At 42.2% G+C, this 115,562-nt stretch overlaps 3 protein-coding genes across 5 annotated transcripts; 1 reads left to right on the forward strand and 2 right to left on the reverse strand.

Annotated features, from left to right (window-relative positions):
• Window positions 1–11,797: 11,797 nt before the first annotated feature.
• Window positions 11,798–47,809, reverse strand: PROS1 (protein S). Its single transcript, XM_056858188.1, has 15 exons — window positions 47,740–47,809; window positions 42,679–42,836; window positions 38,764–38,788; window positions 35,944–36,030; window positions 30,984–31,106; window positions 30,689–30,820; window positions 28,644–28,769; window positions 25,290–25,411; window positions 22,155–22,273; window positions 21,293–21,482; window positions 19,229–19,396; window positions 17,085–17,253; window positions 15,880–16,031; window positions 14,738–14,954; window positions 11,798–11,976 (listed from the first exon to the last, which is right to left on the reverse strand). Exons 1-15 carry the CDS (start codon window positions 47,807–47,809, stop codon window positions 11,798–11,800), a joined length of 2,037 nt encoding a protein of 678 aa, XP_056714166.1.
• A 7,998-nt stretch (window positions 47,810–55,807) lies between these two features.
• Window positions 55,808–111,641, forward strand: ARL13B (ADP ribosylation factor like GTPase 13B). Of its 3 annotated transcripts, XM_056858604.1 has the most exons (11): window positions 55,808–55,948; window positions 59,483–59,553; window positions 62,953–63,202; window positions 93,052–93,157; window positions 94,713–94,915; window positions 101,228–101,342; window positions 103,007–103,259; window positions 104,881–104,997; window positions 107,512–107,580; window positions 108,364–108,407; window positions 111,508–111,610. In XM_056858604.1, the coding sequence occupies exons 1-10, from the start codon at window positions 55,890–55,892 to the stop codon at window positions 108,369–108,371; spliced, it is 1,251 nt and encodes a 416-aa protein (XP_056714582.1). In that variant the 5' UTR covers window positions 55,808–55,889; the 3' UTR covers window positions 108,372–108,407; window positions 111,508–111,610. The 3 variants fall into 3 exon arrangements, with proteins under 3 accessions (XP_056714582.1, XP_056714581.1, XP_056714585.1); XM_056858603.1 differs by lacking the exon at window positions 108,364–108,407 and having other exon boundaries at window positions 111,508–111,641; XM_056858607.1 differs by lacking the exon at window positions 107,512–107,580.
• On the reverse strand, window positions 82,754–83,756 carry STX19 (syntaxin 19). Its single transcript, XM_056858608.1, has one exon. It carries the CDS (start codon window positions 83,725–83,727, stop codon window positions 82,846–82,848), a length of 882 nt encoding a protein of 293 aa, XP_056714586.1. The 5' UTR covers window positions 83,728–83,756; the 3' UTR covers window positions 82,754–82,845.
• Window positions 111,642–115,562: the final 3,921 nt, after the last annotated feature.

A 115,562-nucleotide genomic window follows, 5' to 3' on the forward strand; every position in this document is an offset into this window, starting at 1 on the left:
ACAGATTGAGAATGGCATTTACGCTCTAAGACGTCAGGCTATGAACATCGTAGTCCTCTAGGGGAGATTAAACAAAATTCATTATGAAGATCATCTGTGTTTGCACAAATCATGGGAGGTAGAAGATCTACCTCAAGGGAGGTAGAAGACCTTGCTCATTATCTGTTGTTTTGTAGGTTGTATGAAATGCAGTGGGGAATGTTATTTAAACAACAACAGCTGTCTCAGGATAACACTAGTGGTGTATTACTTTCTTTTTATCACAAGATGAACAAAATGTATTACTAGAGTTGTTGCTAGGTTTGTTGCTGCAAGAATAAGAGCCTGATATGTAAACCCTAACTTGGGCATAATGCAGTCATAATGCAGTCATTCTTTATAAGTAAAATAAAACAGAAATCAAGCGGCACCTTTAAGACTAACCAAGTCATTGTATGTTTGTATATAAATATGTATTGTATATGCATCTGACAAAATGAGCTTAGACTCACAAAAGCTTATGCTAGTTTTAAAAGTGTCACAGGATTTCTGTTTTATTTTGCTATCACAGACTAACAAGGTACCCTTTGGAACTATTCTTTTTATGTGTACCTGATGCTGCACACAATTTGTGGTTTTATGATAAAATTTTGGAAATTGCAGTGACTTTGGTGGCTACTCAATAAACACTTAGCAGATCGCTATGAAATACATCATAATTATTGCTATTTCCTTTAGATATATATATGTTGTTTGTTACATGTGTTTAATGTATGCTATTTTTGCAGTTTTATGTATTACCTTGTGATCTGGTTTTACCCTTTTTGAAGCCCTACTGGGAGAAGCAGGACAAAAGTATTAAAATTATTTTATGTGTGTGTGTAAATGCAAGCATTGGGCAGTCTTGATATACCGACTGGGGGAAGCGGCAAGGGCCCAAGAACATGAAAATTTACTTCAGATATTATTACAATGGAGATCAGCATAAAAGAAGAGCTGTGCTGGATCGTATCAATGATCTGTAGTCGAGCATCCTGTCTCACACTGTGGCCAATCTGTTACTCTGGAGAGCCACCAACAGGGCACAGCAGCCAAGGCGTCCCTCTGATGTTGCCTCCTGGCACTGGTATTCAGAAGTTTAGTCACCATGGCTAGTAGCCACTGATAGACCAGTCATCCATGAATCTGTCTAATACCCTTTTAAAGCTGTCTACGCCTTTGGCCAATGCTACCAATTCCACAGTGAATTCTGCAGTGAATTCCACATTTTAATCACTTGTTTAATCAGCAAGTTAAGACCCCCATTAGTATATACCTGAAGCTGGGATTTTTGTTGTTGTACCAAAGTGTTGTTGTTCCTTACACTTACCTGCATTGAACTTCATCTGCCACATTGCTACCCTCTCATTCAATTTGCAGAGATCTTCCTGGAGCTTGGTTTTCACTATCGTAAATAATTCTGTGTCATTTGGAAACTTGACCATTCCCCAGTTCCAGATCATTTGTGAACAAATTAAATAACATTGTCCCAATACCAATCCTTGTGGGACCCCACTGCTTACATCTCTCCATTGTGAAAACTGTCCATTTATTCCTGCTCTTTGCAAGCTGTCGTTTTTCATCCATAAAAGGACGTTCTCCCATTCCATGACTGCTAAACTTACTCAGGAGTCTTTGATGATGTGCCTTGTCAAAAGCCTTTTAAAAGTTCAACTATATAATGTCTACCGGGTCACCATCATCTACTCCAAAATGCTGGCGAGGCAGGACTTCTTTGATTGTTTTTACCAGATTTCCTGGGACAGACAACAGGTTAACTGGCCTGTAATTTCCTGTTTCCCCTCTGGACCTCGTTTTAAAGATTAGGGTAACATTTGCTATTCTCCAATCCCACATTTGAGTTCCCTAAGAACTTTCAGGCCTATGCCATCAGGATCTGAAGACTCACTGTTTTTTAATTTCCCCAATAAGAACTTTTGTCTCTTTTCATCTCAGTTTGACCCAGTTCTTTAGACTCCCTGAAAATGGCGGCTGTGGCCTGGGTACATGCCCCACACTTTTCATAGAACAGAGATGCAAAAGAGCCTTGGCTACTTACCGTGAAGGCTTCTTCTGCTCAGAGGGACGAAGGGCATCTTCATTATGGGTGTTTCCTTTTCCTCTTATCTCGGGAGGCAGGAACCAAATATTTAAATTTTTCTGACCTCTGAGGGTAAACGCCCCCTTGTGATCAGTTAAAGACTTTCCGAGCCTTATATATTTAAGATAGACTGAAGAAACATGTTAGTTATAATTCTATACAAGAAATAAGTTCCTAATAAACATTAACGATGAACCTTTAGGATAACTATAAGTCATGAACCAACAAACAGCGTTTAACTTGAATTGAATGTCAACTGGAAGTTAGATGTAACCATGATTACCTGTAATTTTATTTTATTTGTTTTATTTATATTTTACTGACGTCTGGGCGGGCAAGATGCCCTTCGTCCCTCTGAGCAGAAGAAGCCTTCACGGTAAGTAGCCAAGGCTCTTTCTCGCTCAGAGGGAGAAGGGCATCTTCATTATGGGACATACAAGAGCTGTCCCCCGCCCTTGGGAGGGTTAGACGTCCTGAAGTATACTTTGCAGTACTCGTCTGCCTAAGGCGGCATCTGCTGACAAGTATAGATCTAATTTGTAGTGTCTCACAAATGTGGACACCGAGGACCAAGTTGCAGCCTTACATATCTCTTCCATAAAGCACGGCAGTCGAAGGCTGCTGAAGTAGCCGCACTTCTTCCCAAGTGGGCAGTAACGCCCGCAGGAGCAGGTAGGTTACTTATTCTATAAGCCTGTGTTATGTATAAGGTGATGGTCCTACTAATGGATGCCTTGGACATATGCTTGCCCTTGTCAGGTGGTGAGATATGAACGAATAAGGAGTCAGAGTTCCTAATAATTTTAGTAAGATAAATGTAAACAGGTAGTGCCCTTCTTAGGTCTAGCTAGTGCCAGGCCTTCTCCTTAGGATTCTTGGGGTTAGTGCAGAAGATGTAAGCACTATGTCCTGCTCCCTGTGAAACTTGCAGCTACATTTTGTCCTATCTCAGTGATTGGTTCGAATGGTAGTTGTGTGAGTGCTGTCAAAGCTGTGTGCAGGCTCTAGTTGTGAACCTGTGTCTAACAGGAGGAGCTAAATAACTGACGCCCCTTAAAAAGGCTTTTATGTGATGGTGTTTGGTTAAGCGGTATCCAGATACCTTGGGTACTATGGTAGCTATAGATGCCAGTTGCCTTTGTAGAGTGCAGGTAGCTAGCCCTAAGCTCTGTCCCTCCTGATGGCTTCCTTGTTGTCAATATGGTAGTGACGGCCACCGGGCTATAACCTAGGGCTATAAGTCATCTCCTTTCAGTGCCCGTGCGGTCAGTTTGTACCACCCTGGATTGGGATGGCATATTGGGTCTTGTAGAGGGAGATCTTGTCTGTCTGGAAGTCTCCAATGGTTCTGTATGGACATCTGAATTATAGATGGGAACCACGGTCATCGCAGCCAATATGGAGCTATGAATCTGACTGATGCTTTTTGAAGTCGTACCTTTCTCAATACCCTTGGAGGGAGGGGGGGACCCGTACAGTAGGTCGTGTGGCCCTGGTGACATTAAGAGGTCCATTTGTTCCGCCCCCTGTTGACGGTACATGGAATAGTACCTTGGCAGCTGGTGGATGATGCTGGATGCAAACAGATGAATCTGTGGCGTGCCGAATCTCTGAGTAATAAGTTGAAAGACCTCTGGATGTAGAGACCATTCTGCCTCGCTGATGTCCTGTCTGCTGAGCCAGTCTGCTTGTATGTTGACTGTGCCCTGAATATGTTCTGCTGATTTTGATGAGAGGTTGGACTCGGCCCAAGGAAAAATGTAGTCGCTTCTGAGGATCGTCCTGATTTCTAGGGCACTGATGTGAAGATTCTGTTCTTGATAGTCCATGTTGCTTGAGCCATTGTCCCTTGAGTGTGGCTTCCCAACCTGATAGACACGCGTCCGTGAAGATTTGAATTGGTGTTGGACGGAGATACCAACTTCCTTTCGTCAAATTCTGAGACTGAAACCATCATACTAGTCTTGATCTGACTTCATCGGTCAGGATGAGATTTCTGTCACTTCTTCCTTGGTATGTCTCTTTGGTACGGCCTTAAGAACCATTGAAGAGGTCTTGCTCGTAAGCGTGCCCCTTGAACTGCGGGAATGCATGCAGACATGTGACCCTTCAGTTTGGTCAGGGACATTAGAGAAGGCGACCGGGAATTAATCGCTTTCTTTGCTAGAGATGAAATGTTGTGGATTTTTGTCCACTGGAAGGTATAAGGAGTTTGTCAGTGTGTCTATGTCCATCCCCCATCTCTCTCAATCGTTGGGATGGAACTAAGTGGGTCTTTCTGAAGTTGATTATGACCAGTGTTCTGTTAACCTCTTTAGAACTCTCTCTGAATGATCTATGCTCTGCTAGTTTGAGCTTGCGCAAATCAGAATGTCGTCTGAGAAGGGTGCATTCTCACGCCCTCCTCGCGCAGAGATGTGACTGGTGTGTCCAGAACTTTGGTGAATACTCGAGGAGGGGCGATGATAACCCGAATCGTAAGGCCCTGAATTGGAAGAGGTGTCCCTTGTATGGGAACCGAAGGAAACAACAATGTGCCGGGTGTATTAGAATGTAAGAAAATGCTTTTCCCTGAGGACCTGTGTGACTGACTTTAGTGTCTCCATCCTGAAGCGCTTTAATGGGATAATCTGTTCAGAAACTTGAGGTCTAGGATGGCTTTCCATCCGCCGCCTTTGTTGGGAACAGTAAAGAATACTGAATAGACTCCCAATGTATGCTCTAATGGTGAGACTGGCTCCATCGCCTTGATGTCCAAGAGGCCTCTGAAGTTCTATGGATTTTTTTTTTTTTTGGGGGGGGGGGGAATGTTGGAGATATTACTAGTCGATGTGAAGGAGTGTAAGAAAAACTCTATCTGATAGCCTTGTGAGATAATGTTTGTGACCCAGAGGCCTGGTTGGGAGGTGACCACTGACGGTGTAATAGGCTGAGCCTGCCTTCCACTGACTGGTGGCTGGCGTCACTGTTTGGTTGGGCGGTCGGGTTTATCCCCTTTATTGCCCTGGAAGGTGGAGGATTTTGGAGATTTATTGAATCGTCCTCCTTTACTAAAGGAGCTGCGATTCTGGTTCCGGTGGTTTCTAGGTTGATCAGGTCTGTATCTTTGAAATATGTGGTATGCACGAAAGGACATAGAGGGAGTGATCCCTTGGATTCCTTGCGTAGAAACTTGTCTTTGGTCTCCACTGATATGGGGACCAAATTGTCTCCAAGCAAGGTCTTTCCCTGATACAGGAAGCCCATAATAACCAATTTTGATCTATATACTCCGCTTGCCAGGGGCGTACCCAGAGAGCCTTTCTGGCAGCTGAGGCTGTGGCTAGTGTTCTAGCTGCATATGACATGTTATCGAAGTTCGAATCAGCTAGAAAGAATACCACTCTCGAAAACATGGATGACATGGTATCTAAGGTAGAATCAGCTGGAAGGATACCACTCTCAAAAAAAAACATGGATGCCCTTCTGGCATCTGATGCTGCGGCTAGTGTCCTAGCTGCATATGGCATGGTATCGAAGTTCGAATCAGTTAGAAAGAATACCACTCTCAAAAAACATGGGTACTCCTGTAAAGGCGTTTCTTTCTTCCTGTGGAAAAAGTTGATATAACTTCCTAGTCCAAATTATTGCCGCTCTGTATACTAGGGCAGATGTGATAGAAGCGCTTGATAGTGAGTGCCAAGGCCTCTGAGCATTTATGCCTGCTAACTCTGCCTTCCTATCTGTAGGGTCCCTAATCATGGCAAGGCCATGTAACAAGGTTGAAGGAGTGAAGGCAGTGACAGGTGATTCTACTGAAGGCACTTTTAGAATTTTAGAAGCACCGATAAACCAACTATAAAGGCTTCCTAGAGGCTGTGGAGCATTGTATGGGTGCCATTGGTTTCTCCCGCTCTGCTTTCAACAGAGTTAGAAATAATCAAGCGCTGGCACAAACCTATCTGGAGTCTTTTCTCCCACTCTGAGTCCTCTGAGAGATCAAGAGTAGCTAGGTTTTTATGCCAATGCAGAAGGAAATCTTCTGCGTTAAATACTATAGACAGTCTGGGTACCAATTGGCAATTTTGTAACCGTGAATTAGCTTTCAGCGCTGCTTAGGCTGGCCAGCACGTACTCTCTTGGTACTACTTGGACTGGTGATTGGCTCACCAGGATCTCAGGCAGAGGTCTTCCACATCACCTACTACCAGAATTGGCCCTCTGCATGCCAATCCGACGCTCTGCCACTGAGCCACAGTCGTTCCCCTGCTTTGGCTGATATTCTGCCCTTTTAGCAATCAGATTACTGTTTGTGGTGCTGGAGGGTGTGATCCCTACGATCCCTGTATGGATGGGGCAGGATAAGGAGGTTGTACTGCCCTTAAGCCATCTGAGAAGGCGTTTTTAATCAGGGCGGAGAGCTCTGCTCTTACAGGAGTAAAACAGGCTGCATCTATGAGGGGGGGGGGCGAAGTCACCTTACCGGCAGTCGATGTCTCCGTTGATGCTTCCCGTCCTTGAATAATAATAGGCGAGCCGCCTGAGGACGGAGCATTGCGAGGCAAAAAGGCGAGCCGCCAGCCTCCTTCATTTTCCCCGTTTGTGCAGTGTGGGAGAAGTGGCTATAGCCGCTGTGTTCTCCTGGCTGCTTCCCGCTGCTTCCCGTCCTTGAATAACAATAGGCGAGCCGCCTAAGGACGGAGCACGGCGGGCGAGGCAAAAAGGCGAGCCGCCAGCCTCCTTCATTTCCCCCGTTCATGCTGTGTGGGAGGAGCGGCTACCGCCGCTGTTTTCTCCCGGCCGCTTTCTGTTGCGATCTGGCAGTCGCGTCTTTCAGGCGCGGCAGAGCAGCGTGCGTTTTGCAGCAGGCATTTGGCGCGCTTGTTAGCGGTCGAGCCAAGCCGTTTGTACTTGCCTGCTCCGTTCTTGCCGCTTTTGCCTTTCCCTTTTGAGTTTTGGTCCTCAGGTCACCAGAGTGACTGTCCAAGGGTTCATCTAATTGTAGTGGTAAGGCCACTAGCAGGCTAGGGTCTAAATTGGCAGGCGCTATATAGCTGTCCTGATGCCGATCCGCCATTTTTTATTTTTATTTTTTGGCGGGAAAAGACCCTTCTGAGGAGAATAGGCAGAAAATTAAGACAGTAAATAGAATTGAGTAGTAGATTAGTTAGGTTAAGTTTAGGTTTGTTAAAATAAGAATATTTTTAGGTCTAATAAGTAAGGTTAAGGTTTCTCTATTATTTCTGTAGCAGAGAGCTGCTAGAAGGCTGCTCTCCCGTTCAAGGCAGGAAATAGAACTGATCACAAGGGGGCGTTTACCCTCAGAGGTCAGAAAAATTTAAATATTTGGTTCCTGCCTCCCGAGATAAGAGGAAAAGGAAACACCCATAATGAAGATGCCCTTCTCCCTCTGAGCGAGAAAAATGCATTTGCTTCTATCCATGCTCAGCCTACAAAGAGAACTGGGCCTCTCAAATGGATTCTTGACTGACATTTGGATCTTGCTGGATTTCATTGTTTCAACCGAAATGTGCTGCTATTGTTTACCACTTCTTTCCAAGTGCTGAAATCAAACACCGGTAAACCTGTCCGCATCTAACACCACCAGAACTAACATGAGACTGTGCCTTTCCCCTCAAAATCTGCTTGACTATGGGTTCTGATGAACCCGAAAGCTTGCATATTATTTTTGTCATTTTGGTTGGCCTTAATAAAAAGGTTTTTCATAGTACTTGTTCCAGAAAGTACTAGACACGAAGTAATAAATTCAAAGGGGCTATCCCACTACTGAAACAGCATTTCTTTTGACTGAGAAGGGATGTGTAATTTCTGCTGAGATGATTGCCACTTCCCTCTGCAAAACTCCGCTTCTTCCCAGTGATGTTCCTGATGGTCTTTTGACCCCAGAACCTGAAATTCAAGAGCTTACTGGTAATAGGCTACAGCAGGAGGTGGGAAAGTCCTGTTCCATGAGCTTCACTCCATTTGTGGTTTAGTTCCTACCCTGTGTCATTACCTACCTTACTATGGAGTTTTCCACATGGGGACAGGTATGTGTGTAGTATTGGGAGCTGCAGCAGCAACCACACACAGGTTCCCCATTTCCCTGCCCTGGTTGCCCAGCAGCAGCCATCCCCACCCCGTCGGGTCTTTTCCAAAAAAAAAATTAAAATCAGCAACTGAATATCGTTTTACCAATATAATGTTATGACAATAAGCATATCAGGTTCTCTGATTCCTCAACTTTTGTTTTCTTTTTCTATGTGTGGTGTAGCAATAAGCCTTTCCCCTTATGTTTCTGCAACAAAAAAGTGCTAGGGACTTACCTTCAAAAAAAATGAAAGCTGGGAGTTCCTGTTATACACATTGTTATGACATATCAACATAACAATATTCAGTTGCTGATTAGAAAAAAAGGGGGAAAAATCCCTCCCCGTAACGGTAAGTGGAAATAGTCACTGTGTAAAAAATGGTTGCCACATAGGCAGGCCAGATCTGAACTTTGCAACCCACACAATAGCAACCTAGGCTTTGCTGTGCTCTTACCCAAATGTTTATCTCCAGTGGAGTTTGAAAGCAGCTTACATTGTTCTCTCTTCCACTTTATCCTCATAACAACCCTAGGTTATGCTAGCCCAACAGGAACCCAACAAGTTGCCATGGAACTGTGAGAATTCAAACCTGGGCTAAGGCAAACTAAGCAATAATAGTTGGGTGATCATTCTCTCCACATCAAAATGCCATTGAGGATTAAATGGAACAAGACAGAACCATTATGCTGACTTTTGCTCCTTGGCAGAATACAAATATGATAGATGGATACATAGACGACAAAGCAACGGAAACAAATTATGTTAATGAAAAATCTATATGGACAAGCAATCATCGGAGAAATATTGGCAAAACCTTTGAATAACTTGAATCCAAATACATGATCTATTACAAGCTTCTAACAGACGATATTAGTTTATGTTTGTACAGAAAACAGATTCTGATTTCATTTTGAGGATACTACAATCTCTTAAGTAAGGCTTTGATAATTAGAACATTAACACAAAGTATTCCTGAAATGGAAAGGTATTTTATTTTGTTAGAGTGCATTACAATATCAATACAGGAAACAAAATAGAAATCAATTAAAAGTATGGGACACGATTTATTTTTCATGTGTTTTTATATATATAACTATTCCTTATCCTCCTTGGCTTTGGAAAAACAAAACAAAAATGAGCAGCATTTAGCCTCTGCTACTGGCACAGGTTTGCAATATGTACTTGTACTGCATCTATATCTAGAAACAGTGGCAAAAATCCAGAAGATCTGAACATATGCTTGCCAGTAATCTATATTTCCACTTTCTGTTTAGTTTTCTCCCAGGAGCTCACAGCATTCATCTGCCAAATCACTTCAAACTTAAAACACCCACACAGACACACACAAAACCCTAACTGTTTGGCACAGCAAACTTGTGTAAGAGAGGCTAAACAGTAGAAAATGAGTATTTCTACATGTAACTTTCTAATTTATTCATATAAGGATAGGAACCAAAAATTTCAAAAGCTTCTGAGGGCTAATTCCATGCATTTAAGGATCATGGTCTTTATGGATATTTACCTCTGAGGTTAAACTAGACCTGAGAGAAATCATGGATCTCCACCAGTCATTTATTTACTTATTTAATTTATATCTTGCCTTTCTCCCCAGTAGGAACCTAAAGCAGCTTACATTGTTCTCTTCTCTTTCATGTTATCCTCACAACAACCCTGTGAGATAGATCATGATGCCAGAAATTTTGTTAGTCTTTAAGGTGCTATTGGACTCTTGCTCTTTTCTACTCCTGTGAGACAGGTTAGGCTGAGAGTGTGTGACTGGCTCAAGGTCTCACATTGACCTTCTATGGCAGAGTGGGGATTCAAACCTGGGCTTCCCAGATCTTTTAAAGGACTGTAGCTTGGATTGGAACTACATACACTCTTGGGGTGTGTGTGAATTCTTCTACTTCAGTATGATTTCTCATCGAGACTCCATTGTTGCTCGCCAGTTAAAAAAATGGGTGCCCATCTTTTTAAAGGGCTATAGAAGTGTGAAGAACCTTGTTTCAGTTTGTGAAACTATGTGAGGTGGTGAAAAGATTCAACTGTTCTCCATCCTGGCACAGTCCTGCCCCAAACTGGGTCCCTGTGCATCTGTAGTTTTGCTAAAAAGCCACTGGGAAGACCTGATCATGAATTTCCCAACACCTTGTTATGTATTGATCCTGTCTTAAGAGTGCTCACTTTCCATTGACTAAGGGAGCAGTCCTAAACAGATCTACTCAGTGGGGCTAACTCCCAGGAAAGTGTTCTTAGAATTGCAACCTAAAACTTAGGCTTATGTCTAAGTATGCACCAAAATAACATCTGGGTTGGTAATTAAAGCTCAAGTCCTAAGCATGGCATCAGGCCACAAAGTTCTAAACATCTTTTCAAGTATATGGAGCCTTGGGATTAAGGTGCTTGGTCATTAAATTCTGATGCAGCGATACCACAATCCTAAATGCATTTACTTGGAAATCCTATTGATTCCATTGGAGCTATGAAAATGTGCTTAGGATAACCCTCATTGATGCACACAGTTTCTTAATCACTAATAATAATCTTATAGTTTTTATGCTATCCTTAAGCTATGGTTCATTATCATCCGGCTACAGTGTGCTGGTTTCAAGCAATATCTAAGTTTACCACTTAGAAATGAGCATCAAATTCTCATTCAGCCAGTGAAAATCGATGCTGTGCTGTGAGGAAATAGGCTCTCACAGGGCACCATAATGCAACTCGCTGATAAAAGATAGGATGCTATACCAATTCAGGTGCACGTCCTTCTTACTGGAACTACAGTACTGTAATCCCTCATTCAGAGAGCAGCACAAGCCTTACGTGGACCTTGGCTGTCATTCTTTCCAACACAAAGTACATCCCTTTCGTCACATTTTGCTGTTACGTGTATCATTCAAAACACATCATGCAACACAATCTTTTGGCTCAGAAGGTCATATAAACTAAATACCAGCTTAACTTTTTTTACTCTTAAGTTTTTGATGGAAGGTTGATCTTGGCTGCTGCTTTCAGCATATTTACTATGAGGAAAAGTTTGGACCCATTTAATAGCATTTATATGTGTGTTGGAATTACTTCATTGGTACTTTAATCTCAATGTTTTGTTCCTGTAATCTGCTTGTGACCCTCTTGATGTATCACAATCAGATACGTGAAAGGCTGCTAGCCTAGGTGTTGGCACACTGTCCCCCTATGGGACTTTAAGCTCTTTTCTATAAGAACAGAAGATTTTGGGATCTGGATGCTAAATTATTTTAAGAAGTTAAAGGGAAATACTTTGATCCAGTCTATTCAGTGCCAATTTGCAGCCGCCACACTACAAACGTATCAGGATCAAGGTATCCTATTGCGACCAGGCTGGCGTTCTCTGGCTTCATTTTTTAAGTAAAATACAAAATATGAACTGTATACACGTTGACAGGTAGGCTATTCCGCTAAAATGTTATGGCACGGATTATTTTGATGGAGTACTAATCTTGGTGCTGTCCCTTTGTATTGGAAAAGGATGCAAATTATTTGTTCTCAAAACACACCGTTAAAAAGGAGACTCTTTCCAGTTCATTTTCTACCGTCATCCATTTTGCACAAAACTATCTGGATTCTCTTATAAGACATCATCAACTTCAGAATTTTCCATTTCATTCATAATCAGTGGGCATGAATGTGATCTAATATCATTCCTTTTGAAGATGGCTTCATCCAGATCCAGTTGCTTATCACCGATCTTCACCTCCATGCAACCGTTATAAAAAAGTGTTACTGGGGTTGCGTCAATTGGAACATCTGCATAAAACACCACAAAAAATCAATACCAATTTTTGCAATATCAATTTCTAATTAAAAAATGTAAACAATGCCAGAAAAACCAATAGCTATTAATGCTTACGTTTATTTGGAAATATATATGAAAAGTTTCCCAAATACTATTTCAGCTATTGAAAGATATTTTTATTTCTCATTTTGTCCCCCCCCCCAAAAAAAAACTTTGTGGGATTCTTCCTGGTGACATCAGGGCCCTGTGGGACCTTGAGGAGTTCCGCAGGGCCTGTAAAACGGAACTATTCCGCCAGGCCTGTAACTGAGGGCAGCTGCGAATAGATCCATCATTACTGGCCTCCCCATCCTCTCCCCACACTCCTGACATCTGTGGGGGGTAGATCTGCCGTATCCCAGTTACATTGTGGCCTCTGGGTAATTTTAAGGCCATCTGTCTATGGTTTCATTATGATATTTTATTGATATTATTGATGTTTTACTGATATTTGATGTGTTTTAAAGGTTGTTACCCACCCTGAGCCTGGCTTGCTGGGAATGAGAGCAGGCTATAATTTTTTTTAAAAAAAAATTCTAGTTGGAATACTTCTTTTTATCAATTTTCCATTTATTTTAAGAGTTAACATTAACAACAGTAATGTCATTACAAAGGGAGGGGGTGGCTAGGAAGAAAGGGTGGGATTTCTGAGTCCAACACACTCAACCAATACACCACATTGGCTCTATACAATTAATATTTTTGTACTATAGTACTATAGCTGTATTTATCTCAACACACATCAAAGGCATCAATACACCTATTTACCAGACACATCTTTAATATTTTTTTCTTCGAAAAAATATGAAATAAACATCTGAGCAAACAGGGATGTTTGTATTTCTGGTTGAAAAGAACGGAGAGCTGTGTGTGAAACACTGAGGAGTGGGCAGAAAAAGATGACACACGTCTCCAGCTTCTACACAGATGACCTCTCCACGTGTTGACTGATTGCACTTAGGGCTTTTAGCCTCCTTCGATATAATACTCTTCCCTCTAAGTTTCTCGAAGGGATATATAATAAAAGGCCAATGGATGCACAAAAATGTATATGTATACGGGACGCATTAGAATCCACTGAACACGTCCTATTTGAATACACGTTATATGATCATATATGATCAGGACCCCCAATTCCCTTGTTAGTGGATTGTCCCAAACCTCTCAGAAAACATCATCTAGAGCTCCTTTTGTCAGACACAATACCAAATTTATCTGTTAGTATGGCTAGATTTGCCTGGCAGGCAACTAAAATAAGACAAAGTGCACTTAAGGCTCTAGAATAACCAATCTATGATTAGAATCTCTACTGTTCTATGTATACTTTGGAGGATTTTATCCTTTTATGCCAGTTTTTAATCTCCACTACATCTTTATCTTTTGTATTATCAGTTCATAACTATTTATGTATATATTTAATTACAATTTTGGGGGATATTTGATGGTCTATGACTACAAATAAAGTATGATGATTATGACTGACTGCACTGAAAGGAACAGCGGGCCTGAGTGCACTGACCCCACCCCCTGATACTGTGTGACTGCCAAATCATCTTCATGGAGTGAATGAGTGGAGGACGTGTACACACACACACACACACACACACACACACACTTCCTCCCTCAGAAAACAATGTCACTGATCGTGGGGAGGGAGCCTATATGTGGGCACAGGTTGGGGGGGGGGCAGGGACGGCATGCTTGTACCTGTTCTCCCTTCCTGCACGGTCAGTCAATGTATGGACAGGTTGTTGACACAGGGTTTCTGTGCTGAGCCAACACAGGCCTCCTATGCAGGGATGTTTCCCCATGGTCACCCCTGACAACTGCTTCAGGGCTTCCTTTTGATTAGGCATGACCTTTTCCACCCGTCAGAGGCTGTCTCACTCTCCCCACGTGTTTTGCCTGCATTTTCCAGATTCTGGCAAAAACAGCATCTGGAAAACATGGTCAAAATGCGCGGGGAGAGCAAGGTGACCTCTGACGTGCGGAAAAGGCATGCATAATCCAAAGGAAGCCCCCAAGCGTCAGAGGGGGTGACCGTGGGGAAAACGTCCCTGCATAAAAGGCCACAATGAAGTAGCACTCCGTTTCTTCTTCTCTGCCCCAATCTGAACACATTGCTAAAGCTTAGCTGCACTCGCTAGACAATTAAAAAGAAAAGAGAAATCCAGCAGCTGTGGATTTCAGATGCAATTTTCACACACTGTAATTTTCACATGTTGCAAGAATTCTGAAGGCAGGAAATGACATTAAAAAAAGATTACATTTTATGCATGGCTTTATCAAACTTCCAGGATTTTTGTAATTCACTTGTGGCCAAAAAGCAGTATATCAAAGCAAAAAATGTGAATTTTTGTAAACACATCTCCCTCACTTATCTTTAAGTAAATACTTCATTGAGAAAAACACAAGGTATGCCAACTCTGTTCTCAGACATGTCAGCAGAGGGCGCTTGAGGTATATGATAAAAGACAGAAGGAAAGGAAAGAAGAGGCCGTACTGGAATGGGAATGAGAAAATAGAGGTTCCTCAGGTCACATCCCAGAAAAGACTCTGCTTCTATTAATGCTAAGCTAGTACATTATTACTACTAATACAGCACTAGACTTTAATAACAACTGCAGAAAATTGCTTAAAGAAAGGACACTGTTCTTATTTTAAAAACAAACAATGCTGGATTATACAAGTTAGGTTAACAGTAAAATTATAATGGAAGAAAACAACATTTACCAGGAATGCCACCTAGGTAGGTATCAATGTGCCCCCTCATTGCTTGGTCCAGGACAGCAAACTGTTGATCTAAGTAGATGACATCTGAATGTGAATCGGCTGTAAGTTCGAGCATCCGTCTGGTGATTCTGAGTCCCACTAGCACTCTTCTCGCGGTACACAACCTCTTAGACTCCAAACGGGCCACAATGACATTCTCAATAGACACAAGAAGTTCCTAGGAGCCAGAAGCAAACAATAATCACATACACTTTTGTGAGTGGTTTCATTTTGCTTGTAATGGGGGTCTGAGCTGTAGGCATTCTTGGGGAATGCCTGTGTGCGGGGGGGGGGGGGGTAAGGGTGTTTCATTGGATTTTCCGCAATGTTAATCTAGGAGCTGTAAACCACAAAAGAAAGGTATGGATATTTTAGTAAAACAAACAAATGCATTGATTTCAAAAGGCTTCACGTTCTTAAGACCCAGTAAAAACAAGCAGATTCTGATGTGGCCCAGTCATTTCACAGGACTCCCTGCACCAAAGGGGAGGGGGTAAGTTTCTTCAAAACACCCCTCGGCCAAACCCGTTCAAAGAAAGCTTGCGTGTCGGAATAAGTGTCTTCAGAGAGAGTTGAACAGAGAGCCTTCCAAACAAGTAGCCCATACATTCTGAAGTGGTACCATCAAGCAAGAAAATCCTACATCAGAGCTGCCCCTTTGAATCAGCTGAGTCTACTGCTGTCAGTGGAAATGACGAGGTAATTCACATATTTCAGAATTAAACTAGTCATTCGCAAGGCCCCATATCGGTGACAATACGCCTCAAGTTGTTATCTTGCCTTAGGCCTCTGGTGGTAATTTTTTTTTTACTTTCAGCCAGATCAGATATTCATGCCAGATTTCTCCCCAGTGAAGACTCACGCTGATTTACATCATTCTCCTCTCCTCCATTTTATCCTCTTAACAAACTCCCTGAGGTAGGTTAGACTGAGAGTGACTGGCCCAAGGTCACCCAGCATGCTTCAGTGGCCGAGTGGGGATCTGAATCTGGTCTCCCAGAGCCTTGTCCGACACTCTAACACTATAGCACGCGGGCTGTCACACTACTGACACAAAGAAAATGTGATGCATATACATGCCTTCAGTGGGCACAAATGACTACCTGGGAGTTGGATGAGTTGGACTCTGCTATTGATAGAGCAAGAGGCACTGTTTCCCCAGAAACCAATGCAAGCAGCACGCCAGTGCTTGTGGATGGGCGGATGGTCAGGGTGACATTGATCAACCAATCTTCCGTATCGCTGAGGCTGTCATCTTAGTTTTGTTTTTAAAGAAGAAGAAAAGTATCCATTAGTAAGACACAAAATTTGGTTTCTCATTTACTTTGGTTTAACATTTTACCTCTGTTTTGGCACAACAGATATAAACTGAGAATCTGTATTATTGGGGCAGAGTTTGAGGTGAAACAGAGTACTATGACTTTGGAATCACAAGCCTTCTAGAAAGCCATTGTAGCTTCCAGGTAAAAAGATGAAGTAGATACCTGCCAAAAGCCCTGAAATGTTTTTATTTGATTGCACCAGTTGAGAAAAGCAGGCAACCATGCTGCATCACAAATAGCTTTTGCTCAATAGTCTGGACAGTCACATCATGACTACAGTTATGGACCCCGAAGAGGATGCACATACACATGGATACACACGAAGCTGCCTTATACTGAATCAGACCCTTAGTCCATCAAAGTCAAAACTGTCTACTCAGACCGGCGGCAGCTCTCCAGGGTCTCAGGCTGAGGTCTTTCACATCACCTACCTGCCTAGTCCCTTTAACTGCAGATGCTGGGGAATGAACCTGGGACCTTCTGCATGCCAAGCAAATGCTCTACCACTGAGCCACTGCCCTACAGCCAAAGCAGCTTGCATCAACCTCTCCTCCACTTTATTATCACCGCAACCCAGTGAGGTAAGAGGCTGAGAACATGTGATTGGCCTACCATCACCCAGTGAGCTTCCATGGCAGATTAGTGGTTCGAATCTGGGTCTCCCAGATCGTAATCCAAAACTCTAACCATTATATCAGTTTAAGCTAGATAGTCTAAAAGGTGAGCTCTTCTCCCCCCACCCCATAACAAACTCAGGGAAAACCCCTTCTCTGACTTGCAGCTGAATGGGATTGTTCTCAGCACTGATGCGTTGCTTTTTATGTCAATCAGGAAGATACACCCTCCCTTTTTGATACTACACCAAACCTGCTTCTGAGATGGTTGGATGGAGAGCCTGTGAAGGTGAATGGTAATAAACATTCTCATTTGTATTAATTTGGCAACCACCACAGAACAGCATTAGGAGAAGTGGGAAACATACTTACTGTAGCTAACTTGAAACTTGGCCACTCCAGTACCAGGGTAATATGACCCCTTTGCAACATTTACTAAACAGTGTTTACTCTGTTTCTCTTGAATGACTTCTTTAACACCAGAATTCCCCTGATTCATTAGGTTCCAGGCACGAATGCATCCATCTAGACGGGGATTAATCTGCAGAAGAGATACAGCAATATTATTGGGGCATTCTGATTTGGACTAGAAATGCTGTCAATCAATGGTTGGAAGGAACCTTTTTGAATAGCCTTACAGATGATATCAGGAAGGCTTCCATGCTGGCAAGATTTTAGGAAGGGCTGGGATTCTGACTCGCCTCATAGAGAGTGGGGTCTGATGCAGAGAAGGTTGGGCTTCAGAATCAGGGCAGGAACCTTCAAATAGCCTTTTCTGCAAGGAGCCCCAAGAAGCAAGAATACGGCAATTGCTAGATTCAAAGCAGGGAGCTTTGCTTCTTTCCAAATCTGGGTCTTTGAGCAAATCTATAAGCTGGTTTTCATCGCATCAGGACTAAAATTTGTACTAGCCGCAGGCCAGTTTAAACACGATGCTTGACTTTCAATTGGCCTTACTCCTGCACTCTCAAACCATGGTGTAACATATCTACTTGAATGAGTGGTGCATAGCCCATACACACTACCAAATCTTGATATGACCACTACATTGGTCACATGGCTTGGGGAAAAGATTTGCAGTAACACTCTAAGCAGAGCTGAAATCAGAGGGCTTAAAAAGAAGTTGGTTTTTATACCCAATTTTCTCTACCTTTTGAAAGGAGTCTCAAAGCGGCTTACAACCACATTCCCTTCTTCTCCCCACAACAGATACCTTGTGAGGTAGGCAGGACTGAGAGAGTTCGGAGAGAACTGAAACTGGCCCAAGGTCACCCAGCAGGATTCGTGTGTAGGAGTGGGGAAACAAACTCAGTTCACCAGATAGAGTCCGCCGCTCATGTGGAGGAGTGGGGAATCAAACCTGGTTCTCCATACTGGAGTCCACCGCTCTTAACTACTACACCACGTTGGCTCTCGATGCTTAGGGTGACCCTGTTGGAAGCTTAGGCTACGGACAGGCTGACTGGCACATCCAATTCAGGGGATCTTGTTTCCTTTCAGGTGGCATGCCACCATCTGATATACCTATATGTGGTACAGGAAAACATACATTCCCTTTCAGGGCTCTTTTCCATGCTACCATGTGCCAAACATGGGTAAAACGGCATACATAATTCTCATCCTGCATGTTACTCTCACAACCCATAAGGTAGATTAGGTTGAAAGCTTCGTAACAGCCTCAAAGTCTTTCAGGGAACATCATGGCAGAGAGATCAGAACCCAGGGCACCCCGGTCCAAGTCCAATGCTTGAAACACTGCAGAACACAACCGTTTTTCCAACACAGATTCCATCTAGGATAGAAGTAGCAGCTTTTTATCGGCCATTGTTATTTACTTTTTTTGAGCATTTCCCCTGGGATTCTTGAAACTACAGTTGGTTCTTCCACTGAAATTTATCTCCCAACTGCCGCTGGTCAAATGCAATTCCTACAACAGCACAGACAAATCCAGCAGCAGCAGTTCCAACATTAAACTGCAAGTGCAAATGCACCTGTTATAAATTTGTTCTTCGCAAATTTAGCTGCTTTTATTTACACCCTCCTCCACCCTGTAATCACCAATTAGTTAATACTTTTTAGCTCCTACACTTTTACCACAGTGACTGCCTGTTTTCAGATGTAGATAAAATGTGTTATATGCATCACTAAGGATTTAACTATTTTTGTATTCTCTGCAATTCAAATGCCTTTAAAGTTAATGGTAAATGCCCTCTTTTCTGGCTTGTATCTAGCATTGCCGGGTAACATTTGTAGGAAGGCATTCCAAAGAAGTGATGTAATTTTGTCTTCTAAGAATAACTAGTAACTGAACTTGAAAATGCACTGAAAGGGAGAATCCCACACCATCGCCTCAGATAAAACCTCACGACTCACTTCATATGTTGTGACTTTTGAAAGGAAGGGAAAAAAACCACAAGAATTTTGTCTCTGACTGCAGTGACAAATGAACAGATGTAGGTATATATGAGAGAAGAGGTCGCAACGGAGATGCCGTAATTGACACTGAAAAGAATTACCGCTTTAATGAGCGTGTTGTCCACTTTGCGAGGAAGACCCGCAATGTACACCTTCGTCTCCAGAAAACCACTGGATGGCTTGAAAAGATTTCTTGGGCTGTTAATATTCATCACTGCTTCTTTGGCTATTTTGACAGTGATGCTGTGCTCGAGTTCCTCCACCGAGATCTGAATGTAAAAAGAGACAGAGATATTTGTAAAAGCTGAAGGCAGTAACCTCAACACAGCAAGGATTCTGTGTTGCCGAAAGTGAAAGCAAACTGGGAACAAACTTCACAAACCACAGGATAAAGCCGGTCTATTAAATCGGGCTTTAACACTTTCTCTTCCTTGGCTCCATCAACAACCAAAAGAGACTGCAACCAAGAAATCAGAAGGAGACTGAGACTGGGAAGGGCAGCCACGAAGGAGCTAGAAAAGACTCTTAAGTGTAAGGATGTCTCACTGGTGACCATCATCAAGTTAAGCCATGCTGTAGTATTCCCTGTTACTATGTATGAGTGTGAAAGTTGGACAATGAAGAAAGCTGACAGGAAGAAGATTCCTTTGAAATGTGGTGTTGGAGGAGAGTTTTACAGATACTGTGGACAGCCAAAAAGCCAAATCAGTGGGTTCTATATCAAACCAAGCCTGAACTTTCCCTAGAAGCTGAAATGACTAAACTGAAGCTATTGTACTTTGGTCACATTATGAAGACAAAAGTCACTGGAAAAGACAATAACGCTAGGAAAAGTCGAAGACAGCAGGAAAAGAGGAAGACCCAATATGAGATGGATTGACTCTATAAAGGAAGACGTGGCTTTCAGTTTGCAAGACCTGAGCAAGGCAAGGTTTTTAATGATAGGATGTTTTAGCGGACATTGATTCTTAGGGTTGCCTTGAGTCAGAAGTGACTTGACGGCACTTAACACACACACATACCTTGTGCAGCGCCTAAATTTATCTTAAAAGGTAAAGGTCCCCTGTGCAAGCACCGGGTCATTCTTGATTTGGGTGGTTTGCCAGTGCCTTCCCCAGTCATCTTCCCTTTACCCCCAGCAAGCTGGGTACTCATTTCACCGACCTCAGAAGGCTAGAAGGCTGAGTCAACCTTGAGCCAGCTACCTGAAACCAACTTCCGTCGGGATTGAACTCAGGTCGTGAGCAGCTTTGGACTGCAATACTGCAGCTTACCACTCTGTGCCAAGGGGCTCCTGAAATTTATCTTAAACACTGTTAATATAAAGACTATCAGGTGCTTTCATTTAATCTCAGCCTGCTAAGGAACTATGTATCTGGTTTGGCATTTGAGAGAAATATGGTTGGACTATTGCTGGCGTTTGTATTTTCTGTGAGTGGACAAAGAACGGAATGGAAGTTACAGTTACAGAAGGGGAGTGTGGGAGGAGTTGAGTATGGATAGAGGCTTGGCATGAATCTTGTCATAAAACTTTCAGGTGTGATTCTTTCTTATCCTGCCTGGCTTGACCCTCATCGTTCCAATTCTGCTTCATGTGAAAGAGCTCTACAGATATTAGGCTTAAAAAGAGAACATTCCACTCATTAGTGAGGTGAACTAATACAGACTTCTGCACAAATTTTGGATCACATCTGGTTTATGTACATATATAAGTGCCGTCAAGTTGTTATGGTGATCCTTGCAAGGGGCTTTCAAGGCAAGTGAGAAGCAGAGATGGTTTGCCACTGCTTCCCTCTGCAGAGTCTTCCTTGGTGGTCTCCCATCCAAGAACTGACCCTACTTAGCTTCAAAGATCTGACAAGATTGGGCTCTACCATGCCGCTTTCCCTCCCCGCATCTGGCTTTGACAAAGAGATTTCCAGAATTTTTTGTCTAACTAAACACTGAAATAAATTATTTATGTCTGACTGAAAAGTAAGTATTTCCCTGGATCTTAGGCACAGAGCTATAATTGAAGCATTTAAAATCTAAATTATTATGAAGTCATCAAAGTATTTTGGAAAATGAAGTCACGGTTACTACCGTATACTTATGAAGTTGTTTGAAAAGAAGATTGCTTCCTTACACGCATTTTATTTTAAATTCCTGGCACTGAAAACACTTACTATGTGCCACAAGCCATCGTTGATGGCTTTGCCACCAGTTGTTACTTTGGTTATCACTTCATTCTTGAACTGAATTTCAATCTTCCCATCACGAAGAGCAAGCAAAATCCATGATGTGTAGTCAGGAGACTCAGCATATAATATAACACCTTCACTATCGTAGGTCCGAAAATCAAATTCAGCTGAAAATCTGGGAGGGGATAGAAAAAGCACAATAAGGAAGAAAGGATGAAGTACGAAACAATGAACAGACTGGATCTATACACTGTGAAAGTTATTACAGAATAAAATATGACAAAACGTGACAAAACAGCTACACATGAGGCAACTCACAAGCAACAATGACCACGGCTAATAAAAGGGCTCTTAACCACACCAGTGTGGTCTAGTGGTTAAGAGTGGCGGACTCTAATCTGGAGAACCGGGTTTGATTCCCCACTCCTCCACATGAAGCCTGCTGGGTGACCTTGGGCTAGTCACAGTTCTCTCTGAACTCTCTCAGCTCCACCTACCTCTCAGTCTCTGTTGTGGGGAGGGGAAGGGAAGGCGATTGTAAGCCACTTTGAGACTCCTTAAAAGTAAAGAAAAGCGGGGTATAAAAACCAACTCTTCTTCTTCTTCTATATCTGCTGAGATCCAGAGCCCCAACCATCATTATTTAGGGTTCAGTACAAACTGGTAACATGGATCTCCCACCACAAAAGCTCATGAGTCATGAAAGAAAAAAAAACATTTAATTTTGAAAAATCATACATGGTAATGAGCTTTCAGCTTGCCCTGGTGCCCTTAGACTGTCTGGCTCTAGTAAAGTATACCTTTTCCCCTGTTCTCCCATACTTAAGGCCTTCTGACGTCTACTTACCTTGTAACGTCCGGCAGTCTAAACCTTAAATACAAAACAGGAATCCCTATAAATTGCTCTGCCAGGTAAAGCAATTCATAATTTGTTTCAAGATTCAGAGTGAGGCAATCTTGCACAGGCTGGGAATAACAGAAAAAAAGAAACACCTGTTATAATTTGACCAAGTAAGGTCAAATCTCTGTTCTCAGGCAGCTTTAGCAATGTATTGGGACAAATTCAAATACTTTCCCCCTGATTTAAGCTGCCATTATGCAGTAGGAATGAAGTAGAATTAGGTTGTGTGAAGAGATCAACAGGGACTGTATAATGATATCTGCCATCAATGTTTGTGGGACTGTAGACTAGCAAAGTCCATTGCACAGTGGATTCCTTCAAACAATGTAGTTCTGCTAGATTTATTATATGCAAAAAGGAAATTGGTAAAAACAGCCGTCATTTTAATCCAACTTCTTGTTTTGTGGTAAAATAGCTTTACAGGGCTTCTCCTAGAAATGAATGAAGTCTCCAGACTAGCACCACAGGGTAAGGAGCTTATTGAACATTAGAACCACAACCAACCAATGCAATCTGCACAGCAGATAAGTGTGTTATTGGACATGTGAGCTAGCTGTCAGGACTACTTTATCACTAAAAACTTGTTGGGTCTTTTTGGAACAACAGCTCTAATATTATAGCTACAGTTGAAGGTATCACCTTAGAATAAAGGAATCTCAAGCAGTTTTTATGTGAACAGTTCTGATTAAAAAAAAAATAGTTCTGGATCTACTTTCCATGTACGAGTTGGTTTCCTGAAACCTGATTTCATTATCAGCAGGGAATGGACTTACACCTCATGTTGCCTAATCATTAAATCAAAGTTAACTACCACTCATCAAGTTCTCATAAGTATGTTAAAGCACAATAGCTGCCTTTGATCTGTGAACTCTTTAAGCCCCATTGCATCGGACTGTGTCAAAGCTTGTTTTTAGTGGTAACTGTTTGAATATACTTGAACATGCTTCGACTTGCCAGAGAAGTATAAAGGAAGCCATTCATAGGGAAACAGTGAAGCCCTGCATGCCTCACTCTTTCTTTGTGGAAGAAATATGAATTCTTTGATCGTTTAATATGTCTCTTAGGAAGGTTTGAGCTTGTCGCGAGAGAATTATCAAAGTGAAGGGACTTAGAGCTATGCAAATATTTCATGAGTATCAGCTCAGGTTTTGAACCTTTAAAACAAACAAACAAACAAACCAATGAACTGATTTCAAAGAAGTTTGGACTACAGGACTCGAGATATACAATAGTTTGCAAAAAAAAAAGTGGTGTTATGCAGGCCTTATTTCACATGGTATACATAGATATTTTTTCTCTCTGCTCAAACAAGATGTTCAGGTATTTGAAGCACTACATCAGCCTGAAAAATTTCTGATCGGATGATAATGTGACAAAGGTGCACACCATGGGTGGTGTGGGCAGTCTTGCCACCTTTAAGGGGGGAAACTATGTGTCTAGCTCATGTAATCAACAAGTTTAAGCAAAGATCATCTTCAGCTAGGCTAAGGGATAATCTAAAGTCATCTGACTCATGGAGAGGGAGGTTTTATGTTAGGAATATTCAGAAGTGTAAGGCATTAAGAAGGTGGGGAAGATTTGGCAGACTTACCCCTAACAAAACCCTGTCAAATGCCTGAAATGGGCTCCCCCCTTCTCTGTTCTGCACAGTAGAATGTACAGTGTTGGACCCAAACTGGGGAGAAATTGGTTCAAATCCCCATTCATTCATGAAATAACAACAAAAATTCAAGAATCTTAAATATTACTTGTGCTTCTTTTGGCTTGAGATTGTTGTGAAAAATACAGAACAGGAGTATGTGGCTGGATGCTTGCAAATACTTTCCCTGCAACTGAAACTGTATGGAATGTGATGGAAAGAAGGCAGTTAAGGGGAGACATGAGGGCTATAAAATTATGCATGGTATGGAGAGTGGCAAGGGAGAAACTTTTCTCCCTCATAATACCAGAATGTGGGGTCATCTGCTGAAGCTGGAGGGTGAGAGATTCAAAACAGATTAAAGGAAGTATTTCTTCACACGATGCACAGTTAAACTGTGGAACTCCCTGCCCCAGGATGTGGTGATGACAGCCAACTTTAGAGCTGATATTGTATCGAAGTAAAACTTGACTTGATTGCCAACTTGGAAGGCTTTAAGAGGGGAGTGGACATGCTCATGGAGGATAGGGCTATCCATGGCTACTAATAAAAATGGATACTAGTCATGATGCACACCTATTCTTTCAAATATTGGAGGAGCATGCCTAATATATTAGGTGCTCTGGAACACAGGCAGGACAATGCTGCTGCGGTTGTCTTGTTTGTGGACTTCCTAGAGGCACCTGGTAGGCCACTGGGTGAACAGACTGATGGACTTGATGGACCTTGGTCTGATCCAGCATGGCCTTTCTTATGTTCTTACGATGCTCAACTTCACATGGAGAAGACCTCTGGTTTAGATTTGAACCACAACCTAAAGTTGTGGTCATAAATTCCAAGCCACTTGCTGTAATGAAGCTCCCCAGGGGTGGCCCTAGTTATTCTACATCCCTGGGCAAAAACCCATGTCCCCAGAATCAATGCCACTCCCCTGCCAAACCTAACTCCTGTCGCCACGATCCCAGTAAGGGGTGGCCTTCACCCTGTGTAAGATGGGCAGGAACCACTGCCAACAAAAGCCAACTGCCTGAGCCTTAGATGGGGAAGGAAAGTGGCTTCCACTTCTGAGCTAGCCGCCCAAGCCCCAGATGGGGTAGGTGTGAGCAGCTGCTGCTGCAGAGCCGGCTGCTGCTCTCCATAGGGGAGGGCTGGGGGGGTGTCAGTGGTCTCCCCCCAGCATAGGGCCTGGGGCAGTTGCCCCATTGTTCAATGGTTAAGACAACCCCTGAAGCCCCGTGAACTTTTGTTCAGCTCTGCTTTCCTGTAAAATTGCCTTGAACACACAGATGAGGGAGAGCAGGAGTATATGCACAAACGAAACAAAGTAAGTGGTATAAGGGGATGGGTCTTGGTGGTTCTCAAACCTCACTGGAGCAGAACCTTTCATTTCTCTACTTTTACCGTGGAAAGCAACAAAGGGAGAGGTGACAGTGGTTCCTTACCTCACAAGTTTTCATGTCCTGAGCAAGCTTGAAGCCTTTCTTGCCATCGCAATAGCAAGTGTAGCTTCCTGGAGAATTGATACACATTTGAGAACAAATGTTTTCAGCACATTCGTCCACATCTGCAGCAAAAGGGGAAACACACCGCTTGACACTTAAAAACTGCTTTTTCTTTTCAAAATGTACAACTGCATTGTTGGGAGTAAAAAGGGTATCTTAAAAAACATGTAGTTGTAGTTTGGCTAATGCGGAGCATGCATGTATTGAGATGAATATTCGGCAGGTTTCTGGAAGCTGGCTTTGCAGACCTCACATTTTTGCTCAAAAGCGGAGCAGACATTCTCTTACAATGACCTGCCCAGTCTGGAAGCTCACCAGCCAGGCATTCTGGTTTTCACTGTTATATCAGCTGAAACAAGAAGTTTACTGTGTGCTTGGGGCAAGTCTCCCATCCAAATACTATCCAGGGCTGACCCTGCTTAGCGTCTGAGATCTGACAAGATCAGGCTAGCCTGGGCCATCCAGGTCGGTGATGGTATATCTGAATAAAAATAATTTACAATAACTTATCTCTCTACCACAAATGCCTCACTCATACGAATATGTAAGCCTTTCCTCTCCCAAGCGAACATGTGTAGAAACTGGAAGCCAGATGTCTCTGTGGGAAAGACTATCTGAATGAGCAAAAAATTCACAGAACTGGGCTGTGAAGCTGTAAGCCAGAGAAGCTGACTGTGTGAGAAAGCTCAGCCCAATCTGTTTGGATCCTGGAACTATAATTGGCTATTACTATCCCTTACAGTTGGAAAAAAAAATACTGTCTATAATATGTTCTATATGCTCAACCATGGCGTATACACCCTTGCTGCCTTGGATAAAGAAAACAAAATAAGATCAATACAAACATATAGGAAAGTGTGCCTGCGTGTGTACCAAATTCTGAAGCCCAGGGGGCTTGCAAAGCAATCATTCATAGAGAAAATGTAGGCTGACCGGAGCAAAACACATTTTGTCCCGACTGAGCAAAGCCAACTACATTCTCTGCTTTGTTGGCTAAGCACAATAAATAATTTAGAAGCGCAAGGCTGTGTGAAAGACAGTATTAGTAACCTGCTGTCTACGTAAATAAACAGACTCTAGCTGTGCAAGAAAATCATACAGGCATCAACATAAAGCACAAATTTTACAATGCCTGTACCTAAAACATCACGTTAAAATAGAAAAAATATATATTGAGCAGTGATTTTATGTCTATATCTATATCTGCCTTGACCTGAATAAACCCAGGCTAGCCTGATCTCATTAGATCTTGGAAGCGAAGCAGTATTTGGATGGGAAATCACCAAGGAAGTCCAGGGTTCGATCCCCAGCATTTCCAGTTAAAGGGACTAGGCAAGTAGGTGATGGGAAAGACCTCAGCCTGAGACCCTGAAGAGCCATGGACAGGGGCTGTGGCTCAGTGGTAGAGCATCTGCTTGGCATGCAGAAAGTACCAGGTTCAATCCCCGGTATCTCTAGTTAAAGGGACTTGGCAAGAAGGTGATGTGAAAGACCTCTGCCTGAGACCCTGGAGAGGCGCTACTGGTCTGAGTAGACAATACTGACTTTGATGGATCAAGGGTCTGATTCAGTGTAAGGCAGCTTCATGTGTTCAAATTATGCACAAAACATGTATGATATGATAATGCCCTCACAACACTAAACATTCACATGTGGGCACCTGGAAACACATGAACGTGTTTTAGACTGACCAAACCATTGGTCTACTAAGCTCAGTATTGTCTACTCTGACTAGTGGCAGATCTTTGGTATCTTAGGCAGAAGTCCACTACATCACCAACTCCCTCACTCTTGCAACTGCAGGTGCTAAGGACTGAACCTAGCACCTTCTTCACACAACCACTCTCAAGCAATCAGGAGCATGGATTGGCCTTGGTACTTGACCTTTAGGCTACTTCATCCACATTTTTGGTGTTTGGATGTAAGTTTGTATAGCAACCACTGTGATGTAGTGGTGATAATCTTGGGTCTAGATATCGAAAAGCCAACTCGGCACAATTACAGCACTCTCAGGCCAATTTCGGAAAGCCAGTCTGTAAATATACCAAACATTAAAAATTGTTGTAAAGATTGCATGTTGCAAAGAGTAGGTGGGGAGGGGAAATAATGTTTTAAAAATGGTGTTGGCTGCTTGTCCATGAACCCAGGGTCAGGAGCCGCTCTGAGACCGACCTTCGGGTTGGGGAGAGAGGGGTAGAAATGTAATAAAATAAAAATAAAATAAATAAATACTACATGGTAGCTCTAATATTATGTTCCATGTGCTTATTCTCTAAGTCACCCAAACTAATAGCCTTGTTTTTGTTTTTAAATGAAAGAACATTTGTTTTTAATTCCAACTCCACTGGAGTTTAAGATTTGCAATCTGCATGAAAAAGCCTCGATTACCTGTAAATAGAGATGTTAAGGTCTAGGGAAAAACTGGAAAAATTCAGGGAAACACTTCCCCCCATTTTTCCCAGAGGTTCCCCCCAATTTTTCTGATGCAAAAATTGGGAAATTTTGGGAAACACAGATTTCCAAAAAAATAATATTTTCACTTTTTGAGTGACAGTATTTCACTAATTCCAAATGAACATCATGAAAGAGTCTGAGGAACTTCTCAATTTTTTCAAATGGGAAATTTGGTGGAGATATATACAACATTGTCAAGAACTTTTTTGGGGGGTTTAACTATAAACAGTTTTAGTAACAAAACGCTATAATGTGTTTTCTGATAATCCACTGAAGAGTCCAGTGTCTTCAATGCTATAAAATTTAGCTTAATACCCAAACATAATGGTTGTTGTACTAATTGTGACTCTATGAATTTCTGTCCAAATAATATACTTTGTTTTGTTTATTACAGAATTTTTTCCCTATCTTTAATGTTTCTTATCTCTCAGATGGCAAAAAAGTAAAGGTACATGTGCTATGGCAGCACAGGGTGCAGAAGTTTGCAATTCTTTCTAAAGTACTGGGTATACTTGCCATTTTTCTTATAGAGAATGATAACATTTTTATTTTTAAGTGTCATAAATATGCCACATAATACAATCTTACATGCTAAGTAATAAATGATGCAGTATATGCTAAATTGGTAAAAGAAGTTTTGGTTTGACAGGCAATTAAGTATTGCATATATTTCCATTCCCGTCCAATTTCCATTGCCCCCCCCCCAAAAAAAAGCTTCAGAATTTTCAGAAAGCTTATTTAGTGAACCACTCAATAAATTAATGTACAAGGTACAAAAAAAAAAGTGAGCACTCCAAGATAAAGACATTCACAATTCTGCTTTAAAAAATTAGGAATTACCGTCACATTTCTTTGTAGTCGAATTGTAGGCATAGCCTTCTGAACATTCACATTCATACTTCCCAGGAGTATTCTTGCACTGCGCTGTCCCACAAATGTTCTGGTTTAACATGCATTCATTCCTGTCTGTACAAATAGAACATGTACTCATTTCTAACACAAAGGACTGTATTATTTTTTCATGTCTGAGGCACTTGCCTCCTGCTACATGACTCAAGGGTAGCAGTGAGCTCAAGAGACAATCAGAAGCCTGGGAGGCATAAGCTACTCCCCAATGAAACGTGCTCATGGGAACATTAATCTCTAGGTTCAAATGAAAATTAAAAAAAACAAAGAGGTCCTGTGCCACTGTGTGGAAACAAAAAGATACAATGCATTAGTGGCACTTAATTCTAGCAGTAGGAAAGAGTAGGAGTTCAGTAGCACCTTAAAGACTAACAAAATTTCTGGCAGGGTATGAGCTTTCGGGAGCCAAAGCTCACTTCTTCAGATACCTTCAGAAATGTTGTTAGTCTTTAAGGTGCTACTGGACTCCTACTCTTTTCTACCACTAGTAACAGACTAACATGGGTACCCACTGTGATCTAACTTAATTCTAGCACAGAGATCCATGGACTAGAGCCACCATCCATTTCACGAGTTAGATGTCACTTGGCAGATATATAAAAGTAAAAAGAATAACAGATATGATGCCCCTTCTTTAAAAAAAGTTAGTTATATGAACAAAGAGTTTTCAAAGGGGTAGTGATTTCATTCTGGTTGCCAGAGATTGAAGTGATAACCCTAAGCCTTTATGTTTCCATCGGTAGCACATACTCTCTATTTTCTTTTATTTATTTATTTATTTATATTTTTAGTAACATTTTTTTAAAATTTTATTAAAAATTACAAATATACAATATTAAAAAACTTTGACTAAACGAAACTCGACCAGTACTTATACAACTAATAAAATCTATACAACATATAACTTTCTAAATAAACACTCTCTTTTATGAACCACCACCAACAGAATCTAAACTTTTAAGCGTGTTCTCCATCCTGGATATAGTGGGTTTCCATATTCTATCCAATTCTTCTATGTTTTTGTTATTTTGATAGTAAGTTAATTTAATCAGCACATACATCTCTCTTACTTTGTCGAACCAAGTATTTAAGCTTGGAGAATTCGCTCCTTTCCAATATCTGGCAAAATTTATTCTTGCCAATGTTACCATTTGTAGGCATTTCCTTTTAATTAAGCACTATCACCGTAACGTATTGCACAATCCTAAACAGAGTTATAGCCTTCTAAGCCCATTGGCTTCAGTGTATTTAGAAGGGCATAACTCTGCTTAAGATTGCACTGGCAGAGCCCCAGAATTCAATTACAAGCTAAAGAGATAGTGCTTTGAGACCATGAAGCAGACTCCCAACCGTTATCTAAGTAGAGATCATCTACCAGAAGAATGGTTTACAAGGCTAACGGATTCTTGGGCTAGGTATGTATGTGTTACATTACTAGCTTTCCCTTTCAGTGCTGGAGATGTCAGAAACACAGTTCCACAGAAAATTTGGAACAGGCATACTGAAGCTTGCCTATGCCAGCCTTGGTACTCGTGAACACAAGAAGATGCTCCAGATGACCATGTCTACGAGATGGTCCATATGCGAGATCTATGACCCAAGCCAAGTAACTTGACGTCCCTTTCGTCCATTTGGAGGTATTTCTTGTTGAAATGTTTGAAAAGCGTGAATTGCTAGAATTGTCATGGTTCAAGGCAACTCCCTTTCTGGGGTCTCTATAAGTTAAATCACTAAGTGGGTCGGTAGCTGCCTAGACATACAAACACACACATTAAGATTCCACGTATTGCATAGCCCGCCATTTCAGATATTGGGGAGGTTCATCGTGAAGTGTTTGTTGGGCAATTATGTTTTCCCCTGAGTATCTTAAATAGTTACGAGACCACTTATTGCAAAATACATACTGAGGGAGGTGACTCACAAAGATCAGGCAGTGATCCTCGATGTGAGAAAAGAGATGTTAATAAGAGTGCCCTTACCCTTGCAGTTCAGTTTATTTGGAAGCATAAAGTAACCATCTTCACAGGAACAACGATAGCTTCCAGGAAAATTAATACAGATTTGACTGCACCCTCCATTTCTATTGATTGAATCTTCACATTCATTTATATCTAGGAAAAAAAACAAATACAAAAACAGAACCATTACCTTGGACAGATTGTTTGCTGACTACCATATTGTTTAGTACGAAAAGAAATGGATTCATGTCTGTTTTCTGTCATTTATATTTTTAAATGTCCTGATAGCTGCCATTGGTTACAGTTCAAACTCTACCTTCTTCACACTTCAGTCCTTGCCATCCTGGCTTACAGATGCAGGTAAACCTGGCTTGGCCATCTCTGCATTCTTTATAACCATCTTCATTGCATGGCAGAGGTGTACATTGATCTGAAATTACTGCAGAGGAAGAAAAGAAAGCAGTCTTTTGATTAGTCTTTTCCTAATCTTGTTTGTTCCTTCCGTTCCTAAGGCAATATTCAAAACAATGGGGGAAACTTGCTATACAAGAACAATACTTTACAAAGCCAATGTAGCCCTCCTAATTCACTTTTAATGCTTGTGGGGACTTTTAGTGAAGGTAGTGCCAACAGAGGACATAGGCACTGGCTTGACTAATGGCAGCTTCCTCGTTGCTGATAAATAAATGAACCACTCTTCCTTTGCAAGCTCTATAGGTAAGAAAGCTGAATAAAAAAACAAAAAGCAAATGCATCTTAGTTAACACATCAATTTAATAAAATATTTCTATCCCACCTTTCCCTGCGAGGAGGCTCAAGGTAGCTTACCAAAACAGGATTTCACAAACCTGGCCAAATTTCTGAGAAAATACTGGAGCAACCTCTTGACTGAAGTATTATATGTGGGTGAAATAATGGCAGACTGCCAACCTGCCTCTAATTCCCCTGCAGATAACGCTTCAATCAACAGCTTTTTTTCTCAGTAACCTGGCCAGCTCACAGCTTTCCATCTTTGATTTCAAAACAACCTAAGAGCTATACCTGAAGGAGCAGCAACAATGTTGTTATGGTACACGAATAACGGGGCAATTCTGCGCGGAGCTAATCCGGTCTAAGCCCATGGAAATCAAAGAGGGAAAGGACTGCGCTGTTAATGACAGAACCGGATTTACACAGCGTTCGGCAGGGCCTACCTCAGGAAAAAGATTTGGGGCTCTCGTTAACATCAAATATTTAGATGATCTTCACAACCCCAGGGGAGTGGGGGTGCCATCTGACATCACAGTGACTTGGGGCCATTCTTGATAAATGGACAGTGGAGTATCAATATAAAGATTAGTCCCTTCCCTTCTACTGTCTTTGCTCCTTGGGGGTGGGGGGGAAACCCCCACCTCCAACAGCAGCTTTCTTCCTGTGAGTCACATACTGAAGATGCTTGAGAGTTGATAGAACTGAGTGTGACTGGCATTTAGACCGACTGATTCAGGAACTTATAAGGCTGCTTTGTACCGAGTTAGAAGAAGACTACCTCACCATTAGAAGACTACCTCACCATTGTCTACTCTGATTGCTACAGGTTTTTAAGTAGAGACAGACATTTCCCAAACCTGAGATCTTTTCCCACACCAGGGATTCCTGGCCCCTTGTATATGCTAAGCATACTCTCTGACACCGAGTTATAGCCAGTGATATCGGGTGGTTCAGTTCTTCTTGCCACTTAATGAACTCTTATGAGATAATGTTCATTTGCTGCGGTGCTGCTGAGGCATGAAGTGCTTACAGCAGGGCAGGAGACTCTAATCCTCCAGGTACTCTGCTGTTACTACAAGCCAATTCTCGTCTGGTTAGCCTGAGCCACTGCAGAATTTTAAAGACCGGGTTGCCATGATATTAAGACACGGCTCCAACGCTTTTCTTGCTTGTAATATCATCAGCGTTTCTCCGGTGGGTAATCTGTGACAACCACTTTATGACACCGACACGTACGAGGAATAAAATTAACATCAACTACAGCAGCATTCCTCACTAGAGACCATTCAGCAAGATAATGTGCTCACGCACAGCCCTGCCACTCCCCGAGAGGCCCTAATGAGAGTAAGAAAAAGAGAGAAGGGAGGGATAAAAACACACTTCAATTTGTGACTGCCGGCACGTTAGCGCAGCAGTCTGGGAGCCGTGCTCCATCGCTGATTGCATGAGGGAGAATTACCAAGGATTCCTTTTTGCCCTCCTGTGTTCTCAAGGACAAAAACAGGGACAGATGCTTAAGGATAAGTATGTATCTTCCACTTGGGATCCGTTTCCAAACACCTGACAATTTTGTTACAGGAACAACGTGAAGAGGCCCTTCCAGTGAAGACGAGGGGATGCTTTGCATAGCTTGCTTTTTTGCTTATGTCGTACATTTTGGGTGTCATCAGATCAGGCAGACTGAATGAAGGGCAAACAAGCAAATCTGCTGCTTTAAGACTTGCTGCAGATTTTTTAAAAAGCGAGAAATCTCCAAGATTAGGCAGGACAGAAAATGGGGGAGCCTAATGTACGGTTTCATTTCAGGGCAGACCTTTTGAGGGGTGCAAACCCACGGAACAGCACCAACACAAAGAAATATTACACAGGTTCCTAAAGAGTAGATTGTAAGTAGAACTAATAGTCAAGATAATCAGCCGTCTGCCTCTCTCGTGCCAGAAGGTAACAGGTACTTTATACGGCTGACGGGAGAGAGAAATAATTTTGCTGCGACTGTAGCTTCCAAAAACTGGCTACCGTTCAGATGTGATATTCGGCTGATGAATCATGCTTGGTTTTTTCAAATGTATAAGGATATTCATGGGTTCTTGCAAGACTTTTTTTCTTTATGACTTATGAGTGGACATGAGATGCAAATAAGAGATAAAGGGCTTAGAGGATAACTTCTATATTTGGGATAGTATTGATGAGAGAAATGCACAAACAAATACAAAATTCCATTGGCGGACTCTCTTAATTAAAAAGGACTGGGAATCAATATCCTCTCCGCTCAAGCTAAAACAAACTGCAGTGAAATTGAAACAGCTGGAGGGCTGGAGAGTTGTCTCCACCGTGAAAGCTATTTGAAGTGCCAGCGAACACAGCGGATCTGGTTATAAGCACAGTCGACTCCTTTGCTGCTTAAATAACTAGAATAAATATCCCGTGTCAAATGCCTTTTTGGAAAAGTGGCTAATAAATAATATAAATACTAGACGAAGGGCTGCTGAACATTCAGTTTCGACCACATCATTTACTTCATGATCCTATAGGGATTTTTGAAGATTGTAAACCATGAAGTGTGACAACTGGTTACAATATACAGACAACAAACAAAATGATGCATATATATTCATATCCAAATTGTATATTAAATTCATCTAGTTAATAAATGGTTACCAAATAGGTACATGTACAGTGGGGATGATCATTCAGAAATTAACAAAAATCTAAACCAAATCCCTTCTAACTTGAGTAGGTTTAAGATAAATAATTCTATCACTTAAAAAAAAAACCCACTGAGGTAATTTCCAGACTTCTTTAATGATAGTGACGTTCCAGATGAACAGTCTGCTTTTCACAGCTACCCGAAGTGAAGGAAAGGAAATGGGGGGAGCGGGGCTGGCAGAGTAGAGACTGGGCTTTCCTGCTTGCTCTCCTGCTGTAGCCTCCTGTAGTTTGGTCCCTGGGGGCTAGAGGACTCTCTGGAACAACACCAGGGCGAAGTGGGGTGTCTGCAGTGGGAGGGATGACATAAATCCCCACCTGCTCTTCCAAGGACTTAAGTGCCATTAAGTCTTTGGAACTGTGTGGATGGATCTATACCTGAGATTCAGCAGATAATCTACGTTTTCAAAGCACGAGAGTGAGAAGACGCTCCTGCTGAAGTGGTTAATTTGCACAAGCATTTTTGTCCCCAGGGTTTCTACTTGACTGGCTTGGGGATGGCTTTGTTGATTATATAAGCAGTCCCTATTTTCATCTCCTTTTGATATTTCCTTCCCTGTTCTGGGGCTGCATTTACCTGCACAGGGGCTAACATTTCCTTGATACCTTATGAAGGCAGGCATTGCAAACTGGGAGGTGGAACAGAAGCAAAGCCTATATTCCTCTCCTTCGACAGGCACCATGCCTGCAAGACAACAAGGGCAAAATTTTGTGGTAGGAAAGCAATAGATGGAGACTGGGAGTAAGAAGGGAGGAAAGAAAAAAAAGGAAGGAAGGAAGGAAGGAAGGAAGGAAGGAAGGAAGGAAGGAAGGAAGGAAGGAAGGAAGGAAGGAAGGAAGAAAGAAAGAAAGAAAGAAAGAAAGAAAGAAAGAAAGAAAGAAAGAAAGAAAGAAAGAAAGAAAGAAAGAAAGAAAGAAAGAAAGAAAGAAAGAAAGAAAGAAAGAAAAGCTTTATCCCTCCCCCATGATAACCAAGTATCTGGAAAAGAGCTGAACCAAACTTTTTGCCTGTATATTCTGAAGAACACTAAGGCCATTGTAGAGCAGACTGTGGGGAAAATGGATCAAATGGTTTTGTCTTCTTAATGAAAGCCAGGGCCAAACCAGCTGAAACTGCAGAGAACTGTGGTTGAGGATCTGAGACCTCCCACTACGAGGGAGATAAGGATCAAATATTGAAGATATCTCAGCATCTTTAAATTCATGCAAAAGCGGCTTGTTCCTTTTCCTTGACATCAATCATGCCCCCTCTAGCTGTTATCAGTTCCAGTAAGGAAAAGACAGGAAACCTCCCATTCATATGTTTAAAACAAACAAACAGGCTGGGGGAATCTATTTTTAAGCCAAACTGGAAATTGTGAGCTAGGAGAGTTAAACTCTGCCCCCTCCTTGATTAATTTTAGTACCTTCAGGATTTTCCTCTCAGTTCAGGTAACTGAAAAACACTTCAGACTCTAGGATATGGGAATGTAAAGAACAAGAAAAGGCATGATTCCACTCCCTTTACCCCACTCACACTATTTCTTTAAAAAATAGGAATAACATGCGAGAATCCCAGTAAAGCAGGGGTGGGGAACGTCAGGCCCAGGGGATGTTTAAGGCCCGCAAAATCATTTGGTCTGGCCAAACTACCACCACCCTGGGGTTAATCTCCCCTCTCCAATCTCAGCATCCAGGAGTAGAAGGAGGCAACAGTGAGCAGGAGTGGGGAAAGGCAGTAAGTAGGAGGGGGAGGACAAAATAAAGGCACAAATGAGATTTCTCTGTTCTGCAATTCTCCATGAGTTCTCCACTTCAGGTATGTGATTACAAAAGCTTACCCTTCACACAAGACCTTAGGTCCACTGGAACATCTGAAGCCACTGGAGCTGTCCTGAAAAGTCCTGCTCGGTGAGAGGCCAGGCAGTCTGTCAAAGCATAAACGTGCTTACCCACAATGACCATGTCACATTCTAAAATACTACGAGCTAAATTACTCCCTAAACGGTATCATTAGACTGCAGGCAGAGATTTTCGAAGGCAAACAGGCTGAAATTGAGAAGGCTTCTCCCTGTCACGTCAGCTTCCTGTGTATAAGGAAATTTTGTTCAGGTGGTTGCAATGAATAATACAATTCCTCCGGCAGTTTAAATCTGAAGGAGTTGAATGCAAGAAGTATGACACCAGGTGTTTTTTTTTTTCCTGGTTATATAGATCAGTCCTAAACTAGGTTCTGACGCGACAGAATTTTTGTCCAACTTATAACTGGTTGTAGGACTAAGAGAAATTGAAAGCCATACCACCTTCACAGCAAGTTCCAGTGAGTTCTACAAATCTATAGTAACTGGTGATAAAAGGAGTTTATGTATGCCATTGGAGTTCTTATAATCTTATATTCTAAGCTTCATGATAAATGTGCGTGATTTTTTTGAATTGTCTTCATTTATCAAAGAGCCCTGTGGCGCAGAGTAGTAAGCTGTAGTACTGCAGGCCAAGCTCTGCTCATGACCTGAGTTCGATCCCAACGGAAGTCGGTTTCAGGTAGCCGGCTCAAGGTCGACTCAGCCTTCCATCCTTCCGAGGTCGGTGAAATGAGTACCCAGCTTGCTGAGGGTAAAGGGAAGATGACTGGGGAAGGCACTGGCAAACCACCCCGTAAACAGTCTGCCTAGGAAACGTCGGGATGTGACATCACCCCATGGGTCAGGAATGACCCGGTGCTTGCACAAGCGACCTTTACCTTTACCTTCAGTTATCATTCTTGATAGCCCAGCCTTTGTGAAAAAAATATGCCAAAGTCAAATATAATTAGCCCATACATTTTTCTGTGCTAACAAAGTTGACCATGAAATTGAGATTCGGTCTGCTCTGGATAGGTTCCACTCCCCCTAAAGGGTCAAGACTCCAGGTTCTGCTAGATCTGGCCTTGTAGATGGATGTCAAGTATCTATGGTATAAAACACCTTCAACCAACTTGGGCTAGGGATGCTACAAGCCTGGACAAAAGAAGCTTAACCTGTGGAATCTTTTCATGCCCTGGAGGTTAATGGCATCACCTGGTAAATAACATCCCATTAAGCCTCTATTAAAGGGAAAGGACACTTTCCCCCCTCCAGGCTGTTTGCTGCAGTTCTTCCTAGAAAAACCATGCTATTTTGGGCATAAAATAGCCAGGTTGCTAGATGTGAGGGATACTTAAGAAGTCAATTTCAGCGTGTGAAGACTAAAGCTATATATGTAGCAAATCCCATGAAACTTAGCGGGACTCAATTCCAATCACTCCTAGAACGAAGTTGTAAGAAATAATAACGTATGGCTTCCCCTTTTAATGTGTCCCAGTATGTCTTTAAATTAGGTCCAGAACTCCAATGTCCCCTGTGAAAACTTGATTCGGGGCCCCTTTTCTCTCTCTCTCTCACAAACACAAAGCTGTATGAAAGCGGCTTCTTTGTCGTGCTATCCCAAGAGACAGCAGCTGTGAGAGCACAGTCTGAGGGGTGGGTGATGATTTTAGCTTTGTCCACCCAAATCCTCTACCAGCACACTTGGAGGCAACTTTAAGAACTCTGGGATGAAGGAGAAAACAAACACCTGCAGCCATTTCTGTCACCTGTTGCTGAGGTTGCTTAACCACTTCATGGAGAGGGCATTGCCAACTGAGCTTGTTAGGGCCCCTAGAAAGAAAGCAGCCCTGGCAGCAGCAGGATTGTCTGAGGGCTAGACTTTTGTATCTGCTCAGTGAGAGTTATTTACCTCCACAGATTTCTCACTAGCAATCCCCACTCCCCAGCTGCTTTTACAGAATTTATGGCTTGGCTTACATTTTCCCAAGCAAGGATAAAAACAGCTGGGGAGTGCGGATTTTCAGCAGTGAAACGGCATAATGAAAAATAATTAAATGTCAAGAATTAAATAGTCCCTCTCCCCTGCAGCAGTATCTGCCTTTACACTGAAGCACTACAACTGCATTGTTAAAAAAAAAGTGGTAAAACGGATCAAGGAAAAGCATATGATGCCTGGTTCTGTCCTAAGGGAAAATGGTACCGACTCTCAAATGGGCACAATCAAGAACTACCTGTACATGTGCTTTCCACTGTGGTCCCCACCTTATGGAATGGCCTGCTTGATTAGGTCAGGAAGGCTCTCGCTGTCTTGGCTTTCCACAAACTATGCAAAACTAAATTACCCAAGAGGGCTTTTCTATGCAGTTATAGGGTTGTACAAAGTGGTTCAGAAAAAAAACTTGGGTAAAGAGTTAGGGACTGTGGTCTATACTATTGTGTATAGTTCGTACGGTCTGTTGTAAGTAGGGTACTATTGTCTAACTTCTGCATCATTTAGCACATCATCTTAATACTTGTGTTCTTCTTCGGTTCTATTTATATTTCTGGTTATATTCCAGATTCTTGCCATCTAAATCCCATTGCACTGTCTATTGGAGTATTTATTGTATTGACTTACTCTGTGTAATCGGCCTTGTCCCAGTGAGAAATGTAGACTATAAATAACGTACATAAAAGAGAATTTGAAAAATTAACTAAGGATTTTTCACCAGCTTCAATTTCCTTCTAAAAATCCTTCAGTGATTAAATTAACAAACTGATAACATGGAAAGAAAATATAAACATGCAATTAAATTTGTGTGTGCGCGCTAAACTTACCTAAATATCTGGGATAGAAATATTCCTGTTTTTTTAAAAAAGGAGAAAAGATCCAGTTAGAATGTTAAAATAACAGGACACATAGTTTAATTGTTTGCATTACTTTGAAGGATAATGAATATATACTAGAGCTATAAGTTTAAGAGATCAGGGAAATGATTTTATTTATCTTTACTATTTTCTGCTTATTTGATAATGACTAGAAGTCTACCGTATATACTCGCGTATAAGCCGAGTTTTTCAGCCCCAAAAATGGGCTGAAAAAGCCGGCCTCGGCTTATACGCGGGTCAATACGGGGGGAGGGAGGGGGGAGGGAGGAGGGAGGGGGAAAACTTACCGCTGTCGCCGCCGCCGGGCCCGTGCCGCTTACTGCCGCCGGGAGCGGCCTGGGGCAGCCTCCTGCAGCCGCAGGAAGGCTGCCCCGGCCCCCGCCGCCATTTTTTTCGGGCGGGAGGGGCCTTGGGCAGCCTCCTGCAGCCGCAGGATGGCTGCCCCGGCCCTTCCCGCCCCGCCGCCATTTTTCCCGGGCGGGAGGGGCCTTGGGAAGCCATCCTGCGGCTGCAGGAGGCTGCCCAAGGCCCCCCCGCCCCCGCCGCCATTTTTTTCGGGCGGGAGGGGCCTTGGGCAGCCTCCTGCAGTCACAGGATGGCTGCTTAAGGCCCCCCCGCCCCCACCGCCATTTTTCCCGGGCAGGAGGGGCCTTGGGCAGCCTCCTGCAGCCGCAGGATGGCTGCCCAAGGCCCCCCCCGCCCCCGCCGCCATTTTTTTCGGGCGGGAGGGGCCTTGGGCAGCCTCCTGCAGCAGCAGGATGGCTGCCCAAGGCCCCCCCGCCATTTTTCCCGGGCGGGAGGGGCCTTGGGCAGCCATCCTGCGGCTGCAGGAGGCTGCCCAAGGCCCCCGCCGCCCCCGCCGCCATTTTTTTTGGGCGGGAGGGGCCTTGGGCAGCCTCCTGCAGCCGCAGGATGGCTGCTTAAGGCCCCCCCGCCCCCGCCGCCATTTTTACCGGGCGGGAGGGGCCTGGGGAAGCCTCCTGCAGCCGCAGGAAGGCTGCTCCGGGTCCCCCTGGGCCTCGCCGCCGCTTCCTCCCGCCGGGAGCGGCCTGGGGCAGCCTCCTGCAGCCGCAGGAAGGCTGCCCAGCCCCCCCCCCGGGCTGCGCCGCCGCCGGACCCTCGCCGCTGGAGAGCCTTGTCAGGTAAGCCTGTGGGGGGGAGGGGTTATAAGCCAACCCTCGGCTTATACGCGGGTGCCTAATTTTTCCCCATTTTTGGGGAGAAATTAGGCACCTCGGTTTATACGCGGGTCGGCTTATACATGGGTATATACGGTAATAGAATATGGTTTTCTGATGTAACACACAAATTATATACTATATTAAATGCAGGGGACCTAACAGACTCATTTTGTGTTTCATCTGGGAAGGAAAACAAACAGGAAGTGAAGATTATCTTTTACAGCTATGGTGCTGATAAGCACGTTGTCAGATGCTTATGTCTGGATGACACCATTCAAAATGACTGCTACCTAAAGGTATCCATCATGATGGTATTCTCTGATCATATTTTGCTATGGATTACATGCTGAACAAAACTGCTGATTGGAAAGGACTTTTCCACGTCCTCTGCTCTGCTGCAGCCCCAAATGCTCCCCCCTCAGTGCAGCTTCTGGGGGCCAGGTAGGATCGCCAGCTCCGAATTGGGAAATACCTGGAGATTTTGGGGGTGAAGCCTGAGGAGGGTGAGATTTGGGGAGGGGAGGGACTTCAATGCCATAGAGTCCAATTGCCAAAGGGGCCATTTTCTCCAGGAGAACTGATCTCTATCAGTTGTAATAGCAGGAGATCTCCGGCCACCACCTGGAGGTTGGCAACCCTAGGGCCAGGGTACCTAAGGAACAGCGTGAAGTCGGAGTCAGAGTAGGGGGATGAGTCAGTGAAAATCACCACCCCTTTTGTCAACAGAATTTTTCCCTGGATGTAACTCTTGTGTCAACTTCACATTTACAGTTGCTACCCGGTGTCAGCTTTGGAAGGAGGAGCGTGGCCATTTGCAAAGAGCCCACTTGTCCCAACTGCGTCACTGCCAATGCCAGAGATGCGATGGTACTGCCACAGATACAGTAGGCTGCACACAGTTCAGTGGCACACAAGGAAAGCCTTGCAAAAGTGCTGACCTCTTCTGTTTAAAAACATCACTGCCAAGAGGAAATTACAGGCAGCACTCACAAAGGAATTGTAACATCTAAACTAGTACTACATCCTTCCCCCACAAGTGATACTTTATTAGTCAAGTTCACCAAAAGGTACAGAGAAGTGTGGTAGACTGCATTCAGCTGCAACTTTGGCATGTCATTTCCATGCAGAATTACTCTTGTAGCTATGGCTAATGCACCTGGAATTTAAACCCCTTCTGTGGAAAGATTTACTGATTTCAATATGTAGTCACATAAAATGAAACTGAAATGCCAGTTTGCATGTATTAATGGGAAGCAACTGTTTGTTGCATGCTTCAGTTTTGCTTAAAGTTATCCAATTGAGATCCAGTATGGTGTAGTATTACATTAGGAGGTGAGAGACCCAATCCCCACTGTGCCACGGGAGTATGTTAGGGGACCTTGGCCCAGTCACTATCACCCTAATCTATGTCACAAGATCACTGGGGGGCTAATGGAGATGGGGAGAATGGTGTTGTAATCTGCTTTGAATTTCCATGGCGAAGAAAAAGTGGGGCATTAAAAATATAAATACTTCGCACACACTGATTTTTCAGTGCCCTATGCACATCACACATTTTCTCAGTCTTAAACTGACAACAACCATGTTAAGCTGAGCGGTACTGTCATACGCCTGTTAAAGCCTTGCAGGTGTGCGGCCCAGTACCCCCGGTGAAATTAAGCAGTTGTGGGGCTGTTCAATGCCTGGGCAGAAGACCTTGGGAATCCCACATAAACTGCCTTGCGTGAAGGAAGAATGGCAGGATATAAACATAAGTAAGGAAATAAAAAGACTAGGCTGAAACTGAAAGATGGCAGCTTGCCTGAACACTTCCAACGGATTTCAAGGCTAAGACGATATTTGAACCAGAGACTTCCTTAGATTACCCCTTGTGCTCTTTACCATTGCCTTATTTTAGTGTGCTAATATCTTTTTTTTCTGAAGACACATTACAAAGGTCTGCCTCTGAAAGCTTTGCAGATTGAACCTTGGAGAACACCACCTAAGGAACCATACGCAAGGAACTCAAGATCACCCAAGGACCTCATTGCCAGTCACATGAGGATTTGTGCACACTCCTAATAATTAAAAGTGTTTTCCCAGCATTGAAATAACCTCCTGGTATTTGAACATAAGAACATAAGAAAGGCCCTTGCTGGATCAGACCAAGGCCCATCAAGTCCAGCAGTCTGTTCACACAGTGGCCAACCACATGCCTCTAGAAAGCCCACAAACAAGATGAGTGCAGCAGCACCATCCTGCCTGTGTTCCACCGCACCCAAAATAATAGGCATGTTCCTCTGATACTATTTGGTTGGGAATTTATTTTTTGCTGTGAAGTAGTGACTTACTTATGGCAACCCCGTAGGGTTTTCAAGGAAAGAGATGTTCAGAGGTTGTTTGCCATTGCCTGTTTCTGTGTAGGACTCTGGTATTCCTTGGTGGTCTCCCATCCAAATGCTAACCAGGGCTGACCCTGCTTAGCTTCTGAGATCTGACAAGATCAGGCTAACCCGGGCTATCCAGGTCAGGGCAGCTTGGGACACTGCAGTTGTATAAATATACTTGCCTATTGATATATGTATCATGAACTCTCCGAGTGGATTTAGAAACAGACACAAAACCAACCTATGTTATGCCAACATCAGGTCCCTCCTTAGTAACCTGCCAATAAATATTTGTCTATTAACACAAGAGCTCTTACCGTTTCAGGGTTATTTTCAAAGACTTCTCTGGCTTCTTCCTTATTGCACAATTCTTCAATGCACTCCCGCTCCAAATTTCCCTTTTTACTTTCTTCCATAAAGGAATTCGCCCGGCGTTTTCTGACCAGGAACTCTGAGGCATGATGCTGAGATAAAACTTAATAAAAACAAATATTTGGCATTGAAGACCCATTGTTCTACTACAATCAAGCAATGCTGTAGAATGAGGAATTAGGATAAAGGTTCTGAGGAATCTGAGGGATAGATTTGTTTAAAGACCAGCAATTATCATCCAGGGTTGCTCTTTTTTGGGGGGTAGGGTATTAAGTCCTGCATTAGTAAGAACCTGAAAAACATGAAAGAGCCTACCAAACTCTCTCAAAAAACAAAAAATCCCATGAAAGCTGGAACGCTTCCTTATGATCAGATCCTTACAAACAGCCACTTTCAGTCAATTTCACACACAACACAATATAGGAGTCCCGTCTCCCACTTGGGGGACAAATTAACTAGTTCACAAGATGCTTGCCAGGACATGCTTGAGGAGAAAGTTATTAGTGCTCTTTTGATCATATCTGCTGGTAGCAACCAGCCAGCTGATTGAGAAACTGGGCTGGATCACTTAAACTGCAGTATAGAAATAGCTGAAATAAATTAAATCCACACAAGTAAATGCCCCGGATTCCAATTTAATATAGCTCACAGTGATGCCTCTCACTGTGTATTTGTAAGAGAACATGGACCTGAAAAAGATGCCCCCTCCCTCCTAGAAAACAAATCCTGCTAAGGACTCAAAGCGGTGAAAGGCAGCTAAGTTATCTTTCTGCAGCAAGTTTATCTCAGCACAGGAATGCCATGCTATTGCCACTGAGAAGTTGCTTGTGGAATTATATTCCTAAATAAGGAAAGACTCCAATGATTGCTTCATTCTACTGCTTCTGCAAGTTTTGGTAAGCAATAAAGATAACCCAAACAGCAGAAACAGACAAGTTCCGTTCTTAGCCTCATTTGACTCTCTCAGTCTGGGTTTTTTCGTTCTTTTTTGCTACTGTCATTTTATGCTGGTTTAGGGCTATATTTTAGGTGTTTACTGTCAGAGTTTGCTGTTTATTGCTGCTTTAGGTTAAATTTAACTTTAAATGTATTGCTGTAACGTTTCACCCTGCTGGGCTCTTTTTGTTTTAATTTTTTTTTGCTTCATTGACTATTTTATTGGGGTATTGATTTACAGGGCTAGCCACCCTGAGGGCAAATTCTGTTCTCTGGAAAAGGAGGATAGCAACATTCTTAAAGAAATAAATGATGCACAGCTTACCAATATTTTTAGGTCCATTTATTTTCCCCACTCACAATGACTTTTCTGTACTGCACTGAAGGTTGCAAATCAAATGAGGTTTTGACCCTTTCCAATCAAACATAGAAAAGATAATAGACCTCACAACCTTTCTCAAGTTAGCAGGGGACTTTCTATTGACTGTAACACAGCTCAAGAAAAACAGAGCAAGTAAAAGGTAATCTTTTATTGACCCGAAGTTCAAAGTACTAGTAAAGATGTTTGCAGATCACAGTGAAGATCACTGTACATCAATCTACTCTTTTCCCATTACAGACATGGAATTGGGTTCTATATGTTAATTTCAAGTCAACATGTTATGATTTATAGTAATTAATTTAAATCAAACTCTTCCAAGAATTACAAGGAACTTTAATACTCAATGGTAAACAGAATTGGTACCACTTAGACATCAATTAACTTTACCTGCCATAGAATATCATAATTCTTTTTTTAATCTTAGCTGTGAACACCTGCATTTGAAGAATCCTGTATAACTGGATTTGCTCATGCTGCATTTTGAGCATCAATTGCTCTATTTTTGAACATTTTTAATACCGTTTGATACACTGGGGCCGCTTATGCACGGTTGTTTCCTCCCAGTCATCCCCCTGACTGCTTTGGGGCTTTGCTTTGATTATGCGTGCCTTTTCTGACCATCAGAGGTCGCCTCACTCTCCCCGTATGTTTACCCCGCATTTTCTGGATGCTGGCTAAACACGAATCCAGAAAACATGGGCAAAACGTGCCAGGAGAGCACGTGGATAAGAAGTACCCTATCCAGTATGGTAATCACTGGGAAAACCTGGCCAGTCTGTGGCAAGATGCATTCCTAGACCATTATACGAATCAGCTTCAAGCATGCTCTTGCAATTGCAAAAAACAGTGTCTTCAGTGGTGAGCCAAACCTTGTGCTGATCTCTGTAGTCTGGAGATCAATCGTAATTCTGGGGGAAAGTGCCAGGTATTTCACAGCCCGGAGCTGGCAACCATAACTGAGCCCCATTTGGCTCTAGAGCCACAGGCTGTAAATGTCTGGGCCAGGCCATCGGCGTTATAAGCACCGGCCGTTGCCTTGGTTTGTATCCATCATATGTCTGGAACTTGAGTCAAAGGGACTGTTCCATGTTGGAGCTGGATTTAGTGTCTTTGCCATTGGAAAGGTCTGGGCAGATGGGTGATGATCATGGCACAAAGGGATGGGTAGGATTGATAATATATCTGAGACTGTCCCAAGGGGGCACATTCAAGATCTGCGTACATCCTGAATTCTCCTGCTCCATCTTGCAAATTCTCCTCTTTATCTTCTTAACTGCCTGTCCATATACCACTTATGCTAACTGTAGGTGCAAAATGCGTGTTTAATCAGGGCTGTTATTAGTATACATGTGTTTGCCAACCTCCAGGTACTAGCTGGAGATCTCCTGCTATCACAACTGATCTCCAGCCGATAGAGATCAGTTCACCTGGAGAAAATGGCCGCTTTGGCAATTGGACTCTATGGCATGGACGTCCCTCCCCAAACCCGGCCCTCCTCAGGCTGTGCCCCCAAAACCTCCTGCCAGTGGTGAAGAGGGGCCTGGCAACCCTAAGTATATGTGAGGTTTTTCAGCTGCCCTCAGCAGTCCCAATAAGTCACTTGCTCAGACAGGTAAATCAGAAGCAGGAGAACGTTTATTGAGGAGCATGTAGGTATACAGCATGAGCAATCCACGGAGTCAAAGCTGCTAACAGCGACCAAAACTACAAAGCATAACTTTAAGCACAACACCATCCCAGGCGCAAAGCAAAGCGGCCTGGGAATTAAAAGATAGCAGTGCCTGGTAGGAAGCAGGGGAGTGAGCCAGCCACAATACTGTGAGGCCTGCTAGGGAGAGTGGGCTGCTTGAACAGTTCAGGAAAACAAAACCTAAAATAATAATAATAATAATAATAATAATAATAATAATAATAATAATAAAACACTAGAAGAGCAATGGGCCTAATTCATGTCAAGAGCCTGCCTGACTGCTTGACATCACACGGAGAAACAAACCCACATGATACACATGCGAAGAAATAAGCATGATTCACAGTCACGACCCTGACATTATGCAGCTTTAGATGGACCAAGGTGGTTACTGCAGCAGGCATCCGTGGGAGAAAAGGCGAGGATGCAAAAAGGAAAGCAAAGCAAGACAGGGAAAAGGCCAGCAGGGACAACCACTTGGGGACAGGAGGAGCGGTTGCAAAAACGTGCTGCGTTTTCCACATCCCCAGGCTTTCCCAAACGTGGCAGAAAAAGCTCCCAGCTGGTGTCACCAAGTCCTTCCTCTTCAGCGCGCTGCTCGCCCCCAGCCCTCGGCTCAGCTCCGCACGAACAACCCCGATGGCTTCGGAAGAAGGAGGAGGAGGGGAGGGGGAGCTTGCCCGAGCACCAAATCCAAACCGCTTTCTGCAAAACACGCACGCTTCCCGCGGCCAACCGGCAGCAGCCGCACACACCGGACCCGAGACGTGACCGTCGGGCCGCAATTCGTTAACCCCCCCCTCCCCTCTCGCCCAGCAGAAGCGGATTTGACCCCTGAAGCAAACGCGCAGCCCCGGGCTGCAGCGCGCCGGCCGCCTGCACAACTGCCCCGGAGACGTTTCTGCAGGGGAGGTTTGGCCTTGGGCCATCGAGGCACGGGAGGTTTGGCCTTGGATTCGCCTCTGTGGTTGCACGATTCCCCCCCCCCCATCTGAGTTTTCAGAACTCCAAAATAAGCCCCCCATGCAGAGTTTTGAGAATGTGGATGGGGGAAACGCGCACCTAGCGAGCAGCAAATCAAAGGCAAAACATCCCATGTATAAATGGCCTTGGATTCCTTTTACCCTTTAGAAGCTCCTTGATCAACTGATCTTGAGCAGCGTAAATCTAGTGTTGGAGGGATATAAGGGTTGAAACAAATCTTGCCACTGACAATGTAGAAGGCCTTGGATTCGCCGCTCTCCAGATGCACATTTTCCCCATCCAAATTCTCAAAACTCAAAAATAAACCCCCATGCAAAGTTCTGAGAGTTTGAACGGGTGAATTGTGCGTCTAGAGAGAGGCAAATCCAAGGCAAAACCTCCCAAGCATAAATGGCCTTTAAAAAAAAAAAAAAAAACACCTTCCAGAGTTTTGAGAATTTCGATGGGGACAATGTGCATCCACAGAGTGGCAAATCCAAGGCAAAACCGACCGTGCATCAATGCAAAATTCTCAAAGCTCAACATTAAGCCCCCATGCACAGTTTTGAGAGTTCGGGTGGGGGGGGGGAATGTGCATCTAGAGAGCGGCAGATCCAAGGCCAAACCTCCCGTGCATCAATGGCCTTCGTTTTGAGAACTCCGATGGGGAAATTGTGCATCTACAGAGCGGATGGGGGGGGGGGATGTGCATCTGGAGAGCGGCAGATCCAGAGCAAAACCTCCTGTGCATCAATGCAAAATTCTCAAAGCTCAACATTAAGCCCCCATGCACAGTTTTGAGAGTTCGGGTGGGGGGGGGGAGAAATGTGCATCTGGAGAGCGGCAGATCCAGGGCACAGCCTCCCGTGCATAAAAAGGAGCATTTTGCAAGCGTCGGAACAACGGTGTGGCCCGTCGAGGAGGGAACGACGCCAATCCGAATCAACCAGAAGACCGGAGGGGGGTGGGTGGGTGGAAAAAACAACAACAAACTTTTTTCCCGGAAAGTTGGCGGCGCTGGCCGAGTTGACTTACACGTCCCGGCCTGGGCGAGCACAGCGGGCGCGACGAAGAGGCAGGCGGCGAACAGGCACGGGAGCCTCATCCTGCAGGGGAGCAGCCGCGCGGGGCTACGGGGGGCCGGGAGGGTCCGTCCGGGGCGTCCGCGAAGCTGCGCGCCCGCCTGTTGACCCGGTGCCTGGGAGCGAGGCGGCGGGGAAGCGCTCGGCCGGGTTCCAGTCCTCCTCCTGCTGGTGGGGGGGGGGGGGGCGGAGAGGGCAAGCCGACTAGGACATTTCCAGGAAACGGTCCTCTCTGTGCTTCGCCTGGCTTGATAAACAGGATGCGCGCGGGGGGGGGGGGAGAACCCGGGGTCCACGACCCGCAGGTTGCACCAACCTTCCAACAGCTGACTGCAAAAGGGGAAGCCGGTTGCGAGGGTTTTCCCACCAGCTTCAAACCCCCCACACCCTTTTAACCCAAGGCTTCTATTTGACGAGCATAGTTCGGGAGGACAGTTTTGCACTGGATCAAGTTATTTTTAAGGGGCGTTAGGTGTGAAAGCTGATTCTGAAGTGTCAGGATGTGTCATTGGCCACCAAGATCCAAGTTAATTCATGGACAAACAAACCAACAAACAAATCAGTGGGTTATAGATCAAATCAAGCCTGAACTTCTTTCCTTTACATGAGAGTATTAACTATTAATTTTTTTCCCTTGAAAAATATAAATGTCAAAGAGATCAATGAATATTAATAATAGTATTAGGATTAGAGTTTTGTGCAAAAGAGATTACTAATTCATCACAAGATGAAGGGAGGTGTAGGGGAAGTCAATAATTCTTTATTATATATATATTTTTTTAACAATGTTACCTATTTGTTTTTATTTTTTTACTGTTTATGTCATTGTTAAACTATGTGATTAATAATTTTGGAAAAATAATAAAAAACTTATTAAAAAAAATCAAGCCTGAACTGACCCTAGAAGCTAAAATGACTAAACTGAGGCTATCGTATTTTGGTCACGTCATGAGATGACAAGAATCACCGGAGAAGACAGTCATGCTAGGAAAAGTTGAGGGCAGGAGGAAAAGAGGAAGACCCAACAAGAGATGGATGGACTCAATAAAGGAAGCCACAGCCCTCAGTTTGCAAGATCTGAGCAAGGCTGTCAAAGATAGGACATTTTGGAGGACACTGATTCATAGGGTCGCCATGAGTCGGAAGCAACTTGATGGCACTTAATACACACACAGATTGGGGCTTCTTACACTTTTTTCACTCATGATCCTTTTTCGCCAGAGAAATGTTTTTCACGACCCCAGGTATATAGGTATATAAAATAGGTATACAAATCAAACAGTTATTGATAATCAATCATAAAGAAATTTATTTTAATTTTTTTAAAATCACAAACCCCCCCCCCATTTAGTTACCCACAGTTTAAGAAGCTTTGGGATAGATGGATGCTCTCTGTCTCTTTGAACCTTTCAGATGGGGCACATTTCAAATCAATCAAAATCTGAAGAGATGGTTGTTTTTTTAAAAAAAATCAAATGGAATCATTTAGATGCAGGGAACAGTCAGTGCAGACTTGACCGTTTTCTGAAGGCAATCTTGAATCGCTGAGCAAGTTTTCCTGGTCAAGTGCCCCATAGGGCCCTTCTCTTTATGCTACCTTTGAGCAGGACCAGAGCTATTGATGAACAGAGGGTGCAATGAAAGGCAATAATACAAAAGGCCAAAAGGGATTTATGCAATTGTTGTTCATACAAAAACAACATCTATGTAATAATGCATTTTATTAGGAGTATAGCTAATACAGAACCTTGCACATTTGAAAGAGAAACTTGCCTGGCCAGTGCCGTTGAGTTCCATATGGTCAAGGCAACGTGCAGTAATGTACATATACACATACACTGACACAATAAAAATATAAAAATGCACCCAGTTTTTAAGATAGATTTTTTTAATGTATATTTTAATCTGTTAGCCTCATTGGTGGCCCTGATGGGGACAGAAAGGCAGGGTATAAATTATGTACATAAATAAATATTGGGCTGGGATACTATATACTAAATAAAGGACTGGCATACTATATTCACATTGTGGGTTTTTAGCCTACTAATAAAAATATGGAATGTTGCGACAAGTTTCTCTTCCTTTGCAATGCATACACTTTGGTAACAGAAAAACAAGGCTCTTCCCTTGCCCGGGAGTGTGCTACACTACCAAGGCTTCTGGCGTAGAAAGCTGCATCTCCATGGATCGATGGAAAAATCCCATGGCCAACTGACTGCTTTCCAACAGTGAACATAGCCATGTCTGAAGGGAAGCTTCAGCCAACAGTGTTGCTTCCTGTGTTTTATAGCCCTTTCAATCATTAATCAGTTTTTAACCATCTCACAGTCTTTATTGCATCAGCAAATAAACCATAGCCACAGTACAATGATTCCACCAAAACTAAAGACATGTTGGGCTCACAGATAAATTCCTAAACATTGGATTGGGATACACCATACTTTTATGATGATGTGGCAACATATGGTGAACTGTGGCTTTTGAGACAATGATTATTTGTATTCTGCTGGGAGAGAAGAAATGGCAGTTCTGAAATGTACTATGCAGTAAATCACACTATGCAGTAAATCAGCTTCAGGGAGAGCTCACTGTTATTCTTATTGCTTCTCTTCAGCACATTATATGGTGTCAGATGGTTGGGTTGTGTTACCAATGGTGTAAAGACTAGTCACTCAGGTCAATAGCCCAAAGGTATTATTAAAAGACTTCCCCGCTCCAAATTAATTTCTGCGGACACCCATGTTAACAGAAGCAACTTCTTGGAGAAGTGTGGATACATATGCAGTTCAATACAGTCATTCAGGAAACCTCTGACTGGAACAAAATATTGGAGGAAGATGCTGATGGAATGAAAAAAAGGAGTGTTCAACAAGAAAATCAGAATTCTCACTACAGACTCCCATCAAGTATTTACACAATGTTTAAAACTCCTATACTTCTCTCCAAGGTAAAACGAACTGCCTAATCCTATGCAGAATTTGATGTGCTTATGGCCAAGACTGCTCTCTTTGCCCCCCCCCCCCAGCCTTATTTTTTGGCAAAATGTTCACAAAACAACACTGAGTTTTCAACGTGTATCATTACAAGAAAACCCTCAATACAATATGATGTAAGGCAGTATTAAATTTACATGAGCTCATATACCCAAGCACCAATACCACTCAGTCCATCCAATATTGTCATCTAAATACTTAATATTACTTCTTTCTGTACATTGTTAATTCCAATATTAAATACTATAATTGGTCTAAAAACTGTTCATGTTTATAGTCGTTTCTATCTCAAAGATAGAACATAATACATAGACAATTTTGATTGGTTAGCACAAAACAGACCTTCCTAAACCATTCTTGGACACCTGGTAATTTAGTTGACTTCTAAGATTGTGCAATCAAAATCCTAGCCTAACGTGTAAAAATTTTTTACACTTTTCCTTATTTGATTCATCAGATTCTCCCTGCTTATACCTCTCAACCTAGAAATGCTGCAGGAGGCAAAGATATGTGTAGGGATGCCAGCCTCTGGGTAGTAGCTGGAGATCTCCTGCTATTACAACTGATCTCCAGCCGATAGAGATCAGTTCACCTGAAGAAAAAAGCCACTTAGGCAACTGGACTCTATGGCATGGAAGTCCCTCCCCTCCCCAAACCCCGTCCTGCTCAGGCTCTGCCCCCAAAAACCTCCCGCCACTAGCAAAGAGGGACCTGGCAACCCTAGGCCGAGCTTTGGCACAGTGGCAGAGCATCAGCTTTGCATGCGGAAGATCTCAGGGTCAGCCGGCAGTTGAAAGGGTCAGGTCACCGTGATGTGAAAGCTGCTCATCCTGAGAATCTGGGGAGCTGCTGCCAGTTGGAGTACATAATGCTGACCTTAATAAAGGAAATTCACAGTGGGTAACCGTGTTTGTCTGCAGTAGTAGAAAAGGGCAAGAGTCCAGTAGCACCTTAAAGACTTAACAAAAATATTTTCTGGTAGGGTATGAGCTTTCGTGAGCCACAGTTCACTTCTTCAGATACAGCTAGAATGTGAATCCATCTGTCTGAATAAAGACCTTCATGCCTTCATGGCTCATTACCAATGCTGATTCCTCCACACCCATCTCTCCCCTGGACATCACAGACTCTTCTGCATACCACACCTGATCCCATCACGCCTGCCATTCACATTTACATACTGTTAACATTTGCATACTAATGCTTGTCTGAATTCACTCTCCTCTACTCAAAGACCGATGGATTCACATTCTAGCTGTATCTGAAGAAGTGAGCTGTGTGGCTCACGAAAGCTCATGCCCTACCAGAAAATATTTTTGTTAGTCTTTAAGGTGCTACTGGACTCTGGCCCTTTTCTACTACTGAATAAAGGAAGGAAGCTGCACGCGCTTAAGCAGACTTTAGAAAGTCTGCTCTTCGCAGGGCAGCTGTCCCTGGAATTCTAATCCCGCCTTTGCAGGAATCCGTCCCTGGCGGGTAGCCATCAATCCGAACCTCCCTCTCCCCATTGGCCCTTCGCTTCCCTCCCTCCCCTCCCGCCCCTCCCCTCGCTCGCTTTGGTAACCACGGGCAACCACCTTGGTTACGCGTCCCCTCGGCGCCCCGTCGTTATCGAGCCGCACTCCCGCCCGGCCAATGAGCGGTCTCCGCCGGCGTCACGTGTGTGTGTGTGTGTGTGCGGGGGGCCGAATCGGCGTCACGCGGCGGGTCGGAAGGGCCCGCCTTCGCTCTGCCTGAGTCGGTGGCCTCTCTGGAGAGGGGGAGGTGGGGATGAGGCCGGGGCAGGACTGGGCGAGGCCCCGCGTGGTAACCGCCGTGGTAACGGCTGTTTTAACGGCTGTATTGTGAGCCGTGGGTGATGCTGGGCTGCTGAGGGCGGCCGCAAGGCTGTTTGGCTGGACGCCGGCGTCGCTCAGGCCGCGGTGGTTGCGGCGCCGGAAGCTGGGTAAGGGGAGGGCTTGTCGTGGGCGGGGGTCGTGACCCTCGCGCTCCTCAAAGCTTGCTTGCTTGTCGGCTGTCCAGGGTGCGTTTGTATGTTGGAGGGCAGTGGTATCTTGGCGTAGGGAGACGGGGAGCGTGCCCGTCCTGCAAACACAACCAAAGCACTTGGGTTGCAGTATTTATTTTGTTTATTTATTTATTTATGTCGCAGTATTGTTTCAAGGAAACAGTTTATTTGCAGCTGCTGACTCAGAGGCCCTAATGGGCAGAAATCTCTGAGTCCCGATTATACTGGGGAAGAGAGATTTATCCAAATTCAAGTTACCACGACACATCAACGAGTTATGCATATCTGGATTGTATTACAGACAGAAAGGCGGCTCAGGACAGCTGCCGTTTCATCCAGTTTCTCCTATCATTGTTTATCGTTCCCTCTGACACTCTATGACTCTTAGCCCAGTGACCCAGTGCACAGAGCAGGCTTGTAGCTAGGCAGAAATTCCTTCCCTGGCAGTCTGGAAGCCAACTATTACCGGGAGATCTCTGGGGTACTGTCATGCTTTGAAGTAAACCCCGGCTGTGACCACACTTGGGGGGTTACCGCACTTTGTATTCCCAGCAATGTATTAAGAGTTTGAAAACGTTATAAAAAAACGCCTTTAAAAGGGCTTTTGGATAAAACGGCTTATAAATGGTGGGAAGACGCCTTCACAGCTAAAGGGGCCAAACAAAGTGCGAGCAGTATTTTTTATAACGTTTTCAAACTCTTAATACACCGGTGGGAATACACGGGTTACTGCACTTGTGTTCCCAGTGATGTATTAAGAGTTTGAAAACGTTATAAAAAACACTGCTTTAAAAGGGGTTTTGGATAAAACGGCTTATAAATGGTTGGAAGACGCCTTCACAGCTAAAGGGGCCAAACAAAGTGCGAGCAGTATTTTTTATAACGTTTTCAAACTCTTAATACACCGGTGGGAATACACAGGGGGTTACTGCACTTGTGTTCCCAGTGATGTATTAAGAGTTTGAAAACGTTATAAAAAACACTGCTTTAAAAGGGGTTTTGGATAAAACGGCTTATAAATGGTTGGAAGACGCCTTCACAGCTAAAGGGGCCAAACAAAGTGCGAGCAGTATTTTTTATAACGTTTTCAAACTCTTAATACACCGGTGGGAATACACAGGGGGTTACTGCACTTGTGTTCCCAGCGATGTATTAAGAGTTTGAAAATGTTATAAAAAATTCTGTTCATACTTTCTATGTATTCCCACCGATGTATTAAGAGTTTGAAAACGTTATAAAAAATACTGTTCGCACTTTGTTTGGCCCCTTTAGCTGTGATGACGTCTTCCAACCATTTATAAGCCGTGGTATCCAAAAACCCTTTTAAAGCGATGTTTTTTATAACGTTTTCAAACTCTTAATACATCGCTGGGAATACAAAGTGTGGTAACCCGCACAGAAAGTGTGAACAGTATTTTTTATAACAGTTTCGAACTCTTAATACATCGGTGGGAATACCTAGTGCGGTAACACTACCTGTTTAGTTCATTGAGATTTACTCCGTAGCGAGTTGGCTTGCGGTTGTAGGCCGGTGGAGGGAGCTTCAGCCCATGGCATTCCTGTGCGGGAGGCACTTATAAAGGGATCTCCCCCCACTTTTTAATGAACGCATAAAGCAACTTTCAAAAGGGACAAAAATCCATGAGACAGCCCTTAGCTTATTTAGTGATATTATGTGGCATAATCAACCATACAGGAAAACCAAGTAGTTGTTTACAGAATGATTTTAAAATTCCACAGGAGTCTACTTTCTGGAGAGAGAGAAAAAATCGAACCTCTAATTTCTAAGTGAATAGCCATGTATATATAGATATTAAATAGACCTACCATGTCTGTGCCCTTCAAGGAGCTAAGCAGGTAGTTATGATTTGCTGGTCCTTACAAATCTCGGAAAGTGGGTCCCCAAACCAGCAAAAGTATATGCATCTGAGCTGTATGCTGTAAGACCTTGTGAAAATCATGGGTCCATTCTGTCCTGACGCAAATTCTTCCAGTGAAGAAAAGCATTTGTAATTTTTAAATAGACACTCCCCTCCCCCTTCCAAGAATCCATCTGCTAATCCTACTAAGGTCATCAGGTGGTTCAGTTCAAGTTTTAGTTCTATAAGCCATAGACTAGAACTGAACAGGAAATGCAGACACATCCAAGTAAGCATTGCTTTACCAGCTGCGTGCTGATACCACTCTTGACTGAGGTGCAATTGCGACTTTTGGTTGGGCTTTATTTAATACATTTTTATTTTGCTTCTTCAAGAAAAAAGTGTCAAGGCAGCTTTGAAGCAAAACATGATTGAGGGGATAGTTATTACCTGGTGGGTTGGTGGGAAACTGATACTGTTAAACTGATTTTGAGCTGCTCTTCTGCTACAGGTGCATTATTTGTTTTTGCTCTTGCTGTATCAGTTTTAACATTATTGAGATAAATTGCTCTGAGCATGAATGAGCTGTGTAGCCGCCCTACATTAAAAAAGACAAAAAACACTGTTGAGTGTATCATCAAGATTAGTGTAAAACTCCATATTCAGGATACGAATTCTAATGTCTCTCTCACTATTTAAACATCTGCTGCAATACTAAGAACCCTTTCCTGGCAGAAAGCCTCGTTAGCTGGAATGGGACATTTCCGAGTACACTTGCTTAGGATTGTTCATGGGGTCTACAAAACCAGTTTGTTAGAATGTGCCCTACTTATATTTGGCAAGTTCATAAAAACTGAGGATCTAGTGTGTCACCTTTCTTAGAGGTAAAAGCATCTATATCTGGCCAATTGCAAGTTATACTGCTCCACTTGCTGTTTTCTGCAGCGTAAATGTTATTTCTCGAGCTATAACACTTTTCACTGGGCTTGCTGTGCATCTGTGTGAAAGAAACTCAATGGAAGACAGTGTTTGGCCAGATTTATAGAGCAACTCTTTCCTGTTGCTGAAGAACACAGCTTGGTCACAGGTGGTTATTAACAGTGACTTTTCTTATTCTTTCAGCCACAAGACAGCATCAGAGTTGCTTTGTTGTATGGTGGGCAGTCTTTGACTGTATCTTCAGGACCTGTCTGCATACTGCATCTGTGAATCGTGTGGTGTTTTGCATGGCTGTTGCATAGTGATGTATAGTCTGATGGCCAATTGTTGCAACTGGCTGAAGAGGTGGAGGGAACCTGTTAGGTAAATTTAAAAAATGTTTAGAAGAGTCTCATTCACAATATCTTGATAGTGGTCTTCAAGAAATGCCTGTGCCAGTCATAGGAGGCAGTGTGGCTGCGCTGCCTCCAAAGGAGGTTTTGGCCCTAAAAGGTGGTGTATCTCACCAAAATAAAAAAAGGGGTGTTCCCAGCCTGAAAGAGCTTTGGAGGCTGCCTAAAGGCTGCTCCTCCCCCAGCACTGGAACACCTCCCGGGATGCCAGAACGCCTCGGGAACACCTCCTGGGATGCCGGTGCGGGCTTTGATGGCGGTGGGACGCTGGCGGAAGGCCCCATCGGCGTCCTGGGGTGGCGCTGCCATGGCAACGGCCAGCGTCCGGGCCTTCCCACCAGCGTTCGGGCCACTTATGCTGGCATAAGTAGCTTTGATGCCGGCACGGGGCCTCCGAACGCCGGCGCAACATCTTCCTGGCCTCCTAAGGGCTTTTGCCCTTAGAGCTCAGGAATGCGATGTAAGTGTTCAGAGTAACTTGCAACAAGTGATTGTTCCTTTGTAAGTCATTCTGACAGACCAAATAGTAGTGTGTAAATTTAAAAAAACCACAATTTCATATTCAGTTTACTTAATGATACAAAACAGCAAAGCAGCAATAAAATTGTTGCAGAGGTGCAGAAGGTTTGAAACAGAAACTATAATGCATGAGATACAAACCTGCATAGTTACAGTTTTTCAGGCACATTTGGTTGAAGCGCTGTATGAAATTTTGTGCTATCTCTACTTGGGAGGAGAGGGGTTTAGTTATGGCTCATACTGCTTAGGATATTTTTTTCTCAATTCTGGCTCTAAAATTTATCAAAGTCAAATTTAGTGGACAGTTGTCCAGCTTTGCAAACAAGCATTCACAAAAATAACTGACAATACAAACAACTTCTTTCCTGCATATGAATTTAAAATTATTTCCCAAAATCCTTTAACTTCATAACCCACTCAACTTCTGGTATCACAAAATCAAATAAAACAAAGAGGGCGGGTGGAGAAATAGGTGCCTTTAAGGGAACAGATTCCCTACTTTTAAAAAACATGTTGCTGCCACTCTTCTGGGTTTCCTGATCAGCGAATAAAAACAAATTTTTGTCCCAGGTGATTAGAAATGCTGATATCTAAAGGGGAAAATCTTACTCCCTCTTTTCCCCTTCTCCAATCCAACGCTTTAAATCTGAGCCAGGGCTCAGCTCCTGTACAAGTTTTACCACCAAATCTCCACCCAAGAACATGTTAAGTAACAAATGGCCTTGAAGAATGCAATTGCAGAGTGCCCTTCCTAATGAGTATAACCAGCAATTAACATGAAAGGCATATTGAAACGCTTCTTTTAAATTTTCTGTTCTGAGATTCGTTAACTCTACTGGTTAACAGCAATAAAAAGGAAAGCCATGACCACACTTTAGTGTGGCTGTTACTAGCACCTTGGTACGTGCTCCAAATGGCAAACACAAAATGAAACTTGGCAGATTCCTCCTCCGCAATGCAACCTCCAGAGCTTAATTTAGACCTTGTCTTCTGCCTCAATACATCTTTTCAATGCATTAACTTAACCCAAAATTGGGCTAATTGTTTTCCTTGTGACCAAGTAATCACAACCAGCCAATACTGCCTAAGAGGTCAGAATGAAACATATCAAGAGTTCTAGTCTATCTTTCTCTCCTCTTGCTAAATAGTCTTTTTGAAAGGGCAGACTTACATGTTATTAGTTTATTGCAGCAGAAAAAGCTAGATTATTCTAGCATCTTAAGGCTTTTTAAAAATTCTAATATAAGTGTTTGTGAGCTAGAACCAGATAGCTATGCTAGCATAAATATTTCTTAAGTCTTAAGGTGCCACAAGAGTCCTGTTTGCAAGGGAAGGTAAAAGCCGTATGGATGCTTACAGTTCCATCACAGTTCCATTACAGCATCAACAGAAGTACAGTGTCCAGATCACGTGAAGTGATGGTATCGCTGGTTAGACCTCACCTAGAGTACTGTGTTCAGTTTTGGGCATCGCAATTTAAGAAATATGTAGACAAGCAGGAATGTGTCCAGAGGAAGGCAACAAAGATGGTGAGGGGTCAAGAGACCAAGTCCTATGAGGAAAGGTTGAAGGAGCTGGGTATGTTAGCCTGAAGAGGAGAAGACTGAGAGGGGATATGATAACCATCTTCAAGTACTTGAAGGGCTATCACATAGAGGAGGGTGCTGAGTTGTTTTCTGTTGCCCCAGAAGGTCAGACCAGAACCAACGGGTTGAAATTAAATCAAAAGAGTTTCTATGTAGACATTAGGAAGAATTTTCTAACAGAGCGGTTCCTCAGTGGAACAGGCTTCCTCAGGAGGTGGTAAGCTCTCCTTCCCTGGAGGTTTTTAAGAAGAGGTTAGATGGCCATCTGTCAGCAATGCTGATTCTGTGACCTTAAGCAGATGATGAGAGGGAGGGCATCTTGGCCATCTTCTGGGCATGGAGTAGGGGTCATAGGGTGTGTGTGGGGGGGAAGGTAGTTATGAATTTCCTGCATTGTGCAGGGGGTTGGACTAGATGACCCTTGTGATCCCTTCCACCTCTATGATTCCCTTCACACAGGTTGACTTGGTCTCTGGGTGAGAGACAATTTTTTTTATACAAGTGGCAAACACTGTTTTCACTTTATCTAATGACTTATGTAACAGTAATGGCAGAGGGCCTACAGAAAGGTGGTACAGGGAAAGGATAACCAAGGACTGGAAGGGAACAATGGGGGCAGAAAGCGTCTGGGTGAATGGGAAGGGTACACAGGTAGGGGATCTATAAGACTAGGGAAGAGAGAGAAGAACGTTGTGTTGTTTGTAAGCAGAACATTTTGCCTCGGCAACACTCCCTGCGGTCTCCTAAACATGAATGGTCAATATGCCAAGCAGGAAGAATTGTAAAAACAAAACTGGAACAGGTCCAATTAGGCTGTTGAAATTGGGTGTGAAAGATACATGTAGAAAGTACCATTTGGAAAAACAAAGCAGGGGACTTCTGGCAAAGGTTCTGTATAAGTAAAGTTTACTTGCCCCATACTAAGTTTGGGCAGTGTAGTTTGGGGATCTGCAAATCAGAGGCAGCACTAGTTGGGCAGTTATGTGCATGCCTATAGAAGTCTTCAGAAGTGAGTGTTCTATTAGAACAATATTTTCCAATTATTTTACTGTTACATTAGAGATGGGATGGTAAAGGGACATTTTCATCCTTCCATGTTATAAATTGCCCTAATTCTAATTCTGTATATAATGAAATGTACATTCTAACAAAATCATGAGGTATTCAGTTACTTTTTGTATATCACAGGCACTAATATATCAGCCTAATGTAGGATGTTTTTTGGGGTAGAATTAGTTTTGACACTGATTGTCTTAATATATTTCATATTAGTATGGAGACATTATCTCCTTTTGTATGACAATTCCCAACTGCTCTTGAAGTGTTTCTAAAATACAGTGTGACATTCATGCCCGGAAGAAAGTCTGAAAATACTGTTTTTGTTTTTATATATTTCAAAGGAAGGTGACATTAATCATGGTGGGTCTTGATAATGCTGGGAAAACTGCAACCGTGAAAGGAATCCAAGGAGGTAAGTTGCACCCTTATGCCAAACTATCTCATCAGTTGTCGAAGGCTTTCACGGTCAGAGTTCATTGGTTCTTGTAGGTTATTCGGGCTGTGTAACCGTGGTCTTGGAATTTTCTTTCCTGACGTTTCGCCAGCAACTGTGGCAGGCATCTTCAGAGTAGTAACACTGAAGGACACTGTCCTTCAGTGTTACTACTCTGAAGATGCCTGCCACAGTTGCTGGCGAAACGTCAGGAAAGAAAATTTCAAGACCACGGTTACACAGCCCGAATAACCTACAAGAACCAATATCTCATCAGTTATTGATAAGGGCTTTTTTTTTAAGGTCCAGGGAAGTGTTACTTTTCCAGGGGAACTCAGAGAGCCTGTGTGTTGAGGTGGGAGTATTGGACTAGGAAGATCCAAATTCAAACCCCACTTAATCATGAAGTTCCATTGTAGCAACTCCCCAGGGCCATTTCAGGTTGGGAAAATGGCACAGAGGAAGCTGCCTAAGTTAACTTTCTCTGCTTGGTCTCTTGCACCCGGGAAACAGAACTCTCAGACCATGCCTGATAAAAGTCTATTGTTACTGGATGACATTGTACCTTTCACATGCTCTTTTTGTCCAAATCATCTCAGAGTTATTGTGAGGAAAGAATGGAGAAGAGAATCACAAATGCCACCCTGAACCCCAATGAGTAAGAACGGGACAAATATGTAATAGATCCAGGTAAAATCTTTCTCTGAAAAGTGAGATTTACCTCCATGCACACATCCTTGCTTAATGCAGTTTTGTCTCTGATATGGCACAGAGTGGTAAATCCTTTTCTGGGCTCATTCATGCACATGTAAAGAGCCTCTGAATCAGGACTATTGTGCATATCCTTATGGATGGTGAACAATTTGTAGGGAAGTCAAAGTATCATGTTTATTCCATGTTGTAAAATGGGGAAACTTGGTAGTTTTTGTGAGCTCTGAGCAATTGCGGACGTAGAATTGTTTGAAATGTAGTAAAGAAATAAGATAGTATTTTTGGTTAATGAGCCATTTCACTTTTTAACATGGGATAGAAAATCAGTGGCTCCCCTTGCAGTTTATGCTGAAACTACTATCTTCTGAAATCCGGTAATAAGTATATATCAGTAAGTTTTACATTAAAATCACATGTTGTAGGTATAACCTTTTTGATGCCTTTGACTTGGGATATCATTAGTAAAAAAGTTGAAGACAATTATAAATATTGAAGACAATATAATAAAGCGTGATGATTATATCTCCGTAGTTGGATAGGTACCAGCAATTTGCCATATCTCTTATCACTGCAGCCTTAAAATCCCTCTGAACAATATTTTCCTGTCGTAAAATAGTATGCATGCAGCCATTGGATTGGATAAAACTTGTGTTTTGAGGTAGTGGTACTGAATTGCCTTATTTTCTGGGAAGCTTAGTGATGCAACCAAAGGCATTACTATGAGAAAATCTGATCCATCAGTTTTCCAGATGCAAAATAAACTTTTCTCAACTTTTCTCACTGTCTTAATAATATTTTATCTGGCATCTTGCCTATCATTTATTTGTATAGTTATTAAAACTGAATTCTAGTTGTATGCTAAGAGGACATCTTAAATTATTTTAGATTTATACTATTTTGTATTAAAGGTCACAGATGGTTGGGTTATAATTCAAAAAGGTCAAACCATTATATAGTTAATGTGTTCAGCATTTTAAAAAAATAATGTTAAATTCCACACCTAAACATTGTTATATCCAACCCAGGCTCTTTCAGACCACTCTGATACATAATTAACTATAGTTTCAGAGGATAGTCGTGTTGGTCTGTAGTGGAACAACTAGACTAGAGTCCAGTAGCACCTCAGAAACCAAGAAGATTTTTGGGATTTAAGTTTTTGAGAGTCAAAGCTCACTTCGTTGGATAGTTACTTATGAGACTAATCCTAACCAGGGCTACTGAGAATACTACTCAGTTCTATTTAGTGGGGTTTACTCCCAGTAAAGTGTTTTTAGGATTGCATTGTAAGTTATATAATGTTGAGAATTGTGGAATTGGGAGAAGGGGCTGGTGTGAAGGTCGGGGTTTTAAACTCCTTTAAAAAGAGGTAGCGTGCTATGTAGTTTGACCAGTGTGGTCTGTACCCTAACTACCACCTGACAGACCCTAATGTGACTTCTGAAAGCAGACCTTCGAACTGAGACTTGAGGTAAATGGGGAAAAAACAGTAACTTTTGTTAACTTTCTTGGATGGGATAAGGTTATTCAGTAAAGAGGCTTGACACTATATAAAGTATAACACAACATTTGCTGGGCCCACAGGGGTATAACGTTTCAGCTAACAAGGCAGCAGTGCAGAGAGCAGTGATCAGCCCAACTTTGATTTCTGCGGTGGATCTTTGGACTTTCCCAAAGCTTAGGGATCTTACAGTAAAAGAGTGAGCTCCTTCTTGAAATACCAATAATTTATCCTTCTGTCCCTGAAAACCAGACTCTGAGGCAACACAGTCTCCTTTTTTTTAGGTGTGCACTGAAATTGGCCTGCTTTATCACAAAAGGCAGGCTTTGAGACATATATATTTTATGAGAAAGGATTTCTTTCAGCCTACTCCTCTGGAAGCACAAATCCTATCTCAGGCCTTGATAATTCTGGGAGCCAGGACACCATTGTGAACTGAGATTTACTCATGGCTCCTAGGACTCTGGTGCTTCTTAGCCTAAACTCTGTTAGCAGACTTTTAAAGGAGGAGAATGGAAAGGGGGAGTCAGCTCTTAAAAGGAATGTTCTAAAATGCTTCTCTGAAGAAAGTCTCTTAAGAGTTGGAGCAGGCTGGTTTGCCCCTTTCCTTTTACTAACACTTAACTGTTCTTAATATTCTGGAGACTATTCAGTCTTCATTAGGATGGCTTTTGGGGTGTTTTTTCCCCTTTTGATTAATTTAATTTGGTTGTTGCAAATATTTGTCTGGTTATCTGGGGAGTCCCTCAAGTAGGCAGGAGCCCCTACTTTGTTTATGCATGGCCTGGCTTTAGTTTCTTTATCCACATAGGGCCCATCCAGTTTAATGTTAGGTATAGTAAATTTGTGCTCCCCCCCATATAAGTTTTGATTCCATTACCATGAGCAGAGCTCTGTTGATTTTTCCTGTTGCATCTTCCTGCATTCTTCATTAAGCTACTCCAGGTGTTTGGGAGAGTCACCAGAATGGAGTAATGTTTGGCAAGACGAAGAATGGGAGACTGAAGTAGAAACTGTCTGTCCTTCTGTGTGAGCAAAAGTGCCTTTGCTGGTTAATTGTGGTAGTAGTCAGTGATGATGCATCATGGAAGCAGAATGATTGTCTTTGAATACAATTTGATGAAGTACAACTTATAATAACTTTTATTTTGTTTTGTTTTGTTTTTTAGAATCCCCCGAGGATGTGGCTCCAACAGTTGGCTTTTCTAAAATTGACCTTAAACAAGGACGTTTTGAAGTCACCATCTTTGACCTGGGAGGTGGAAAGCGAATCCGAGGGATCTGGAAGAATTACTATGCTGAATCCTATGGGGTAATATTTGTTGTGGATTCCAGTGATCTGGACAGAATGGAAGAGACAAAAGAGACCATGTCAGAAGTTCTAAAGCATCCTAAGATATCAGGGAAACCTGTATTAGTGTAAGTAACATATTTTATTATCTACTAATCTATACATGAATACATATTTTTTTCTTGAAAACATTTTAAGATTTTGTGAAGCATTGCTTTTTTTAAGCTGTCTTTGAAGCTGAATATTTTTTCCAAGAATTAACACATCAATGAAATTAAAGTGTATTATTTTGTTATTGAATTTAACTGGAAATGATGGTATCATTTTTGCAGAATGACTTTCTATGGAAACTCCACCAAAATGACTGTGACATTTCCTTCTGTTTTTCTCTTCCAGTACTACTTTTAGTAGCATTGTTTTTATCAAATGAAACATTGAACACTTCTAAAAATAGCATAAAGATATTGTTGCTGATTTGTTACTATTAATGAGTTACGCATCTTTGACACAAGAGGGTGCAAGTGAAGCATTTTCAGAAGGACTGTGTTTGAGAGAACTGTAGTAGTCCCAACTGACTTCGCAGCAATTAAGTGTGTCTACAGATCTAATCCTATTACCAGGAAATGTGCATGGAATACTAGGATACCAGCAAACATTATGTGCTTTTAAAGTCCCATTGATTTAAGTGTAAGGGGTTTATATATCTTTATATTATAAATATCTTTATATTGTAAATTTTTATCCTGCATATACTGCAAGGATCTCTAGAGGTGTATGTGGTTCTTCCTTCCCAATTTTATCCTCCCATCTTTAAACCCATCTTTCACTTTCCCATTCAAACCAAAGGAGCAACTGTAGCAGAACTGCGCCTAATGTTGCCAGGTACCTGCTGGGGATGGGAAATCTCCTGCTGTCAACTCCTGTTGTCTGTCACTGCTCTGGCAGCTGGCGGGAGAAAAATAAAGTTTAAAAAAAGAAGCTTGTGGTGCGACAGCGTTAATGTCGCTTCCAGGAAAGTAATGTCATGTCTCTCTAGAAATGCCAAGTTCCTAGAAAGGCATGATGTCACTTGTTTCTGGGTTTTCCCCAGAAGTGATGTAACACCATCTGAGCGATGGTGCCCCCCCCATATCCTTGCCCCCCTCCAGGCTCCTATTGGTTGCCAGATAGTGATTGTCAGCCCTAATTGTGCCCTGTATTTTCAGTCTGTTGGTTGGTGTAACATCGCAGTAAATGTATTTTCAGGGAAATATAGAAATATGCTTTAATTGAATTCATATGCATAACTTTTTAGCAGATAAAGCTTTGTATCATATCAGTTTTCCTTAATAACTATAGATGAATAATCTTTTATAATTGAACAGTTTTTGTTTAGAATGATTGTACTCTACCTGCCAGCATTCAATTGTGTTTCTTTAAAAAAATTGTGCTGCAATGATTTTTAAAAGATAGTGGTCTTGATGTTCCTGTCTACACTGTGTATATATTTCTTAAAATGGTTAGGAGTGAAACAGTAGAAGCTACGTTTCTAGGCTGTTTCTTGTACTAATAAACGTAAGTTGATTATAATGTTATAATGAATAATTAAGTAAGAGAATATGTAACCTATTTTGTCTGTACAGCACCACAGTCCAGAATTAGATTTCATTGCCTTCATTGAATACTTCCTGAAAGACTGAGGTTTTCAGTGGCCACAAATAGAAAAATATTTCAGTCTCACTGAAGGCCACAAATCTTAGTGTTTACCAGTTTTTAAAATTTATTTATTTTTTTGCTGTCAAGTCAGCGTTGTATCGTGGTTAAGAGCAGTGGAGTCTGATCCAGACAACTGGGTTTGATTCCCCACTCCTCCACATGAACGGCGGAGGCTAATCTGGTGAACTGGATTTGTTTCCCAACTTCTTCACGTTAAGCCAGCAGGGTGACCTTGGGCTAGTCACAATTCTTTCAGCCCCACCTACTTCACAGGGTTTTGTTGTGGGGAGGAAAAGAGAAGGTGATTGTAAGCCGGTTTGATTCTTCCTTAAGTGGTAGAGAAAGTCGGCATATAAAAACCAACTCTTCTTCTTCATCTACTTATGGCAACTCCGGATGGGGTTTTCAAGGCAAGAGAGGTTCAGAGGTGGTTTGCCATTGCCTGCCTCCGCATCATGACCCTGGCATTCCTCAGAGGTTTCCCATCCAAATACTTGCCAGCTTAGCTTCTGAGATCTGACAAGATCAGGCTAGCCTGGGCCACCCAGGTCAGGGCTAGTATTTACCAATGGCAGACATAGATTTAGAATTTCCTAACCTATGGTTCACTATGCTTATTCCTTGAACTAAAGCAACAAATAATTAAAACTTTATTCCAAAACTTTTGTTGCCTGTACTTAAATTTTTTGGTGGTATTCTCTAAATTTTAATCAAACTGTAACAGAAACACTGAAGAGTGTATATGTTGGTTTCCACATTTGCCATCTGGGATAGCCTTTAGAATGCTCTATCTTGTGAGGCTTGCCTAGCACCTACTTTACTTTCCTCTAGGTGCCAGGCTGGAACACTTTTTCCTCCCCCAGCTTTTCACTACCCAGGCTCTCCATCTTTTAGATGTTTTATGGTCTGCTCTAGCCTGAGGACTGTTTTATCAAGACCTTGACAAATTCTCTTTTAGGTCTAGGAGCCAGCCCAGATTAATTTTTCAGCCTCCACGTTTTATATTTCAGGAACCATATTTTTTTTTACTATTGCCAACATAAACCATATTTCTAAGCTCTTCATAGTTTTCTTGTAACTTCGTCAGTGGTATGACACAATGTTGAAATATACAAATTAAATATGGGGATGTCCCTGGCTGTCACCGAACCGAAATGCTAACCCTAACCTAATTTCTCCCCAATTTCCCCTAATTATTTTTTTAAACTCCATTTAATTGATTATTGGTGTTGGTGTAGAAAGGAAGTGGTTAAGAAATAAATTAATCTTCCCCACTGAATGGTTAAAGTTAACATAAGTAAGCAAAAGACAAGTACTTCGTGCCCATGTGTTTTAATGTCAGACAAAACAAAGTCAGTTGTGAAATGACAAATATGCTTCACACTTCCCCTGAGGATTGCTGAGAGACACTACCGTAAAATCACTGCTGAAAAATAATTGGTGCCATAATGAAATGTTGGTTTTATCAATATCATTTTAGACTGCTCCATGTTATGTGCCATGAATTGCCTTCAATAGCTCTTTTTATGAGCACATTTTGTTATTAACTTGGATTATTTTATTTATATGATTTGACTATTTTTGTTTTATTATGAGCCATCTCGAGCAGGTCTGGAGTGGTGGTGTACAAGTGCTCTAAATAAACAAATGTATGTTCATAAATACCATTCAGCACTGTCTTTTCCTCTCTCAGTACAATGTATTTTGTGATAATGGCATATATACCTTCAGGGCGGCTTACATCAACTAAAATACAATTAAAATCTCACAATAAATATCCATTAAAATCCTTTAAAATAATTGAACAACTAAACCAACAACTAATCATACTTTGACCCATTTTTGAGATGAAAAAGTGGTGGGGGCTTAATGTGTGTTATATTGTAGATGCTGGGGGTTACCGCACTTTGTATTCCTAGTGATGTATTAAGAGTTTGAAAATGTTGTAAAAAACATCGCTTTAAAAGGGTTTTTGGATACCACGGCTTATAAATGGTCGGAAGACATCTTCACCGCTAAAGGGGCCAAACAAAGTGTGAACAGTATTTTTTATAACATTTTCAAACTCTTAATACATCGCTGGGAATACAAGTGCGGTAACCTGCTGTCTGCGAACTATCTGTCATCCTTTTACACATATAGTATTTCTAAATTTGTGATTATATGAAGCAGAGTTCTCCCTTTCACCTTGTGTTTGTTTATATCCTCTTGCATATCCTCTTACAGCTCTTTTTTTGTTGTTGCAAATGATGTACTTAAGAAAACAAATAAACCACCTTTAACTGTGCAGCTTAGGGATTGTAACATGTAAGCGGTAATGGGTCCTTTGCTTACTGTATAGTGATCTCTTGCATAATATGAACTGCAGAAAGATCTTGATGGTCCCCAGGCAACTGTGCCACCTTGAAGGCCTTAGGGTCTTCTGAAACAGATGAATGCAACATAAGGAGTCTGCCTTTAACAGACCCTAAAGTTAAGGTCTTGACAGATGAGTAAGGATAGCATGATGATAAAGTTTCTGAAGGTCTAATGTTTACTGTATCTATTGCGTTTGGGACGCACCTTTAATCCAGTACTGCAACAGGGGCCTCACTTATATTTGTTTAACTGCATGTGTCAGTCTGACTGACTCTCCCCTTTCTAGCATGACTAGAAGGGAATGAATTCTGTTAAATGCAAGTTTTCTGCAGAAGTGATTAAATGTAAAGTTCTGTTTTCCTTTGCATCGGATCATCTTCCTTGCTGTCTGTCTCCTCTTTAAAAAATCTTCAATTCTTTCTGTCTTCTGCTAAGGAAGGAGGTGAAATGTGGTGCTATCGCTAGTGTGACACTCCTCCTTTAGGATGGCATGCAGTACTTCTGGTTCCAACCTACCTATTGCAGACCAACCATCTAGTGTATGCATTTTCCCTTTTTAACTGATATTGAATAAACATTGCATTAAAGACTGATTAGAAACTCATTACTTCCATGCTGTCTAGTGATGAATCAATGTGCAATGTATTTCATAGAAACATAGAATCAAAGAAACAGAGTTGGAAGGGACCTCCAGGGTCATCTAGTCCAACCCCCCAATTTGTCAATTGTGTTTTGATGAAGAAAATTCTAGGAATTGTTGTAATGTTAGCTATTCAGTACCTGTTGAAAGATTTGAGGTGGGCTGAGATATTTATTTCATGTTATTTTCTTCATTTATACCTCACTTTCCTCCTCAGTGCGGATCTAAAGTGACAGTGATATGGCTTTTCCAGGAAATTTTGAATGAGAAAATTTTGCTATTTAAATAATTTCAGTATTCAAATTATGTCAGCAAAACTTAAATGTTCACAAAAGGAGGCCAATATACCGTGTACAAGCCCGGACCACGTACAAGCATAAGGGTTCATCCTACAATTAGGTCATCTGACATGACTGATGTGCAGCACAACAGCTCTGACAACTATAGATGAACAGACTAAATTTACATATGTTGGGTGGAAAATTTCCCACTGAAAAATGTAACATTGGAAAACTTTCCATACCACATCTCCCCTGACTCATAACATTTTCCCCTTCTTCATCTTGTTCTCACAACAGTCCTGTGAGATAGGTTAGGCAAGCTTCCATGACACAGTGGGGATTCAGAGCTCGCTCTCCCAGATCCTAGTTTGAAACTTCAGCTGCTACTACAGCATGTTTGCTCTCAAGTTCTATTGAAATAAAGCTGTGACCTTAAGTTCCAGAATTCCTATGAGATAATGTTTTAGTACAGTGGCTTGTAGCTTGAATCCTCCTAACAGAGAAGGATGTCAAGATTAATTAGCGTTATTCTAGAAAACATGGACTGTAGCATGTTTCATGAATCACAGCCTCATGAAATCTGCAGTGCACCATGGTGGCTTGGGCTCATCAGTCACCATTCTCAGATACGGTTCAGAATCTATCCTCAGCTGAGTAACTACTAGAATTGTTATTCGTCAGCCTTCTCTAACCTGTAAAGTGCATGCACCTAACCTGTTTGCATATTTATGTGTTGAATGTTGACAGTATACAAATCGGTGGTTTTTTTTTTTGCAAAAGCACACACTAACAAATATCCAAATTAATAAACATCTGTCTCTTTTCATCTTGTGCAAAAGAGCAGACAGTTTTTAATTCAAGTTTCAGTGACTTTGCCCCCCTAGTTTGTCCTGGCATAGAAACATCCTCTAGTACTAGTTTCATATATTAATACAGCAGATATTATTATTTTGATCTAATTTATGGAAGGTTAGTTTAATCATTGGCATCTATAGAAAGAGTTACCAGTTTTAGAACTAAGAAATGAGCACACTCTCAGTAAAGAATATTGGGCAGCCTTATCTTCATTCTCTCTTATTTAGAATGAGCTCTGAGCTCTGGAGCCTTAGATACAGCTACAGAAATTATTAGTGTATGCATGGGCTGTGTACCGTCAGACTAGTAATCTTTTTAAAGCCATAGGCTCACACATGCAAGCACATCTGGTATGTTCATACAATGTCTGAAACATGGTCCTTTACACGGAGCCTGCTGTGAAGGTCAGTGGTTGAATATGAGAACCGTGTGCTAAAGTATGTATTTAAAATGCCAAATATCTCTTTACACACGCTAAAAGTGCTAAAGAAGTCATACGTGAGAGATGACTCCCTAGCATAAAGTAACGTGTTTGTAATTTTTCCATTGCCACAAGTGTATGTGACCTCCTTGGCATATATTCTAATCATGTGTGTGACAGGATGTTACTGTTGATCTGCTTGTCTTCAGAGGTTTGGTAAATAAGTGCTATAACATTGTTATCAGATAGCTACAGGTGGGACATTTGATGCTATTCCAAGACCTGTTTATGAATCTTCAAGGCTGTACTATATAATCTTGCCAAATGTCCACTGTTTACTTTTGAATGGGAAATGTTTTTTTCCTCCCTATTTGTTCAAATAAACTTAGCCTGACCCTTCTCTATGTTCATAAGCAGTATTTTCCTCTGAAGTTTTGGCTTAGTTTGCATCCCTGTGATGCAATTAAAAATGTCTTGGCTGATAACAGATCCCAAAAGAAAGAAATTAATAAATTTGCTTAAAAATTTAGACTGTGAAGCGTGTCTTAATATAATGAAACATGTCTTACCAGTCTTTAACTGATTTTGTGGTTCCCTTACCTGACTTTTCCTCAGGCTGCCCATGTACCTTCAAACATAACTTTGAAACAATGAGGACTAGAAACTTTTTTTTAATGAGACTTTTTAGGAAGCAAATTCTACTCCCAGTATCTCACTTTGTAAAAAGCAGAATACACACAGATATGTATATGAGGATATTTTGGAATACTAAATAGCTGGTTTGAGTGAAGAGGTTTAAACCTGTTCCTAGTTGTCATATGAACAATGAGCAGTGGAAGGAAAAATATACTAAGGAAATTTAACTAATGCTGTATTTGCCAGCATAGCAGCTTCCAAACATTTAATAGTGAGAACTTACCCGAAAAGCTTAATGGGTCAGAATTTGCTGATCACTCCCTCCACTTGTTCTTTATGTAGGTTTCTGAGACATCTGTTAGTGGCAATCCATAAGCATGTGGCTAAACTGCATTCTGTCCCAGTAGTCCAAGACCTTCAAGCAGCCAGTTGTTTCTGACTTGTGTATCAGTGGTATGGGAACTGCCTTTCTGTAGTGTCATCCAGCAGTAGTGTTACTAGAATGTTTAAGATCCTCCTACCACCTGGGCAGAAAGACTAGTACAGGAATGGTCCATTTTTACCCAATTGTGATTTTAGAGCGGTGAGAGCCCACACGACTGGTGACATCCTTAAGGTGACAGGCCTTTAAATTTTACAGCATCGTTGTTGGATGAACCCACAGGAAGTATCTTCCCATGACCATTCCGTTATGACTAAAAAGTACCTTACATAACTGACTAATGCAGTGATTCCAAATCAATGGATTTTTGTATTTAAATTGAGATAATTGCTGTTTTTATACTTTGAATTACTAGCGGTTAAGCTCAAGCCAATTGTAATCATAACTGGTTACAGAACCAATTTAGATTTCTGGCAGAAGCTAAGAATTTCTCTCTGCATGTTAGCTCTGAAGAATTGTTGGTGATGATACCTTGCTTTGTGCTATAAGGTTTGTTTTAATGATTTAGTATGAGTCTATACTGTCTTGTAGAGTGGAGATTCCAGGGTTTTTTAAATTGTTGCTTCAGCACCGTGTTACCTGTTTTATGTCACTACAAGGAAACAAATATGCTAGAAGTTCCATGTAGTGCTCCCTCATTTTTCAACTTGGAAATGGTGTCCTAATATAAGTGGGTCTATTCTAAACAAGAAGCAGGCATGGGAGAATAGAAGGCATTCTTGTGTTGCTTGATGGTTCTGTGACAACATATTTCTTTTGTACAGCAGCAAATGGACTCCTGCAAACTCTTTACCTTCACTACCTTTTTGGGGTAATCATGGGGGAATAGTTGAGAATGTCATTACTGTCAATATGATTGCATGCTTCCTGGATTCAGCGTCAATCACAGCACGTCCAGGAACAAAAATAATTGAGAGACGTTCAGAACACAGTTTAAAAATTTTCCCAGTTTTAAAACTTTTCAGTTTTTAAAAAAGCCACAGGCAGGAAAACCTTTAGAAGAAAAAAATTGAAAAAGCAGTGCAGCCTTGAACAATGACCAGAAAGCCCCCAACTTCAGATCCCCTCTCAGCTATTAAGCTCACTAGATGACTTTGGGCTAGTTGCACATTCTTTCTCAAATCTCTCTAATAAACCTATGCAGGGTGGTTGTGAGGTTAAAATTAGGAAGGGGAACCATGCATGCCTCCTTGGATGAAAGATAAGATTAAAACGTGTCAGGCAGGTAGATGGAACAGTGCTGCTTGTCATATAAATAAGGCTAGCAATCATCCTGTGCCCCAGTCTCCCTGTCCCTTTGTACAGGATTTGCTGGATGAAGTGACTGCTCAATGTCATTTATATGATTAACCTTTGAGACATCCAGATCTGAAACAAATAGATTGTAGAGGTGGAACTTCACAAATAGTGCTATTCCGCTCTGGTTAGACCTCAACTAGAGTACTGTGTTCAGTTTTGGGCACCACAATTTAAAAAAGATGTAGACAAGCTGGAACATGTCCAGAGGAGGGCAACAAAGATGGTGAGGGGTCTGGAGACCAAGTCCTATGAGGAAAGGTTGAAGGAGCTGGGTATGTTTAGCCTGAAGAGGAGAAGATTGAGAGGGGATATGATAACCATGTTCAAGTACTTGAGGGGCTGTCATATTGAGGATGGTGCCGAGTTGTTTTCTGTTGCCCAAGAAGGTCGGACCAGAACCAGCGGGTTGAAATTAAATCAAAAGAGTTTCTGTCTAGACATTAGGAAGAATTTTCTAACAGAGCGGTTCCTCAGTGGAACAGGCTTCCTCAGGAGGTGGTAAGCTCTCCTTCCCTGGAGGTTTTTAAGAAGAGATTAGATGGCCATCTGTCAGGATTGCTGATTCTGTGTCCTTAGGCAGATGATGAGAGGGAGGGCATCTTGGCCATCTTCTGGTCACTAGGTGTGGGGGGGAGGTAGTCGTGAATTTCCTGCATTGTGCAGGGGGTTGGACTTGATGACCCTGGTAGTCCGTTCCAACTCTATGATTCTATGAACAGAAGAGCAGAGCCAGAGTCACATACTGAAAAGATTGCTGAAACAGGACTGGGAAGACCTAAGTTCTCTATGTCCTTGGAGCAATCGCCATCCTTCAGCCTAAACATACATCACTAGGGGGTTGTGGGGACAAAAAGGCACCATTGCACACTAGATTGTGTCCTTCCACTCTGGTCATCAAAGTTTTTGAAGCCTTCATTCAGCCGAAGGCACCTTGCTCCGTCCTCAGTAGCTCTTCTGCTGGAGGAAACTGAATTTTCCTCAATAGAGTGGCAGGATATAGGCTTTTCTGCCTTTGCTGGAAGGGCTGGCTAAAAATGCAATAGCCATAAATATTAATAGGTGATGTCTGGATAAACTAGAGTATTCATATATAATTACACTTATATTTTTGTCAGTGGGGCTTCACTGCAAGCAGTGTGTGGGCGGGCGGCTGCACTTTTGTAACAGCTCCATCTTTGTTTTTATTCCAGTGTGCTGGTTCCGATCTGGATTCCCCAAAGGCCACTCATCAAAACAATATCTGACAGTCACTTCTTCCAGCCTCTACAGGTCTGTCTTCCTTATGCTGTGTCCAGGAAGGAGTAGGAGGTGCTGCACCTTCCTTTCTCCCTTAGCTCCATTTGTGGCTATCTTGGCAAAAGGACTGTTTGTTTGCTCTGGCAGCATGCTCTAGCAGGAGTTGGTGATCTTATGGTGGCTGCCGTTGGAGTGAAATACAAGCTTTATTTTTTTTTTTAAATGATAGACCTAACTGCTGGGGGCTGGTCTTCTGGTGATTCACAGGCACCTTCTGGTATTTCCCTTCCAGGCACAGTACAATGTCTTCATTCACATTTTAAGACTTACTGAACTCAACTAGACTAGTTCAGCTCCTTGTTTCATGTGTGGTTGAGAAAGAGAGAGAGAGAGGCGGGAGATAGAAGACTGAGGGAAGAGCAATAAAGAATGCATAGGGATGGGGAGAAGAGGCACCGATATAATTGTGTACCCATCCTGATTAGATAGTTCATGATGGGTAGCAATGTTAGTCTGTCTGTACCAGTAGCAGTAGAAAAGAGACAGAGGAACACATGAAGCTGCCTTATACTGAATCAGACCCTTGGTCGATCAAAACCAGTATTGTCTACTCAGACTGGCAGCGGCTCTCCAGGGTCTCAGGCTGAGGTCCTCACATCACCTACTTGCCTGGTTCCTTTAACTGGAGATGCTGGGAATTGAACCTGGGACCATCTGCATGCCAAGCAGATACTCTGCCACTGAGCCACAGCCCCCCCCCCATTATGTCTTCTTATGTCTGAACCAAGCCAATTGTGACTGGCCCTGCGAGGCCCGATCAGCTGACAGGGGAGCCTCTTGCAGCCTGGTCAAGACTTAAATGCGACCAGGCAGGGAGTGGCGTGCCGGTAGGAGGGTGAGAGCAGGATGGCCAGCTAAGGGCTTTAAAAATTGGCTTGGGGGAGACATGGAAGGAAGAGGAGGAATGGAAGGACGTGGCAGTGCGCGAGGGAGTGATGGCGCAGGGAATGGAGGATACAGGGAGAAGACTTGCCAGAGGAAAGTAGGAATGGCTGCCCAAGAGGGAGGGGCAGATGCTCCGGAGGCGTCCGCCATGGCTGCCAGGGAGGCTTCAGGGAACATTTTTGCCATAGTTGTTGCTTCAGATGTCTACATTTGCAAGGTCCTTTGATATTAAAGAAGCCATTTGGATGGGGGGGGGGGAAGTAACTTGAAATTTTAATTGGACATACTTGGTTTGAAGAACCTGACTTGCTTGGCAACCTACTTGTTATGTGCTACTTTTGCAAAATGGCCAGGACTGGTTTTAATAACCATCCAGGTGAGAGCGAGCAGCTGAGAATGGGCAGTTCATACTTTGCTTTTTAAAAAATAAGAAGCCTACACCACATTCTTACTACAGCCAATAATGATTTTTTTTGTGGTTTTAAATGACTTAATTTCCCTGCAGAAACATTTATTCCCTTTCAGTTGCTGCTTCCCTTATTAGATGTGGGGAAATTGCCATTCACGTACACATGCACTACTCTTCATTTTGTCTCTAAGTTCAAAGTGTTGTCTGAATGTAGTTTGCATTCGTGAAAGTTCATTGTCAGTCTCTTTTCCAGTAAAATTTGTGAAGTGTTGCACACAATAAATCTTTCATAAAATCAGCATATGCAAAACAGAAAGCAGTTCCACTCCTGCCCTTAAAATGTTCACAGAACACAACAGCACAGCAGGTTTTTCTTTCTGTTAGTATTGAACTTAAAATGTTCATGGTCATTCTGCCTTTTTTTATTGGGCTGTCACAGCCGACTTATGGCGACCCTCCAGAGTTTTTCAAGGTAAGAGACATTCAGAGGTAGTTTGCCATTGCCTGTCTCCGCGCATCACAACCCTGGTATCCCTTGGAGGTCTCAAATCCAAATACAAGCCAGGGTTAGGGCTGAAGAGTGTGCCTGGCTCAAGGTCACGTTTCTGTGGCCGAACAGGAATTTGAACCTGGGGTTCCCAGTCCGATGCCTTAACCATTACACTAGAGTTCAACCAAAACTTCTATTCCAGTTTTAGGCCTGCTTCCGTTTGAACATTTCTGCTGCACGCAAAAAAGTTTACCTGCTTTGTTATTACAACAAAACATTTCTTCAAAGTTCTCTGATATGTAAATTGCCGGCATTGTTTAATTTAATCTTTCCCACGCATGCATTCACACTTGTCTCATGCTAGTGATAGATTTGCACTTTACATAACAAACAGAGTATATGGAAATAGTTTCTTTAGTCTTGCCTTCTTCTGAGTGCAAATAAATAGCTTTTTACAGAAATTAAATTTGAATTTGCAAAATGTGGCAATATGACAGTTATAAAGTGCTAAAGTTGCTGACAGCATAAAAATTGTCTCACAGGCGAAACAACTGTTTGTCTCCAAATAATTATGATTATACTTTGACTTTTTTGGGTTGCAAGTTAAATCCACCTCAGCGCCAAGCAGCCTGTCACAGAGGGTAACAAAATGACAAGGTAGAATCTTTGAATTTTGCTTTTAATGTCTAGAAAGACTTCTGTTTCCTGACTTATTTAGCGGCAAAATGTATTTGCAAGCTGATAATAACAATCTTGCAATGCCTTTTGTTTAAAGATATCTTTTATTCTATTTCCTGTTTCACACATAACTTTAAACAAATGAGTACAAACAGAAATGTTGAGGCTGGGACCCAGAAAGCCTTACATTTAGTTCTATATATGTGAAGGGAATGTTCAACGTGTTTCTTCAGTGGCAGCCCTCCTACCCTGTACTCCATATAACAACTTTCATACAGTTAAAGGCAGGGGTTCCTAACATGGTGTTCACTGACACCTTTCCTGGCACCCACCAAGGGTTTATAGAAAGTGGATGGGTCCAGGGGGAGTTTTTGCTTATCAGGGCTTCTGATTGGGCACTGGCGATCTGACTGGGAGTGCTGATTCAAAGGCGTCCTGTTAAACAGGGCTTCTCGCTCAGAGGGAGAAGGGCATCTTCATTATGGGTGTTTCCTTTTCCTCTTATCTCGGGAGGCAGGAACCAAATATTTAAATTTTTCTGACCTCTGAGGGTAAACGCCCCCTTGTGATCAGTTCTATTTCCTGCCTTGAACGGGAGAGCAGCCTTCTAGCAGCTCTCTGCTACAGAAATAATAGAGAAACCTTAACCTTACTTATTAGACCTAAAAATATTCTTATTTTAACAAACCTAAACTTAACCTAACTAATCTACTACTCAATTCTATTTACTGTCTTAATTTTCTGCCTATTCTCCTCAGAAGGGTCTTTTCCCGCCAAAAAAAAAAAAAAAAAAAAAAAAAAATTGGCGGATCGGCATCAGGACAGCTATATAGCGCCTGCCAATTTAGACCCTAGCCTGCTAGTGGCCTTACCACTACAATTAGATGAACCCTCGGACAGTCACTCTGGTGACCTGAGGACCAAAACTCAAAAGGGAAAGGCAAAAGCGGCAAGAACGGCGCAGGCAAGTACAAACGGCTTGGCTCGACCGCTAACAAGCGCGCCAAATGCCTGCTGCAAAACGCACGCTGCTCTACCGCGCCTGAAAGACGCGACTGCCAGATCGCAACAGAAAGCGGCCGGGAGAAAACAGCGGCGGTAGCCGCTCCTCCCACACAGCATGAACGGGGGAAATGAAGGAGGCTGGCGGCTCGCCTTTTTGCCTCGCCCGCCGTGCTCCGTCCTTAGGCGGCTCGCCTATTGTTATTCAAGGACGGGAAGCAGCGGGAAGCAGCCAGGAGAACACAGCGGCTATAGCCACTTCTCCCACACTGCACAAACGGGGAAAATGAAGGAGGCTGGCGGCTCGCCTTTTTGCCTCGCAATGCTCCGTCCTCAGGCGGCTCGCCTATTATTATTCAAGGACGGGAAGCATCAACGGAGACATCGACTGCCGGTAAGGTGACTTCGCCCCCCCCCCCATAGATGCAGCCTGTTTTACTCCTGTAAGAGCAGAGCTCTCCGCCCTGATTAAAAACGCCTTCTCAGATGGCTTAAGGGCAGTACAACTTCCTTATCCTGCCCCATCCATACAGGGATCGTAGGGATCACACCCTCCAGCACCACAAACAGTAATCTGATTGCTAAAAGGGCAGAATATCAGCCAAAGGCTGTGGCTCAGTGGCAGAGCGTCGGATTGGCATGCAGAGGGCCAATTCTGGTAGTAGGTGATGTGGAAGACCTCTGCCTGAGATCCTGGTGAGCCAATCACCAGTCCAAGTACTACCAAGAGAGTACGTGCTGGCCAGCCTAAGCAGCGCTGAAAGCTAATTCATGGTCACAAAATTGCCAATTGGTACCCAGACTGTCTATAGTATTTAACGCAGAAGATTTCCTTCTGCATTGGCATAAAAACCTAGCTACTCTTGATCTCTCAGAGGACTCAGAGTGGGAGAAAAGACTCCAGATAGGTTTGTGCCAGCGCTTGATTATTTCTAACTCTGTTGAAAGCAGAGCGGGAGAAACCAATGGCACCCATACAATGCTCCACAGCCTCTAGGAACCCTTTATATTTGGTTTATCGGTGCTTCTAAAATTCTAAAAGTGCCTTCAGTAGAATCACCTGTCACTGCCTTCACTCCCTCAACCTTGTTACATGGCCTTGCCATGATTAGGGACCCTACAGATAGGAAGGCAGAGTTAGCAGGCATAAATGCTCAGAGGCCTTGGCACTCACTATCAAGCGCTTCTATCACATCTGCCCTAGTATACAGAGCGGCAATAATTTGGACTAGGAAGTTATATCAACTTTTTCCACAGGAAGAAAGAAACGCCTTTACAGGAGTACCCATGTTTTTTGAGAGTGGTATTCTTTCTAACTGATTCGAACTTCGATGCCATGCCATATGCAGCTAGGACACTAGCCGCAGCATCAGATGCCAGAAGGGCATCCATGTTTTTTTTTTTTTGAGAGTGGTATCCTTCCAGCTGATTCTACCTTAGATACCATGTCATCCATGTTTTCGAGAGTGGTATTCTTTCTAGCTGATTCCTCCTTAGATAACATGTCATATGCAGCTAGAACGCTAGCCACAGCCTCAGCTGCCAGAAAGGCTCTCTGGGTACGCCCCTGGCAAGCGGAGTATATAGATCAAAATTGGTTATTATGGGCTTCCTGTATCAGGGAAAGACCTTGCTTGGAGACAATTTGGTCCCCATATCAGTGGAGACCAAAGACAAGTTTCTACGCAAGGAATCCAAGGGATCACTCCCTCTATGTCCTTTCGTGCATACCACATACTTCAAAGATACAGACCTGATCAACCTAGAAACCACCGGAACCAGAATCGCAGCTCCTTTAGTAAAGGAGGACGATTCAATAAATCTCCAAAATCCTCCACCTTCCAGGGCAATAAAGGGGATAAACCCTACCGCCCAACCAAACAGTGACGCCAGCCACCAGTCAGTGGAAGGCAGGCTCAGCCTATTACACCGTCAGTGGTCACCTCCCAACCAGGCCTCTGGGTCACAAACATTATCTCACAAGGCTATCAGATAGAGTTTTTCTTACACTCCTTCACATCGACTAGTAATATCTCCAACATCCCCCCCCCCCAAAAAAAAAAAAATCCATAGAATTTCAGAGGCCTCTTAGACATCAAGGCGATGGAGCCAGTCTCACCATTAGAGCATACATTGGGAGTCTATTCAGTATTCTTTACTGTTCCCAACAAAGGCGGCGGATGGAAAGCCATCCTAGACCTCAAGTTTCTGAACAGATTATCCCATTAAAGCGCTTCAGGATGGAGACACTAAAGTCAGTCACACAGGTCCTCAGGGAAAAGCATTTTCTTACATTCTAATACACCCGGCACATTGTTGTTTCCTTCGGTTCCCGTACAAGGGACACCTCTTCCAATTCAGGGCCTTACGATTCGGGTTATCATCGCCCCTCCTCGAGTATTCACCAAAGTTCTGGACACACCAGTCACATCTCTGCGCGAGGAGGGCGTGAGAATGCACCCTTCTCAGACAACATTCTGATTTGCGCAAGCTCAAACTAGCAGAGCATAGATCATTCAGAGAGAGTTCTGAAGAGGTTAACAGAACACGGGTCATAATCAACTTCAGAAAGACCCACTTAATTCCATCCCAACGATTGAGAGAGATGGGGGATGGACATAGACACACTGACAAACTCCTTATACCTTCCAGTGGACAAAAATCCACAACATTTCATCTCTAGCAAAGAAAGCGATTAATTCCCGGTCGCCTTCTCTAATGTCCCTGACCAAACTGAAGGGTCACATGTCTGCATGCATTCCCGCGGTTCAAGGGGCACGCTTACGAGCAAGACCTCTTCAATGGTTCTTGAGGCCGTACCAAAGAGACATACCAAGGAAGAAGTGACAGAAATCTCATCCTGACCGATGAAGTCAGATCAAGACTAGTATGATGGTTTCAGTCTCAGAATTTGACGAAAGGAAGTTGGTATCTCCGTCCAACACCAATTCAAATCTTCACGGACGCGTGTCTATCAGGTTGGGAAGCCACACTCAAGGGACAATGGCTCAAGCAACATGGATTATCAAGAACAGAATCTTCACATCAGTGCCCTAGAAATCAGGACGATCCTCAGAAGCGACTACATTTTTCCTTGGGCCGAGTCCAACCTCTCATCAAAATCAGCAGAACATATTCAGGGCACAGTCAACATACAAGCAGACTGGCTCAGCAGACAGGACATCAGCGAGGCAGAATGGTCTCTACATCCAGAGGTCTTTCAACTTATTACTCAGAGATTCGGCACGCCACAGATTCATCTGTTTGCATCCAGCATCATCCACCAGCTGCCAAGGTACTATTCCATGTACCGTCAACAGGGGGCGGAACAAATGGACCTCTTAATGTCACCAGGGCCACACGACCTACTGTACGGGTTCCCCCCCTCCCTCCAAGGGTATTGAGAAAGGTACGACTTCAAAAAGCATCAGTCAGATTCATAGCTCCATATTGGCTGCGACGACCGTGGTTCCCATCTATAATTCAGATGTCCATACAGAACCATTGGAGACTTCCCGACAGACAAGATCTCCCTCTACAAGACCCAATATGCCATCCCAATCCAGGGTGGTACAAACTGACCGCATGGGCACTGAAAGGAGATGACTTATAGCCCTAGGTTATAGCCCGGTGGCCGTCACTACCATATTGACAACAAGGAAGCCATCAGGAGGGACAGAGCTTAGGGCTAGCTACCTGCACTCTACAAAGGCAACTGGCATCTATAGCTACCATAGTACCCAAGGTATCTGGATACCGCTTAACCAAACACCATCACATAAAAGCCTTTTTAAGGGGCGTCAGTTATTTAGCTCCTCCTGTTAGACACAGGTTCACAACTAGAGCCTGCACACAGCTTTGACAGCACTCACACAACTACCATTCGAACCAATCACTGAGATAGGACAAAATGTAGCTGCAAGTTTCACAGGGAGCAGGACATAGTGCTTACATCTTCTGCACTAACCCCAAGAATCCTAAGGAGAAGGCCTGGCACTAGCTAGATCTAAGAAGGGCATTATCTTACATTTATTACATTTATCTTACTAAAATTATTAGGAACTCTGACTCCTTATTCGTTCATATCTCACCACCTGACAAGGGCAAGCATATGTCCAAGGCATCCATTAGTAGGACCATCACCTTATACATAACACAGGCTTATAGAATAAGTAACCTACCTGCTCCTGCGGGCGTTACTGCCCACTTGGGAAGAAGTGCGGCTACTTCAGCAGCCTTCGACTGCCGTGCTTTATGGAAGAGATATGTAAGGCTGCAACTTGGTCCTCGGTGTCCACATTTGTGAGACACTACAAATTAGATCTATACTTGTCAGCAGATGCCGCCTTAGGCAGACGAGTACTGCAAAGTATACTTCAGGACGTCTAACCCTCCCAAGGGCGGGGGACAGCTCTTGTATGTCCCATAATGAAGATGCCCTTCTCCCTCTGAGCGAGAAAGAGCCTTGGCTACTTACCGTGAAGGCTTCTTCTGCTCAGAGGGACGAAGGGCATCTTGCCCGCCCAGACGTCAGTAAAATATAAATAAAACAAATAAAATAAAATTACAGGTAATCATGGTTACATCTAACTTCCAGTTGACATTCAATTCAAGTTAAACGCTGTTTGTTGGTTCATGACTTATAGTTATCCTAAAGGTTCATCGTTAATGTTTATTAGGAACTTATTTCTTGTATAGAATTATAACTAACATGTTTCTTCAGTCTATCTTAAATATATAAGGCTCGGAAAGTCTTTAACTGATCACAAGGGGGCGTTTACCCTCAGAGGTCAGAAAAATTTAAATATTTGGTTCCTGCCTCCCGAGATAAGAGGAAAAGGAAACACCCATAATGAAGATGCCCTTCGTCCCTCTGAGCAGAAGAAGCCTTCACGGTAAGTAGCCAAGGCTCTTTCTGCCTAAAATGCTGAAGTTACCGCATTACCTCACTCCCTGCCATTTTGTGGTTGGCTCTGCCCCCCGCAGCAGCCATTTAGTATGTGTGTCCGTCACCCTGTATCAGAATTCCAATTATGTCTGCAGCTGCAAAAAGGCTGAGAACCCTGGGTTAAAAGTACTCCCCAAAGCATTTCTTTAAATGGCTTGGGGAGGGGGGGTGTTGAAGGGGGCGAAAGTCGAACGTTCCACTGGGTAGGCCAAAGTTTAGGAGCATACCTAAAGTCTATGTATACAATCCCAGGTTTTGTTTTGTAATTATATGAGCCCTTGGCCAGGGAACTGGAATTGGTCGCAGCTGCCTCCGTATATACATGCTGTGGCAAGTGTGTTTGTCATTCTGTAATATGTAAAGTAGCCCCGATTTATCTGTTTGTGTACCTTGCTTCTAAGCGCTCTTCCCTAAGAAAGAATTTACTTCCTGTGTTAACTCTTTGTTTAACAAAAACAGCTGTGTTGCTGGAGTTCTACCCTTTTGGACTGACACACATGCAAATTCAGGTAAAATATATGATGCATTCACTCTGGCTTATTTTCTGTAACAGCACTGACGTTGCTGAGCAAACTGAGCCAATGTTTTTTGTGTCTTATTGCATCAACTGAGACGTCTGTTATAGCTTATCACCTTAGAACTTCCCTTTAAAAAAAAAAAACTTGTATAGATGGCATGGAAGAAAAGGTGCAACACATAGAACAGCTGTTCACTGTATCTTACGTTTGTATGTTATGTTCTCTCATGCAGCTTATAATATATTTCCGTGCAGTTTCTACTATCAAACAAGTTGCTATTTCTGAAATGGTCAGCCCAATGCCATTGTCATTAATTGTTCCAAACAGAGCCTTTCCAGGCAGCCTGTTTTTCACAGCAGGGAATATATAGCAGTTACTAGTTTAGCTAAGCTCTTCAAGATAGGGTTGCAGTGGTTCTGTAATTTCCCTTCCCTCTACGCTGCTGAATAAAATTTCCCCAAACGTGACCCTGGTCTGATGGTAAGCGCTGCACTGAACATTATCATAGGCACCTGTTAAGTCGTTCTGTAACATCATTCATGACCTGTCACTTGTAACATGACTCTTCTTAACTGCCTTGTTAACATTTTAAGAAATACTTAAAATATGGGGCATTTCTCCCTCTTCATTACTGCCTAAATGGAGTTCTCAACTAGCATTTAAAAATGGTAGCGTGGTGAATACCCACATGACTCATAACAGCACCCATTTTGCCCTCTTCTTTGATTTGTGCTTTCTCTCCTTTCTAGCTTTGCAGTGCACAGAATTTGAAGGAGGGGAGAAGAAGAAAAACAGTGGGTGGGAAATCTTTCTATTCTTGATAGGGCAGCATGGCTGTTCTCTCCCTCACATTTTTTACATGCAGGTTGAAAATTGAGCTGCTGGTGCTGGAGTGAGATGAATTGCCTGGAAAGAGCTTCATGTACAGCAGGGGAAGCACCAACAGCATATTGCTCGACAAGGATTTTTCTTCCGATACTTGGCTGCTAGTCTGAACTTCTCGCTTGTTGTCTGAACATAGTCTTGAGTGTTAACTACTTCCATTTCAATGCAGTTGATCATGTCTCCCTGTTCTTCTACTAAAAGTGAGATTTGGATGAATAGGTCCTTCAAATCTTTCACCTGGTTCTCAAGACTGATCAGTTCTTTGTGTCTTTGTTCAATCTCGGATAACTGAGTTTTAGTTATCTTAACTTCGGTAAGCAGGTTTTCATTGAAAACATCCCATTTTCCTTGGCAAACCATATCATTAGCTTCTTCCTCGGAAACCTCTTTTCCAGCCACCTCAAGCTGACGTACGATAAAGGTCTTGCATTTTTCTTGCTTGGCTGTTATAGCATCATTGTACAGAAACATGATATTTTGGAAACGGCGGAATAAAACAGCTCTTTGAGAGCTAACAACCCTTACAACAGCAGATGATGAACCGTGTACTTTTTCTGTCTTTTTCACTGTTTTTGACAAGTCATCCAAGCACTTGCTAATGTGCTCTGCTTGAATTTTTATCTCTTTTGTAACACTGCATTCCTTTTTAAGAATGCTGAATCTTCTCATGGAAGCTACTAGGCTCTTTTGCTGCTGACTAAACTTTTGAACATCGTCTGCCAAAGTGTTGATATCATTGTGAAGTCTCTGGATTTCATTTAGGTACCTTTCTGTGACAGGCTCCCTTTCAAAAATAACAGCTGCTTGTTCAAACTCTGCTTGTTCCTCTGACACAACTCTGGGAACATGTTCGTTTTCTTCCAATAGCTGTAGTTCCTTTGCTCGCAGTTTAAGCTCTTGAAGGCGGTCTTTCATCTTTTGCAGAGTTCACCAAGGTTCTTCCGTCATATATCCAGAAAGCGATGTAACCCTAGGGATTAAAAAAACCACTTTAACAATCAATTATGTAATCACAGACATGTTACATGGAAGATGGAACACTTGAAGGTATGTAATGAAGAAGTCAGAAGAATGCAGCACTAACCTAAGTAAATGCACTGCACATGACAGCAAAAACTTCTTCCTGAGATTCGCAATCTAAAATCATTGGGCAGAGAAGAACACATACTGACCCACAATATTCTGGTTTCACGAACGTGGGGTGAACAGAAATAGTGATCTCATCAGAAATGTCTTGGTCTGATAGTACAGTGAGCATCCTATAGTCTTGCGTATTTCCCCTGCCTCTTCCTCTCTGAAATTCCCTCTTTTTGGAACTAATAATGGTGCAGTGTTAAAGCATTAGCTCTCATGTAGATATAACATGTCACTCCTATGAAATCAATGGGTTTAGACTGCAGTGATTCTACATAGGCTTACACTACAACCCAGGTTTGAAACTGGTGAAAGCTAACCATGTGTTTAAAGAAGGTGAGTAAATGCAGAAGCAGCCCATAGAACTTTGTATGCCTATGTACACACATAGCTTAAACACTTGAAAATTGTACAGTTGTGGACTCAGGATCTCCATTTAGAAGCCCTATATATCGTGCATGTTGTGAAACTTTTGCAGCATTTACCTCAATTCATTGGCAACTCTTTTTAGTTCTTCCTTGGAAGTGCTCTTATACTACGGCATGATTTCCCACAATTCTCCATAATTGAATTATTAACAATAATAATAATATAGAATAGGTGTATAATTCCAGTGTCCTTAGTTCATAAGCATTACTGGGCCATCATATTTCAGTGCCAATTGTTGGAAAATTTCATTTCACAATAACACAATGCTATGTGAATCAGTTTTTATTCTGATAATTTCTTGGCAATGCAAAATTGTTGACTCCATAACAGAAAATGTCAGATAACTGTTTAGTAATGTTGTGAAATCACTCGCCACCTGTAGAAGAAGAAAAAGAAGAGTTGGTTTTTATATGCCGACTTTCTCTACCACTTAAGGAAGAATCAAACCGGCTTACAATCACCTTTCCCTCCCCACAACAGACACCCTGTGAGGTAGGTGGGGCTGAGAGATCTCTAAGAGAGCTGTGACTAGCCCAAGGTCACCCAGCTGGCTCCATGTGTAGGAGTGGGGAAACAAATCCAGTTTACCAGATTAAGGAAGTAAAGTATTCTGAGAGAATTCAGGTTGGAGCACATGAAAAATTCACCATAGCAGGTGACATGAAAAATCTTTTGCGGCAGTCTAACACATTAATTGACATCGGGAATTTAGTATGTCTTACAGATCTGTAATTAAAGTACAAATCAGCAAGTCAGTGTCAAAAGGATTATCATGGATTGTAATAAATTCCAATATCAGGAAAATGGGCAATTTTAGAGTTGAAACCTTTTAAAGTTGCTATTATTTCATATAATGTATAATGACAGAAGAGAAATAAGATCAACTTTTTTTCTCCCTCCCCACCACTGCAATAATGCTCATAATTTCATTAACCTTTCACTTTTCCCCCAAAACTTTGAGGTTAATGCTCTTAAGGGTTATGAATAATTCCAGATGGGTGCCCGTGTTAGTTAGTTTCAACAAAAATACACAGTAGCAAATCTTAAAGGCTAAGGAGTTTTTATTCTAGCATAGTTTGTTTGTGAACAAGACAGAGGGCATGTGTCTATGAAAACTTGTGGTGGGGGGAACACTGTTTAAGGTTGCACGAGACTCTTGTTTGTTAAGGTTTGAGATTCTTGTTCCTGCAAATGCAGATTTCCCCCTAAACTGCCACTGCCCCTTTACACTGGCAAACAAGTATAAAGAATCCCTTGTCAACCGTGTTAAAGTCTACTTATGGTAAAATATACCGTTGGGTGCTGGATTGGGGCTAGTAAAAAAAAAATCACCTGGAAAAGCCCTTGTGTACATTTTTTTAAAAAGTAATTATTGATTTCTGACCTCAGTGATACTGGGTGGAGATCATTGAGGTAATACTCCGAGAGAAAGACAGAGTGATTCAGAAGTACAGAGGAGGAGTTTACAATACAGCATTGCTCATAGTGAAGCAAGAGTTAAACCTGTCAACCTACAGTGACGAACTTCAACAAAAAGCACCATGCTTGTTGTTCAGAAAAACATAAATTATATTGATCTGACGCTTCTGATGAACAAATTTTTGAATATGGGTTCTTTAACCTAATTCCAGGGGCTGATAAAATGTTTTTAACATCCTGATTTTAGAGGTGTACTAGATCCTTGAGAGTTCTATCTTATCTGTAAGGATCGCAACTTCAGATTTGAACATTCAGCATGGTGCCATTGAGGTAGTGCTATATTCTAGGTTTCAAGTGTATTTGTAAGCAGTGTAATTGCAACCTGTAATATATGTTGGATGATACTGTCAGTTTTCAGTTTGTAATCAAACAGATAAACAGCAAAATATTGTCGAAGGCTTTCACGGTCAGAGTTCATTGGTTCTTGTAGGTTATCCGGGCTGTGTAACCGTGGTCTTGGAATTTTCTTTCCTGACGTTTCGCCAGCAACTGTGGCAGGCATCTTCAGAGTAGTAACACTGAAGGACAGTGTCTCTCAGTGTCAAGGGTGTAGGAAGAGTAATATATAGTCAGAAAGGGTTGGGTTTGAGCTGAGTATTGTCCTGCAAAAGTATTGTCCTGTAAGTATCAAGATAATGTGCTAATGAGGGTATGGTATGTTAATATGGAACCATTGTATCCTGAAGTGATCTGTTAATGTGTGTAATCCAAAGCTAATCTGTATGGCTATTGTTGAATGTTGTCTTTGTCTGGAGGTTTTTCAGGGCAGGAAGCCAAGCCTTATTCATTCTTAAACTCTCCTCTTTTCTGTTAAAGTTAAAAGAGGAGAGTTTAAGAATGAATAAGGCTTGGCTTCCTGCCCTGAAAAACCTCCAGACAAAGACAACATTCAACAATAGCCATACAGATTAGCTTTGGATTACACACATTAACAGATCACTTCAGGATACAATGGTTCCATATTAACATACCATACCCTCATTAGCACATTATCTTGATACTTACAGGACAATACTTTTGCAGGACAATACTCAGCTCAAACCCAACCCTTTCTGACTATATATTACTCTTCCTACACCCTTGACACTGAGAGACACTGTCCTTCAGTGTTACTACTCTGAAGATGCCTGCCACAGTTGCTGGCGAAACGTCAGGAAAGAAAATTCCAAGACCACGGTTACACAGCCCGGATAACCTACAAGAACCAAAGATAAACAGCAAGTTTATAAATTGCTTCAAACCTGTTAAATATGTTGCTGTTCCTCAGATTTGAGCTGCTAGTGCAAAGTAGGTTTCACGTACAAGTTTCAGGCAACAAGCACAACATCTCCCCCACCCCACCCCCGGTAAATAATTTCTTGAACTGTTTCCAGGCTTAACACATTTCAGCTTTCTCTCTGGAACAGCCATTGTCATTTGGGGGAGACTTTGGATTGTCTTTTTTAAAAAAAATATTGTTTAATAGCTCTATGTAGACAGTAAATATTTCTAAGTAGACATAGACTGATCTCATGATGAATCTGGTTCAAATCTGAGATTAAATAGGCTTACATTTTTAAACGGAATGCTGTTACAGTCCATTTATTAACAGGCCCTGCTTTAGATCGGTGCAAGACAAACTTTTCCAGAGTAAAATAACATAATATACAGAGCATGGAGAAGAGCCTTCAGCAGTGAATACTAATAGTATGGTTTAGTGGGGGCAGGGGTAAGGCAGTCAATCTGAGTGTAAGAATGACAATACTAGTATATGAATGTGTCCCTACTTCTAAGTTTCTGAGACCTAGTGTATTACTGCCCTGACCTGGATGGCCCAGGCTAGCCTGATCTCCTCAGGTCTCAGAAGCTAAGCAGGGTCAGCCCTGGTTAGTATTTGGATGGGAGACCACCAAAGAATACAAGGGTTGCTGTGCAGAGGAAGGCACTGGCAAACCACCTCTGTTTGTCTCTTGCCATGAAAACCCCAAAAGGGGTCACCATAAGTCGGCTGCGACTTGACTGCATTCCCCATGGGTCAGGAATGACCCGGTGCTTGCACAGGGGACCTTTACCTTTACCTACATAGCCACAGAGGAGGCTGTGTGTGGTCTAGAGTAGTAGCTGAGTTCAAAAATCCATAGTTGATACTTGTGAACTGAATACGTATCATGAACATACGCCAGATTCTTCGATGATCAGCACATCTATCGCAAGCATGGGCATTCCTTGAGAGATTAATGTGGAAAGAGCTTGGAAAAATTAGGCTGTTTGAAAACTTTATAGCACGAGCATCGAGCACAGTGAGAAATACATTGATTATAGTTTCTTCTCATTGTCCTGAATGAAACAAATACTAAGGCATTATAAAACTAATGTTAAAATAGATTTTATACAAAATATTTTATTTCTAAGTGCTGGTGAAAATCAGACAAATGTTATGTTAGCTTACACTGTAGCTACCTTACAGGCTGTTGTTTAATTTTTATAAAAGTTATTGCTGTTATGTTGCAGGGCTCAGCCAACGCCAGGCACCAAGTGGCCTTGAAATATCACCTAGAAATTTCATTGCGGCACCTAGTATTTTCATCAGTGGTTTTGTTGTAGTGTATCTGGGTATTTCTCAGTGGAAGTACAAAGCTTGTTTATCATTCCAGATCAGAATGTTTTGTTATATGATGAAAAGGTGCATATGTATGGTGTTCTTGTCACTGTTGATATGTTAACGTTGTATCATTCATTGGTGGTAGGGTGAATTCATTTCTTAACGGTTGCTTTCTGTACTTCTCCAATGTTCAATCAGATACAGTTTTTTAAAGTAGTCATGAAATTAGATGAAGTTATTGGGGATAAGTTAGGTTGGGGTTAGAGGTTATTTAATTTTTTTAATGACCACCAGGGTTACCCCCATATTTATTTATATACTACAATGATTTGTCACAATATAAATAAAATGAGAAACTGAAGAGATTAGGAATTTGTGATTGCAGTAATTAGAAAATATAAAACCCTGAACTCTAAAAAATTTGTCTGATGCCTACATTTTGGGGCTGGCTCCAGATTTGTCAAGGCCTGCCCTATTTGTATCATTTTTATTTTTGGTTTAAATGGCCCAAATCTGAAAAGCAGACATGTCCTCGATTAGACTTATGTTTAAAAGTAATTTGAATCTTTTTGGATTTAAGTAGGCATGACCTTTGAACAGGTTTCCATATACAGCAGTAATGTTTTTTCGTAAATGTGAGGTTGTCATGTCATTTAACTGTACACATACACTCCCTTTCTCGTGATGGCTGCAATGACGTTCTGAAGCTCTCTAGCCATAATAAAATTCCCCGATGCACTGTATACCATACTTCTGTTTTTGAGGGTTTTTTTCCGTTTCAACATTATTTTAAACTCTAATGAGCATAGAAAATTCTCAGACAAATTTAAAAATGAATACAAGAACAAAAATAAAACAAGAATCCTTTGTTCATACAGTGTTTAACTTGGCACTCTTAACTTTACAAGCCAAGTAAATCGCTCTTCCTAAATATAGCTTCATGTATTTTTTTGATTTAAGCCTGCCTTGGTTGGTATTAAGATGAGAATGTTGTGCAAAGAAAAGTTCCATTGACTTGGAAAATTAAAAGCGAGCTCTTGTCGTTAAGCTACACCTGGCACACTTCCAAAAGAAAAAAACTTTGGTGCATGAAACGTGTTTAGCACATTAGTATTCCTGTTCCAAGGTGGCAAACCTCAGAACTGTATCTATCGGAAACACTTTCAGATTTTATGTAGGGCAAACACCCACTGTGCTAAAGATATTTTGACACTTGAGGCTTTTAAATTATACAGTGTGCTATTTCGTATTCTTTGAGGAACAATAAAAGCAAACTACTTACCTTTAAAATCCCGAGCTGATGGAAGCCTCTTGTACTTCTGTCTTAGGATCTGGTGCTTTAAAGTCATTTCCCATATCCAAGTGAGCACAAATAATAGGGCAGGAGTATGACTTCCATTAAAGAGTTTCTGCTTGCTTAATCCTCCTAGACTTCAATCACCTGGAAAGTGCATCTTGGAAGGCTGTAGAGTGTGAGAGTCAGGCTGGTTGCAACTTAACAGCAGTAGAAGAGCAAATTGGTTACTTTATGCTTGGGGAATCTGGTTCTGCCTGTTGGAAACCCAGCCTTGTTTTGAGGCGGGCCATTCTATTCTAATTAGCGAACACCAGGAAGTATTTCTGCCTGGTTCACTGGTTGACTTGAAGTGCAAATACATGTTATTGTTTTGCAGGACTCTGTTCTTAAAAAAAGAAAAGAAAAAAAAGAAAACTTGCCTGAACATTGAATACTTGAAATACAAAGATGGGATGTAATATCTAAAGAAGGAATCATAGATAATAAGGAAGAAAGAGATGTTTGCAAATGATCACACAAGCAAAGCACTTCTGTGCATACAGAGGGAAGTAGCTAACAACTTTAATTTCCAGTAGTGGTCCCTTGTGCTTACCGGGGTGTTCTGGAGGGACATTGCCATGGCAGTGCTACTGGAAGAGGGAAGCAGAAAAGCAAATGCAGAATACCCATGTGTGACTCTTTGGATCTGAGATATTCAGTGTACAAGAAGTTGAACTATCTTTAAAATAATGTTTCATAGGTAGGTAAAATGTATTGTGTAAGGCCAAAGGCTGTTACAAAATACAAAAAAAACAACTGCCCAGGAAATAATAAATATAACAATAAAAGAACACACAGCACAGTTGAAAACAGTTTTAAAACTGTCAGGATCAGGGCATAACATAGATTGCATCAAGGCGAGAATTTAGCACAAATCTTGGTTGCCAATGCATAAAGTGATATCATATAGGTGACATAGTGATCCTAGTCAGATAAAAGATGAACTATTGTCGAAGGCTTTCATGGTCAGAGTTCATCGGTTCTTGTAGGTTTTCCGGGCTGTGTGACCGTGGTCATGGTATTTTCTTTCCTGACGTTTCGCCAGCAGCTGTGGCAGGCATCTTCAGAGGAGTAACACTGAAGGACAGTGTCTCTCAGTGTCAGGTGTGTAGGAAGATTTATATATAGTCAGAAGGGGGTTAGGTTTGACTCAGCACAAACCCAACCCCCTTCTGACTATATATAAATCTTCCTACACACTTGACACTGAGAGACACTGTCCTTCAGTGTTACTCCTCTGAAGATGCCTGCCACTGCTGCTGGCGAAACGTCAGGAAAGAAAATACCAAGACCACGGTCACACAGCTCGGAAAACCTACAAGAACCGAAAAGATGAACTATTTTGTCTGCCGTTGAATGCTGGGTTAGCCTAGCTAAAATGGCTGCAAGAAACTTGGCCCTGGGAATCGAATAAAGGTCCCAAGGCAGGACACAATGAGGAAGGCCCTCCAAGTCCAAGGCTACACAGATACATACTTGTTGAGCAACTGGTGTTTGCTAATAATGGCCCACAGTTGTCATTGTTTGAAATCTGAGAGTTGTAAAGGCTTGTCTAAGTTTGTGGAAGGTGATGCTGGACAAATAAGCTCTAATGTGATCCCGGTTCAGCAGTTTAAATCACGGGGAAATTCTGGAGCTAATAAAGATATCCCTGTCTAAGGTGGCTTCTATATTAAATATCTAATCCTGCGTTTTAAACCCATCCTGAGGAAAGCCCTGGGCATCAGCAGGTATTGGGTAACAGCAGAAAAGCCTGTAATAACTAGCAACCCCAGAAGGTGTCTGTCTTTTTGGAGCTAGATAAAGCACTGCCTAGAAAGATGACTGGAGGGAGAATTCTTCAACTTTCCCCAGTAATTAATTAAGGCAACATGGACACAGGCCCTAATGGAAGGCAGGGCAGTGTCGGCTCGCAGCAGGGAAGCTGGAGTGCCCTGAGGCAAAATCAACATTTTCCTTAAAAAGGAATATATATATAAAAAAACACATTTCTTCATTTGGCTGAATGTTCGTATTGCTATTGGGTTAACAAATGAAAGAGAGAGTGTGATTATAACACACTCATAATTCATCCACTTCATAAATTTTAGTTAGTAGCAATGCATAAACACCTGACATTTGTAGAATGCATACTTCATTCTCTTCACCCATAGTGCCTGAAGACTAAGGGTCCATTCACAATTCAATTCCCTCGTGGCCGCCCCAAGGATATTCTATCAGATGTGTGCAGGGGGGAGCTGTGTGCTTGGTGCAGTTCAGGTCCACAGGGAGAGGGGGACTAAGAGTTCCCCCTGTGCCTCTTTCCTGGGGGTATCACCCACAGTTAAGTTCCTTGTATGGGACTTCCAGAGCTTCTCTTGACCTATGGGGGGGTGGGTTTCAGGGGCTTCTAAAATGTGGATTATCTCTAATGGTTTGTTTAGTCAGTGTTCTGTAAAGTTTTAAAAGGAAAGCAAGACGTAACAACACTTACGTTTCAAGACGATGGCAACTGCCTCTTCAAGATTCAAGAGAGTTTAGATTACGATATGCTTCAAATTGTAGTCCAATTTACAGAGAATTTTAGACTGTGTCATGTAGTACTGTTATGGAGGTAAGGATCCGCAGCTTTCTTCCCCTGCCCCCTGTGCTTTTCTTCCAGAATTTCTTGGCTGTTTCACCTGTGCAGGAACCTCTGAATTTGTATCTAAATGTAGACCATCCCTTTTCCTCATCTCCAATGAGAAATTATGCTCGTTTTATCAAACTTTCATTTTCTTTTTTAATGTCTTTGCTTGAATATGAGCCTTTTAACTTGGCTTAAGAAATTGACTTACGCCAAAATGTGGTGGAACCTCTATGAAGAGTAATGTGAGTGTCGATAATTAAATAGCTAATACTTCAATCTGCTTTCCTTTCAGAGAAGGTCAATCCTAATTAGCAGCTGCTCTTTAAATGTGATGTTTATAAGGCTGATAACAAATCAGCTTGAACAGTTTCGATCAAGAAGTAAGCACAGCATGCCTTAAAAAATAATTACCATGAGATTGTTCAGTTCATCTGCCAAATTCTAGCCAACCTTGGTGACATACTCCTCTGAGAGAAAAAATATTTATTAATATCAGAGACTATGTTTGAGCTTAGTAACAATATATCGTTTCTCACTTTTTCACTGCCTGAAAGAATTGAGAGTTGCTATTTCCTATAATTTTGCTTGTTTGGTCTGAGCTGGGCTCGGAATTTTTACTGATATCAGCAGTTCTGTTTTACCTGCTCACCAGGTGGTGTTCTTTTCCCTTAGGTTAGCAAATAAGCAAGACAAAGAAGGCGCATTGGCAGAAGCAGATGTAATTGAGTGTCTGTCTCTTGAGAAGCTGGTCAATGAGCACAAATGCCTGTGCCAGATTGTAAGTGCATTTTAATAAGATCTTATTCGATGACTTCCTTAAATCTGAGCTGGCCAGGCTGGAATTGTGTAGTTCAGTCGTGCCGTTCAGCCCTACAAAACGGCCCTTGCCTTTGTGCTGCCGAGCTCTGGTTGCAGTTGTGCCAAATCAAAGATTTAAAGATGATCTGGCTGCTTAATGCCCAGACAAACCCAGCATTGGGTCCCATTCAAATTCTTTACAGTGTTGTTACACTTAGCCTGGTTGGACATTTGTTAAATAATTTATTGTTCAGTATGAATTTTAACCTTAAGGGAAAAAATCAATAACAGCGTGGTGTAGTGGTTAAGAGCGGTGGCCTGAAGCGGTGGGCGCTAATCTGGAGAACCAGGTTTCATTCCCCACTCCTCCACATGAGTGGCGGATGCTAATCTGGTGAGCCGGGTTGGTTTCCCAACTCCTACACATGAAGCCAGCTGGGTAGCCTTGGGCCAGTCACAGCTCTCTTAGAGCTCTCTCAGCCCCACCTAACTCACAGGTGTCTGTTGTGGGGAGGGGAAGGAAAGGTGTTTGGAACCTGGTTTGATTCTTCCTTAAGTGGTAGAGAAAGTCGGCATATAAAAGCCAACTCTTCTTCCTCCTCCTCCTCTTCCTCTTTCTGCAGCGGCAAATCAGTTTATTTTAATACTGGAGTAAATAAGGGGGAAGGTGGCTTACACTAACTCTCTTGAATAGTGTACTTTCTGAAGTTATCAAAAATTAATATAACGGGAGAGATATAAAGGTAGAGGCAGTCTCTCAAATACAAGAGTCCCAGACTGTTTAGGGCTTTAAAGGTAAGAACCAGTACCTTGAACCTGATCCGGAACTCAATCTGAAGCCAGTGCAACTGGCGGAGCACAAGTTGGATATGTACCCTCCAAGGAGTTCCTGTTAGGGTCCGTGCAGCTGCTTCCTGGACCAACTGTAATTTCCAGAGCAGCCTCAAAGGTAGCCCTGCATAGAGCGAGTTAAAGTAGTCCAGTCTGGATGTGACCGTTGCATGGGTCACTGTGGTTAGGCTGGAGCAGGACAGATAGGGAATAAGCCTGGCGGAGATGGGAAAAAGCCGACCTAGCAACAATAGTGACCTGGACCTCCAATGAAATGGAGGCATCCAGAATCACACCCAAACTTCTGGCTGAGGCAGATGATATCAACTGTACTCCGTAGACACTCTCACATAACTAATTTCTTAGTTCTCCAAATTGTTTTCTAAACTCGGTAGTTAAAAGTATCTTTTGGGTTTTTATGGAAATGGCTTCTGAAAAGGAATTTTTTTGGTGGGGCACTATGTACCCAAACTTGTTTTTTTCTGGATTTCAGACTTGACTGTTCCTTGATGTTTTAATAGCTGAAGCAGTATCAGCTGGAGCAAAACAACTGGAGCAAAATGTATGCATGTTGTTGCTGACAAATTAAGAGCTCATCAGCTGTAAACAAAATCTTTTGAAAAATTACATGACAGTGAAATGAATATCTCATTGTTCACATTCACTATGGCTGAGTATCATGACTGTTTTTCTCTTCTGTACAGGAGCCTTGTTCTGCTGTTATGGGCAGCGGGAAAAAAATTGACAAATCTATAAAGAAAGGTTTATTTTGGCTGTTACATATTATAGCTAAAGATTTTGACTCCTTAAATGAACGGATCCAGAAAGACACCACAGAGCAAAAAGCATCTGAAGAACAAGAGAAACGAGAACGAGCTGAACGAGTGAGGAAGATAAGAGAAGAAAGGTATTTTCCCCCCTTTTACAAAAAGAGTCTATGCAGATGATGTTACCAAGTTAATATTTTTTTAAAAATTGTGAGTTAGATCCAAGCAGTTTTTTTCCACTGAAGAAGATGACCACCCCAAAGACTGTGCTGACGATTATGGGACCTACTTGGATAAAAGTCATGTGGGATGGGAGCTGTAATAAGGATGGTAATAGGGTGAGACTGAACTAAGGAAAACTGGCTGGATCCCTATTATATAAATTGGTATATTTTAGGAACATTAATATGAGTTAAAAAGACATATTTCTTAATACTTTTGTAGAGTCCTCTGTTCAAGAAACATACATTCAACCCCACCCCTCCACCCCCACTGGGGCTACATAACTTGTCATACAGTTCTCTAAGTTGTGGTCCAAGTAGACCATAATTATGGCTGTCTCCCCTCTGCACCAAGGTATTCTCCTATTCCTGAAATGATGCAAGGTAAAGAAAAATGTGCATGCCTCTGCTCATTGTACCTGAGTTTTGCTTTCAAGATCCCAAATTTGGAATTGATTATCATGGAACTGAAATATGCTGTTGTGTAATCCCCTTTTTCAAGCAGTAGGAAGTTGCAATGGAGAGGAGGTATTGTAGATTTATGGTGCTTTTATATTATTGTTGTTGTTAACAACAACAAATGTGAAGGTTTAGTGAATGGAATCAGTTTGGCATCCCTGGCTAGATCATAGTAAGGTACTTCTGCCAGCCTGCAACCTTTTCTAGCAAGCTTCACATTCTGGTGCTGTTCTCTTTTCTGTCCACTTGCAGCCTGCAAAAACTGTTCCTTCATCCTCCATCCAGGCAGGCAAGGTGTGGCACAAATTCCAGTGACTTGAGTAATAGCCATTAATCAGGCCATTAATCAGGTCTCTATTGTCCAACATTCAGGGTTAGGCTATACAAAACCTAGACAGAGAGGGCTGTTTGCGTAACGAAACAGTGTGCTTGCAGCATTATGGAAATCTGGATAAATAGGTACTGTAAGGACACGGAAGGGAATAGTAGTATTATGGGATAATAAAGAACTCTGCCATACCCACAATTCCCTCCCCAAGGTAGGCACAGCTGTCTCTGGCTTTTGAGATTGCACTAAACACCATCTTCATGTGTTGAAATCTAAGTATGACAAACTTGCATCAACCTGGAATCTTAGACAGAGGAAGGTCATAGCTCAGACTAGTGCTGTGTTTGTGATCTTACAGGAAGGTATGTCTATTACTGAAGAAGCTTACGTAACTGAAGTAATGTTATTGCTTGACTAAACTTGGAAAGTAAGTGTGCTTCAGACAGCTCAGTCTAAATCTGCTAATACTTACTGGTTGTTGGCCAGTAGGCTTTAGCGGGATAAAATATATAGTATAAGTAAAATGAAATTTAGCTTTTTCAGAAATCAGAGTACCAGTGGGATGATGTTGGTTGAGCCAGCTATTGGTGGCAAAATCTTGGAGTTGGGTTCAGGTTCACAGACGCCAGTTAAAGCTCATAATTATCTTGAGAGATGTATACCTTATTCTGTCCTTGAACAAATCTTGCACACTGGCACGTTCACTCACAGATCTCCTGAATGAAAGCAATAAATTTAGAATGTATCTAAATCAGAAATATTTAGCATATCTACTTTTCCAGGTGATTAGCACAGCATCATTAGCAAGGATGCAAAGTTCACACATAAGAGTACCACACGTTTAACTAATTCTGAATAATAAAAGTCTTTTAATGAAGTGGTCTGCAGTGCAATTTTGAAAAATAGCATCATAAATGTTACAGGTACAGAGCTCAGCATAGAGTCTGTATTCATCATCTGTCTCAGTGTCTTTCTTTGAACATGTGTGACATTTTCTGTGGTATATATTAACCTCATAGCTTATTAAGGCATTTGTATTTGTAGAGAGTCTCAAACTCTCTTCTAATGTAAGGCGTTCCAGTAGATGATTGCACAATCTCCAGTTGTTTTATGGATGTTTTGGACCACATTGCTTTCTTACAGTAGAGTGTAAATTCTGCATCATCGCTCAGTGTTGAAAAGTAGGTTATTTATGCCACTTCTTCATTTTTGCATACTTACAGCCCATTCGTAAAGTGGGGGTAGATCCATGGTGGCTGGGAGTAGGGCTTCCCGGCTGCTGAAAATATTTAAAAAGCAGTTTAAAAAATAAGGGGAAAATGCCCCCATAGCAAACAGCAAGGTTATTCCACCAAAAAAAGGGAATGCAGCTCGAGGGGGCGTTCCCGGGTCCAAAGAGGTTAGAAAGCTGCCTTAAAGGCACCTCCGTCCCCAGGAAGGACCCCCCACGCCAGTGTGGGCTCCAGCTTCTGAGATTTTGCTGCCAGCGTAACAGCGACGGCGGTGGAGCCCTGCACAACAGCCTGGCTTCCTGGTGCTGGCATGTTTGCCCCTATGTCAGCGTAGGTGCCACTTTATTCCATGATAAGGAGGCACCTATGCAGCTCCTAGAGTTTCACCCCCTCCTTCAGGATTGCAGCCTCCGTGTCAAAACCACCCAGTGCATTTTTCTACTGAGAAGTCAAAAAGGCTTCTTAGCTTTGACATTCTGTAGTTTGCTGCAGGTATTCTTTAGGAAATTAAGTGACAAGATATTTCAATGTCTCCTTTCTGAAATATTTCAATACCCCACTTTCCTCCTACCCTTTCACTGTTTCTTTAGTTATTCTCTCTGTCGCAGGAGATAATTTTTTAAAAAGTAAACAATTTATTAGTGTGTGCATGGCACATAAATGTTCTTTTCCCTGTACTTCAGTATATAGTGATTATGAGTTTCCCATGTCCTTTTATCTCATCCCTCAAAAAATTCACAAGAATTTTGGGGATGAGATAAAAAGACTTGTGAAGCTCATAATCACTGTTACCAGCTAATACTTTATTCATAAGTTTTGAAAAATTTAGTTTTTGTACCATCATTATAACTAAAATGCTACACTTTCTTGTAGCTTACATCTCTCAAAGCAGGGCCTGGAAAACGTGAATAAATATGGCTGTGGAAGCCACACAGGTTTCTTGTGTTCTGCATGTTTGGCTGTAAGCAGTTCAAGACAGAGAACTCTATTTTTCAGCCACATTCAGGGACTGAAGGGAAGAATGCTGATGCAACAGGACAAATAGTAAACTGGCAAGAAGGCAGGGGAGGTGATGAGGAATGGGGCAGAGGGTTCTTGGGGGTTGGAAGCATTGGCAAGGACCACCGTGGCTCTTGGCAGTAGAAAGGCAGCAGTATGAGATGCCACTGTTGGACATTTCTGGAGTAATATTATGAAAATACAATAACAGCTGCTTGGTGTCACCTGATTTATTAAGGATTCCTGAACAAAGTCAGTGCTATCCTTCCTCGTTTGATATAGTAAATATGGTTTCATTTGTGTGCTTCCAAAGAACAGTGAGTTTGTGGGCCTAAGGGCAGGGGACGGGGGAAAGGGGGAAGAACAGACCTAAAGTTGGGGTAAAAAACAGACCACAGATGTATTGATTGCAGCCACTGGAGCATTGGCACAGCATAGGGCACGGATCCAGCCATCGGGCAACCCCGCCTGTCGACTGATGGAAACCGTCAGTCCACTTTCTGGGGTTAAATGTGGAGTGGAAAGTCATGGAATCATAGAGTTGGAGGGGGACGTGCAGGCCATCTAGTCCAATCCCCTGGTCAATGCAGGATCAGCCTAAAGCATCCCTGGCAAGTATTCATCCAACTGCTGCTTGAAGACTACCAGTGAGGGGCAGCTCACCACATCCCTAGCCAGCCAATGCCACAGTTGAACAACTTCCTGTAATTTTCCCTCTAACACCCAGCTGGTACCTTTCCGCCTGTAATTGAAACGCATTGTTGTGAGTCCTATCCTCTGCTGCCCATAGGAACAGCTCTCTATTTTCCTCTAAGTGGCAACTCTAAGTGACAGATACTTAATACTAAGTGACAAATACTTAAATCCTCTAAGTGACAATTACTTAAAGAGAGCAATTGTGTCCCCCCTCAGCTTCCTCTTCTCCATACTGAACATGGCCAGGTCCCTCAGCCTTTCCTCATAGGGCTTAGTCTCCAGGCCCTTGATCATCCTCGTCGCTCTCCTCTGCAACCGCTTAAGCCTCTGTGTGGCCCCCATTTGTGAAACGTCTCATCATAGTCAAAGGCCACAGAGTTGCCTACCGATGACCAGGCCTTAAAATGTTCCCAAGATGGTTGCAGAATTGCCAACCATGGTCAGGATAAGTGAATTAGGCAACCCTAATTGAAAGAGTGTACCCCGCCATCTATTTATGGAATTTGTGGTCTGCCTCCACCTTTTTGCCCTCTTTTTTTCTTGTCTAGGCCTGCACTTGCCCTCTTTAGCTTCCAGCTTCAGAAGGGGAAAATGTCCATGAAATACCCTCAAGGATACGCTCCCTCACCTTATGGGTGAGGTGGATGTTGGAGGGTTCTTTGTGATCATTATAAGTGGCTAAGGCCAGGGAGGAGTGTGACGACTGCTCAGTGTCTCACACAGCCATAGGCCGTTCCTGTCCCCACCACTTGTCCAGATGTCCTAGGACAGGGGTTGGCAAACTCATTAGTCAAAAGAGCCAAATATCAACAGTACAAAGGTTGAGATTTCTTTTGAGAGCCAAATTTCTTAAACTTAAACTATATAGGTAGGTACACTGTTTATTAACTTAATAAACTTTAATTAAAGTTTTAAGTCTTAAGAAAGGATGAAAGGGAAGAAGGAAGGAAGAGTGGGGGAGGGACAGAGAGAATGAAAGAGGAAGGAAGGAACTGGGAAGGAAAGAGAAGGAAGCAACTGGGGAAGAAAGGATGGAAGGAAGGAAGAAAGAAGAGGGGGGAGAAAGGGGAGGGGGAGGACGGCGGGGGATGGCAGGCCTTTCTCTGGCGGATGCGCGACTGTTGAAGGGCTGCCTGGCCCTCCACGAGCGCCCTGCATGCCAGGCAGAAGGCTCCGGTGGGGTTTGGCGGGGCGCATTCAAACCCGGGTCTGCAAGCTGAAAGAGGCGGCCGGTCGGGGACGAAACGCTTTCCTGCTGGGCCCCGGGCCTTCCCCCAGTTCCCCTCCGTGGCTTGCCAGCAGCCTCACGCGGGACCAAGTCGGAGCCTGCCGGGGCTTTCCTCCTCACGGGCGAGAGGGCGAGCAAGCCAAGGGCTGCCTTCGGAGGGGGAGAGGGGCGCGTCACCCTCGTCGCCGCTCCGGGAGGGAGCTTGCAAGGCGCGCCAGACCTCCCTCGCCTCTCCCCTGCCAGCCTACCTGCAAAAGCCACCGAAGGGCACGTGGAGAGAGCAGGCGGAGGAGGCCGCCGCCGGGCTGGGGGTTGTAACCTCGGCGTCTCGCCCGGCAACCGGCGACGCGGAACAATGCGCAACAGGAGGGAGGCCAGGCCTTCGTCCCCCTGCCGTGGAAAGAGCCGCACTCAAGGGCTCAAAGAGCCGCATGCGGCTCGGGAGCCGCACTTTTGCGACCCATGTCCTAGGATGGTAAACCAGGAATATGGGCCGTGGTAACCCAGTATCCTGTGATGCATGAGTAGATTCTTCATCTGAGGAGGACTTTCCCAAAGTCTGGTCGCTGTTGGATGTTTCCTGGCCCCTTGCTGCTTTCCATGGCTTGTGGTGCTATCTGCGCTTTTCCTTGGATGGAGTGCACCTCCAAGGGAACGTCTCAGAGCTGCTGGGTTCATTGGGAGACCGGCCCCTGGTTGGCTTTGGGGGCATGATGCCTTATGCCCCAGGACAAACCCATTTGGGGGGTGCCTCCAGGTCGACCTGCGATTCAGAGCCAGTTGGCGGGAACCCAACTGCTCCATGCGTTCAGTGAGGCACATCAGAGCCTGCGAGATGTCTTGTAGGATGGCTGCACTGCCTGAGGGTGGCTGCCGAGCTGCCCCCCTTCAGGATCAGGCTGATGTCTGACTGTTACTGGATGGTGGTGCCAACAGGGCTGCCTTGGCACCCATTGGCAAGCAGATGGCCGCTTGGCCAGAGAGGTGCTCGTTTTGGGTGGCATGAGGAGAAGTGGAGGAACTGCTGAGGTAGGGGATGCCAACCAAGAGAGCCTTGTTTCTTGCCCCTGTAGTAAGGCCTCTGGGCAGCTCTTGAGGGTCTGGGGTGCCACCCCTGTGCTCCCCCTCCAGAGGATGTGTGTGTATCATCCCAGAGAACCCAAGGGTCTTGGCCTGGGTCCTCCGATCACTGACTGGCAGCTGCCCTGGGCTTGGTGCCCTTATGTGGCTGTGTAAATGCCTTTCCTTTGGAATTGCACTGATTCAGTTCCTTTTTCTTTTAAAAAAAGAGAACGGAAAGAGAGAGAAGAAGCTGAATGTGAAGGAAGGAGCATATCGGATGAAACTGACTCTGAGACAATCACTGGCAACCCATTTCAGCCTATATCGGCTGTAATCAATGAGGTATCAAAATGTTTTATTTTATTAACCAAGGATTTCACTGCCTGGATTCTGAACCAGGGTGTTTATGAAAACTATTTTTCATCCCCGTCCTCTTATAATATGTAAAGCCTGTGAGGTAATGCTGATCAACAACTGTCCCTAATATTAATAAGCCCTGGTAAGTAGTGATCTATTGTGAACTCCCTTAAGCATCCCTTTAAGTCGAAAAAAATGATAAACATTGCAGTCCTAAGTAGAGCTATACCTTCTAGGTTCACTGAAGTAAATTTTTAAAAGTTTCAAGACTAAATTACAGAATAAATTTTTTTCGGGCTAGGGACACAATTGTTACTACGTGTACTGAGAAGACATTAGCTGTTACTGTAATAGAATTTGTGCCCTTTTAAAATGTCAGGGTTAATTTTCAGATATTACCAGTATCAAAACATAAGTAACCGTACAGTGGTAACTAACCTGCTTGGCCTATATTCTACTAGTGCGGCCCAGATATGGCACATATTACTATACGTAATAGTATCATTATTGTATCATATGAACACCTCCTGCCCCCAGTGCCTTAATATCATTTTATCTGTACTCTGTGGTGCTGGGGTCAGGCTGCAGCCCTGAGCAGGAAAGGCTAATGGTAGGAATAGTTAAGACCATAGGAATGTCTCTCCTCTCTGGGAGTATAAATGCTCATGCCAGCGGTAGCATCTGTTCTACAAATTGGCTTTGCGGCATTCTCAGAAAATACAAAAGTTGAATTTGTTTAATTTGCTGAAACTACTTTTGTTTTGTGGATACTTCATTTTTCTCTATTTGTGCATTTGATATAAATATAAAAGAAACAAAGTACCAGCGAAGCAAATCAACATTAATAAAGCAGGAGTATAGACACCAGTTTCTTTAGAACACTATGGCTTCTACTCCTGTCCCCTTGCATAATTTTGTAATTCCCTAAACCAAAGGAGAGAAATAATTCCCAACTGTAGTATCTTTTGATTCCTTGGCATAATATGCAGATATTTTTAAAAAAATGTCTCCTGCTAGTCTTCCCAAATCAATGTAAGTGATTAAAGACTTAGTCTTATTAGCATGACAGTTTAAGTACATTATACACAATGATTTGTTTATGGGATCATCTAGTAATCTGTATGTATACATGAGAATGGAATTAAGGCTATTGAATACATTTGTTCAGCTGAACTTTGAAATACCTGATTCTTAAAACCAATTAAAATGTAAAGCTGTGTACAGCCATGTTTTCCTGAGAGTATGAAGTAACTAAATAATATTCCGAGATAAAAATTAGAGCAGCGTCTATTACATGTGAGATGGTTGGGATAAAAGTTTCTGTTTTCCATTCATCAACTCTATAATAGCAACAGCAATAATCTAACAGGCTTCTTGTGAAGCTGAATCAGTTGACGATAGTAAAAAATGATTTGCATAACACAAATGATAGTAAAATGATTTGCATAACACAAATGCTATGCAAATACATAATCATGACTTGTAAATACAACTTTTAAAACGCTTTATATGTGTAATATTATTTGAGTAAATCTTATAGAGTATCTTCTCTGCCTTTCTGTTGACGTTTCTGCTTCTTTGCTCTCCACCAGAAATTTTGTCTGGCACAAACAAATTTACTAAGATGTCCTCTTGCTGTGCTTTGTTAGAACAAAAAGAAAGTTGAAAAAGAGAAGAGGCAGAGGGAGGAGAACGAAAAGGATGCCATCGCCTTGAAGCTTAAAACCGATCAAGAGCAAATGGAGACTGAGAGCATGAACAGTCAGCAATCAAATGACTGTAGGCTAGTAGACAGTTATAAAGCTGCCATAACACAACGGTTGGAACATGAAGATGAGAATGACCAGCAGATCTCAGAAAGTCTTGATTCTGGGGACAATGCCACCCTGAATTCAGGAATAGGTAAGTTTTACAGATATAAGTTCAAGGCTTTATATTTATATTTCCTAGCCATATTCTGCTTGTGCCCCAATTGTTCAGAAATTCACGGAAGGCTTGAGAAAAGGCAGGGTGTTGTTTCATATCCTGGGGTTTGGTGAAGGTAAGACACAACAGGACAGTCTCTTGCCATTTCTTAGCTTCTACAAACTACTGCATAAGTGAGAGCTCAGTGATGGGCATGTGAACAGCTTGAGAGCATGAGGGCCAGTTGTCCCAGCAAGTGGATTACTGGACAAATGCATGCAAGGATAAGCGTCACTTTACAAACTGTGCTACTGAATGTTGTTTTTCTTCCCAGTGCAGGTTTGTTGGTCATAATTGATAAAAAGATAAGCATTTATACTGTTGGTGCTCTATTACATATATTGCACATACTCTCTTATTGAAAGTCTGTCTTGTTTCTCTAAGAACAAAGTTCAAGCTAATTTTTTTTTAAAAAAAACAACAACCTAAGGTTGCAGTTTTATGCACACTTACTAATAAGCCCAGCCGAGCTCCCTGGGACTTGTTCTGCATGAAGAGAAGGTGAAACTTCACATTCATATGAAGAGCTAAAGTTAGCATAATAGATAGAACGTCAGACTACAACTAAGGAAACCCAGATTCAGCTTCTCACAAGGTTGTTGTAAGCATAAAGTGGAAAGAGAGCCACATATGCATTGCCTTGAGCTTTTCAGAGACTACGCAGGATAATAAAGGGAAGGCTGCTGCTTGGGAATATTTGGATCCACTTGTGGCAAGTGGAATAGAGTTGGCATTTGTGGAGTAGGGTAAGATCTTGGGGGAGGGTAATCATGGGCTTAGCCTTTGTTTGAAAAGCAGGTTAATGGGATGCACAAGACTACCTTCTTCCAGCTGCGTCTTGTTCACTAGCTCTGTCCTATGTTCAGCTGACCTGGCCACACTAATACATGCTTTTGTAACTGTATGTTTCGGCTACTGTAGCATGATCTGTGTTGGCTGCTGTTAAAGACTACACAGTAATTGCAGCTTGTTCAGAATGCAGCAGCCTATTTGTTGTTAGGGAATATATCTTGCCTATTCTAGAACAGCATCATTGGATGCCAATTTATCTCCAAATCAAGATGCTGGCTGTGACTGTTAAAGCCTTGCACAGGGGACTACCTTTACCTAAGTTATGGACAGTATATTAGGTAGGAGAAGGTTTGTGAGTTTATTATTTGAGGTGTTTAATTGTGAATTGTAAGCTGCCTTGAACCATGCAGGAAGATGGGATATAAATGTTTCAGTAACAAAAAACTCATAGTCAACATTGTGAGTTGACACCTTGCTCATCTGGCTGATGCTCATTTGCCAAAAGAAACCAGCATTTACACTGGCTGGCTTTATCAGTAGGCAAAACCGACTCGAATTTGTAATCATTTACTCTCCTCCCCTCACTGCAGTATCCCATTATATTAATTCCTAGCCTCCTACTACCCTGTCTCTATCTTTGAAGAAAGAAGTCTTACCCAGCAGTCCTCAGTGGAAGCATTTGCAGTTACAAAAATAAAGCATCACAAGCAGAGTTTATTTATAAGATGCTAATGTTACATGGCTGTATTCTTTATGTTTGTTTTAGAGAACAGTAAAAAGAAACCAAAGAAACTAAAATTAAAAAGGAGTCACCGAGTAGAACCAGTCAATACTGAAGACATAGTTTCCCCAAATCCTACACCAGTAGCACCTCTTGCACCAGGTGGGTAAAACATACACTCATGAGTGAACTATAATTAATGGTACATCAGTTTCTGAACGGTGTCGTGAAGTGATTTTATTTACTTATTTTGCTTATTTAGAACAATTTATTTCATATTTATTTCAAATAAATTTTTTGATATAAATCTGCTGTTGGATTTACTTTACCAATGGCACCTTAAAGAGTAACAGTAAGGAGTATTGGTAATAGATTTTCTTCACATGTTTTAGTTAAGGCTGAGTATGTAATCCAAGATTCTCCCCCGCCCCCGGTGGGTTAGACTACTAGATAGGAGTTCTAGAAATGGAGGGGCCGTGGATCAGGGGTAGAGCATCTGCTTGGCATGCAAAAGGTCCCGGGTTCAATCCCAGGCATCTGTAGCTCCAGTTAAAGGATCAGTTGATACAACTTCTCAGGTTTACTCAGATAAAATGCAGTTCCAGGATGAAGGTAAAGGAAGGTAAAAGCCAAGTATGTGTTACTGCTTTTTCTGGACAGTTCACTTTGTATGTGCACACAGGCTTCTCTGGGTAGTTGGCTTCTTTTGTTGGACAAACATTTTTGTAGAAAAAATAAGTACTGAAATCAAAGCATTGATGTCCTGATCATGTGGATACTTACTTGAAAATACATCTGCAAGGTAATTAAAGCTTACTCTCAAGTTAGTGCATTGGAAATCCAATACACATTTACCTGTAAGCAGCTCTTAATGAAAATAGTGGGACTGATTTCTTACTAAGTATGCCTAGGAATGTACTAAAGGTAGAGTTGTCAACATCCAGGTGGGGCCTGGAGATCTCCCAGAATTACAACTGATCTCTAGACTACAGAGATCAGTTCCCCTGGAGAAATGGCTGCTTTGGAGAGTGGGCCGAGTCGTGGTATACCCTGCTAAAGGTCCCTCCCCAAACCCCATCCTTCCCAGGCTCTACCCCCAAATCTCCCTTAATTTCCCATCCCAGAGGTGGCAACCCTTAACTACAAGTCCTATTTTTAAATGCCCTTCCAAGTTGTTCCAATAGCAGCATAAGATAACTGAGGGCAAGTGAAATATGTTTATAAAATTAGGAATCATGTTGAGAATGAACAGTTCTTTCTCTGTCACATATTAGATGTCTGGGTCAATCAAGTAAGCTGATTAGTAGTAAGCTGAAGGAAAAGCACTTTCTCACACAGCACATAATTAAGGAATGAATTGCCACTCATCATTGAAATAGCTACTAATACAAGTAGTTTTAAAGTAAGCTTTATGGAGAATAAATAGGTCCAAGCAGAGACACTCAGGAAACTCAGGAAAAACAGTCTCCCATAGGAAAGGTATTCTTGCCATTTATTAAAGGAGTCACTGATAGGATGGAGAAACTTTTGAAAAAACATAACCTACAAACAGTGTTTAAACCCACCAAGAAAATACAACAAATGCTACGATCAGCAAAAGACAAAAGAGACCCCCTCACCTCTGCAGGAGTATATCGTATACCTTGCAGCTGTGGACAAGTTTACATCGGGACAACAAAACGCAGCATACAAACAAGGATAAAAGGACATGAAAGATACTGCAGACTGGGCCAACCTGAGAAATCAGCAGTGGCTGAACATGGACTGACACAAACAGGACACAGGGTCTTATTCCAAGACACTGAAAGACTGGACAATTCTACCAACTATTTTGTCAGATTGCACAGAGAAGCCATTGAAATTCATAAACATCAGCACAACTTTAACAGAAAAGAAGAGAGTTTAAGAATGAATAAGGCTTGGCTTCCTGTCTTGAAAACCTCCAGACTAACAAAGACTACAGTCAACAATAGCCATGCAGATTAGCTTTGGATTTCACACATTAACAGATCACTTCAGGATACAATTGGTTCCATATTAACATACCACACCCTCATTAGCACATTATCTTGATACTTACAGGACAATGGTTAGCACATTACCTTTGTTACTTTTTGCAGGACAATGATTCAGCTCAAACCCAACCCCTTTCTGACTATATATTACTCTTCCTACACACTTGACACTGAGAGACACTGTCCTTCAGTGTTACTCCTCTGAAGTTGCCTGCCACAGCTGCTGGGGAAACGTCAGGAAAGAAAATACCAAGACCACGATTACACAGCCCGGATAATCTACAAGAACCAGAGACACCTTATTAACTATAATAACTAAGAATGAAAATACCATGACAGGTTGGAAGCAGTACAACATTTTATTGATATATGCCACCTCTGATCTCCTAATCAGATGTCTGTGGCAAACAGTTTTTATCTGTGAAGTGATTGAGACAAGAGAGGTGATTGAGACAAGAGAGTTGGTCTACAGAAACCTTTGATTTAGTATGCAGCTTTCAAGTTCTTTCCTTCCCTCACAGCTTACTTTTAAATGGAACTGTAGGTTTGGTTTGTTGTGAATGTCTTCTTGCTATATTTTCATCCCACAGATGAATGTGCTCATCTCTAGATTTCTGTTCAACAACGTAGTGATGGTATTTGATATTTTTGTTTTCAATAGTTGGCTGGGAAACCCCTAAAATTAACAGAATTCGAAAACTTGAGCCTCTTGGTGAAACACGTCGTAATGGTAATTTTAAAGGAGATGACAATTTTTATTGTTTGTCCTCTCAAACCCATTTCATTTTGCACGTTGACTTATTCCTTTCATCGCATCTAACCTTAGACTGCTTTATGACTTTATTTTCAAGTTTTTAGAAAGAACCACTTTTTCCTAGTTTTTTTTTTAATTTAAGGCAAAAGTGTTGCTTATTAATTATTCATTGTTTTATTCAGGACAGATTATTGCTCAGTGGTGCATACCTATGTCATAAAAAACAATTTAAAAAAATTCAGTAACCTGTCCCGTTCTATATAATATTAAAAATGTCACGTGATGCACTTCAGAGGCAAAACAGAAATTAGGTGCATAAATCATCAGCTACCAATAAAAGTCAGATAAACTAACTGCTAAATTTTATAAGACAGAAGACAAGGGTTTTTAAAAAAAACTTAATGGATCCAATGCTGCCTTATACTGTGTCCATATTATTATAAACGTTCCTGTTGAGCAGTGTTTCAGTGGGAAAAGCACATAGGTCAGCAGTAGAATGCATGTTTGGCATGCACAGGGTTCCAGGTTCATTCTCTGGCATCTTCAGTTAAAGGATCTCTAGTGGCAAGGGCCGTTGATAGTGGATTAGGTGGACCAGCAGCATACCTCACTGTATAAGGCAGCTTATTGTTATTTTTCAAACAATAACAATTTCTTATGACTGTTTTGTGATGGTAAGCACAAATATTATGCATTGTAATAGAGCAGTGATTTAATATGCTTTGCATTTGTATAATAAAGTCCACCTTTGTTTTTAAGGCGTATAAACAGAAGAAGGCAAGAGAAAAGACAGAATAAAAGAGGTAGGGAAGAGAGGAAAGGGCTCATGCTTTCTTGATTACTTTTGCTTTGCTCAAAATAAGGCAGCCTTAGTGGCTGGAGCATGGGAATGGGAATCAAGAAATGGATATCCTTAGGCATGATGCCTGTCTTTTCCCCCTCGTTTTCTAAAATATATAATGGAAAGTTGGGACATGTTCCAGGGCAAGAGTTATTTATCTGGATGCCAGGTGGCATCTCAGGTTGGTCCCAATGGGATGATATTAACTCATCAGCATCTTTCATGGAATTCCTTGTATTCTTATTGAAAACCATTAAATCTTGGCCCTGAGATAATATAATTGGATCCACATGCCTGTCAAGGGCTGTTTACCATAGCTTACTGGACCACTGAGTGCTTTTTAGGATCAACTTCTATAAAGGGCAATTGCAAGAATTCAGTGGCTCTTCAGGAGCTCCAATTTCCCTGCAATTTAGGTGCTTGTCTTTTCCCCAAAAATACTTGGCACACTGGCTAAATTATTATGACAACTGCAGCATTATTCTGTGATACAAAGAGAATAAACTATCCATCAGTTTCCTTACTCCACATTTGTATCCTTGTTTGATGCTAGGTGTAGGTTTATTGCTCTATATGAAATTGAATAGCAAATATTTATGAAAATCCTTACACTCCTGCATAGATCAAATTTCTTTTGCTTTTCTTAACTGGACTTTTTTCAAGCACTGTCTAACAGGATCTATTGTATTTACAGAAAGATAAAATTATTTCATGAAACAAGTATTTATCAATCCTTACATATAAAAGCATAAATTAGGATGTAAGCGACATATGGTTGTTGAAATAGGAATCTAAGTATATGTTCTTGTATGGTCTAAGTCCCTCAATTGTCTGAAAACTACATGCTTCCCTTCTTACGGAAGTCTTAGATTAGTGGTAGAATTTTCACATAGTATATAAACTGAGCCCTGTGGCGCAGAGTGGTAAGCTGCAGTACTGCAGTCCAAAGCTCTGCTCATGACCTGAGTTCGATCCTGACGGAAATCAGTTCCAGGTAGCCGGCTCAAGGTTGACTCAGCCTTCCATCCTTCCGAGGTCGGTAAAATGAGTACCCAGCTTGCTGGGGGTAAAGGGGAGATGACTGGGGAAAGCACTGGCAAACCACCCCGCAAACGAAGTCTGCCTAGAAAATGTCAGGATGTGACATCACCCCAGGGGTCAAAAATGACCCGGTGCTTGCACAGGGGACCTTTACCTTTTATATAAACTGAGCCAATTTATTCAGGTACCTTCATCCAGACAATGGGAAGACACATTAAAGACCTACCATCTCTTATAGACATATTTGTCAGTGATGTCACTGAATTACAAACAGGACTTTCAGGTTACATATTAAAACTACAGACTAAGCTTTGAGGAAATAACAACAAACTCTCAGAATGTGATACGCAGATATTCTTGATTAGTTAGCATACTCAAGATAAAAGAAAAGTACACATTCCATTTTGACCAAACAATCTTTAAATGAAACCAACAGGTCAAAAGATGGGAAAAGCTTCTTTCCAGTCTGTCCTAACTGATCCTATCAGTTACAGTTTCTAAATCCATTGGTTTCCTGGGAACCCTACCTTTCTAACCCTGTTGATTTCAATGGGTTTGAAAAGCTATTAACTCGGTTTGGGATTGCACTGTTAGTTTCCCAAACAGTAGTTTCACAACCTTTTGTGTTCTTGGAAGGCATAGGATAGCGTCATTTGAGATTTTCTATCTCCCATTTAAAGCAAATATTGATTATAACAGACAATAGACCTTGGTGCTTACAGCTAGCAGAATTCTGGAAGTTTCTGTTGAACAAAAGACTAGAAACATCTGGCTTTAGGTCAGAGTCAGGACAGTAATGTCCGGAGGTCACAGGCCTTCACAATTAAATATAAATACATGGAGAACGGATGTAAAATAAACCCATGTCTGTACTGCTACGATGCCGCCTATTTTTAGTGCCACTGAGACAAAAATATCCTAAATGCTGCTTGCATTCACTTTTCCTGTTTCTTTCTGAGTAAACAAGCCAACTTTTTGTTCCTTATTTTCTAATTTTGCATGTACTAAACCTGCATGTATTATAACACTATAAGAGAGTGTTTGTGTAAAGAAGGATGTTTCTATTCTCTCCAAGCATGTTTACAGACCTGGCGCTGAGGGTCTTATTTTTTCCCTCAAATCCTGTTTATCACAGGGAACACACAGCATTGTCTAAAATGTTGCCCAAATGTCTGTTTCCGAAGCGAACAAACAGAACTGGTGCCAGCAGCATGGAACCCCACAAGTGTTGTGTGTGTTCATGTTATAGTGCAATCTCAATTAATCAATGGATTTAGAAGGGTGTACCTCTGTTTAGGATTGCACTGGAAGACACCTAATAGAGTGCATTTCTACTTTTCCATTTGTGCTTCATCATTGGCTAAGAGTCATGTGGAAAAAATGGTTGCTATGCAATGATCCTTTGAGATTCTCCCTTTCTAGTATTACTTCTTGTAGATTTGGGCTTATCAGTGTTAACTGAAGCAGAAGAAGATAGTGATGACAGCATCAGTGTGGTTGTTTGTGTGTACATAGAATAAGATGGAAACAGTAATCCATTTGGATTGAGATTTTTTCCTTCTCTTTTCCATATTACTTTTGACTGTACATCCTCTTACAACTGCTTTTATCTTATGGTTACCACTTTTTATAATTCTATGTAGTGTTATAATTATCTGCTGAGATAGCCAATCATAAGGACATCAATGGGTCTACATCAACGATGTGCCTTTGTGCCTGTGATCTCATAGGCTGAACATTTACTAATTTGAAATCCTAGTATTATTCCAGATGTTACCATTTATCTTCTGCACATTATGGTCATGACCCTCAGAAAATTTTTTAAAAGACTAATAAAACAAAGAAAATTATACCCTAGGCCAGATATGACTTGGTTTGTGAGAATATCAGATGGAGCCCAAGTTTCCCCACATTTTGCTAAATTAGCACAGAATTATATACATCATTAGCCTATTCTTAGAGTTGGTAACCAATGATGTAAGATATATTAACACTGGGTGGTTTTGATGTGTGTATGTTAGATTTCTACGGGAAGCCTCTGCCTCCACTGACAATACGGCAAAGACCTAACAGTGATTCCCATGACGTCATTTCTTAACCAGGAGCCATGCAGCAGCTTTAAAAAGAAACACGCAGTGTGGAAAAGTGAAACTCATATTCAATGCTGTTTTCTTAAGTGATGAGAAACATGCTATTTGTAAAAGTTGCTGGGAAAGACACTAAGAGTGCCTTGGAACAGCAGTAAGAAAAGCATTGGTGAATTCAACTGTCATATTTCCTTCTTGACTCACCGGCTCTTCTTCAAGAGTTTATGTGGACTGAGAAAGTTTGTATAGTAGAACTCTTGGAAGTTCCTTAATTTTTGTTCTTTGCGGGAACAGAAAACTGTAGCTCTGAAGCAAACTACTTTCCAAGACCAAAACGCAACTTGACTGTGCACCTACAAATGACTGTTTCTGGTTAAGCATAGCAACCGGTATTTCTACATTTAATATTTCAGAGGTTTTTTGCGGGGGAAGGCATGTGCAAATGAAAAATGTATGAACTACACATTTCAACTATTTTTATATTTTTTCTAGTATGTTTGGAAATTTGGGTTAACCAGAACTATTTTGAAATATTGAAGTTCACAGTTACATTCACAAGCAGAACATACTGCTGAATGTCACTGTGTGTGTGTCGTTTTGCAACAGCCATCCAGGTTGCCTATGACTTTCTTCACAAGTTGCCCTTGCTGTTGCTGTGTTGATATTGTCTGTTGTCCTGATAACCAGGCAGAACTGCATGCTCAGATGAGCGCTGCAGTTGTTTCCCTCCAAGCTGAAAAGCTAATTCCAGGAGCTGGTGCTACACACAGTAAACCCCTGCCAGTCACTGGGATCACACCAGTCATGTGTTTTGGAGGTGAGCAGGAGGACTGAATCCCCACCGTTTGTTCTAACTTCTGCGTGGCTGATGATTAGAATCATTCCAAAGATTTCGGGATGCCAGGCACTCGGTCCCAGTTCCTGAAGTGGGCTTTTCCATAGGGTGGGTGGGGGGAAACACAAGCACTGTTCCCATTAGTAGCGTGTGCATTTCCTCTTGTTAAATTGGGGTGACTGATGTCTTGATCTCATGAGATAAATGAGACTATATGTAAAATTATGATGGGTGTTTTTTTGTGTGTGTGTGTGTGGAATATGTTGTAATCTCAAAAGAATTTTCTGTCCAAAGGCCCTAAACGGCAAGCAACTAAAAATTGGAAGCAATTAGCACTTCGACAGTTAGGTTATATGTGTTTCCCATAATGCTGACCCAATTTTCTTGCAGCTCCACCTGTTGTACTTTCTTGTGCAGAGTCAGAGCTCTACCATGTGTTCTCGTGCGTCTGTGTAGGCCAGTTTTGTGTAAGCTTGCGGGCACAAATGTGGCCTTGGCATTAAAGTGAAAAGAGAATGCTTCCGGTTATGCTGGAGCTGAAACGTGTACATCGGGGCACTCTAAAAGTTTAGAAGGTGCCCTGTCCTGTTTGACAATGTTTAACAAACTGAGAATGGCATAGAAATACAGAAATAGTTCTGTATGCCTGGATCTAATTTGAAGAAATTAACTTCTGTATCGTAAATAAAACTGGCCCAATTGAAATATTAAGTTCTGTTATTAACTTCTATGACTTTACACCCATTGTATACAAACATTAATTTTAAACATTTTCCAAAATATTATCTTTAAGATAAAATTGTGGCCAAAGAAATTTTTAATTCAAAGCTGGCTACTTCCTCCTTTGTTAGAGCATGTATGTTTAAAAGAGATGTAAATATTCATTAGTACCATAATCAATTTAAAAGTTGCATGAATTTTACTTTGGAGGAAATACTTCCTTTGTAAGCTAAAATGTCCCATAAGATGGTTTAAAGGCTAGTCCAAGGCTTTCTGTTTTGGGACACAATCTTATAATGGAGCTTGACAGTTTTAGCACTTCTCACTGAAAAAGATTTTTCTCTCAGTTCATTGAGCCTTCCATCCCCTAAATTGAGCTTTCCTTCCCTAAATTAAGATGCATCAAAATTCAAAGTCTGTCAAAATAATTCTGGGGACTCAAAAGAAAAAAAAATAACTGGGTTTTTTTTGGGGGGGGGATAGAACATGTGTATTCCCCACATTTGTTTATGGATGTTAAATATATATTTGCTATGGGACTAAACTAAATGTTTCATAATTTTTTGTGTATGAATGTAATGAACTGTTTTATTATTTTTCCTTATGATTGTATTATTTGCTGAATGTCAAATCTAGAGGCTTTTTATGTCTGCAGTAAAAAAAATGAAATAAAGTCTTAGTGCAATTTTTAAGGGTCAGCGGGGGACCCTTGCTGAGAGTCTGACTGGAGATGGATGGAATACATGGCTTGGCTAAAACGGTAGTTAGAAAATCATGTTCTACCACATGCAGTCATCTCCCATGAAGGATCTGCTTCAGTCTTCCATCTAGCCTAGCTTTCCATATCCATTTATGTACTATTCCAAAGGAGATACTGATTCCTTATCTCCCTATTTTTGTACATCTTTTACCATAAACAATGGCTGGCTACATGTCCCTTCCCTGATCTCTCTTTCTTTCCCGCATCCACAGGATACCCTCTAACAATTGGCAGTGTCATGGAATATTAATTGATGTTTGTAACCCGCTTGATCTCCTACGTGTAGCTCCACTAACAAACATACCTCCTGGGAAGAAAGCCTGAAGGAGGAGTGGAACCACGTAATGATTAAGAAAAGCCCTAGTGCTTACCAGTCCTCTTGCTCCTCTAGTGAAAAGCCCTTTCATTTGAAGAAGGGTGGTCTTACATTGGCCATGCCCACTTTCTGAAAATCCACGGGCACCATGGCACCCACGGGCACGACGTTGGGGAACCCTGCTCTAAGTGAACATGCATAGTCTTATGGGATAAAATAGCTGCGAGAACAAGTCGCAGAGTTGCAGATGGCACAGCAAATGTCCCTATTGGATTCAACCTGAATCCTATACCTTGCTCCATTTGTACTCCTCTTTATAGAATCATAGTCGGAAGGGACCACCAGGGTCATCTAGTCCAACTCCCTGCACAATGCAGGAAATTCACAGCTACCTCCCCCCCCCATATCCCCAGTGATCCCTACTCCATGCCCAGAAGATAGCCAAGATGCCCTCCCTCTCATGATCTGCCTAAGGTCATAGAATCAGCATTGCTGACAGATGGCCATCTAGCCTCTGCTTAAAAACCTCCAGGGAAGGAGTGCTTACCACCTCCCGAGGAAGCCTGTTCCACTGAGGAACCGCTCTGTTAGAAAGTTCTTCCTAATGTTTAGACGGAAACTCATGTGATTTAATTTCAACCCATTGGTTCTGGTCCGACCTTCTGGGGCAACAGAAAACTCCTCGGCACTCTCTATATGACAGCCCTTCAAGTACTTGAAGCTGGAATCATCTATTGTAGAGGCACTCAGTGGTAGTACATATGCCTCTTGTGCTAGGCGCTTGTTGGTTCCTTGAAAGATATTGGTCATGCAAAGTGCCCAGCACCAGCAGCGGAGGATGGCATCTGCAATGGACAAAGAGGAGTGCAAGCAGAAACAAGTGAGCCAAGCCTTTATGCTCGCCAACGGAGCACATGTATAATCTTTAAACGTTACAGAGAAGTACCAGTGTTCCATTTCTTTCTTCAAAGTCTGAATTATTTTTTTCTCCCATAGTTCAACTAGTCATTTGGTTACAACTCTTTTTTGGCAGATGTTTGCTCATTTCCTCAGAATATTCTTGTTACTTCAAGCAGTCGCACCATTTGCATAGCACGTGCATCAAAGCTGTACCATTTTCTTCAAAGATTACCAAAACGTAATGGGCGTATTTTACAGTGAAATCAATAATACTGGCAGTTCAATATCTTTTATGAGGACTAGCTAAAACATGATGAAGTAGTGAGCAAGCTTTTAGATTTCCTGAAACACACCATTGGCTAGGCCTGTGAGATAGCTTCCTCTCTTAACTAGAACAGAGGAAACTCACTGGAGAAGTCACTCCTGTGTATAACCCGCCTCACAAGATTGTTGTGAGC

This window comes from Euleptes europaea, chromosome 12 (genome assembly GCF_029931775.1).
Source record: "Euleptes europaea isolate rEulEur1 chromosome 12, rEulEur1.hap1, whole genome shotgun sequence".
Lineage (NCBI taxonomy): Eukaryota > Metazoa > Chordata > Lepidosauria > Squamata > Sphaerodactylidae > Euleptes > Euleptes europaea.

Bases quoted from the DNA above. Each gene is read 5' to 3' on its own strand.
- PROS1 (XM_056858188.1), bottom strand. From the start codon at position 47,809: ATGAGGCTCCCGTGCCTGTTCGCCGCCTGCCTCTTCGTCGCGCCCGCT. The intron at 31,107-35,943 runs GTAAGCTTTTGT...CTTCCTCTGCAG, and splicing joins CCTAAGGTCTTGTGTGAAGG to TAATTTCAGATCAATGTACA. The intron at 16,032-17,084 runs GTAAGTATGTTT...AACAAAACTAAG, and splicing joins CAAGTTTCAAGTTAGCTACA to ATGACAGCCTCAGCGATACG.
- STX19 (XM_056858608.1), bottom strand. From the start codon at position 83,727: ATGAAAGACCGCCTTCAAGAGCTTAAACTGCGAGCAAAGGAACTACAG.
- ARL13B (XM_056858603.1), top strand. From the start codon at position 55,890: ATGTATAGTCTGATGGCCAATTGTTGCAACTGGCTGAAGAGGTGGAGG. The intron at 55,949-59,482 runs GTAAATTTAAAA...TATATTTCAAAG, and splicing joins AGGTGGAGGGAACCTGTTAG to GAAGGTGACATTAATCATGG. The intron at 94,916-101,227 runs GTATTTTCCCCC...TTTTAAAAAAAG, and splicing joins AGGAAGATAAGAGAAGAAAG to AGAACGGAAAGAGAGAGAAG.